Source organism: Numida meleagris, chromosome Z, assembly GCF_002078875.1.
Source record: "Numida meleagris isolate 19003 breed g44 Domestic line chromosome Z, NumMel1.0, whole genome shotgun sequence".
In the NCBI taxonomy this organism is placed as follows: Eukaryota; Metazoa; Chordata; class Aves; order Galliformes; family Numididae; genus Numida; species Numida meleagris.
Window position 1 is genome coordinate 17277282 of NC_034438.1, and position 144179 is coordinate 17421460.

The 144179-nt window shown below is 40.9% G+C and overlaps 2 protein-coding genes and 2 long non-coding RNA genes across 7 annotated transcripts; 1 reads left to right on the forward strand and 3 right to left on the reverse strand.

Moving 5' to 3' along the window:
• Window positions 3334-37845, reverse strand: IL6ST (interleukin 6 signal transducer). Of its 4 annotated transcripts, XM_021380320.1 has the most exons (17): window positions 36886-37117; window positions 35945-36085; window positions 30180-30260; window positions 29376-29687; window positions 27495-27627; window positions 26631-26791; window positions 26139-26290; window positions 25279-25438; window positions 20487-20569; window positions 19166-19385; window positions 14863-15036; window positions 14080-14181; window positions 13368-13514; window positions 12103-12243; window positions 10816-10912; window positions 9887-9968; window positions 3334-9085 (listed from the first exon to the last, which is right to left on the reverse strand). In XM_021380320.1, the coding sequence occupies exons 3-17, from the start codon at window positions 30244-30246 to the stop codon at window positions 8363-8365; spliced, it is 2754 nt and encodes a 917-aa protein (XP_021235995.1). In that variant the 5' UTR covers window positions 30247-30260; window positions 35945-36085; window positions 36886-37117; the 3' UTR covers window positions 3334-8362. The 4 variants fall into 4 exon arrangements, with proteins under 4 accessions (XP_021235995.1, XP_021235997.1, XP_021235993.1 ...); XM_021380322.1 differs by lacking the exons at window positions 35945-36085; window positions 36886-37117 and adding an exon at window positions 37824-37845; XM_021380318.1 differs by lacking the exons at window positions 35945-36085; window positions 36886-37117 and adding an exon at window positions 37466-37619.
• Window positions 38985-52479, forward strand: LOC110389607. Its single transcript, XR_002433316.1, has 3 exons — window positions 38985-42893; window positions 48771-48975; window positions 49917-52479. It is a non-coding gene; the product is annotated as an uncharacterized LOC110389607 (long non-coding RNA).
• ANKRD55 (ankyrin repeat domain 55) lies at window positions 65245-112484 on the reverse strand. The gene is made up of 11 exons (XM_021381572.1): window positions 110842-112484; window positions 106915-107037; window positions 105084-105214; window positions 102910-103019; window positions 99290-99350; window positions 95291-95419; window positions 82791-82975; window positions 80928-81095; window positions 78789-79453; window positions 73119-73220; window positions 65245-65915 (listed from the first exon to the last, which is right to left on the reverse strand). The coding sequence occupies exons 1-11, from the start codon at window positions 110876-110878 to the stop codon at window positions 65653-65655; spliced, it is 1974 nt and encodes a 657-aa protein (XP_021237247.1). The 5' UTR covers window positions 110879-112484; the 3' UTR covers window positions 65245-65652.
• LOC110389987 lies at window positions 118392-120783 on the reverse strand. The gene is made up of 2 exons (XR_002433487.1): window positions 120373-120783; window positions 118392-119430 (listed from the first exon to the last, which is right to left on the reverse strand). It is a non-coding gene; the product is annotated as an uncharacterized LOC110389987 (long non-coding RNA).

Sequence of the window (144179 nt, forward strand, 5' to 3'; positions counted from 1 at the left end):
CGGACATCTCCCAGCATGATCCCTGCATTTGCTTCTGCCTGCGGTGCCTTCTTCAGTGTTACACAGCTGGCTTTGCTCATCTTTGAGGACCACCTCTTCCCTTCTTTTGCTTTTCTTCTTGGAAGGGTTTAATTGCTTTTGCACTCCTGATGAAGCTCTCCATAGCGCCATCCTAATGTGATTTCATACTGCGCAGGCAGTGTAAGGCAGGAAGCTGTGAATCACATCTGGTGCCAGTTGCCTCGTACTGCTTCAGTTTGTGCTCATTTTCACCTCTCCTCCTGCATTTGGGGCCTCCTCTGTCCTTTCTGAAGGGAAAGGGAGAGGGGCAGCACCCACGGCCACTGCACCACCATTGTGCTTCCCTGCATGCTGCAGCCCCCAGACCAGCTGTCTGCTCCCTCTGGCACCGCCTGCCAGCAGGGGCTGTACGGCGCCTAGGTCTCAGGCTTGCTGCCCACGTGCACCCCAGGCCCCTGCCCTAAGCTGAAGTCTCTGTTCTCTGTGCCCATGTGCTGCCAGGGCCGCCTGAAGCAGGGGATGGTGCTGCTTGTGCCTCATGTGCCTGGAAGCTGCTCTGTGCTGCTGCGTGCCAGCACGTGCCACTGCAGTCCCAGGGCTGCTGCTGTGTGTCCCGCTCACGGTGCTGCGGTTCCCTCCTGCAGTGCCCAGTTCTTCCCGCACCCACGGGAGCAGCCTCAGCTCTGGGCAGAGGCTCCCACCGCTGCAGCCCCTGGGGATGCATCTCTGCGTCATTACCTTTAAAGGAGTTGTACTGTGGTGGTTTTTGTTTACTTTGGGCGTTACTATGTTGATATTTGTATTTAAATGACTCCACATGTTTTGCTGTGACAGAGCCTGACCCTGCATTGCCTTCAGGCTGATTTCGAAGAGAGGAGTTAGTCAGAAATTTTCCCACTTGTGTAATCATAGAATCACTTGAGTTGGAAAGGGCCTTTAAAGATAATCTCATCCAACTCCCCTATAACGAACAGGGACACCTACAGCAACATCAGGTTGCTCAGAGCCCCATTCCGCCTGGCCTCGAATGTCCCCAGGGACTGTGTATCCACCTCTTCTCTGGGCAACCTGTTCCAGTGCCTCCCCACACTTACTATAAAAAAACTTCTTTCTCATATCCAGACTAAACCTCCCCTCTTTTAGTTTGAAAGCATTTCCCCTTGCCCTATCACAAAAGAGCCTGCTGAAGAGTCTGTCCCCTTCTTTCTTACAGCCCCTTTTAGATATGGAAAGGCCACTCTCAGGTCACCCTGGAGCCTTCTCTTCTCCAGGCTGAACAGCCCCAGCTCTCTCAGCCTGTCCTCGAAGGAGAGGTGTTCCATGGCTTGGATCATTTTTGTGGGCCTCCTCTGGACACGCTCCAACAGCTCTATGTCTCTCCTGCACTGAGGACTCCACATCTGGACGCAGTACTCCAGGTGAGGACTCACCAGCACAGAGCAGAGGGCAGGATCACCTCCCACACCCTGCTGGCCACGCTTCTTTTGATGCAGCCCAGGATACAGTTGGCTTTCTGAGATGGGAGGGCACATTGCTGGCTCATGGCCATCTTCCCATCCACCAGTGCCCCCAGGGCATTTTTGGGAGGACTGTGCTCAATCCTTGCCTCCCCCAGCTTGCACTGGTAGTGAGGGTTGCCTTGACCCAGGTGCAAGGTCTTGTATTTGGATTGGTTAAACCTCATGAGGTTCACCTGGTCTCACTGCTCAAGCCTGTCTAGGTCCCTCTGGATGGCATCCTGTTCCTTGGGTGTGTTGACTGCACCCCACAGCTTGATGTCATCACCGAACTTGCTGATTGTGCACTCAACCCCACTGTCAATGTCACTGACGAAGAACTGGCCCCAGCACTGACCCCTGGGGGACACCACTCATCACCAATCTCCATCCAGACACTGAGCCATTGACCACCACTCTCTGGACTCGATCCTGCAGCCAATTCTCTGTCCATCGAACAGTCCACCCATCAAAGTCATCTCTCTCCAATTTGGAGAGAAGGATGTTGTGGGGGACTGTGTCAAAGGCCTTACTGAAGTCCAGATAGCTGACATCCATGGCTCTTCTCTTGTCTACTGATGCAGTGGCACCATCATAGAAAGTCATTAGGTTGGTCAAGCAGGATTTACTTTTTGTGAATCCATGCTGGTTCTCTCGCATCACCTCCCTACCTCCCGTGTGCCTTAGCACAGCTTCCAGGAGGACCTGCTGCATGATCTTCCCCAACACAGAACTGGGGCTGACAGGTCGATAGTTCTTTGTGTCATCCTTTCTTCTCTCCTTAAAAATGGGTGTGACATTGCCATGTTTGCAGTCACCAGGGACCTCACCTGGCTGCCGTGACTTCTCAGACACCAGTGAGAGTGGCGTGGCGACTATGGCAGCCAGTTCCTTCAGGACTCAGCACGTTTCCACCCGCAGATGTCCATCTCCTGAGGCCCGAGGGGCGCTGCGTTTCTCCAGAGAGTGGCGGCCTTCTTCCAGACCCGCGTACCGACATGAAACCCTGCGTAAGGGTCCGTGCCTGTCGCAGCGGCACGGGAACGTATCGCGGCGTCCCCGCAGCGCCCATCCCCCCACCCGCGGAGCCCAGGGGTTTTCCGGGGAAGGGAGCGCGCCGCGGGGGCGGGCGCTGCCGGATGACACTGCCGCCCGGCGCCGGGCCCTGGGGGCTGGGACGGGGTGAGCAGGGCGGCCCCGGGGTTTTCGGGGCAGGGGTGTGCGCCGCGGCGGGGCCGGAGCCTTTCGTGGCGGGACTGCGCGGAGACGGTGCGTGCGCGGCTCTCGGGCAGCGCCTTCCTGCTGCGCTCGGTGTCAGCGCAGGGGAAAAAGCTGCATCCGGTCCGCAGGAGCGCGTTTGTTCCCGGAGCGCACGGAATGCGGGCAGGTCGCGCTGGGGCCCGGCAAAGCCCCGTCCCCGTGACTCAGCGGCGCTTTACCGTCGGCGCGGACACGCGGCCGGGAAGGGGAGGCGGAGGCGGGGCAGCTGCGAGCGGGGGTCGGGCGCCCGAACCCTCCGAAAACGAACGCGCGTCCCTAAGAAACCGACACACGGGGAGCGGGGCGGCCGAGGGCCGGGCCGGCTCGCGGCACGTCGCGCTGCTGCCCCCGGCCGGCGGCGCTGCCCCGGGACGTGCACGCGGCGGAGCGGCGGCCCTGGCATCGACGCGGTACGAAGGGACGGGACCGCCCGCGGCGGCCGACGCCACGCGCAGCCCCTGAATCCCGTGGCGGGCGGAGCCGCCGTCCGCACCGCGCCCGGAGCGAGCGGAAAGGGGAGGGAAGGCCTCGTTACACCCACAGCGACTCCGACAGACACAGTTCGGAATTTTCTTTAATATTATGTAGTAGACAAATGCAACGTTCAGGCTCAGCTGGGTAACAAAAACATTCAGACGTTACAGTAAAATTACAGTAAATTGTAGAAAGCAGAGTCTCTATGACAATAAACATGCAGCTTGCAAATGAAGGTCGTGTAGTGCTGTGGAAACACTTCTGTATGGAGACAGTGTACGCAGCACCCACAGCTCACCCGGCTGCCACAGCACACGCTTAAAGCTGGCAGAGGTTACACATCAGCAGTAGCTCAGGCAGCCATAACCCCATATGGTACATAATAAATTCTATTTAACATTACATTCACTAAGTGTTCAGTTCAGCATCAAGGCACTTTCCTTGTTAAATATCCCCATGTCTTACGACTACGCTTACCGAGATGTCCGTGGTGACATAGCCTCAAGTACACCCTTATCCCTCCTGTCCCACAAGCACGTGGGGAGCAGACCGCCCACTACTGCGTGACACCGAACAACTCCACTCCGTTAAACAGGCCACAGCGAGCCACGCGGATCCAAGAACAAATGTGCTTTGCTGTGAAGGGCGGCTGTGTGAGCGGTTCCAGAGGCGCAGGGTCAGGCAGGAGAAAGCTGCATGGCGGCCGGCCACTGACAGCAGCACCGTGCACTCGTTCCTCAGCTATCACCGAAGCGTGCTCCTGCAGCGCATCCACGACGTCACTGCCCGTGTCCAGCAGCAAGGCTGTCCTTGCACGCACACAGCCCTGCCTCGAGCTGCGTGCTGTGAGGTACTCGTTGCCTGCCCCGCCGTGCTCTGGCTGTAGTCATTAGAGTAGTCTGCAACAAGTCTGTGGCCTTGATGTGCATCCTTGCGCATAGAGTCAACACTGCTCTGTCTTATGAATGGCTCAGATTGCACAAGTGCTACAAAGGGAACAACAGAGAAAGCAGACGCGTTCTAGCTTCATCTTAACTAATCCTTTTGCTTTTAGGGAAGAGAAACAGGAGTCCACGAACCAGCTACGGAGTATGTGATTCTGCCCTTCTCCAGATTCCTGCAGCAGGCTCCCTGCCTTACTGAGCGCTGTGGTCACCAGCGGGCTGCTCCATGACAGATGACACGATACTTCTGCTATTATAAACTGCTTCCAAATAACATCAAAAGCAACTACAGGAATATAAAATGCCTGTAAGTATCCATCCTAGCCAAGAGATCAGCATTTACAAGGAAGCAGGGAAGTTTCAGGATCCATCCATCGGTGGAACTCTTCAATGCACTTCAAGGAATGTACCTAAGTAGCTCTTAGTCTCAATCACAGAAGACAGACTGGTCTATTTAGTCCCTTTTAATGCGTATAAACCACAATTTAATGCATACACGTCCTGGAGGGGCTGACTACACCAGTTCTGAGTTGCTCTGGAGTTCCAGATCCTACTGTGAAGTCAATAGGATAGCAGCATATATTGACATGGGTCTTAGGTATTCAAGACCTGGCATTAATTAGGTATGTTACCTAAGTTAAAGCAGTACGACTCCCACACTCCCTCAGTGTGCTCATGTAGGTTTTAGCCATCTGGTGGTGCTCACAATTTACAGTCAAAGCTGAAGCTGCCAAACCCAGGGCAGGAAGGAGCTCTCTCAGTGCTGAGAACCAGAACAGCCCTTGTGAGCAGGGGGGCAGCCAAGGGGACACCCGGCTCTGTGCCACAGCGATGTGGCCAAAGTTTTTTGCAAATCTGGATAAATTAGCACTTTGCTGGGTTGCTGTCACACTGATCAGCGCAGCCTATCACAGGCAATCCTAAACTAACGTAAGAACATTTCTGCTCTGCTGTCCGTTGCCTTGTTAGCTTAAGGCTTAGTAGGTAGCTTAGCTTAAAACAGTAAGCAGAAACATTACCACAAGACTTTTTCACTGCAGCACAAGATATTCCCATGCTAAGTGCCATGGAAACAAGCCACAGCATCAACCCCACCAACCTCCTGTTCTAACAGAGCACACCGAATACCACTACAGAAATAACATAAGCACTTTTCTTGCAAACAGAGGAGGGGTTAGTCTGTGCCTGAAAGCAGCTCCAAGTGTGATAATACAGGAAAAACAGTTCCTCCTTATTCATCATCCCTACCCTCTGCAGAAGAGATGCAGAATGCTTTTCTCACCCGTTCTCCCACCCCTACTTGAAAAATTCCAGTCTGGGTAATCAAGATGGGCACTAAAGTGTCAGTAGAAAAGTATGATTTTATTTTAATAATGCCTTTATTTTGTAAAGTGCGCCATAGTTATTGAAAAAAAAAGCTTTTCCTTTAATTATCATGTTCAGGCCAAATTCAGAGAATTTCAGCAGCTTGCTAAAATGCATTACGTACACTCTGAAACCTGTGTGCAACTCTTATACAACTCTGCTGCTGTAATGCATACTAACTATAAAACCAGTTAAACCCGAACACTGTACAACACAGCATTTGGCAGAGGTTTATGAAGTTGTAAGCAAACCTGTTACTCGGACTGTTTGTGGCTTCTGTAGGCTATTCACCCAGAAGCATCTCCTGTTTCGTCTTCACTGTTTTATCCCTAGATACATGCACAAGATAGAAAGACAGAACGTAAATCTGCCACACAGAACCCACGGCAGGATATTCTGTTGTACAGCTATGTGAGTTCGTTACCACAGGCTCATAAACTACAAAGAAATAAGAGTCCAGAAGTGACAGACCAGAACCCTCGTTAGCAATGACCACCCTAAAAGGGGGAATCACTTCAAAGTTTAACTTGCTTCAGAAACGGTTCATGGTTAACAGCAACTGAGAAGAAAATGCTTTCCCTCTACATGACAGAAAGAGTATAGTAACTTTAGGAATAGCTGAAGCGGTCTCTCAGATACGACATATGTTACCGAAAGTTAGTATCGCTGAATCACAGATGAAAGATAGCATGTTTAAAGCAACATTTTTTAAAGCAACATTCAAGCTAAGCGGCCAGACTGCAGCCATAAAAATCGCAGCCCAAAACATTTCAGAGATCAGCAGAGGGTGAATTAGGCAGCACGTGGCTGCAGGGGCAGTTCGAGTAAGCACACACACTGTGAAGAGAGCTTCCCTTTTACTCGTGGCTTCCATGGTCACTATGAAGTTTGATTAAAGAAGACATACCTATCCCTCCACAAACTCACTGCTGTCATTTGCCAAGAGGAATGTGTTCTGGCAACAGAATGCTCCTTCAGCCTTTGGAAAACCAGACACACCTCCTCTGTCTCGTGACAGTATAGCTTTCATTATGCCTTGTTCTCTGCAGGAAGAGGCTGAACGTGCTGAGGTGGCATAGGGAGGAAGGAAGGTGGTCTGTTCTGAAGAAAAGTACAGTTACAGTAACCTGCAACATCACATTTTAGTTAAAAAAAAGTGCCCAGACATGACAAATACTGTAAGCAGAAAGGAACTGCAGAGTATTGAATAAAATGTTATTGAAGTTTAAGAACTCTTTATCTGTTTTGAGTAGTCCAGAGTTCAAATAATATTATTTTGAATTTACTCTAGCACTGAGTTCCTTTGTAACAAAAGCATAAGAGGTGAACATCATACTTCCATCTGTTCTTCAAAGGCCTTTAGCAAGTGCTCTGCAGGACAGCAGCACTAGGAATCACAGCACTGAAAGTTTCTGGAGGTCTCCCTTCTTTTGCTGAAGGAGAATTAAAACTCTTGTTTTATTCTCACAGAACAGCATGTAGTGTTTTGAATGAAGGTTATTAGTGTCAAGTTAGAAAAGCTGACTAGACTAAGAAAAACATCTACAAGAGTGTTGTAAAATTGCATCATTAGGGAATAGGGTTATATGAATGCAATTGTATGTACCTTCTTTAGTAAAACTCCGAACATCTGAACAGGGCTGAAGTGAGACATAAGGAATTTCAGCAGCCACAAATGTTATCTGTGGCTTATGCTGGATAAGAGATTCATGTTGTCAGTAACTCTCAAGTTCAGGGTAGGTTTTTTTTTCCTAAGCACTTCAATGACTTGAGTGCTTTGGTTTTTTGCTATGTTCTGTTTCAAGGAAGTCCTGTGGTATTAATCTTTGTAGTCAATCAGGAAGAAGATCTTATTCCCCTTCTCCTGGGCACTTATAAGAACCGTGAAATGCTTCAGCCCATTATTTACCTCTCAAGCAGTATACTGCCAAAGGGGCACTTACTATACAAAGGCAATTAATATGTCCAGAGAGATGTAGTATAATCAGGAAGTGACTCAGGTTCAAAAATCTTTAACTAATTCTTTATCTGTGTTTTCATCTGGATTTAACGTTTAGCCATGAAGACTGCACTGCTGTGCATCCAGTAGCGAGGCACACTTTTAGGCCAAATTATTATATACTTCATGTGCAAGCATATCTAAATATAGACAGAGTATCAGTGACTATAGTAGCACTCAGAGTCAAGCAATCGTAGCATTTTACCTGCACACCATCACAACTTCTATGTAGTTTTTAAACGGGGATGCACGATTTGCATACTGAGTCCGATAAGTCTGAAACTGTGACACTGGGCCAAGTCAAAATCCAGAAAGTTAATCAAGCTATCGAAAAGTGTATGATGCAGTATTTTTAAACTTTAGAATGCTGAACTTCAGTCACATTTTTGCACAAAGATGCTCCAAGCAACCAAAGCTGGCTTTTTAGGTGTGTACACTGCCACAAATCAAAGTATTTCTTCTAGGAGGTCTGTTGGCCAATGTGATTAACTGAAACTTGCTATTTTCAATCATGTGTAAATCTGATATGACAAGACAAAAAGTAAGGTAGCACATAGGCTTGTTCAGCTTTTCAGACAAACATCATTTCATGTAGTGCATAAAAGTAAGTCTCCAGTAAGTCTGGACTGCAGATCATCCACGGAAACATAGTCCTTATTGTACTCTTGTCAAATTATTTTTCACCTAATTTTAATATTTCTATCTGCATTCAGATAAAAATACCTAGCTTAATTTATCAGAAACACAGGAAAAAAAAATGTGAACAGGCACTAACAAAGGCCTAATACAGCCAGTCTCTTCTCTCACTGAGGCATATAACCCCCTTGTCTCACAGTCTGCGGGAGGTAACTTTTTGGCATTTCGTCAACTGAGGGTAGGTTTTCCTCCACTGTTTCAGGTCTCACAGTCTGTCCTTCAGTACTTGTCTGTAAAACATCTGGTACAGTAGCTTCCTGGGTATTTTCTTCTAGCTCAAAACCTAGAGACTGTGAACTCTGACCTGAGACCTGCAGTTGTGCAAACCCAGCGAGATCCTCCTCATTAGCTGGAATAATCTGCTTTGCTCTTTCAAAGAATGGCCTGTCTGTCTTGATTTCATCCTGACCACAATTTTGTTTGAAATAATGCTGCCTTTGTGTACTGTCACTCCCTCCAGCATGATCCTCTAATCTCTCTTCTGAATCTAGCAGAGGCTGAGTAGATTCAGACCTTGAAAAGACTTGTACGGGTGTTTGATCTCTGTAGCCATTAAGTACTACAGTTGAATACTGCACAGTGCTTGAAGTGTTTTGAGTAGTTTCACCTTCATCGCTATCAGAGACGCTTTGCCTAGGAGAAGACATGCACGAGGATCCTCCAATACCACTGCTGTGCCCTTCTGATGTACTTTTTTCCTTTTTGAGCAAATCAAAAGGTTTTAGATCTTGTTCTGAAAAAGACTTCTTGTCATCAGCTTCTATTTCTACGACGCTCACATCTGTAAAACTGCCTTCTGGGTACATCTGATCTTTAGAACTAAAGGCGTGCTGAAAGAAAGAGAGGGATGTTGCCTAAGAGGAAGGTTATTTAAGTTGAAAACAAACAAAACATCAAATAACTTATTTCTTTTGCTGTAGTAATTTCAATATTCTTCAGTCAGGTTACCTCCTTACTGAGTGTGGCAATACCCTCCAAGTATCTGTTACAAAATGAAAGATGTAGCTTTATATCCATAATTCCATAAATGCTCTAAGAAATGCAACTGGATGTGCAAGCTTTGCTCTAATTTTAAATTGTTCTGAAGAACAGTAAACAGAAAACCACTCACTATGCAGTATAGAACGTACGGAATACAGAGGCCATATACACGTACTCTCAGTCATAAATGTTCAACATCAGAACTTAAGAAGATGTTAGCCACAGTTCATTGAACAGAATTTTTTGTCATCCTCCCCCCACATAGGGCATAGATTTTTCTGCCACACTTCCCATCCATATTTTAGATCTCCCTCCCTCTCACACTTAACTGTACAAAGTTTTAAGAATCATGAACTGCTTGCTTAGTACTGTTCTCCCATTAATGCGTATAATAATCAGGGCTTGACCCTTCAAACTAGTAAACTCAAGCTCTGTGCTGTGAACTTATGCTAAAGATCACGTATTTCTAACACTGAATCTACTTGACAATTAAGTCTTCTAGCCATATCATATAATAATGTTGTGAAACTTATATCCAGTCTTATTTTAATCCCTGAACTCTGTGTGTTTTATAAGGGAGAAGACTCCCTCCGGTTAGTTTGAGACCTTATGGATTAGGAAAACTAGGGATACAGACAGATGAGTATTACCTTAGCTGGAACTTGAGGGGACCACTGAGCAATGTTACTCTTGGATGGATCAGGAACGTTAGGCCAGATATGCTTTTTAATTCTGCAGAAGATTAGAAACAAGATTACAAGATGCACTTCCAAATTCCTATGTTGATACTACAGAGCAAATATTCAGGTAGAAACTATTACCTATGTCAGTATAAAAACACACGTTCGTTACTCTGAGTAACTGAGTATCAAAGCAAACTTCACAACTAAAAATAAAGTCTGAACATGTTCCAAGATGGGCTTTTCAACTACATTCAGTTAAGAACTGATTTTAGGAGCAGCAGGGACGTTAGAATGAGAAGGGCAAAAGTCTTCTTTTTAAACGAGAAAGAAAAGTTAAGTTGACTGGGGACATATAAGAGATGCTCTTTGCCAGGGAAAACACTTCAGCTCTCAGATGAAGTCACAGAGAAGAACTCTTGAGGTAAAAGGACCTGGAAGAGGACATGATGCATCCCACTAAGTACTAAATAAGAACTGAGTAAACTTAAAGTTTGCTAACACTAAATAGCTTGAATATAGTTAAACAGAATATTCTGTGCTTAACGAAATGAAAGCCATCATTCTAGTCTCATCTGATGACTTACAAAACAACACATGCAGTATATCCTGATAAAGTCCTAACAAACTTAACCCTAACCAAGACTAGCAAGAAATTACTTTTGAAGATTGATCTATGGGACATTTCGTTTAGTGATAATGACTCACAACAATAAATAAAATCAGCATCAGAAAAGCCCCTGATTTCTCAAGAAAAATACAAAGATGTATATTATTAATGTGGTCTACCTTTTTTTCCAAACTAGCTGTAGAACGCTTACATGTTCGTAATGAATTATTATGTCATCTTACACCAAGACATACCAGGAAAAGGAGAGAAAGTCTTCATTTACACTTACAAGTCACGTTTGTTGAAGCAAAACAAAACTCCAAGGAGTACAGTCAACAGGAATGCTAGACACACAGGTACAACTATGGCTTCAATTTCTCCTCTCCCTGAAAAATAACGAAGAAATGCATTTACAGCCCTTTTTGGTATTAAAGGAACTCAGCAGCAGCACACAGTTCCTCACAGACAGGGACAATCTGAAACCAAACACATAGCATAGCCTTAAGTTTCAGCTTCAGAAGAACCTTCTCTCTTGATGAAAAAAGCCTGTTGGCAAACTTATGAAAAGCTCAGTTCAAACAATCTAATGCCTTGCATCAGCAAAAACCACAGATTGCTCTAGAAGCTGGAATGTTACAAATAATTTTTATAATTTAGGCAGATAAAATTCCTAAGTGAATGCATCTGTGTCCAGTTTCAGTGATCCACCATTTGCCGTATCAATATCATGAGCAAATGACCAATGTAAACCATCTAACAGTTTATTCTGTACATGAAAATACCCTTTGCCTACAGACACTTAAAGCTGCATTGTTGGTATGCATCCTTTCCCAAATTATGTATACATTTTATAAGTAAACCTTAGAGAATGTAACACTATATTGAAAAAACACCTAATGTTGCTGCTCTTACCATTATAAACAGGAAGCTCTGCATAGCCGCACATAAAAATTTAACTCTTCACAACGAATTTCTGTAGAGAACCGTAACAAACTAATAGCCATTAAAATAGGAACGTGGAAGCTGAATAAGAGTTGTAAAGAATGGCATGTACTGACAGGCATCTACATTAGCGGGTCAAGATCACAGCCCAACCCTGCAGCTTTGCAGAACACCCAAATCAGGAAAATGAAGGCAATCTACATTCAGATTAAAATCAAGACTCTAGCACTGTCTTTAAGACAAGAATAGGAGCCATCACATATCAGATACGGATACAAGGACATTGAGAAAATCCTAATTACTCACACAAAGTGGGCCATTCACTGTATTCTAAGCGATACACAAGAAGCACATCTCAAACCAGCATGTTTGCCACATAAGAAAAATTCAGAAAACATGCAGAAGACACAGCCCGAAGGAATCGTAACTGAACTCAAATATTAAAAAAAGGTCAAATACCCTTTGGTGCTTGAATGCTAGACAGTTTCTTGCACCTTGTGAGCATGAACAACTGAAATGCTTTTTTTTTTTTTTTGAAATCATCTTCCTCTCCTATCTGATCAGAAATTGAGCCCTGCTATACTGTTGCAACATCAATGCCTACTTCTGTTATTTTTTTGCCCTTTTTGCTTACCAAATTTCTGTGTAGTAAAAGTAAAATCAGGACCACTCCTGCCTCCTTCGTCTGTGTATGCCATCATCCGCACAGTATACAACGTGTCACTGGTTAGAGAAGAGAGGGTATACTCTGTCTTGGATGGATCCACTGACACAGCTGAAGAGAAGAAAAATGTACTAGTTTTCAGTATGGTTTATTAGATCTCCATAAACACAAAAACATTAAGACATTACATCTTAATAAACAGACAACAGTTTCTGTAGAATGCATGGCTGCATGGAAAACACAATGTCACAGAAAGATTAAAAACTTGTACAAGAAATGCTGAGGTTAATTTGTTTCTTTTCGCGCATTTGAATTTATTCTTTCTTTGTGATAATTCATTTGTCAATTTCTTGTTTTTTCAGAAAGCAAACTCAAAGTCAAACTGAAGCTTAAAGGCCTTTAATATGCAGAAAACATAGCTAGCTAGAAAAAAATCTAGTTAACTCAAAGTTATATGGTTAACTAGAAGTGTAAGTAAATTGCCCTTCCAACTTACGTAGGTCTCAAAAAAACTTTTTGTAATTTCATCTCCCTGTCTTTGTCTGGAGCTGACAGAGACTACCAAGAATTAAAACGAACTTCAAACAAAAATACAGTTTTTTTATATCTACCTATACCTATACCTATATCTATATATCTATATCTATATCTATATAATCCTTCACAGATTGAATGGTCTAGCTTCATCTTCACAGAATCTCACACTGGCTGAGGCTGGCAGGGTCTTCTGTAAGTCATCTGGTCTCATCCCCAGCTCAAAGAGGGACAACCAGAACTTGGTGCCCAGGACCGTGTCCAGGGAGGTGGGTTCTGAAGATATCCGAAGAGGAAACTGCACAACCTCCGGGCAACCTGTGTCAGTGCTCCATCACCTGCGCAGCTCAGAAGTGTTTCCTGATGGTTAGAAAGAACCTTCTGTGTTCTAGTTTGTGCCCATCTCGTTACACAACTTCCCTGATCTGTATTTAGACAGACAGATGGGAGTACAACAACTGCCAATCAGCTTTCAGAAACCAAACTCAGTACCCTGTAATACACAGACCGCATGTGCTTAATTCTTTATTGGTAACTTTTCTCTGTTCACTACATGGGAGAGCTATACATCTAACATCAGCTTTATATCATCAGAATAAGACTGTCAAACACACTTGAGTCTGTTTCTTGTTGTATATGTATTAGGAAAGGAAGAGATTGAGTATTTCAACACCACAAAGCATGTCTCTGCTTTCTGTTACCTGTTTCATTTCCATCGACAGTTTTGTACAATATTGTGTAACTTCTGATGAATCCATTTTGCTCATCGACTGTGAGACGGTTCCATGTCAAAACAGCTTCAGCTTTTCCTACTTTTTTTGTCTGAACAGTTGGTCCTTTTGAAGGACCTGTAACGGTAGATGAACATTAGTTTCTATTGCAGATCCTCCCATCCACAAAAGCACTGTATTAATGAGAACTGGACTGCTATTTCATAAAAGCTTCAGTAGAATAGCTGGACTAACTTATCTATAAAGCATTATTTTCAGATAACACATCGTTTTCAGACAATACAGCAATTTCAAAGAAGCTTTAAAAGAAATATCTAGAAAACTGTATGAAATAGTAATCAGATCAGATCACATGAAGTCTTCCACTGAAGTTGATTAGTCTTGACTTCATACTTGGTATCTAAAATAAATCAAAGAACTAATACTATGGTGATAAAGTAACAAAATCCTGTGCCAAATTCTCTGATAAAAGCTGGAAAAAGGAAAGTCAGATAGAGACAGCTGTTTAATTAAATACTGTATACTAGCAGAATGGATGTTAAAGGAGAGGACAGAAACAATTATGTCAGATGGCCCTTATGTGTAGGGTCACTTTCCATTATGCAGTTCACATAAAAGCAAAGGTTGTACTATTTTAGCCAAGATGTCAGTGAATGTGCTCCAAGGTGACTTTTGTACTTACGATCCTGCTGCAGGTAAGCCTTCACAGACTGTCCACTTCCCTGGCCATCAGCATACAGAGGGTACACAGTTATCAAGTAACACTTGAATGGTTTAATGTCACCTAATAAAAGGAATTTTAAAATCTGTTGTTTCTGAGAGTCAAATTTCTCACTATCTACCTCATTTCCTTCAGATGGAGGGTCCCAGCCTTTGCCTTTTTTGTTAAATGCCCTTATAACTAATGCAGTTGACTGTTATTCTAGAGCTCATTTACATATTGCTCTGAAGAAATAACTAAGAGAAAAATAAAGTGGTTCAATAAAGTATAAGCAAACTTCATAGAATTTTGGCTTTTTTCCTAGTTTATTCTAAGTAAGTCTTTAAGTGTCTTCAACACTGAACCACAGAATTATAGATTTGAGCTACTGATTACGATCTTAACGGAATTGTAAAGTTGACTAAGTTTCATTGTTTGAAGTGAAAGATGCATGACAATTCAATTTGGAAGGAACTCAGCCTTTTCACTATTTCAGCTGTTCCCAAGAATGAAGAGATTAAAAGCAAAATGCAGATAAGACTTTTTTTAATATAACATGAATTTCAAAATGAAAAAACTAGTTAATTTGGCAAAAATACAGATATTCCCACATACTCATGATAAACTAAGAATAGCCCTCGCATTATCTCAGATTCCCACCCTACAAAGAGAAATGTAGTTACCATAAATATATTCTTCCCTTTGAGAATATTCACTAGGTTCTTAGTGTTCTACAAGACATTTGCAAACTTTTAAGTTAAGTACCTTTTAAGTATGTTCCTTGAATGTTTCCTGGTTCAATCTGCCACTCTGTGATGCAGTCTGAGCTGCTGGACATCAGACACCATTCGATGACGTATTTAAGAACATTATTAGGAGCAATCCACCCTACCCACAATTTGCCATCTTTAGGTAGTGTTCTAATATTCTTCACAGGAGCTGGAATGAAAGAAAATGGAAAAGTGCTAAATACTGACATTCCTTCCACTAGACAGTCATAACAGCAGCTGACTTGTCAAATGTGGCTACTTTTGATTATTGTAATGGTGACAACTTGACAGAATGTAAGAAAATGTTAAAGTCATTTTCTGAAATTTAGAAGCTTACATCTGAATTTGTATCAGAGAGACAAACAATACTATTAAGAAACTGTAAATTAGACACACTTTCTCTTCTTTTATATAGTAAGTTGTCTAACTGTACAGTAAAGATTTACTATATTTCTTCCAAAATAAAGGGTCTATTTCACAGTAAAATCAAACCTTCGGACCTTCTAAATTCCCATTCCAATCCTGAATATACTCATATACCTTACCAAGTCCTTCTAGCTACAGTGCTATTCTGTTGAAGCATATCTTTAGTTGGGTCATTTAGCAGTTTTAGAATCTGTGGCTCACCCCTAGTGTTTATGCACCAAGAATCAGCCCCACTGATGTATTAATTTTTGATACCTGTGCTCCTCTTTCTTGGACTGTGTAAGAGCCTAGATTCAACAGATGAGCGCAATAAGGAGAAACCAGCCTATATTTACTACTAGCAGTACACAATAAAAGGAACATGATAAAAAGGAAAACCAACAGAGTAGTCTGTTTCCACCATTTCACAAGATACAGGAAACACTGGAGGGTAAGACAAGGACAAGAACAGAAAGGGGAGGTGGGTGGGAGGGAATACCACAAAGCAGAAGGAAGAAGAACAACGGCTAGATTGGATATACATGAAGTAGATGATACTTGCTTCCCAAAATAGTTTATTTTTAGAAAACAGAAATGCCTGCTATGCTAGAAAAAATAGAATAGAAAATAGAGTGCACTACGGATCAAAAAGTTCTATGGATCGAAAAGAACTGTGAAATAACACACAAAGCTTGCAATGAATCCATCAGTACATAAATTGCTGTGAAACCCAGTATACATAGGTTGCTCCAAAAGTAATGCCTCCTATTTTTGGCAAGGTACTCGGCTCCGGAATGGATGCATTCCATGCTGAAGCAGGAAACTGCCTTGGCTGGTTGACAGGCAGCCCTCCCAGGGAGCATCTGCTGTCCTCCGTGTATGACCAGCGCTCTGATGTTGGGGGGATGAAGCCAGGAGCAGCACTGAGGTTACCCCCTGTGAGTGTAAAACCTGCCAGACAGCAAATCTAGCCATGGTCTCCACTAGGCAGAAAGCTCTGACAAGAAAGAATGTGGTGACTCAGATGAAGTGCCCGCCTAAAAATGTGGCGGTTCAAGTCCATAGCTGCAGCAGGTGCCTGAGCCTGTTGCTGACAGTGAAGGCTGGCAGGGATTCCACCTGCTCACAGCTCATGTATGATCAGCTCAGTATGGTGGCGGAGCTCCAGGAGGAGGTGGACAGATTAAGGAACATTAAAGAGTGTGAGCAGAAGATAGATTGGTGGAGTAATTCTCTGCTGAACATGTGAGAAAGACACTGGGGTGACACCCCCCAAACGGTGGTGGACCTCTTCCCCTGCCATCGTCAAGCAGAGGGAGATAATTCAAGGGACGAGGAGTGGAAACAGGCCCCAGCTTGGTGTCACGGGCATCCCCCCATACTGAGCTACCTCATTTCCCCAGGAGCCCGTCTATAATAGGTTTGCCACTCTGGAACTTGAGGGAGAAATGAGTGACAATGCAGTGGGAGGTCCACCTATGAGGTAGTCTAGGGCGAGGTGGTTGACTCTGCTCCTCAAACCTGCCTCCGCCAAGGACAGAAGGGTGATTGCCAGGGGCAACTGACAGCTGAGAGGAATGGAGGGCCCTGTATGTAAGCCCCACCCTGCCCACAGGGAAGTGTGCTGCCTCCCTGGGGCCCAGGTCAGGGATATTTCCTGGAAACTTCCTAGTCTGATTTGCCCCTCTATTATCCCTTATTGATAGTTCAGACCAGCAATGATGAAGTCTCTGAGAGAAGCCTGAGGATTATCAAAAGGGACTTATCTAAAAGGGGACTGGGGTGGCTAGTGGATGCAGAGGTCATACAGGTCGTATTTCCCTCTATCCCTTCCGTGGCAGGGAAAGATATTTAAAGGAACAGGAAAACCCATCTCATAAATACATGACTGAGAGCCTGGTGCAAAAACAAGAATTTTGTCTTTTTCCGAACAAGGGGCAGTTTACTGAGCACCTGGCCTGATGGCTGATCGGTCTCACCTGTCTCAAAGGGTGAAACAGATCCTAGCCCAGGAGCTGGCAGGGCTCATTGGGAGGGCATTAAACTAGGTATGAAGGGAGAAGGGGATAAAACCAGGGTGGCTAGAGCTGATCCTTGGAGAACGATGATGGGATTGGAGGTGAGGTAGGGGACTCACCTGAAATGCATCTACACCAGTGCACTCAGCATGGGCAACAAACAGGAGGAGCTGGAAGCCATTGTGCAGCAGGCGAACTATGCCTTGGTTGCCGTTACAGAAACATGGCAGGATCACTCCCATGACTACACTGCTGCAATGCATGGCTACAAGCTCTTCAGAAAGGACAGGCAAAAAAGGAGGGGTGGTGGTGTGGCTCTTTACAGAGTGTTTTGAGCTTGTAGCTGGAAACGATAAGGTTGAATATCTATGGGTAAGGATCGGGGGAGGTCCAACAAGGTAGACATGCTGGTGGGAATCTGGGAAACAGATGAGGAGTTCTAGGAACAGCTGGCAGAAGTTGCACCATCAACAGCCACTGTTCTCATGGGGGACTTCCAACTTCCCTGATACATGCTGGAAATACAACACATTCCAGTCTATGAGGTTTCTAGTGTGTACAGAAGATAACTTCATGACGCAGCTGGTAAGAGGGCCTACCAGGGCAAGTGCCCTGGCAGACTCCCATCTACATGAAGGGTCATAACGAGGATTGGGGAACTACAGGCCAGTCAGCCTGACCTCAGTGCTAAGAAAGGTAAGGGGGCAGACAATCTTGAGGGAGATCACATGGCATGCGTGAGACAGCCAGGGAATAAGATCTAGCCAGAATGGGTTCATGAAATGCAGATCCTACTTGACCAACCTGATCTCCTTTTATGCTTAAGTGACTCACCTGGAAGATGAGGGAAAGGCTGTTGCTCAAGTCTGCTTAGACTAACTAGCAATTGGATTGGAGGGAATGGCCTCAAGTTGTGCCAGGGGAGATTCAGGTTGGATGTTAAGAAATACTACTTCTCTTAGAGAGTGGTCAGAGGCTGGAACAGGCTGCCCAGGTAAGAGGTGGAGTCACTGTCCTTGGAGGTGTTCAAGAAACATTTAGATGCTGTACTGAGGGATGTGGTTTATTGGGAAATATTGATGGTAGGTGGATCGCTGGATTGGATGAACTTAGAGGTCTTCTCCAACCTTGGTAATATATCATAGAACCATAAAATCACCATGGAAACTGCAACAGTTCCAAAGAGGACAATAACATTATTTAATAGAGCAAATAGCTACAAAACACTGTTTTTCAACATAGTCACCACCATTATCTGTGCCTCTTCACCAGTGATGAAGAAGAGCCTGCATGCAGTGCAGGTAAAAAAATATATATATATATGCATAGCTGTCTGGAACATGGCTTGCCTGGAACAATGCCGTTGCCATAGCTGAAAATGCACCACCCACCACCTCACTGTGCTCACATACACTGTTTGGTCTCCATAAACGTTTGGCAAGTGTTGACAAATGTCAATGAGGGCAATACATCCTGCGTGGAGGAATTCAGTGACACATCCTTGCTTCATACACACTTCCATGTCAGACACCGTTTTATCATACTGCCCCTCTGCTGCCATCTGTCGCACAGCAACAAAATACAATGGGACATTGGTGGGAAGGTTCAACCTTTACTACCATATCACCAACATGCATCTCTGATGTAGTGGGCCAACATAATAAAGTAGGAGGCATTACTTTCAGAGCAGCCCTTGTTCAAACTGCAGCATAATTAGAAGGCATTAAGAGCAGATATCCATTTAACAGTAATAGAATTGTAAGTTAAAGTAAAAGGTGTAATTTTACAACACTGAACTTTTTTTTAATGAGAGAAGTCACAGAGATTCTATTATTCTATGCATTTGAATGTTAGAGACATTATTACAACACTAACCTTTTGAATTACTTGCTGGGATAAGTAAAACTGATGGAGGGGATGCCCCTACTCTGTTATGAGCAATCAAAGTCACCTCATAAGTTCCATTTGGCAACTTTAATGTCAGGCTGGTGGTAGTAACGTTGTACTTCTGTGGTGGATGGGAGAGGGGTGGTTTAGCTCTGACAGTCACTTCATACTGCGAGATTACTCCATTGGCTTCAAACGGCTCTAGTGCCTGTCAGAAATACATTTTTTATTATATCAATACAGCACAAATGTGACAACCTTTATTAGCTTTGAAGCATAGTTTAGTAGCTTAAAACTCTGAGAGAAAGATGAGTTACGTATATAAATTAGTTACATAATTAAGAGAACTGCAAATGGCTTTAGAGTTCATTTCTGTAAAACAGTACTCTCTAGGACTATTTCTTGTTTAAATCTTCTTGCTTGTCTCATATTCCTATACAGTAGTCTAACAAAAGCTCTTCTGTCAAGATTTCAGACTATATGTGGAAGAAACCTACATTTTGTCTAACTCTACAACACAATGACATCAAAAGAATCTTCATGTCATGGGTTGGGTTGACCTTAAATGCAGAACAGTATGAACAATTTTATTATAAATGGAAAAGTATTTGTATCTGTATTATCTGCAACAATATTAGCTTTCAGGGAACTTAGAGAAAATTGTTAAAGAGGGTGAACTTAACCAGTTTTCCAGTTCTAAGCTAATTAATAATGTCAGAGTGGCATGTGACATACAAGTTAAATCAGAAAAGGATCCACATACAGGGAAGTTCACCTAAGGCACGTACTAACAGGAAAATACTAATGAAAGAAAGCTAGATCAAATATAACAAGGTTCACAAACCAGAAGAAAGCAGGAGATGGGGACTGATCATTGCATTCACTTTCACAGTTTGGACTAATCAGAAGCCTACTCCATACAAACACACAGAGCTGTATTTAGAAAGTCTGGTCTCTGGAATATCTCTAGGCTTAATGGATTTTGCAACTGAAGGATTCCTGTATGATACATCAGAAGGTGTAATATCAAACTTTACTACGTGCAAGGGAGTTTCCAATTCCACAGACTGCCTAAGAATACAGCAAATGGGGAATCTTAAAGTGGATTCTGTATATTCTGGATTACTCACAGCCTTAACATCCTACTTTTAGTATACTTACTAGATTATGTAGTTATGAAAAATGGAAGTTACTTCTTGTATCAATAACTGTTCTATCCCAGATACCTACTAAGTCTGTTGAGGTAAATTTCCACATAAATTCATTTTTAAAGAATGTTCAATTTCTGCAGTTTAGCACACCGTTTTACCTTCCACATCAGTCGTACAGTCCAGAAAGCTGGTGAGGGAGATGCATCAATGGTCCTCCATATGGTCGGCCCTTTAGATGGTTCTAAAAGAAAGAAAGAAAAAAATTGTTTTCTTTTTTCCCTGAGAAGGCTTAGGTAAATTAAATGAAGCAATTTCATGGAAAGGTTTCTTGAAGGGATGAATGAAGTACCAGTTCTGCTCTAAACTCACAGTACCAAAGAAAGTGAGCACCACCATACCAAGGATTAGTGACAATGGCCCGAACTTGCCAGGGCTGAGGCACAGCCAAATCTACATTGTGCAGCTTGTGTTCAGAAGCATAATACCGCCCTTCTGCATACTGACAACCTTGCTGGGCTTAGTAACCACAACACCTTCCCTTCCACTCAACATCAAGCCACCTCAAAATGAAACTGCAGAATAATTAACAAGGAAACTGGTTTCTCCCACAAAAAAAAGCCCTTTTTAGAATAAAAGGTAGGAGGAATTTGCATAACAGAACTGCAGTATTTTTGTACAATGCTACAATACTTTTTGGTGTCAGTACCGTTAAAAATTAAAGTAGTACTTCCATTGTAAATTTTATCTCAATGCAGAATGAATCTATTACAGTGCATAAAGCAAGAAAACGTGGCCAATTCTTGGCAAGGACTTTAACTGTAAGGGAAAAAAAAAGTCTTGAAATCCATTTACATTTATAATCTTTCTAGACTGTATTTGTGTAGGAGTCCTTTTATGGCCTTTTTAGCATTAATTATTAAAAGGCTTGGCAGTTTCATGTCTAAATAGCAATGTCAAGTCTAGAGGGTGCATCCTGACTCTTACAGTCTACATTGGGAGGAAAGAACAGGGAACTGAAGCCAAGTAAGCTCTTAATCTCATTTCAGTACACAGCTTTGATTCACACAAAATGGAAGCAGTTTATACATATATATCACTTAATGCAGATCATGACTGCAACACGACCTGCCTCATGTTCTTCTCCTACTTTAACACCTTGGCTCTCAGGCCAAAATAAAACATGGATGCCTGATCACCAGTAGCAGTTTATTTTTTTCCCCCACAGGAATGCAGTCTAGTAAGCAGGAAATCTGAAATTCCCATTGCTCAGTTTGAGACAGTAACCACAGAACACATATCTCTTCATTCCACAGAAAGGAGAAAAACACTGTCATTGAAGTTGAAATGAAATGGCTAGAATATTGAAGGAGTATTTTGATAATACCTCCCCAGAAAAAAATATTTTTTGACTAGAGCTGAAGATGTCATTTCATACATACCTATTCCACTCTGCTTAGTGGCAGGTAAATGTAAACTCAACCTAAAACTTCATTTCCTGAGATCTCAGTTAGGAGAAAGGATAAGGACTTCTGACCTAGGCAGTTGAGCAATAAGCATGGAGTGGTGTTTTGACAACGAAATCCTTTATTGTTTTAACTCTGTTTAGAGACAGATGTACTGAAGTGCTTGGAAAGCACTCAAGCACTGATTAGAAACTGAAGAAAGACCAAGAGCACAAGCAAAAAAGGCTAGAAGTACATTAGAGGCCAGAGATGGGGGGAAAAAAAAAGAAAAAGGATTAACTTAGAAACTAAACAAATACCACAAAGTGCTTACAGTGATCAGAGGGGAAAAAAAAAAAAAAAAGAGGTTCCCTGTCAAGTATCAAGTATGTAAGTAGAAGTCAATGCACTGTCTTCATACTGAGTAGCTTCGTTATGGAACAGACAGAATGCCAATGCTGCAAAGTAGCAATTAAATGGAACCAAACCGAACTAAAATGGTTTCACAGCTCAAAATGCAAGAATTGGAAAGGAAAAGTTTCTAACTAATAATAACCAAGTTTCTTGAGAAATACGGCTTAAAATCCCAACAGTGCTTCTTTCTCCTTAAATCCAGAAATCAGCAAGTGATTCCTAATTCTGCTGCTGCTGATTTATGAGAAAATCAAAGAAGCTTTTAAAATCAAATCGCTTTGAAGGTAACTTATTCTTGCAATCCCCAGAAATCACTGTTTATATCATTGTAATACACACAATTACACAGCAAACCTCTTCTGCTGGACATAAATACCTTTGGCTATAGTCGCTATTTGTGGGTACAAAGCAGATGCTTTCTGATAAGGATTATGTAGTAAAACTGCTAAATCATTTCAAAATTGTCAGAATTCTCAGATTACTGTTCAATACCATACATTTGTGTCTTTGCAACTAATGTAGCATGTCACCAGGAGATTCTGAACAAAGAATGCAAGCAACTGTGCAATCTTCTAGAATATTGGTCTAACAGTCTTAGACAAAACATACTGTTCAAAATTCAGTCTTCTAATTTGATTACACAGAAAAAATAATGGTATAAGTAACTTAAATGTCCAGCCGTTTCATTTAACCTTTGCAGGAGGCAACTGTGGTAGTAAAGTTTTTGCCCAGGTTTTGCCAATACTGTGAATTGGATTTCCTTGTCAGGGCCCTGCACTTAGTAGAAAAAAGATAAGAGAGAACCAGAGACTTCCTGAAGTCCTCTTCCACTCAAATTATCCTTTTATCCTATACATTTGCAAACTTATCTAGTTATTTGCAGGAGGTGAGACCACCACTGAAGCTGTAAGCACACTCAGAGGAGAAAATTTCACTCTCAAATTACTGAAAAAATAACAAAAATACTGACTAATAGCAAGTAATGCAGAGAAAGAATGAGTATTCTGTTTTCATTAGGAAGTACAGCTACAGCAATTTGTTCAACTGGCAGAAGACAGACCGTATTAACACTTAAAAAAAGCACAGCAGACCCTAACAACAGATTAGTTCACTTTAGCTATAGCAAGAAACATACTAAAACACCTTGCACTGACACCCACAGAGGTTCAGATTCAAGAAGATAGCATTTTGCATCTCTTAAAAAAAAAAATCTATTTAACATTCTTAAGTTCCAGTTCAGTCTAACAAATGGGCCATTCAAACAAATGACGAATGTTAAATGGATCACAGAACACTGATGAACACCAGTAACGTCTGGGCTTGTATTTGGAGATGATGGTTTGAATCCTATGGATGAACACAGTGCAGCAGACCTGTTAAAAAGTTTGTCCAATTAAACAGCAGTATGCATAGACTTAGACTGTTTGTATACACATTTCACAACTTGCTTTCTGTTAATGGAAAAATGTAAGAATCCAGTCTTTTATAGTAGAAGGCTTTGCAGTAACAAAAACATGGATGTGATTTTAAAGTCAGTGTTCCAATAATTATTGCTCAATTACTGCTTTGCAACTTCAGTTTACAGCTGCTGCAGGAATTGCTAAGGCATAAAATGCTACAAAACAATAAAAATACGTAACAGAAAAATGCTAAATACATGCAGTTGCCAGAATTATTAGTTGAGCATACAACTCAGTGGCAAAAGGCACCGCTGGTGTACTTCAATACAAATTTGCAGCAGAGCCTTGTTAGCAGGACATACTGGAATGACTCCCATTAGCGGTAAAGGGTAATATATACAATAGCATAGTGAAGAGTAGCTACTTTTCAGGCAAGGTATGTGTTCATGAGCAACTGGAAGCAACCAATGCTGCTACAAATACAGAATGCACTGAATACATGTTTTAGTGGAAGACACCCAGTGCAGTAATAGTCTCAATACCATTGCCCTGAAGGAGTATGAATGAGTCTAGGATTAAATGGCAGAAATACAGAATACAGTTTATTGGAAAAAGACAAACAGCTGACTGCATCACCACAAGGAGCTGAATGGCCACGGCCTGTCAAGCTCATCAGCTGGATGTAGCATGGTTGGATCTTGCACATGACAGCAACTTCATATGCTGAGGATTTATTCTGCAAAGCTGTGAAGGCTGACCCTTGACTCCTCAGCAGCCTTCTTTTCCCACTAGGGCTGTGAAATTAAAACTCGGCCTACTGGTTAATTATGTTCTACCTTCTGTGTTTGTTAATTGTGAAATAATTGGTGTACGCTTAGAGGCTATGCATGTCCTGCTTCCAAGTCCTTTACTGCTAAACTAAATACGATATAAACACTGCCCTCTAAGAGCTGCTACAGATAAAAAGTCTTCCTCACTAAGGCACAATAGCAGCAAACCACTGTTCAGCCATATTGCAAAGGGAAAGGATACCTTAAATCTCGATCTACAGGATTTCAACAAAACCATTAACTGTCATGAGAAATGGAAATTGTAACAAAGCAATCATTTCTTGACTAAGTACTGCTGAAGTAAAACCATTATTCACATAGGCTCAATCTTGCTTAAAGTCAGTGATTTATACATGGTGTTCTCTTTTTTTTAAGATCGCTCACATCAGTGTCTACCCTACTGAAGATGAGCAGCAAGATTTAACAACTGTGGGCAGAGTACCATAAATTAGTGGGTGTGAGACACTGCAAAACCAGGCTGTGATACTGTGACAACCAAGAAAGCATAGCAGATGAAGGAAATGTTAAAGAGTAAACCAGTGCTGTATTTACATGCTTCGGTGAAAAAGAGGCCACACTTCTATCTGCATATTTTTTCTTATCAGTGCTTCAGTTTGAAAATCTTCTCATTCATAATTAGTGATGCTGGTTCACTTACTACTTTGCTTGGTGGCCTCCTTAGCTCTGGATTGTTCGTCAGCTAAGGCACTCTGTCTACTGACAGAAAGCTTTCACAAAAAGAATAGATTCTGTTGCAGAACCAAGCAGCTCAAATGGGGATGCAGAATTTCACTTGGCTATTGCCCAACTCCTGAGCACTCAGATATTTTGAAAGCTGATGATCAGTTTTCATACATTACTTACTATCTTCAGTGGTGACCCCAACCTTTTCTTCACTCCAGTCACTCCAAAAGCCCACTCCATCTTCCTTCATGCATCGAATTGAAAAGACATACTCTGTGTATGGTCTGAGGCCTTGAACGCTGAATGAAGTTCTTGGTGAAGCTGTATCTTCAGGAGGAACCTATAAGGGAAGGAAGATTGTACAGGCTGATCAAAAAACTTACATTTGAGTTCTGTGCTACTACAGCATCACATTCAAGAGTATCCACTTCAATCAGCTTAAACTCTGCATTACAGGATCAATACAACATTGTTCTTGTCCTTTCTATTTCCAAAAGCTTGAATAGTCAACCACTGATGTGGTAGGAGTTCAGTCACAGCTTTATATATTTATCAGGTGTATTATGGAGCATATATGCAACAATAGATAGGCAGCTCTTATTGATCTGTAATGCCTAGCAAAGCTCTGAAACACAAGGATTGCTATCTGCTGGATTAACCACTGCAGAATACCAGTGCAAGAAGGCTTCTATCAAGCTAGAGAACTCATGATCATTACTTCCAGTGACACTAAACAGTATTTTGCAATTGACATGGAAATACTGGTCTTTCCATACACCAGCGCTCTAGACGTTGTATGTACAGAACAAAAAAAGCAAATTACGTGACAAAATTGACAGAATAGTAGAGAAGTCCACAAAGAAGAGACAAGAGGGGCACTGCATTCTGGATTGCCGAAGAACTTAAGATTATAGCAATAGGTCAAATGAACTGCTGGGAGACCACAAAAATTCTAAGATGAGATGAAACACTAAACTTCAGCAGCAGTTTGGCAAATGGCCAGATTACAGCAGAATAGTCACAAGAGACATTTTTGTTACCTGCATCCAGTTTGTATCACTACTGATCCTGTAGCGAATATTGAATTTCAGTTTCATCACAGCTGCTGAAATCCGGTTCTCCCAGGAAAGCTTCAGAACAGTAGGGAGTATTCCTGAGTTGACTGATAGGTTGTGTGGAGGCAGTGGTTTGACTGGAAGAGAAGAAGTCAGTCATCCCTGCAGCTGCATTATTTTTCCATGCCTGTAGCAACTGGTACACTGTGCTGCAACACTGTCATTAAGGCATTCCACAAGCCCAAATGGCCGCTATTTCACAAAAATTTCTAAAGCAGGCTTTTAGGGCTATCTGGCCCTAAAAGCAATCAATCTCCCAAATTCCAATTTTTGTTCAGCACAGTTCAAGTACTATCCAATAATACTTGGGAAGTGTTATATTTATTGTGAAGAAATATTAATGTAGCTATTCAGTAATATGTACAGGAACAGTAGTCATGCATACTACTAAAACTTTATTAATAGCAATATAATTACCAATCTCAATGGGATCAAAAACAAGACGATCAGATTCAGCCTTTCCAAGAGCATTTGCCGCTTCTACCCAGACCTCCAGGTTAACAAAGAACTGAACATCAGAAATGGTACAAGAATTATTAACATATTTTGGTATGCAGTCAGGAAAGCTTTCTCGTGACCTAAATAAAAGAAAAGCATATAAAGTTTTATTTCCTTTAGAGATTTTTTTTCTTTTTTTAATTTAAGGTTTTCTAGCTATCCATACTTTCTACCACACTCATTACCAAAACACTTTAGAAGGATTAGGGGAAATGGGAAGCTGCAGGCGGTTATTCCCAGAGAGGGACTGCACTTCTGTCTGTTCTGCTTTACATGAGAAGAGACCATTTGAATGAGTTTGAAAAACATTTTAATTTGACTTCAAAGGAAGAAAAAAATTTTGCTGAAGATTAAGATTAAATTGTGGACCAACAACACTGAGTTCTTAAGGAATACACAAGACAACTACAAAGTCCAGCCATTATATGCTGTTTTCTTTGATTACTTAGAATGGATAGAACCATCAAAGATAAACTGTGTATTTTGGGTCCAGACACATCACAATTAGGTGTACTGTACTCAAACCATGCTAGTTATATATCTGAAGAATGGAAAAATTGAGATGCTGTTGCTGTAAAATGAGCGTAGTAAGAAAATTTCAAGTTGGAGTTCTAAATTACTGTGAGCTGCTGTAACTCTGCCCTCCCCTGAAAAATGGGCAGCAATGTTTCAGAACACTGAATTTAAAAATTATTTCAAAGCATCAAATAACTTCAAGGGAGTTTGGTTTAGCTTACAAAAATTGCTTAAAATTGTTCTGATATTATATGAAGAGCTACTTACCACCTGTATTTCAACCTAAAATTAGTGTCCAGAAATGTATGTCTTCCAGGGTCCCAGGTACATTCCATAGGATATGTGAGTTTTGACACCTGATACACAATACAACTTAAGTTTTCAGGCTTCTCTGGGGGCACTGTACAGAAAAAGTTACCAATCATTAATCTATATATACAGTTCACCATATACACAATTCAGTAAGAATCATGCTACATGTCCTGTTACAGCAACTTGAGAAAGCGTAAGTATTTTTAGTCACATGTATTTTTAAAGGAGGGAGAAAACCAAAGTCATTAAGTTTAAGCAGCTACTCTGAGAAACCATAAGCAATATAAAGAGCAAATGCCTGACAAAGTAATAAACAACACAGATTTCTGATTCTTTAAGGCAGATAAAATTATCAGCCATCTCATCTACCATGCTAAAACTATTTTAAATCACATGGAACAAAAACAATGATGAGTGGTAGAGCTGCAATGGCATATGCTGACTTTGCCAATAACTTCAGATAAAAGGCAATTGTGACAGGTCTACTCACTCAACCCATATTTGGGAGAGGGAAAGTTTAGTCCCAGACACCTACAAGAAAGATACACAATCTTCACCAGCATAGTTTAACAGTGCATAATAAATTTTCAAAGAGTAGCTGAATTTTTTTTTTTTTTGCTTCTTGAATTCAAATAATGGCATACAGAGATAACACTGAGTTTGTTTGTAGTTTTCAGGATATCACCATTTACAACAGTGTAATATACTTAATCTATATTTTTTCTTTTCAAGCAGAAGATGCTATTTTAAACACCAAGTTATAAACACTAAATTTCGTTCTTCAGTATCTGTACTACTCTGAAATATAATGTTTCTCTCACTGTTTATAGGACTTAGAATGAAAACAACTATGTACCTCAAGATTCACATGTGAATTACAACTCTAAGTTATCTGCAATGTAATTTAATTTATCACAGGATATTCTAGATGTCCTCTACTTTTCATCTACTCCATCTTCCTTTGGAAGAAATATACTCATCTGAAGTTGAAATGAAAAACTGCTTTTCTGCAAAATCTTTTCAATTCATAATAAAATCATATTAGCTTAAATAGCAAAGCCAAAGCAGCCTTTTGTATACAAGCCACACAGTAGCTCCAGTACCTTCTGCCAACATTAGGAGGCAATGTAATTCACCAGCTATACCCAGGAATTCAGGACATAGAAACACTTATCCATCATTCTGTGACCTGTCTACCAATTAATGAAGTCATCCGTATTACATCTCAGTCTTGCCTCAAAGAATGCTTGCTCAGAACTACGTAAGCACAATCCAGATTGAACAAGGAAAGTTTACAATTAGTTAGGAGTGTTTTCTTATATCTAAGAGTAGCGTAATTCAAATAGGATCATTCCTTCTAAAGGTAGCTCAGGTGTAATTTAGTGGTACAGATGGACTAGATATTTCTCAGTTCACTAATGAAGGAAACAGTAAGCTTATTATGCTGTTATGAAAGTAGGATTTATACATTATTGTGTTTCCTTGCATACATAAAAAAAAGGAAAATTCAATTTCTCTCCAGGATCTTTTTCAGTTAAATTCCTATCTTCTTTCTGAAATTCAAGGCTTCCTGCTTAAACATTTTTATCTATGTGAAATACTCCAGAATATTTTCAATTTTTATGAAAACTATTTTCTGCATATTTGCCAGCTTTGATGACATGAGATCTTATATCCAGGGATAATTATATAAAAATAATAAAATATCCAGGGACTGGAAATAAACAAAGATGAATACATTTTTCATTTTTCATTCTCTTCCCTGTTTCTCAGAAGCAACTTTCTTAGGAGATATTTAAACAGTAAGAATATAGCTCAAGAAAAAACAGTACTTACAGCCTACTGTAACTGAAATTCCATAAATATTCTGCTCAATCTGTCCATCTGCTAAAACGTTGCATGTCAGAGGAGTAGCTAGTGAAGAAGTGTCATTAAATGTGACACTAGAAACAGTTCTGTTTATTTCACGATATTGTTCTTTAGGTACCACTTTATTTTTAATTTTCCATATAATTTGACTAGCATATATATTGCCAAAGTCAAGGCAACTCTCGTTCAAAATGCACAATGCTGTGAAATTGGAACCTAGGGCCAACACTGGAGACTCTGGAATGATGTGACCACATGATTGTACAAGTCCACCTGAAACTAGAATAAAAATGGTAAGAAAAAAACATGTAAAACACAACAGTGCACTCTACAGTAACAGCGACTACAACATCATTATAACATTGAAAGTATTACTACATATGCCTAAGCAGGAAACTAGTTACCTGACAGTTATGAAATGGGCTTGAGGGGCAAAACCAGTCTACTTTTAGACTTCAAAAAAAAAAGTTCTGCCAAGCAAGAAAATCTGCAGTCTGCTACAGTGACCCCGCAGAGGAATCAAAGCAAGCTGTTACTGATGTAACTCAGCTTCTCTGTCTCTTTACATTAACCAGTTATGAGCAGAAGCAGAGGTATTAGTTAAGCACTGCATTACCTTACTGTAAGATCAAGAACATAGCCTAGATCTTAATATATCTTGTTTTCTGCCCCAAACCTGCAACAGGTACCTAAACAAAAAGCAGGTATGTGCTTCAGCCATCCAATTAAAGAATTTCTGTAAGTCTCCTATGCTTAAGATGGATGACTTACCTTCAAAGGAACAAATATTCAAAAACAGGTACAAGCAATGGACCGCCCAGTTCCACCCAGAAAACATGTTGGACAGAATTCCTGTTAAGAGATAATGAAAAAAAAAACTTCTTTAAGCTATTACTCTTTGCTTTAGATCATAGTCAGATTCAAATTTCTATGACAATTTCTCAGGTATACCCTTCTTCCTCTCCAACCCTCCAGAATTAGTACCTTCTCTCTTCCTAAGAAAAGAATGGACATTTTTTTTTCCATTCTACTCACTGCTAAAACAAACTCAATGTCTATTTAAGGCAACTGAAGTAGTTCAAAGTCTCTCAACTTACAAACGAAAAGCTATCATATATGAAAAACTTCACTGATAGTTCTGCAGGAGCCCAGCAGTTCTAACAACATAACATGATGACTCAGGTTTTAAAACAAGATCTGTGAATTTGATTATGATAACCATCCTTACCTAGCTTTCAAAGATGCTGATACAAGCATCTTATATTAACATTCAGAATAATAGACCACAAAACCAAGCATCTCACTCACACTTAAATTACTTAAGAATTATGAAGCACAACTTGCTCATTGAGAACTTTTGACTTCCACAAAAAAGCATTACCTAGCACTTTAAAAACTTACAAGAGCTTGTAATTTCTCAGAAGCTGTTTAAGTTTTTATGTTAGCTATTTCTATACTACAGCAGAGTTCTCTTGCTCTCAGTCTTGACAAGTCCACAGAACATTTTAAAGAAAGTGAAGCTGGGCAGCTTTCACCTCAGTTCTTTTAAGGCCACAAAGTCTCTTCTGGTTTTCTTAACTCACAGTTAGAAAGCAGTCCAAACTACTGAAAGCAAACCATATTATGTTTAATCACCTTTACGTGATATGCCTACTTAAGTGTAGCATCCAGTCCACAAGACTACTTCTAAAAACACTGTACTCATAACTAGAAACTAAACCTAGATTCTCTAGTTATGAGAACAATTCTAGAAATTCTAGGTTTAGTTTGGCCTCTGAAGTTTTCACCAATCTGACAAACCTTATTTGAAAACTATTCTGAGCTTAATCTCAATAAAAGGTAACTAAGAAATTTAAAATAATTCCACAGTATCCTCTAGAAAAGAATACCGAAAAGCAGAAATTACCAGAGGGAAAGGAAACTGCAGCATGTAACAGAAAATACTCCTGTTTTTTGACTGCATGCAATTCTACACTTCCAAAAAGATGCAAGGCATGCTTTATGTATGTCATGCTTGAACTAGACTGTGTAAGGCATTATGTGCCAGTGTATCAATATCAACCTAGAATCACATTCCTTACACATCAGCACACATAAAGATTCATTTTTAAATCTGAATGCAAGTAGTATAATGTAGAGAAAATTTATTTTCATGGGAATTAGAAGCCAACAACTAAACAAAAGCTAAACTCAAACCTCTAAAGCAGTGCCTTACCAACACAGACACATTACAGTTTGGACTAAAACAACAGCTATTCAGCAGAGTATTTGCATCCACGCTTCAGAGCTCATTACTCAAAGCTCAACAAAGTTTAATAAATAAAATGTTATGCTAGAAATACAGCTGATTAGAAGATTTAGTAATTTGGCATTTACAACTGTCACTAGATATTCATTTATAAATAACATTACTGTTCTGCAGTAATCAGGCTCTGCATGGAGTTCAAAATCAAAAAGCTTTTCTTTACAAATAATATATTCTAGCTGGGTATGAAAACCATTACACGATTTCTAGTGCAACAAATCTTTAGATGAACTAAATGCAAGCATACGGTGAGAATAAAGCAATTGACTTCTGTTCACTACAGGTATGTCTTCTGTTATGTGAAAAATTATTTTTTACCCATCCATTTCTCTCTGCATTTTAAAATCCCAACTGGTTTCATAAATTTAAGTAGATCCAGGATGTGTGCAAGACCAATGGTATTCTGTTGGTTTTGGTCTTAAGTCTGTGAGAGAATACTTGCACTTAGTGATCTCTTTCAGTGTCTTAACTTACTCTAATGTTTATCAGAAGTGCCACTTGCTACCTGAAGCTTGTTGTACTTTAAGTACAAACCTTAAGATTTGTTATTTTAATCAAGATCGTTCAAATCAGATAGCTTTAAAACAACATGATGAAGAAGGATTTGAAGCTCCCGAAAATCCCAAGGCAAGATATGAGATAGAAAGAAGGAAGACGCACCACTTTCCTGCTAGTTGCCAAAAACTGCTAACAATAGCAGATGTAACTTCTATGTTGGAAAAAAGGTAAAGCGTGAAGCAAATGAAAAAAGGCAGAAAAAATTTAAGAATGCTCAATATAACATTTCTCTGACAGAAAAAAAAAATTGTTATCATTATTGTTGATATATTAAAAAGAGCTGTAATGTCAGCTAAGTATTGCATCATTGCAAAGTTGTTAGTTTTCCTTTTGGTAAAAATTTGTTTCAGGTAAGACAAAAAATCCACGAGGCTGTCAAAAACTGTTGATGCTAAAATCATTAACATAAATACGGCCCAAGCTAATCAGAAAAAAGATCTGAGTCACCTGAAAGAACACAAAGCCAACATAAAAAACAAAAACCAAATCAGAAATTAACAGTAATATAGAATTATAACATCTCTTCTGAGGTGTAATTTTTTGGTATGAAAACAAAATAAGACAAAGCCATCATTTTAAATAAATACCATTACTAAGCTTCAACTCTTTTTCTTTCTTAGTTGTCCTGTGCATAATCTGATTTACAGATGAGAAACCTGAGGTCCAATTCCCTACTACTTTGCAGTTCGGAGAGCTCAGTATCCATTTTAAGGGACGGAAAAACAAACAAGTCTCCTGAAAGGCAAGAGAACTCAGACTCATGCAGCATCATCTGAAAAGAAACATTTAATTGAAAATCCCACTTGCCTACGCTACAAGGAAGGAAGCAGATGTAGACTGTATCTTCAAAAATGACACAGAGCTCAGCATACATCAGAACAGTCTAAAACCACCTGCCATTTTTTCTTGGGTAATCAATCTGGTTACAAGACTTAAGCTTCAGACACCTGAATCCACAAATAGGCTACTGTAATGCCCTCTAACGCATGCTATTTTTAAAACAAAACATAATTTCTCTTTTATAAGATTGATTCTTAAGGGAAATTTAATTACAGAGGAAAGAATCCAAGTTATACTAAACACTTCCATCCATCTTGCCTATAAGAAAGTTGGAGAAAAAAATTAACTGCGGGGCTAATACCTTGTAAAACAAACAGCCACACTTTGCAGTACACAAGTGATTTCTAAGGAAACATTTGTTTTCTAATCCAAGCATATGAAGGTTTGCTGGTACAGAAAACTTGCATATAAGCTGTGACAAAACTTGGCAAGATGGTGTCATTTTATGAGAAATACTACTAAATAACTATCATTCCCTGCTAACAGCTTGTTATGTCAGACTAAGTAGCATGTCAGTATGAACGAAATCTCAGACTCAGCAATTAGCACAGCCAAAAATGTTGTTTCACAAACTGGTTCTTTTTGTTCGGAATCGAATGTGAAAGTTCAATCTGACGCTGAACTAACACTGGCAAAGACAGACAGCTCAGAAGCTTCTTCTTTAGAAGAAAAAAAAAAAGCTAGGTCAGCAATTTATCTAGACTACGTACTGGTTCCAGACCACTAAAACAGTTTTTCCTAGCCAAGCTTAGATAGGTGCAAAGCTAAGTAAAGAAGAAAGGGAAGCAGAGAAAGAAATGGATATTGGAAAATACTACATAGCAAAAACAAAAAAACAATACGATCAGTTTAAAACCACTAGTGGTGATGGTCCCTAACTCACATAGCTATTTTTAAGAGGGAAAAAACCTTTTAAAATGTGCAGATTGCTTCAGTAAATAAAGATATGTGAAATGAATATGCCATGAAATCACTGAATTTAATTTCCAAATAATACAGGACCTCTATTATTTTTCACATTCTGCTACCATTTTGATACAAAAATACTAAGCAGCACTGGCACCTGAGTCTTTAAACCAACAGCTCAAGTATTGCTCTACAGAAACCTAGGAACTCGCCTCGACAAGCACGACATGCATGGAGTAGCAACAGCACTCAGTTATCACAGTTTTAAAATACTTTTTGAAGAAACATCAGGCATTCATGCAAAAGGGATGGCTCTACTTATTCTAAGCAAGATGGAAAAACTTGTTATTTTAATCTTATTTCATAAGTCAGGGAAAAATCCTTAAATGAATAACATGACAACTACCATTCAAGTGACATACAAATGACAATTTTGGTTTAAGAAACTACAGCAAAGTGACATCATCTTCCCAGAGAAGTCCACTTGCGAATCAGGCAGCACAGGTAACACCAGGACACCACAGGAAGGTGAAAAGTCCAGCAGGGCTACACACCAGGTCAATCACTGAAGCTCAAAGGCTGCTGGCAAACAGATTTTTGTTTCTGAGGAACTTCCAGAAATAAGAGCCAAGCTTACACTTTTAAGCAGAAACTTGTCACCCAGAATCCACGTGTCTCTGGTAAACAGAGCAAGGAAGCTGTATACAGAAGTTATACTGCAAATCAGAGCTACTGCTTGAGGTTTCATAACAAGCTAAGGAGTACTTAAAACCAATCCAAAAGCTGCACCTATCCTTAAGTACTTTTGATTACTCAAGCTGTAACTGCTTTCTAATTAACAGTATTTCATCTGCAAGCTTCCTTCCTTCCTCCAACCTTACATCCTTCTTGGCTACACTTATGAGACTCAAACACATTTTCAAAGAGAATAACTTGAAAATCTTAAACAATTAAAATGGGAAATTTAGATTAAATATTAGGAGGAAATTCTTTACTCAGAGGGTGGTGAGGTGCTAGAGCAGGTTGCCTGAAGAAGCTATGGATGACCCATCCCTAGAGGCATTGAAGGCCAGGTCTAGTGGGTGGCAACCCTGCCCATAGGAGGAGGCTGGAACAGAGTGAGCATTAAGGTCCCTTCCAACTGAAGCCATTCCGTGATTCTATAATCTTATACACATATACACTGAAAGTTCATACTGAAGGTATCTATAACTCCATAGTAGAGTAACCTCTATTGGAATTGCTTCGTTTTGAAGGGATCTCCAAGTGCATCTGGTCCAACCCCCTCTGCTCAAGCTGGACCACCCAGAGCAGTGTGCCCAGGCTCAAGTGCATAGAGCTTTTGGAGATCCCTGAAGAGAAGACTCCACAACCTCCCCAAACAACCTATGCCAGCGCACCAACAGCTCCACCATAGCACAGAAGAGGTGCCTGGTGCTCCAGTTAATGCCCACTGCCTCTTGTCTTGCACTGGGCACCTCTGAAAAGAGCCTGGCTCCATCCATGTAGATACTATGTAAAAATTCATGAAGGGAGGATACACTGATAAGATCCCTCAACCCCATTCTTCTCCAGGCAGAACAATCCCAGCTCTCTCTCAGACTAATCTCATGTGATGCTCTAGGCCCTTCATCACCTTTACTGCCCTCCACGCAAGCCTCCCAGCGCTTTCACTTGACTTCCTCTTTATTGGAATATACTGCTCTTGAGGTTAGAGAAGATGATCCTTAAGTATTACCTAGCTCTCTCGGGTTCTTCTTTCCCCCAGGACCTTACCCAAGGGAATTCTTATTCTTCCAAGCAGATCTTTGAAGAGGCTGAAGTCTACTCTCTTACAGGTTGGGAGATTACTTTTCACACTGCGCCCTGACCCAAGGATCCTGAACACTACTGTCTTGTGGTCTCTACAGCCAAGGCAGCCTCTGACCTTTGCATTTCCATGAAGCTTCTAATTGCTGGTGAGTACGAGGTCCACAAGAGCTCTTCTTGTAGAGAAGAAAGTTATCGGCATACTCTAGGAACCTCCTGGATTGCTTATGCCCTGTTGTGTTGCCTCCTCCTCACTTTCCTATTGCAATACACCAACAAATAAAATTTTTTAAATTCAGAAATTACTTGATTTCAGCAGACAATACCTTTTATGAATCATTATTCCTCTGAAATTAACAACATTTAGGAAGAGAAGTACAATTAAATTTATGTTGTATGAAGGAAGACAATAAACATTCTTAATTCAAAGTATCTGAGCTCCTCAGTTTGTAGGCCTCTATTTTTTTCCCCCTTCTGAGTGACAGCACAGAACACCAGTGACAAAACTGTAACTCTACAGGATTCCATCAAGTTTCTCTCTCAAAGACACCTAACAAGGAACAAACAGCAACCAGCTGGCAGCCACCTAGTCAGCCTGAAACAAGGGTGAAAACTATGAGACTGGAATTTATTTTGCTCTCCCCTGCCAGTCTGTTTGGCAAACTGTTCTCCTTTGTGCCTGAATTTCATCATCTGTAAGATGGAAATACTGACAACAGTTTTTTGAGGAGTGTCAGAGACCCACTGCAGGGACAAGTGGAGTTCAGGAGCACGCTGAATGTGCACAAAAGACCCAGGCTGCACACTGCACTCACGTGTCCTTAACTCCCTATTCTCTCATCGTTGGACCCAGTGTAAAACAAAACATGTTTCTTTTTCAAGATCACGAATTTTCTACATCCTGGTCTACAAGATACATGACAGACCAGTACGTGCAACAATGCAAAGCACTCTTCAGTAAGCAAGAAGATACATGTTCATGATACGTTCAATCTCATCAGACTTAAAGACGCCTGAAAAACATAGGTAAGAAAGACACAACCATGAGGGGTACAACACCTCCAACAGGACCGCCAACACACACCACCACTGGAGAAAAACACAGATAACCCTCTCGCCACGCCAACAGCTCGGTCAAACGGCACCGACCCAGGACGGAGGGGTACGGACGAGGCACCCCGAGCACACTGGGACCCGTAGCCAGCCCCCGGCCCCACAGCGGGCGAGGCCACGTCGCGCCTCTGCGCTACAGCCCACAGCGACGAGAAGCGGCCTCCCCCTCACTCAGGGCCAGCACCGCCGGCTCCGGCCGGGGGCCCGGGAAAGCTGAAGTCAGGCGGCTGCGCCGCGGGGAGAAAACGATCGGCGCGGGGCGGCGTTCGCTCCCGCCCTCGCAGCCAGCCTTGGCCGCACGCCCACCCGCCCGCCAGGCCTGCCCGCGGCGCACGGCCCGGCCCGCGGAGCTCAGCCCCGACGCGGCGCGAACCGCCACAGGGCCCGGGGCAGAGCGGCCCGCCGACTGCCGCCTCGCCGGGAGGGGCGCGCCGAGCCCCTCAGGAATCTCAGGCACAGGGCAGTGGGGTGAGGGACGAAAAAATGAAAGGGAACCGCCCGAAGCCACGAGCCCGCCGCGCCTCACCTGCCATGCGGCACCGCCTCCCGGCACCCCGCGGCGAGCCCTAAATAACGGCACGGCCACGGCACGGCCGCGCCCCGCCGCCGCCCCGCCGTCCCGCACGCGAGGCCCTACGCCCGACTACGTCCTCCCCCACCCCCACCGCCCGTCCCTCCCCGCGGCTGCCGCCATTGGCTCGCGCGGCGCTGACGCGGCCGGTAGGGGTGGGGACGGAGCTTCCCGTAAGGCGGAGGCCCGTGCCAGGATCTGGGTGCGAGGCGCGGCGAAGTCGGCTCGTGAGGGGAGGCGGGCGGCGGCAGCAGCTGTGCCCCCGCTTCCCCCGCCCGCTGCTTGGCGCCTCGGCGGGTCTCCCGGCTCCCACCTAGGCGGGCGCTGCTGTCTGAGGCGCGCCGATCGCGCCGCTCCGTCCGGAAGCTTTTCCCGGCCGCGCCGCCGCGGGGCTGTGTCCTCTCGGCCGCCTGGGCAGCGAGCCGTCCTTTCCGGCGTTTCGCAAGCTGCTCTGGGAGCGCGGGAGGCCGGAGCGGGGGCTTATCGGCGGCAGCGATGTTAGCCACGCGCTGTTATCAGGAGCAGCCCCCTAGAAGAGGTGTTTGTGGAATGCTGGACTGCTAGGAAATACGGATGGTTTGCGTGCTTACTTTTGTGTGCCATGATTCAGTAAGCCCCCCAAAATGACTTCCGTGCGTGGGACGCAGGTGCTATCAGATGTCCTCTTGATTTCAGATTAAATTTTCTAGTTCAGAAGTAAGAAGAAACAGATGTAAGTGCCACACCCACAAGCTTGCACCTTGCTAAGTGTCTCAAGCTGTTTTTATTAGGGAATGTATTGGATGTCCGTGATGTATGCCAGAGCTGCTTCCTGACACTTGTGTTACGCCTTTACCTGTGTACTTCTGATGCAACCTTTGGCCTTGAGTGGAACATGAGTATATTTTCGTGCTAGTTACCTCATGAGAGCAGTAGACAGATTGGCCAGGCGAGCAGAGCGTCTAGACTAATATCCTGCTTCAGTCACTGGCTTGCATGATCTGTGAATGGGAAAGATAAAGGAACTTTGCCAACCGTAGTGGGAGATAACCTCTTATCTCATACATTTAATTCCAGTCTCTGTGTTTAATTTACACTCTGAAATTGTTTAATAACCTCAGCTGTTGCTCTGTTGCCAACTGAGGATATGTACAAAGGTGGCTTTGAAAGTAATGCCTCCTATTTTATTACATTGGCCAACGGCATCAGAGGTGGATGTTGGTAAGACGGCGGTAGAGGTTGAACTTTCCCACCAATATCCCGTTACATTTTTTTTTGCCATATGACAGATGGCAGCAGAGAGAGGCAGTCTTGACAAAATAGTAGCTGACATGAAATGCATGTGAAGTAAAGGCATGTCATTGAAATCTGCCATGTGGAAAAAAATGGCACCCACTGACATTCATCGATGCTTGCTGAACATTGATGGAGACCAACCAGTGGATGTGAGCACGCTGAGGCAGTGGGTGGTGCATTTCAGTGGCAGTGGGTTGCATTTACTGGTGCAGATTGTTACAAGTGCAGCATGTGGGCTCTTGTTCATCACTGGAAAAAACGCATAGCTAAGGGTGGTGACTATGTTGAAAAACTGTGCTTTGTAGCTGAGAATGTGTGCTATTAAATAGCATTATTATGTTCTTTGTATCTGTTCCCATGGAAATAAATAGGAGGCATTACTTTCAGAGCGGCCTATGCATTTTATACATAGCAGAAAGTGAAGCTGGAAGAATGTTTTAGAGGTCATTTAGTTTTTCCACTGTCCTCAAGACAAAATCAACTATCATCGAATGATTCTGATAGGTATTTGTCTTACCTGCAGTTTAAACTCATTAGTCATGCTCCTGTAGTCAGCTGGCACGCTTTCCAGCAACCTTAAATACTTGTGGTGTTGCTGTTTCTCCCATTGGTAGTCTCTGTACTTAAGAGGCTTTCCTAGCAGGCTTTTGGATGTTCAAACTATTCTTAAAGTATGAGGACAAGTGGCAGTTGGGCGATGTTTCACAGTTTTTCACTAAGAAGAAAAGTAGCAACATTAAAATTTGTCACTTTCTGTTTTCAGATTATGGTTCCAGGTGTATTTATGCATGTGTTGTTGTGAGAATGATGCATAATTAGATTTTCTGTATTACTATTTTTATGGATATTGAAATGAGTATCTTTATGGATATCTCTGCTTCAGTATCTTTAAAAGAAGTCTGTGTTTGGCAACAAAAGTTTAAAACTAGACTCCAGTGAGAGGAACAGCAAAATTTTTTTTTTCTTTCTTGTTTTGGTGTCCTGTCAGATCGTTAGAGTTCTGCTGGTAAACAGATCTTTCCAGGAGTGAACTATCAAGTCTCCCCCGTTCCCTCGGCCAACAGAAAGCCTCTTGTGACATTCTCATCCCGAAATCTGATAGCTTGAAGCAATTCTTGATTTATTTCCAGAACTCCTAGAACAACACACTCCCACACTTCAAATCCATTCCTGTATCAGGCACATAAACATATGTTGTGATTGTTGATGTTGATGAGCAAGAATTTTTGTGTTTCACAGGCTATTTATGGGCTCAGTGTAAAATGATTTTCATACAGCTGAAGTTGTGTGCAAGAATAAAACAATTTGTTTGCAATTGTACTTTCTGTATTGGCACAAATTATGATTAACACAGTAACAATTGTGTTATTCAGTATTGTGTGAGCTCTTTTAAGATTTCCCAAAAATTTCCTACAGATTTGGAAAGCAGTGATAGCATCCTTGCCAATATATATCTTATCTCCTCTTCAGAACCTTCTCCAGTCTCTCAGTGTACTGGAAGACACCTGAAAAACAGAAGGAAATAGTTTTGTGGATGGACTAAGTGCCGTTCCTTTACAGTCTCAGACAGTGGGCACAAGTCAGTCCTCTCTTTTCCATCAGCCCGAGCAGCAGCTGTGTCATGCCTGGTAGTGCAGCTGCTGTCCTCAAGGATGACCTGAAGACAGTCTTAATGGCCTCTGTTGATCAGTTTTTGTCTTGCCAGTCCAATGATTTTTGGTCAGGACTGCTGTTTGTCTTGCCTTATGCTACTCAGAATAACTGATTTGACATCTGTGCTGCAAGTGTGTCGGGTTTTAACCCAAGAGCAGCTCAGCGCCACACAACCGTTTGCTTACCCCCCACCCACTCCACCTCCCAAGGGGACAGGAGAGAGAACTGGGAAAAAAAGTAAGAATTGGGAAAAAAAGTAGAACTTGTACATTGAGATAAAAAATACTAATACCAAAAAGGAAGAGAGAAATAACAGAAATGATAAAAAGATATATACATATATGTCTCTCTACAAAACAAGTGATGCACAATGTAATTCCTCACCACCCGTCAACCAAAGCCCAACCTGTCCTTGAGCAGCAGCAGCTCCCCCCTGGCCAGCTCCCCGCAGTTTTATGGTTTTTGCACGATGCCACATAGTATGGAATATGTCTTTGTCCAGTTTGAGTCAATTGTCTTGGTTCAGTCCAGCTCCCTGTGCCCCCCCAGCTACTCACTGGCCAGGCAGTGTAAGAAGCTGAAATGTCCTCAGCTCTGTGCAGCACTGCTTAGCAACAACTAAAACATTGATCTGTTATCAACATTGTTTTTCTCCTAAAGCCAAAGTAGCAGACATTATGAAGAAAATCAACTTTGTCCCAGCTGGAACCAGGGCAATGTGGAAGTAAATGGAGTTAAAGGTTGTAACGTATATTTTCCTTAAATGTTTACCATCTCTCCCAAATGTGATTTCTAGTGATCTTTTCCTTCTTTCACAAGCAGGACTGAATGTTGTGGGCAATTATGTTACATCACCCAGGGAGTGAAGTTTTGTTATTATTCTTACGAAACTTAGGTTTTTAATCTAACAGGCAGTTTGTTCATGTTGCAGTGATTTCTAGTTTTGTGTCGGCATCTTCTGTAGTAATAAATGCTTCATGTTGTATCTTGTTGGCGAAGATGAAACTTAGTACTGTGATCTTACACACTGGGCCCAAACCATGTAAACAACATGGTACATAGGAACAGTAATTCTTGCAAGAAATCCTCTAGCCTAGAATACGGAGAAAACTGTCTGGACTATGTCCTTTTAAAATATATAGACTGTACTTTCTGAGACACACAAATCATTGGACTGTTTTTAGAACATCATTAGACACATGTGCCAGTGCAAACACCTCTCTGGTTTAGAGATAAGGATATGGTCTCGGACCATGTCAAAAGCCTTGCACAAGTCCAGGTAGATGACATCAGCTGTCCTTCCTTTGTTCATTGATGTCATCAGTCTATAATAGAAGGCTACCAGATTGATCAGGCACGATCTGCCCTTGGTGAAGCCATACTGGCTGTCTTGGATTACCTCCTCATCTCACATATGCCTTAACGTCTCTTTGAGGAGGATCTATTCCATGGAGATGGGCAATACCACATGAAGAACATTCAGGAACTGGCAAAAATTTCTAGGTGCTGCTTGATCATGAGAATAGAGACATTTTTAGAGATGCTGTAGAGACTGCCTAGTAACAAACTTGTACCTTTTATAATGGATCATTTCAGCCATTTTGTGGCAGGTTGTGACAAGGTCTGCAGTCACTGCAAAATCCACTGAATCCCACAGCAGATGTGTTACAAACAGGAAAAGATCTTTCTGAAATCTACAGTTACCTTGATATAAGGACATCAAGCATCCCATCAGGGGTGTGAAAAGACTCCTCAGTCCAGGTTACCTGTGGTTTTGTTGGAGATGTGCCACTGCCAGAACTGGGATTTTGGGAAAGATTTCCAGTCATGGAGACATTGAACAATGAGACAATGGTGATGTTCCGACCCATGACAAGTCAGAGACATTTTCTGTGAGATAGTTGAATCACTATGGAACTACTCATCTGGGGGGTTCAGTGACACATCCAAACCTCTTACTGAAGTGATGTTGTTATTTCAGCTTCTGTCACTGTCCTGAACTTGAACTTGCAAATACGTGGTGTTATTTCAGCTTCTGTCACTGTCCTGAACTTGAACTTGCAAATACGTGGTGTTATTTCAGCTTCTGTCACTGTCCTGAACTTGAACTTGCAAGTACAGGGTTGTCAGGGTCCTTATGCTTAAGATGTGTCTCTGCATTCTGACATTATTTGGCAGTAAGTAATGTCTCTTTTTTTCCTCCAAGAGTGAAGAGGACCAGTTGTTTGGCCTAGGTGGCCAGTAAAGTAGCACTCTTGTGCTGAAGGCATTGTTTTTTTGGTCATGAAGTCATGGTAAAGTCCCCTGAAGAAGAAAGGAAGAGCCAAGCTGGGAGGAAGCAGCAAGGCAAAGTGGGTGATGTAACTACTAGAAATGATTTAGTGAGGATCACAGCGTTTCCCAGCTTCATAACTTACATACTTGAGCTACTGAGTGGCAGCGAAAAACAGACTTGGTAATTCATTACTTGCTTTTAAGAGAGATTAGAGGATGCTGTTTGCTCCGTAGAATAATTAGATGTTTGTAGTCCTTATGATGACGGGGTAAAATTTCACTGAGCCAAGCAGCCACAGTTGAAACCAATGAAATACAAACAACCTAGGCAAAAGCAAGTCCCCATGATACTTGGTGACACTTGTTGCACCAAGCACCAGATATTGTGTGTGGCAACTGGGTTTGCCAGGATGAATGAGCTGGTCCCATTCTTTAACATCCTTATAGCTAGTAGGTTTCTAAAAATGAGTCTCAGGACAAGGTCTTACAAAATTTAATTAGGATGTGTAGATCTGTAAACAGGCCCCAGCAGTTCAGGAAAAGTCTTGTGATCACTGGAAGAAGTTGGAAATGATAGTAGCTGATATCTATACATGTGATAAACTTGTCAAGGGAGCTTGGGGCTGTTGAAGTGAACTTGATGCAATATTTTTGTTGTGATTAATCCTTGATTCTTGAGAATAGGAATAGGAATGGCAACATCATGACCTTTTCCATCATTTCCAATGAGCAAGGAAACAGTTCTAGTCAGACTAATAGTGCCTGGTAATGGTTATTCACACCTTCCTTGTGTTTTATTCCTATAACAGTTTTCCAGTTAGTGCAGAACAAAATCACATGAAGTGCCTATTCAGATTTTATGGCAATTGGATTGCAAGGCACAGAATTTCAAATGGAGCTCTTGCTCATGGCCCTCCACAGTGGAGCAGGGACAGCTGCTAACTAACTGAGCTCTGGATTTTGGTTTCTCTATTGCACAGTGGAGCTTGCCATGCTGAGACTAAAACTAGTCTGTGTGAGGGCTGGTCCTAGGTAGTGGAATGACAAAGAATAAAGAGATAGCACTGACCTCTTCATCCTTTTTCCAAATGCAAGACATACTTCTTAATTTGTATAGGGAAAGCAGGATCATAAAACAACACAACATTAAAAAAAAAACTACCACATTTAAAACAGAACAAGGTACCAGATAGTGCTAGATTCCTACCAGATATGTTCACATGCACACAGAAGATGTTATAACAGTTTTGTGCTTCAAGCTGCTCTGTTTCATAACTGTTAGTCATGCTGTTTAACATTCTGTCCTGCTGGAAAGTGCTTAGCAAGACGATTGAGCTTTAAGAACCTGAATGCAGTAGAAAATAGTTCAACTAGACTTTGACAACCATAAATCTGCTTCCTGTGAATTTACACATCAGGGTAACACCCAGCTTCTGAAGACCTATTCTTTTGTGGCATGCTGGGCATGTATTAAGCTATTGTTATGGTTGAAAAGTTGGCTTTCTGATATTACAGGGTATATGGAGATTACAGAGTGAAATCTGCCATGTGCAAACTACGGACAAATTCTATTTTTCTTTGCTATACATACTGTAGACAGAAATTGATATAGTGAGATAACACTTGATTTCCAGGAAAACAGCTATCTGCAATGATACACAGTTAATTGCTTTAAAGTGAAACATATTTAAAAAGGGATCTTGACAGCTTTGTGCTTGAAGTTTTCTACTTGAGCTATTTTAAAACACAAAGGGCTAGAACCTGTCACTACAAGAAAATGATGTAGGTGCCATGGGGAAATACAGTCTCATCCATAAACCAAAGCTAAGTTCTGTATAAGAGAACCCCTCATTCATTGATTGATTTTATTCAGAGCAGATAAGTCTGTGTGTAGAAAAATATATTCAGCTGCGAGCATTTTACAGAGAGAAATGTCACCACAAAAAAAGTGCATCCTCACTAGGAATCTGGTATGATTAATAAATGGAGAGAATAGAGACTAGGAACAACTGAGGAAATTGTAACAAAATTTAGCACACTAGGTGCATGTGAATGTATAAATAAAAAATACAAGAAGGAGTACAGAAATTTGTACATGAAATTGCAGTGCAGAAAGATTGTGTAAGATGAAATAAACAACAGAATGATGTATAGAATGAGTATAAAGGAGAATAAGCTTTCAGTAATGATTTCCCATTGTTAAGACATACTAGACTGTGGTATAGCTTGCATCAGCTTTGGTCTTAAATAATTTATTATCTAGAGTGAATTATATATTTAGATACCTAGGAAACTTATGCATTCTCTGGAAAACAGGAGAAACACTGATGATTTCTATTAACCAATTCATGCCACAACTGTATATCTGGTACAAAGTCAAGCGGTAAACGTTTTTGCCCCACATGATTCACTGCCTTTGAGGATCTACTTTGCATTTCACATTTCCAGTCTCCCTGATCTATGCTCTCCTTCCTCTACTGTACCATTATTGCTTAGCATTTATTAAGTTTTTTTTTTCTTTTCAGTTATCCTCTGGTGCTTACTTTTTCTCTTTCTCCATTGCCAATCTTACTTTCATATTTTCTTTGCTCTCGTTAGTTTAAATACAGCTATTACAATCACAACTTGTGCAGAATCAGTCCTTCAGAATAACTCCTTTTAAAGCGTCATTATAGCAAGAAAGTTAATATTTGTATATCATATTTATACTATCACTCAGATATACAGTGAAGCATGATTTTTCCCTTAATTCTGATGAAAATCTAAAGTTGCAGAGAATTCCTTTAGGTCTCATCTCATCACCTGCAGCATCAAACGCTTTGCAGTCAGAACTTAGCAATTAAAAATTGTGGTGATTATGAATAAGGCACAAGAAAGCTGATATCCCGGTCTGGACAAGGAGTTCATTGTCTTGCTGCTGTATAAACATGTGGCAAGATACAGACTTTCTAGCAGAATCAAGGGTACTAAAAGATTAAAGAAAATGACAGACAAATGTTCATAGTTAGAAATGTAACATGCAAACCAAATTGTCATGCTAATAGTAGACTAACATTCCTTTACAGTAAAGATGGTAAAGACAATATAACTGTCTACTCCTTTCTTTCTCACTCTTCTGTCATTTCTGACGTTTCTGTCATTTCTGTCTTTTTTTTTTTTTTGCCTTTCCTTTCTTCTCATTCTGCATATAAATGCTGGCTGAAATTTGCTTTGTGTAAGTTGTAGGAGACTGTGTGAATCTTCTTGAAGATAAGTACCTATTCTAGATTAGGTTCAGTATCAATATGTCTTTGAGACACATAGGCTGCTCCTGTTCATCTTCAAGTGCCTATTCTGAAAAGATCTTACCCTCTAGACTCTTCACCATCTTTGTAGCCCTCATTTGCTGCTTTCTAATAGTTTTAATGCCGGTTCTGAACAGATCCTGTATGAGACAGTGTGATAGTATTTGCTCCAAAGTTATACATCATGACAAACATCAGGAAGAACTTCTTAACTGTGAGGGTGACAGAGCACCGGAACAGGCTGCCCAGAGAAGTTGTGAAGTCTCCTTCTCTGGAGATATTCAAGACCCACCTGCATGCTTTCCTGTGCAACCTACTGAAGAAACCTGCTTTAGCAGGGGGGTTGGACTAGATGATGCCCAGAGGTTCCTTCCAACCCCTGCAACTCTGTGACTCTGTAATATTACTTGAATTTTATTATATGATTCATAATCAATATGAATAAGAGTAATTAATCCACCAATTATAGTTTATCCAACAGGTGTTAATGTTTTCACAATCACAGTATTTACATATGCAGTCCTTAGCAGTTTGAATAAATGTATTTTAGAAATGCTTATAAATACTTATGTCTTGTGAACACCTCCTAGGCCTTTGAAAGGCCCATAAATATGTAAATTATGGTGTAAATTTGCTTTAATTTGCTTTGCAGTTTATTTGTAGCTTTAAGTTTCTTAGAACCTTCAGTGTTCTTGGGAATAACCTCAGGTTGCTATTTCTGCTCTTCTGTAGTATACTGCAGCGTATTAGGTATCAGGCTCTCCTTTTACTGCCTTGTCTTCCTTTTTTTTTTTTTTTTTTCCTTTTATTGCTTGCTCCACTACATTTTCTCCTTCCCTTGACTTTTCTTTCTGGTTTTACCTGGTTCATGTCTTGGTGTCAGGAGGAAAATTTGGTAAAGTGGACTGACATCACAGCATGTGGTCTAGAGCAGGAAAGTGGAGGCACATGTGTTTGCAAGCTGCTGTCTTTGCATTACTCTCAGGGTGCAAATCTGACAACTGTAGCACTTAAAACAAGGTATGTGTGGCAAAGAGGGGAGCTCAGCCCCTACTACCTCCACTGGTAGGACTTGGAGGCAGCCAGAAACAAGTACCTCACGTACAGACAAGCCATTGATGATATAGTGATGGGATCTTATAGCTTGCAAGGCTGCAATTCCTGGCAACAGCTGAGTTCTTTCAAGCAAGTTCAGCCACTGATGTAGAAAAGAAAAATGCATACAATCTGACATATAATCCTTGTCAAGTTGCTGACCCTTGTATCTAGGGGATGAGGGGAAACTATTCTCAATGTTAACACAGTTCTCTTTCCTGTAAGCAGTAATTCTTTGTTCACAGCCTCAAAAAAAAAAAAAAAAAAAAAAAAAAAAAGGAATGAAGACAGGAGGGGTTTAGTTGTTTAGTTTCATTTCTCTGCATTAGAAGTCCCTTTTACAGATGATTGAATTCAGCAATGCCTGGGATAAATGTAACAATTGTTTAATAATGTAAGCCTTAAATTATATTCAGCTGATTATGTAGGGGGATTTTGCAGGCAGGAAGAAGTTAATTATCCAAAGCTGGATCCACATCAAAATTAGGCTGATTAACTCATACATTGTAAGCTTGATAGCACTAAAGTGGTAATGGCCATACTTTTTAAATATCATTTGTGAGTATGTGCTGTGCTCTAAGAAGGTACTTTTCCAGTCTGCTCTGGAAGCAAACTTTTTGCCTGCTCATTAATCAGTTATGCTTTTCTTGAGAAAAGGAATGTAACTTGACATATTTAGTAGCCTCAGCATTTTCTCTGAAGAAAAAATGAGTCCTATTGGTAATAATCTTATAACTGTTTTTTTTCCTCAAAACTAGTCGGAGTCAATATGACCACTACATTGTCAGCGTTCTTATTGGTAATAGCATAAAGTCATCTTGACAATATTTTGACGAAACATAGAAATTTTTTTATCATTCTAAAGACTAGCTGATTTGGTTCCTGAACTGCAAAATGGAACTTACAGATAAAATTATAGACCAGGGAAGCTAATAAGCATTTCCTATTGAACCCTGTACAGTGAAGATGTCTGAAGAATTAAATTTTCACCCACTGTTAGAAAAGTAAACATTACATGTATATTAATTCTAATTGCAATTTAAGTTAAATTAATACAAATTTGATGTTGAGTTCTTTAACAATTGGATTAAGCTCTTCAGAATTCTGTTGACCTCTACTAACCCGTCTTGTTCTTAGTGGAAACTAAGTCATCAGTACCATGAGTTTGAAACAATTTACGGGAAAACAAATTGTCAGAATTGTCTTAGAATCATAGAATCACAGAATATCCCAAGTTGGAAAGTACCCACAAAGATCATTGATCCAACTCCTGGCTCTACACAGCACCACCCTAAATACAGACCCCATGTCTGAGGGCATTGCCCAAAATGCTCCTTGAACTCTGGTAGCTCTGGGCCGTGACCACTGCCCTGGGCAGCCTGTTCCAAGGCCTGGCCACCCTCTGGTGAAGAACCTTTTCGTAACACCCAACCTGACTCTCTCCTGAAGGAAATTCTGATTTCACTGAAGTATTTTCCATTGTCTTTTGAAAGTTTTCGTCTTCAGTTTTACAAAAATAGGCTACCCAGCTGAGTGAGATCTAACCAAAATTTTTAAAAATTGTCACAGTAACAGAGACCTTCTACATTTTCAGCCTTTAAGACCTGTTCCTTTTTTACAGTCAGTGTTTTTACAGTTACCATTGATTTTTGAAATATATCTGTGTTTTTGAAATGTAGGCGACACCACTGTTGTCAATTTCTTTAAGACATGAAGCTCCAATATGTCTGTGAAGTGAAATACGAAAAGAAGAAAACAAGGACAGGATGCTTTCTGCTTGATTGACCGACATCCACACAGCTTGAAAATAAAGGAAACTCAGCAAATCCACTTCCTATTTGAGTCAAACCATCGTGCTAAAAATAAAACCAGAGATAACAGCAAGTAAGTTTTCTAAAAAGAGCTAAACAAGAGGGTATTGACAAGTCACTGAGAACACTGTGGCTCTGTCACATCTCTAATTATTAATAATGTGTTATTTTTCCTGGTTAATTTATTTGAATTTTCTTGCCAATGATAATATTTACCTACTCTCGTAAAGTATGTAAAGATCTGAGAGGACAACAGTAGGTACATCTAACATGTTGCCCAACACTGTTATGGGAAGTGCTTCCTAGCTCAGCAACTAACAACACAAGAACGACAATTGATAGTTTTGTCATCTTACTATAATACTGCCCATGGTACACTGGTAGCAGAGGTAAATCCTGTTCTAGTGTCTTCAGGTACAAGTCTTTTCCTGCAAATAGACAATAGTCAATATTTAAGTGGGGTTTGACATGCATTTAAAAGAAGGATTTGACTTTGTGAGTGAGATTGTACAAAATTACTGGCCCCAGAACTTTAAAAATTTGTAAAATTTTCTTTCTTTTTCTGGAGACAACTGTTATTTCACTAAGACTGATGATCAAGCAAAGCCCTTTGTGTTCTCCACTAACCGTGATTAACCATCTGGCAGCTGTCTGTAGATCTAGTTTCCCAAACTATAATTTCCTTCCAGGGCTAAACCTAGCAGGATGACTAGAGGCCTCCATTGGCGTCTGATTTTTTGTTATTTTAAAAAATTACTTCCAGTATTTCTGCCCAGTACTTAGCATCCTTATTTACTTTAGAGTATTTCCAGCAGATGAGGAGGAATGTTCCATTTTCCTCATATTCAGCACATTTCCAAAGAATGTTGATTTCTTTTTTGGGGGGTTATAATGGAACAAGATACCACTGGAATAGTATATTTCATAATCGGTTTCTTTGGTGGTTGGGCTTCTTGATGATCCTAGAGATCTCCTAGATACTATTATTTATCATCTTATCCTGTTTTGTTTCAGCTATGCTGTAAAAGCAGAAGTATAGTCTGGAGTGCTATTTTCTGCTGAAGTACACCAAGTCTTCTCCACTACCTCTTATAGCTCTGCATTCATGAAAACCATGTTAACCATGTCTGACAATTTAGAAAACAAACAACTGTCCCAGCTCATAGGAAGAAGAAAATAGTGCTTAACTTTGGGATAGTAAGAATTGTTGAAAAAAGAAAGCAAAACAGTGTTATCCCTACTTTTCCTCCTGGTTTGGAAGAATGCCAAATTTGTGTGCTATGGGAACTTATAGAAGCTTTAAATTATGAAGACTAACGATATGTTTTAGCTATATACGTGATTGGGATTCCACACACTGATATAATGCATAAGATTTATATTCTAAGTATATTTAATCATTATATCTGGAAGTCTGGGGGGCACTGTTATGAAATGAGTAAAGACAAGATTTTTAAGAGCGTACTATCTTACTGAAGCTACGCTGTGTGGGGCAGTAGGCACTTTGTTTTTAGTTGTGTTAAATATTTGACACTGAAGTGGCTTGCTGTTAAGGGGGCTGGCTGAGAATAGTGTTGTACTTCGCTATTGTCATATAAGATCAAGAAAAAGAAAAACTGCTCCTGTATTTTCTGTGGCTCATTCTCAAGTACTATCTAGGTGACATTATTTTAAGGAATGTTCTCAGCAGCCAAATTACTACATTTCAGAAGCAAATCTGACCTCCCAGTTTTATTTTCTTTTAAATATTTTTTTTTAAAATATTATTTTTTCTTAAAATATTATTTTATTCAACTAATTTATCCAGATCATATATGATATCAGTTCTGAATAGACTGAAGTCACTGTTGTTTAGAAATCCCTCACATGGGTTTCTGAGCCTTTTAATTCTGTGGTAAGAGAGGCAATGGGTAGTGAAGCTATGTGGTAGCTGTATGGATAGAGAACTGTTATGCAGGTATACAGTATAAGCTCAAACAACATTAGTGGAGAAAGTCCAAGGAAGGACCCTGGAAATAAGTCGTGGTTTCAGATCTTTCTGGGTTGCAACACAGGCTGAAGCTGCTTCAAGATTGTGTGCTGGAGGAGAGGGTGTGGAAAGTTGTGCAGTCCTCAGGGAGCTCATGATTTGGCAGGTGAATTCCCCCTTTACAGACATGCTCATAGCCTGTAGCTCCTGGCATCTTGCCTGTTTTTCTGGTTACAAAAAGGAGGGGTGAATTTTTAAGTATAAAAGTACCTCTGTCTAAGCTCACTTTAGATAGTTATTAAGCAGCTGCCACACTTTTTAGCTGGCCTTAAGCCTCAAACCATGTGACAGACAAACCTTTTTTTCTTCTGAAAACAACCAGTATATATATTTTTGTTTTTGCGTTTTTAAAGTTTATTTATTTAATATAAACACTTGCACTACATAGGAGATATTGTTCAGATACAAGTTAGAGTTTCTTAAAGAGGAGGAGAAATATTTAGTGAAAAATCTATTTGCCTTTCTCTTTTCATTTTCTACATTACATCTTTCTAAGCTTGTCCATGCTGATTATAGTATTTCCTCTTTACTTCTTGTAATGCTTTTATCTAATACACACACTCACGTAAACCTTGCTGCAAATATATCTGTCATGTAGAATTAAGGAGTTTCCTCTGTCTCTGACAGCTGCTGGAAAACAGTGTTCCTCAAGAGAGGAATGAAAAAAGGGTAAAGAAAAGGGATTGTGACCTGACCACATATTAATAAAGAATCACAGACTAGCTATAACAATACAAAAACTCCAGCAGTTACTCCACATCCACCTCTTTGGGTACTCTTACATTCATCCTTCAATTCAGTTCATGGAGGCAAATGTTTCAGGTCAGCTGCTGGAGATATACAGACAGAGAAACCTCTCTCTATAGACTACTGCATCTAGTAATTAGAAGAGCAAAGTTCCTTAGGTCTGCATGAAGCTTAAAAGACTGCAGGCATCATCTCATAGATGCCTCAAAGCATCTGAACATTTGCTTAAAGCGTGATGTAAAATATTCAGTCAGTCGTTTGGAAACATTAAATACTTACTAACTGAATCGTAGGCTATAAAAGTTGCAACTTAAATGAGTAGTAATATAAATGAGTTCTGAACATGGAAGATAAGTGGTGCAACTTTGAGGGAAATGACAGTGAAACGACTATAATTGTATCTCATCTTCCTAGTAACACAGAGAAATACTGTATTTTTGTAGACCTGTAGAGATTAGAGAGAAATCCAAGGTCTGACTGATTTAGTGTCGCATCTGGAAATAAACTGAAAAGAGTATAACTATTGTTAGGACAGTTCAGTGGGAAAAAAATAAAAGGATATAGATGATATATAGACATGTTTCAGACTCTCCTTATGCCATTGGAAGAAGTCTTTTGGACTCAGTTGGGAACACAGAAACACCAAGTGAAGAAGAATAGAAGGATCCTTGTGGTTATTACAGCCTAACCCAATGATCTGATAATGAGATCTCTTCTACGAACAACTGACTCTGGTTTGTTTTGCTTTGTTTCTGCAGTAGACATATCTCCTGCAGAAAAAAAACAAAATCAAATCTATTGTATTTCTTTTTACCTCAGGAGGATAGGAAATGTTTTAAAGAAAGGTGTTTTAGAATTCTAAAGTTCTAAGGTAAATATTTAGAAAAATGTCTAAAATGTTTTTTAATACTAAAAAAACATATATATATATATATATCTAATATATCTGGAAGCTCTTGTGACATGAGAAAAGATGGGCTCTGAAAACCTTGGTCCCTTATCTGTGGTATGGTTTTCTGTTGAAACACAGCATCCCAGGATCTCTTCAAATGTTCTTTTAAAATTGACTGAAACCTCTGAAAGTCACTTACTCAGTTTTGACTGGCCCAATGTGCGCCTGCAATGACTTCACAGGAGCAAGATTACAAACAACAGTAGTTTTCAACTGGCCTTACTATGTCTGTGGTACACCAAATGCAATCTTTTGTTTTAGTGATTATGTTTAAACTTCTGGCTTCTAGAGTGATGGGAATTTGATAAGGGGTAAGAGATCTTCTGCAGCAGGATTAAAGAGCGCTCTGCAAAAAATCTGTTGAAAGACTGAATCTGTGTAACTGTGAAGGTGGCTGGTTTGAAGCTATGTTTTATGAGGAAGGTCACTGGTTTCTTAGTTTATGTACATTGCTGTGGTGGAATACAGGCTGTAACCAGAAATTTAAAAATAGCAAATACTTAGGGAAAGCCTAAGAAATTATGCTTCTATGATGGTTACATTTTATCCACTGCTAAAATGTAGTCCCTTTTACAGTGACTGTTAACGAGCTGATCAGCATGACAAGAGTTATATGGATCCATGGTAATAGAGATGGCATGCATAGTACTTAAGTTGAAAATATATGTGATGTATGCAAAACACTGGTAAAGTCCTACATTCAGAATAAAATGAGAATATGACAATACAAACTCACAAAAATAAAGTAGAAAGGACTTTAGTCTTATTTGGAAGACCTTGTTAAATCGCCAAGATGATACAAAGGGTTTCACTCTACATAAGAAGTAAAAGACCCTGAGAGAGTTACAACCAGAGGTAAAAGAAAGAGAATGCAGATCTTTCCCTTGAATGGTTTCATCACAATGTCATTTAAAGCACCATTTATTTCATTTCTGAATGTTGTCTCTGAGATATCACATCAAGAAAATGCAGTGGGAAATAAAGTTAATGATCTTTGTTATTTTGATACCATAGTTTTATGGAGAAATGAGTGATTTTTATAGTATGCTATGATCAAATGTTCCTTCTAATTCATGGATACCAGAAATAGGTGGCTTGGCCTTCTTTTCTCCTTCTCCAGTGTAATAAAGTGCATACTAGACCATCAGGCCCAAATATAATATCTTTTTTTTTTTTATAGCTATGGACCTGAAACAAGGAGGTAAAAGGGAAAAACACTCTCCACTAGTCTGTAATCTTCATTTCCTCCTGAGCCATTTTGATTACCATAATGACCAATACTAAAGGATGTTGGCAAGGGAATAACACAATTTTCAATTACAAATTGCAAATAGGCATTATATTTTAAGTTTCAGAAAGATACCAACAAAATGTATGGCTAAGTCAAGAAACCAAACCAGATACCTTTGATGTGTGATTTTAACTAAATTGTTTCAGTTCAATACTGCTGTTACGTTTTTTACTCTGTGTGTAATCTGCTTATTTCAATTCTAAATTTGGAGTTCGCAGGATCTATTTCTTGTAATGTATTATCACAGCAGGAAGCATGAGATTTAAATCTTCATTGGAATTCCAGGTGCTACTTTGGTATAAGTAAATGAATTACACACAGTTTAAGAAGTAGTCATATCTCACATACAACAGATGGGCTTTAGTTCAATTAGAGTCTAATAGAACATGAATGAATATCAAAAGAGTTCCCTGCAGCATGGGAGAGGATGGATGCAGTCTGATGCAAATGACTTCTGCCACTAACTGTATTTCCAGTTTTGCTGGCGGCAGAGTGAAAGAATATTTTGCATAATGGAATTCAGTTTTGTTTGTTTGTATGTTTTTTGTTTTGTTTTGTTTTGCTGTTTAAGCTAGTAGCACAACCCTAAAGAATTTCTTTTTTTTATGAATCCCAGCAGAATTTAGTGTCATCTGCCCTGCTGCTCTGTGACATTCCACTCTCTCAGAAACTTATTTATAGGCAACTGTCTTAAAATCTTGCTAGAGACCATTAAGATCTTAATTTAAATTGGATAAGTATTTCCAGAAAGTCAAAACTGTTAACACAGTCTGGCACTGTATGACACAGCTGTATGAGTCTTAACTGTTCACATATATATAGACCACATTCCTGAGGTGGTAACTCAGCCAGCTTTGCTGTGCTGACCAGTGTGAACAGTTGTAAACAGGGACTTTAACTTTCATTTGTAGAAAATACAAAAGCAAGAGAGATCTTTATGGAGGAAAGAGCTGAAACAATGGAGAACATGTCCCAGAATGCTTAACCTCAAGCACTAAGCAGTAAGGCTAAGAAGAGTTTCCCTATAGAGTTACTAAAAAACAAGAGCAAGGGAACTAGAGGAATTGGTGATGTGAAGAAAGCGGCCTGAAACTCACAAGAAAATGAAGAGTCACTGTTATCGTGACTCTGGGAAGGAGAAGGAATAAAATTCTCTGGCTCTGCTTGGTAAGCTGGTTCCAATTTTTGAATGCTGAAGCTGGAATGTTATGTTGGTTGTTTCTTTGCATGCAGAACCACAACCTCCTGTATATTCTTGGAAAATAATTAGATAAAATCAGAGACCGTGCTACTTCCTCTCATGAATATAATAATTTAATTTATTTGCTAGTTACTTAGGTTTCAGTGACAATAGTTACTTACACAACTACTGTGAAAATCTCCTTGAATCTCTTGGTTTAGTTGAAAACACACAGTGAGCCTCACCTTGGGAATATGTTACCTTGCAGTTGTTCCTTAGTTTCTCCACTTCCCCTTGGTGACATCTTGCCTCTATCTATCTATCATGGATACTCAGAACTCAACATATCACCATCTTTCTTTCCATTTTATTGCTATACTGTTCTGTTGTGCTGAACTAGGCACGACTATTTCCTCTTTGAAAAGGGTGGGGGTGGTAAGTGTAAGCCTCAGGAAGAAAGTTCAAGAAAGCAAGGTTTAAAAAGCATTTATTTTGCAAATGCACTGAAAGATATACTGAAATAAGTGTAAGCAAAATACTATCTTCATAGAGAAAACAACATTTTCATACTACACAAGAGGACTGAACCGATACATTCTTTATCAGCAGTCCTGGTCAACTGGGGAGGTCCCAGAAAACTAGAGGCTTGCCAGTGTTGTGCCCTTGATGGGAATGGTCAGAAAGAGAATCCAGTGAACTGCAGGTCTGTCAGCCTGACCACAGTTTCAGGGAAGGTCGTGGAGCAGATCATCTTGAGTGTGATCACACAGCATATGCAGGACAACCAGGAGATCAGACCTAGCAAGCATGGGTTCATGAAAGGCAGGTTCTGCTTGACCAGTATTCTATGAGCAGGTGACCCGCCTGGTGGATGAGGGAAAGGCTGTAGATGTAATCTACTCAGACTTTAGCAAAGCCTTTGACACTGTCTCCAATAATATTCTCCTGGGGAAGCTGGCAGTCTATGGCTTGGACAGGTACACTCTTTGCTGGGTAAAAAACTGTCTGGATTGCCAGGCCCAGAGAGTGATGGTGAATAGTTAGATCCAGCTGGTGACCGGTCATGAGTGGTGTTCTCCAGGGTTCAGTAATGGGACCTGTCCTGTTTAATGTTTTTATTGATGATCTGAATGAGGGGATTGAGTGCACCCTCAGTAAGTTTGCAGATAACATGAAGTTGGGAAGATGTGTTGATCTGCCAAAGGGTAGGAAGGCCCTTCAGAGGGACTTGGACAGACTGGATGGATGGGTTGAGGCCAGCTGTATGGGGTTCAGCATCACCAAATACTATGACCCTGCACTTCTGTCATAACAACCCCGTGCATCACTATACTCATGAGGCGGAGAGCCTGGAAAGCTGAGGAGTAAATGGATCTGCAGGGTGTTAGTCAACAGCTGTCTGCACATGAGCCAGCAGTGTACTCAGGTGGTCAAGAAGGCCAATGGCATTCTGACTTGTATCCTTACTTCAGAAATAGTGTAGCCAGCAGGACCAGGAAAGTGTCCACCTGCACTCAGCACTGATGAGGCTGCACCTCAAGTACTGTGTTCAGTTTGGGGCTCCTCACTTCGAGGAAAACATTGAGGCCCTGGAGGGTGTCCAGGAAAGGGTAACAAAGCTGGTGGAGGGACTAGAACAATGAGGAGTATCTGAGGGAACGGGGATTGTTTAGTCTGGAGACGAGGAGGCTCAGGGGATACCTTATCACTCTCTACAACTACCTGAAAAGGGGTTGTAGAGAGGTGGAGGTCGGCCTCTTCTTCCAGGTAACGGTGATATGATGAGAGGTAATGGCCTTGAGTCAGGGCAGGTTCAGGTTGGATATTAGGAAAAACTTCTCAGAAAGAGTGGTGAGGTATTGGAACAGGCTGTCCAGAGTGGTGGTGGAGTCACCATCCCTCAGGATGTTCAAGAAATGTGTAAATGTGGCTCTGAGGGACATAGTTTAGTGGCCATGGTGGTGATAGATCAACGGTTGGACTGGATGATCTTAGAGTTCTTTTTCAACCTTAATGATTCTACGATTCTATGACCTGAAGTAGCTGGTTTTGTTTTCCTAGGATTTTAACATACAACTCACACTTCTTTACGAGAAACTACCCCAAACCAAACCAATCAAACCAAAAACCAACAAAACAACAACAACAACACAACCAAAAAAATACCCAAACCCAACAAATAAACCCACAATCAATCAAATAACAACAACAAAAAGCAATAAAAACATCAAGTATTCTTATTCAGTGTTTTCTTACTCACTATATAGACAGTACTACACAGACTGGAGTGCTTCCCCAGTAAGATTGGGTAATCAGTTTGAAAATGAGCAACAGTTTTAAAAACAATGCCTGGACAAATATATGCCATTACTTTGAGATGGTACCCCATACCAGGATGTACTGGAAATACTTACACCCAATTGATGATATCAATTGATTAATATAACATTTGATCCTGTTTTGAGAGTCTGAACAGTATAATTTATTTTCAATAATGCTTCTCATTACCGTGTGTTGATGGCAGTGAAGAGTTAATACTGATCATCTGACCATGTGCATAAGTCTTGAACAGCTGGAGGATCAGTGCTGACTACTGTCAAGGACTTCCCATAAATACAACAAAAAAAGGAGTTATCTTGAGGAGAAGTCAGGCTCTTGAAGAAGTCCAGATGACTGCCAAATCAAAAAGGTCACTGGGGTGTTTTCCTCTCTGAAAAGTCTTTCTTGAGCTAAGCTATGATTTCTGTTATGAAAATATATTTAAAAATAGCTTCAGAGTTGGTTTCTCAGACTAGCTGTTGGGTTGAGATTGTTGGTAGATGTGCTTGAAAGGAAGTAGTTCACACCTGTGGCAGCATTTATTTGAAGGTCCTAAATAAAGAGAACATTTTGACACAGATTTCTGACATCTCTCAGCTGCAGACAGCTGAGGGATTTTTTTTTTGTCTCGAAGAATATTTGAAGTAGAAAACTCTACTTGAGTGCTATGTTTAGGCATAGCAACCAGTAGAAAAAGAAAACAACAACAACATTCTCTTGTGTGGAATGCAAAATCTGTCATGCTTTTGCAGACTGTAAACTTGGAGAAAACACATGAATGTGAGAATTCACTTGATGATCTTGCAGAGTTGGGAAAGATGGATATCCAGTGCAGCTCTAGGCCTCTCCTAGGCCAGACCGTAATCTCAAAAAGTAACTCCGTGAAGAAGATTTTCATCTTATTTTTCCTGAAAATTAAGGCTCTTTCTCAATCCTGTTCTACTGCTCTGGGGCTGTGGTTTCTGGCTAGGATCCCCAGTCCTGCACAAACAGTCCGTAGCCATGGGTAATGATGCATTTCAAACTGTCAGTGACAGCACTGTGACTACTGCACGTTTCCCAGCAGGAGCTTTGCAGCTGAGCTACCTTGGCTGACTAGTCAAGGTGGCTTTTGGCCAAGAACAGGCATAGGCCAGTGGCCAGGATCTAGTTTCAGACTCTGATTCTGTGCACTGTGCACTGAGAGGAGCCGTATATCATCTTTATTTTTCAGACCTTAGTTTGCCTCCTGCACTTCTCCACCTAGATTGTTGTAAATACTGAACATTCATAAGGAGGTTCCCATAAGCAGAGATAAAAGAGGCTATGTTTCAGATGGTTAACACATGGGCACTGAAGACGGCTCTCCTACCCAAGTTCTCAGAAGCCACTATTGCATGCTTAGTGTCTAATCTTCCTGTTTTAGTTTCCTAATATGTAACATTAGGATGTTATTATTTACTAGCTTACTGGGAAAGTTGCAGCAGTGGAGTGGCTACTAATTGCCAAATGCTAAATTTCACTAGACCATATAACAAGCCCTCCAGCTTGCTCCAAGATCTCTGTGAATTTTGGAAAGCAGGTGCTATCCTCATATAAAAGCTCAGAGGAAAATAAAGCCTTCATGAGAGCAGACTGTCTTCCTACTTATCACCTTACCAGTGAGCACCAGAAGAATGCAAAGATGGTGAGTGCTTTCCATTTAGATAAGTGAGCGTTTTCCATTTAGATAAGAGCTTACACCAGTTTCTGCAGCAACTTTAGAGTCTGTTTTCGACGCTTGTCAGTCATGTGCTGATCTGGAATTTACAACAGTGATGTTGAAAACTGATGGCAATAGATCTGACAAGATTGGTGGATAAAATTTTTATTATGAAAAAGAATTTAGGAAAGTATTTCTTGCTGCTGTGAACCAGGAGACCAAGGACCTTACAGTTACCACAGTTAGGAACTTGCTATTTGAATTCTTAATGACTGTTCTTGAGGAAAGTAGCAATGTCGCTGTAAGTCCTGACATGCTGATTTTTTTAAATTTCTGAAACTGTTTTGAGGTTTGCGTCAGGAGCAGTAGAGTAGAGGCTTCAGCTGTGCTTTCACAATGCTCATAACTGCAGCATTTGGCAAAGTGTACAGTAGGCATGTATGTAAGAGTAAAAACAATAAAACCCTAGTGTAAATTACTTGGGCATAAAAACAACAAACTGTATAGAAGGAATTAGATGAACACAACAACACTCATCACTCCTTACAGCCTGCGCCACTGACAATCTCTACATTTCTGAGTGGAAATTTTCATGCATACTAATTATCATGAATTCACGAATGTGTGTCTCCTGAAGAAACCTAAGCAATGGCAAATCAGAAACTTTAATAAGATATGCCTTGGAACCTGCAGTGCAAATAAGATTTAATGTTATTTACAAGGAAATCAATCTTTTAAAAATGTCTAGCAGAGAGAAAAAGACCGCAGGGACAATGACATCTCCAAGTGGCTTTAGCCTGTAGTTTCTAGGACATAATGAAAAGACACCCATATCAACAGTGGAAAGAAAATCTTTGTGAGTGAGATTGCAACCTAGTGAACTGTGGAAAAAACAGACACTTTAACAGGAAAGGCCAAAGCACAAAAATATTTTTAGAGTTTCAAGTATTAAAATTCTCAAAATCATCCAACCCCTTTCTGATAAATACCCTACACAGGATGTCTTGGATACACAGCAGGAGGGTGAATGAACCTTTAAGAAGCTCCAGACTCCCAGATCAGAACAAAATACAACTGTCTGGTGTTAGGAGCGAGACAGAATGGGAGACAGAATCTCCCTACGGGTTAATTCATCATTTTAAGAATTTAGTGTAGTTCTCAGTAATAAATCTCTGCCTTATTTCCCAGAGCCTACTACTAATAGTCACATAAATAGATCATGACTGGCAAATTTTACAAATAGAAAATGTTACCTGTATACCACTGTATACTTAGTATGTATAGGTTTAGCATTTCTCATTACAATTTATATTTCTTATATTTGGCGTTTATGGTGCAACGGAAGGTCACCGTGATCCAAGTATCTTTAGAGAACCCGTAACAGTGACACGTGGAATTGGAAAGTTAGCAGGAGGCTTTACCAGGTAGGTATCTGCAGAGACTAGTCTCAGTAATAGCTGCAGAAGACAGGCCTTGACAGTGTTGGCTAGAAGGCAGGGAACACTTGTTGGATGGACCTGGACTTTACTTCTTGGCTACATGTCTGCTGCTTCACATCAGGTACTGCCCAGTGCTTTTGGTTAGAATTAGCTTTGATGTTGGATACCTGACAATCTTAACTGCCTCACTGCTAATCTTGAACTTCTCTACCAACAGAAATAACACAAGAAAATCTTTACTTTCTCTGAAACCAAGGAATGTAGGAAAATCCTATGGATGTTGTGAGAGAAAAAAATCCTTTCAAAATACAAAGTCACAACAATGCACTATTGCAATACTTTTGTCTTCTTCAAAATCGTTATTATAGTGCAGATGCAGTGTAATAGGTTTAATGACTGATGGTGAGAGTATGATCAAATTATGGAGATTATTATAGGAGTTATCAAAAATCATTTGAAAGACTGCACAGTCTCTGGTCACAGCCAGCACACGTTCATGAGGGAGAAGTCTTGTTTAACTAATTTGATTTCCTTTTATGACAGTGTTACGCCCGTAGTTGACCAAGAGAAGTCAGTTGATGTAATGTTTTCAGATTTCAGGAAAGCTTTCAATACTGTTCCTCACAGTATCCTTCTGGAGAAAATGTCCAGTGTACAGCTCGACAAGTACATATTGTGATGGGTGAGCAATTGGCTGATGAGGTTATATAAGCAGTCAGTCATTAGTGGGGTTCTGCATTTTACGGCCAGTTTTCTTTAACATTTTCATAAATGACTTGGATACAAGACTAGAAGATATGCTAAATAATGATGATGCTAAATTGGGATGAGCTGTTGATTCCCTCAAGAGCAGCCTTGCAGAGATCTTGAAGAATTAGAGGGCTAGGAAATAACCAACCACATGAATCTCAACAGAAGCAAGCGTCAGATTCTGTACCTGGGACAGGACAATCCGGTTATGTATACAGACTGGAGGATGAGAGGCTGGAGAGCAGCCTGGCAGAAAGGGATCTGGGGATGCTGGTTGACAGCACATTGAACATGAGCCAGCAGTGTGCCCTGGCAGCCCAAAGGTCCAACCATACTCTGGGGTGCGCCAGGCCCAGCACTGCCAGTGGGAGAGAGGAGGGGCTGTCCCCTCTGCTCTGTGCTGTGAAGCCTCACCTCCAGCACTAGGTGCAGGTTTGGGTGTCAAAATATGGAGGACATAAAGCTACTAAAGAGTGTACAGAGGAGGGCTACAACGCTGGTGAAGGGTCTCGAGGGCAAGGTGTGTGAGGAGTGACTAAGGCCCCTGTGTTTGTTCAGCCCAGAGCAGAGGAGCTGAGGGGAGGCCTCATGTCGGCTGCAGCTCCTCACAGGGAGCGGAGGGGCAGAGGGCGTCAGGGCCTGAAGGAAAGGCATGGAGCTGTGCCAGGGGAGCATCAGGTGGGGGGTTAGGGACAGAGTCTGCACCAGAGAGTGGTTGGGCACTGGGACAGGCTGCCCAGGGCAGTGGGCACGGCCCCAAGCTGCCAGAGTTCAAAAAGCATTTGGACAGTGCTCTCAGACACGAGGCTTGAATTTTGGGTGGTGCTGTGTGGAGCCTGAAATTGGACTCAGTGGTACTTGTGGGTGCCTTCCAACTGGGGATATTCTGTGATTCTATGATTCCATGATTAGATGAGCTCTTACAGCCCTTTTAGATTTGTTTGAAAAGTTGCTATTAAAAAAGTTGCTCTAAAGTGGTAATGATGCTTTTGATGCTTTGCAGTAAAAAAAATACATAGATTGTGCAGATTTACCTTTGGTGGTGATAGATGAGTACAGTATTTGATGTGAAGAGGCTGAGATCTCCAGTTTTGGCAGAAGTAGCGGTTTTTAAAATGCCTTATTAGAACTGAGTTTTAGATATAGGTTACTCTTTAGGTACTTAAACTGGAAGATTGGCCTTTTTATCACATAATCTGCTCATTGGTAGAGTAGATTTGAAAGATCCCCATAATACTGCACATCTCTTTGTTTTACCTTTATGAACATTTCTCTCTGAAAGAATGGAACAATGTAAACCTCCTTCACAGTTTGCTGGAAGGGTGCAACACTGCATTCAGTATCAATCCATACATAAATTGTCCACTGGAATAATGTCTGTGCTGTTTTCAAAAGCATTTTCAAATTCTACTCATATTAATGATATATGGTAAGTACAATGTGTTCCAGTAAGAAAGTGTATTATGTTTTGTTCAGAAAATGTATCCTGTATGTATATTTATTTTCATAACTCTCTGTGCCAAGCCAAACTCCACAGACAACTGAGTACTGCAACACTATTGAGTTAACATTCAACTAGTGCCACCAGAGATGTGTTAGAGATGTTTAATCCCCAGGCAGAAGGAAAACGTCTCTGTTATGACCTACTGACCAGACATTTCTTGGTAATTGCTAATCAGCTGTCTTTGCCTTTTGGCTATCCTGCCATTATTGTTCAGGAAAGGAGCAAGAGGTCAATATAGCTTAAGTTGGTATTGGTTCATTTGTTCTCTTCTTTGCAGTGTGCTGCAGTGAACACTTCACATTCCTCTGAAGGTGAAAGACTTAACATTGTTTGACAAGTTTGTTTACTAAGGAACTTGGCTACCCAAGCACAAAGACAAAAATAGTTTATGGTGAGAACATTTTGGAGAATAATTTTCAGTGCTTTCTTTAAGCACTATTTTTTAAAAAAAGATCTATATTTGGTAAACTGTGAACTACCTCTTTACTAATGCTTTAGAGAAGAACAGCGTTAGAAAAGTGACATGGATTTTGGTTCTGATTACTATATACTTAAGAATGTTCAGGGAAATACTGCAGTCTACAGGCAATTAGTTTTTCGTTCCTTTCCTGACAAAAAAAAAAAGTCTATTTTCTGTGTTAATGACCCAGGGGAAAACATCACTTCTTCCCAGAAAAAAAGTGGGTTATGACAGAAAAAAAAAACAGCTAGCAGATGTCTCCTACTAGCTATTTCACACAAGTTGATTGTGTAGACAGAAGGCAGTGCTAATGTGTTTCTTGCTTCAAGTGATTGCACGTGAAGTTCTCCATTTTTTTAAGGAATTTCATTTGGAAGACAGTGTTAACCTTGATCAAAAATAGTTCATTATTCAGGTTTGTCCCGACATACTGCATTAAAAATAGTAATGCCTATACTGACATTTAGGGTTAACATAGAGGTTACTTGCTGTCAGTCAGTGCTGCATGAACTACCTTTTCCTTCTTATCATTGCAGTCTGCACCAAAACCATCTGATTTTTCAGCTTTGATAGTGCCTTAAGACCTACACTGAAATTTGAGTGTTCTACAGTGTTTTAATGTGACTTATAAATGACTTGCTTCTTGTGTGAGGCGGCAGAGGGTTGTACAAGAAAGCTAGAGTCAGAATGGGGAGTTTAGGGGTTGCAGCTGGTGGACTTCCCAGGCAGAGAAATTTAGGGGCACTGGAGAGGAGTGCAGCTCAGGTAGGGGCCCTGCGGAACGGGCACCAGTCTGCATGAGTGACTCTGGACTTTCCAGTGAGACTGGTCTGAGGCTGGTCATGTGCAAACACAGAGCATGCCAGATTTTTCCTTTGACAGAGCATGCTTTTGTCATGCAGTATTTTTTCCATCTGGCCTCAGGGACTAGGTTGCCTGTCAGGCACAAACACACAAGGTCTTTACTCCCATGGATTGCAGCAAGAAGCTAGAAGTACACATCACCTTGCTACTTTAATTTGATGTTTAGAAATAAATAAAATATCCTATTATTTGTGTCTAAAAGTTCCCTTTTTTCTTTGTTGCTTCAGAGCAGCTGTTGTGCTTTTTGCTTTCTGGGACTGCCCGTGACAACCACCGGCCATTCTACTTATTACCTCAAGGCATTTGGAAACTGCAGCTTACAGAGACATAATTATCTTTCATGCTAGGCTTGTCTTTTACTGTGACACAGCAAAAGAAACATTTGCACAGATAATAAAATGTTTATCTAGAGACAGACAGAAATACCACATTCTGGTTGGAGCTGTTGATACAGGACAGATTTACTAGCAACAGTGATACAGAATGGGTGATAAAAGGCAACTGCCCTTCCCCTCATGCTGCCCACAGTATTCATTCCCCAGTGGACTTTGGTTGGTCCTAACAACCTCCTCTGTAATCGGAAGTGGAGAAACCTCCTGGGTAATAGCAGCAATATTTAGATAAGAATTCTGAGGCAAGAGAAGGATGGTGTCTTTGTTGCCTTCTAGGAGAAGACAGCCTTGTGAAATGTTTAGTCAAAGGCTTTAGCACTTGCCAAGGCTTTTGAACTAAACAGCAGTCTAGTTAGACCTCCTTCAATATGGGGGATCAAAGCACTAAAATGATGCTTAATAACTCAGTACCATGTGATCTTTGTTTCAAGAAAACAACAGTGAACAACTGCATTTTTGTAACAGAGGTACATTATATATTAAAGATGTGTCAATCTGTCAGTGCAAAGTACAGTTTTGAGCAGCATGTGCTATAGCCTATATACTGAACAAGGATTTGTGTTTCATTGTACTTTGTCTGGCTTGTAGAAGTCACAAAACTCACAAACTTGAAATGCAGAAAATATGTGAAAAATAAAGAGCCAAAAAAAGTTTGCTAAAACTTTTTTTTTAATTTTGAGATTATTATTTTAATCTTAAAAAGATAATTTTGATAGCACACAGCTTCAGAATCAGCACCTTTACAAAGTATAGAGAATCCCCATCAATTTGTGTTTCTTTAATTCTGAAATGTAAATTACACAGAAAATCTTACTCTTTCTTCCTGTTTTTGATGGAGGGCTTAACAGTGCAATGCTGCAACAACATTTCATGTTATGAAGATCTCATTCACAAAATAGATTTACAGCACATTAAATACTTAGTATTTCCATCAGAAATGAAAACTATAATGAAAATGCCTATCCAAATACACTGTGCAGCTTTTATTATGTTCCATCCTTTCTTTTCTTTGTTTCTGTTCACTTACACTCCAGCTTACAAGAGCATCATTAGAGCAAATTAATGAGTTTTTACTGTATACTTATCTTGTAACAAGCTCTGGGATATATTTCAGCCGATGTGCTTGAGGCCAGTGCAATGAGTTAATTTTCAGTTTGGTGAGGGATTTTCTCAAGCTGTTCTGCAGGACTGGATTTCTTTTGGCTTGGGATAGCAGGGAGGACACGGCTTGGTTTCAGAGGCTCTCCTGATAGATCAGGCAAGAAAGAATATAGCAAGTGATTGTGAGAATGTCCCCTTTTCTGAGATCTGGATGATGGTGCTGGTGGGAGAATAACTGCTCCAGTCCGTAGGGAATTTAAAGGCAGGGATTTAAACTTCTTAGCACCCTGAGATGGTAGTTGAACTATAGGAAAAAAAAAAGAAAAAGACAGAAAGAGTGCACAGAAAGTAAGAAGTGTGACATTTTTACAAATGCTAGGTTTGCTTTTGCTTTGTTTTGTCTTGTGTTGTGTATACTCAGAGCTGCTTTTGAAAGAAGTGATCAAAATGCGAGTAAAAAATTCCTAAGGCCTTTCAGGTCTAATCTTCAGCTGAAGAAAAGAATTCTAGTATCAGGAGATTTACTTATCAGTAAGACCCCAAAAGTTCAAATGTTTACTTTTGATAAACATGGAATCCACAGTTTGAAAGAGATTTGTTGTGTTCAGAGAGACAAGATATCTTCAGAAAACAGGCTGCCTGAAACAGAACTGTTCCATGGTAATGTATTAGTTTTAACAAAACTTTTGTGGGTAGATGCTTTATTTTTTCAAGGGAAATTGCAGAAAAAAATTGTTGGGGGATGAAATGGACACTTGGGACACTGTGTGGGTTTTCTAGGCACACTCAATCATGAATGTAAGTCCAAATAAATACATGCTCTGCCTGTCACAGGCCTAATACAGCAGCCTAATACCCTCAGCACGCTTAAGACTCGAACTGAAACACAAGAGCCACGGCTGTTGTGTGTTTTGTGTATTTCAGCAGTCCTGGAAGAAGATGAGGATTTAGAGCATGTGTAACTTCCACCTCACAAAGAGCACTGTAACAATGCTGTGTTTTAGAGTTAATACAGTTTTATGCCTTCTCTAAATTCAAGTCCTCAAGCTCCTTCAGTCAGGCAACTTGTTAACTTATTTCACAAATTATTTAAAAGGAGAATTCAAGACCTTAATAATAGACCTATTTTTTCTCTGCCTTTGACCATATTTTATTCACAAGCTCTTTAATTTAAACACTTCTTGTTTCTTTCCTTGTTTGTTTTTCATTCTGACCATATAAGGAGTTTCCAACAGGAGCTAACGCCATCCCTATTTTTGCTACAGATTCTTCCTCGATATTCTTCACATTAATATTTCCCTGATTGCTGTTTCAATCCATCAGCAATTTCCTTCCATCTTCATCTGTCATACAGGAGGCTATTAATGTTTACATCTGAGATGTTCTATTTTTCATTTCATCCTAATAGTCAAAACAGCTTCCAGAAAGTTATTTGGTTTCTCTGTCTTTTTTGGTGACTTCGTCCTTTGAGATAAGCCAAAAGTGTTTCCTAGTGGTCAGGTATTTAAAGCCATTCTGTGACTGGTATCACGCTTGTGTCCTGATTCTTAACATGTGGAAAGAATCTTGCTGTTAAGCAAAAAATGACTTTCAGCCTTCTTCATAAAGATAATTTTCCTGATGCAAGTTGAAGGAGATTCTACAGAAGTTTCATTGGAATCTTGCGTAATTCCAGAGAAATATCTGAAGTTAATCTTGATTTAAAATGTTTTAATAGAGGTTTAAATGAACTAATTTGTATTAGAAATAACAGGCCACATCATCAGCTGGTGTGAACTGGATAACTACTGTAGTCAATGTACCTATGGTAAAATGGACCTTAAAAGTTAATTTTAATCTTAAAATTCCCCCCAAACAAATTAAACCTTTAAGACACTTGAGGAACTTAGAGACAGAATAATGGATGGAGTGTCTTGTGTGCTGTAGATTAAAAAGACAAGAAAACAGGACATAAGAGATTTCAGATAAGTCAACCTAACTTTTATACCTACTTTTATACCTTAACTTCACATTGTTTATCAAGAAATATCATAAAGAGTCACTGGGCCAGTGGCACAGTGGATGCAAGAGAAGTGAGAAATTATGTAATTTTAACAAGGAAGGAATATTAACTTTGTCACAAGTTTTCATATTAAGAAAAAGATGCATCCATTAGACCTGAAAAAAAAAGGCTCTGAGGTATATTTTCTGGAGAACAGGTTTATGATGCAAAATTACCTGGATAAATTGGAGAAATACAAGAAATTCAGATAACGAAATTCAGCAAAGGAATATGCAAAATACTGTAGATAGGAGATTTAAGACAAAGAAATGAAAAAAAAAAAAAGCCCTAAACCACCAAAGTCAACAGAAAAAATGGAAATAATTGGCTAGGTCAGCAGCAGTAGCACAGCTAACAGGATGCAGTCTGTCCTCAAGTCAAAAAATACCCTGCAAAATTTTAAACAGAAACTCTGAACCTTCCATGTCTCAGTAAAGAGGGAGGAAGCACAAAAGTCTTGTCATTGATGATTTTGAAATAATACATATAATGACAACTATTATTATTTGTATTGAAACACAGGGTACTGAACCCAGCAGTGGAGTCTCTGAGATACAGAACCATTTAGTTGAGTCACCACACTTTCTGAAGCTATACAGAGCAAAAGCACTGGTAATTATTTGTGTTCAGAAGGCAGAGTCAGTTACCCAGGAAAGAGCAATGCTAAAAGAGCTACTAAATCAGGAAACCTTTTTCACTCAGAAGAGACTCTGAAGCAGTTGTTATTATAAACTGCAGAGACCAGAATAGCACTGTCAGGAAGGCATTGCTGAAGGATTATGTGCTATCCTGGAGAAGGGATGCTCTTTGACTCCTTCCCTTTACAAACAGTGAATCATGGTAGCCCTCAGCAGAGAGAAAGATGCTTCACGGAATGCTTTGCTGTTATCTTGGGAAAGAAGAAATTTCAAATCATGATAAATAAAAGCAAAAGCAGCTACAAAGCCCTAGATAATACTGTTAAATGACCTGCAGAAATACATCTTCCTTTTTTTGCTCAACAAGTAATAACCTCACAATGGTTTCAGACATTCCTTGCCACATGAAGAAGTGAGAGCAAAAGACAGTTCTCTTGAAGGTTCCATATTTGCTTGGAAAATGCTTTTGGCATGGTGTGAGCAGTGTATAACTGCTGTTAAGTGTGTTGTCCAGGGGTCCTTGGGAGAGCTGTGTGATGAGGTAGGAAGGGTGTTTGGATATAATGTAAGAGAGATGTCAGTTCATGCCAAGGCTACTCCATTTGAAGTACCTCTTCGACCCTGGGAACGTCTGCAGTATGGGAGCTTATGGCTTAAAGTCACTGAAATCCATTGCTAATATCTTCCTCCTAACTTGAATTTTAAGATATATTTGCTTGGACATTAAAACATCTCTCTTTTTTTCATTGTCCTTCCTTTTGTTTATTTCTGACAAGTTTCAGTTCTCTTTCTAATTTTTGCTTATTTTATCTTTCCAGCTCCCTACTTTCTTTTTTTTTTTTTTTCCCCACTGGTTTAGTTGCATGCTTTTAGCACACATCTACTGTAATGAAACTAGTAGAAAAACACAAATGTTTATACTCAAACTTCATTGCTGGAGCCATTTGCCTGTATAATGGCTGTGTCTGGAACAGTAATATTTTTAGGGCTGGATGGACGGTGACTGAAATTTTGGCTCTGAAATAGATATTTGGAAAGCTCCAGCATCAAATGTGTCATTTATGTTAACAAAGAAGAAACTTAATCTATTTTGAAAACAGAATAATAGAATAATAGAATCGTAGAATCATAGAATCACAGAATGGTTTGGGTTGGAAGGGACCTTTAAGATCATCTAGTTCCAGCCCCCCTGCTATAGGCAGGGACACCTCCCACTAGACCAGGTTGCTCAAAGCCCCATCCAGCCTGGCCTTGAATGCTTCCAGGGAGGGAGCATTCACAACCTCGCTGGGCAACTTGTTCCAGTGCCTCACCACCCTCACAGTAAAGAATTTCTTCCTAATATCTAGTCTAAATCTACCCTCTTCCAGTTTAAATTTCCCCTTGTCCTGTTGCTACATGCCCTTTTAAAAAGTCTCTCTCCTGCTTTCCTGTAGGCCCTGTTCAGGTACTGGAAGGCCACTGTAAGGTCTCCTCGAAGCCTTCTCTTTTCCAGGTTGAAGAGCTCTAGCTCCCTCAGCCTGTCCTCATAGGTGAGGTGCTCTTGTTGTCTGATCATCTTTGTGGCCCTCTTCTGGACCTGCTCCAACAGCTCCATGTCATTCCTGACTGGGGGCCCCAGAACTGGATGCAATACTCCAGGCGGGGTCTCATGAGAGCAGAGCAGAGGGGAAGGATCACCTCCCTCGACCTGCTGGTCACACTTCTCTTGATGCAACCCAGGCTATGGTTGGCCTTCTGGGCTGCAAGTGCACATTGCCAGCTCATGTTGAATCTTTCATCCATTGACACTCCCAAATCCTTCTCCTCAGGGCTGCTCTCAAACCGTTCTCTGCCCAACCTGTACCTGTGCTTCAGATTACCTGACCCAGATGCAGGACCTTGCACTTGGCCTTATTGAACTTCATGAGGTTGGCATGGGCCCACCTCTCAGGCCTGTCCAGGTCCCTCTGGATGGCATCCCTTCCCTCTAGCATGTCAACTGCATCACTCAGCTTGATATCATCTGCAAACTCACTGAGAGTGCACTCAATCCCACTGCCCAAACTGCCTGCAAAGATGTTAAATAACACTGGTCCTAGTAGCAATTCCTGAGGATCTCCACTCATCACCAGTCTCCACTTGGACTTTGAGCTGATGACCACAACTCTCTGAGTGTAACCATCCAGTCAATTCCTTATCTAGTGATTGGTCCATCCATCAAATCCATTTTTCTCCAGTTTGGCAGCCAGGATGTCATGTGGAACAATGTCAAATGCTTTGTACTAATCCAGGTGTAACTTAAATAACTTTCCTTTTATTATCTTGAACCACTGTTTGGGCAATAATGCCACTTGTATAAATGTACTTTGTTAGTTCACTACATGATGATTACTAACTCTGATAATTATATCTTATTTGCAGAGCATGTTTTCTGGCACAAGACTATAACTAAAATCCAGGTTGTTTGTGTGAATTTCTGCAAAAATACCAGTGATTCCAAAACCTTTTTGTTTTTCAGAATTTTGTTTACAACAATATTTTGAGTAGAAGACAGAGAATGTCAGTAGAAAGCTTGAAAACAGGAAGAAAACTTGGAGCTGAGGTTTCCAAAGCAGTTGGAAGATTTTCTTTCTCCCAAGGAGGCAGAGAATAGCACCTCAGAATTGCACAGCCTTTTTCATTTACTGTGCAGCAGCATGGGAGAATTCTGCATTTCCCGTACCCAATCTGATGTTCTCTATAAAGCTACCTCTGCTCTTTCATTTTCAGTAATGTTGTCATAGTGCAGTATTGTCTAACAAGCTCAGATCATGAGAGGGAAAGGATTTTATATTTAGACCTGAAAGCTCAATGCTTTAGGATCTGGCTAATCTGCAAGGTGGCAAATAGTAAACTACAAATCCTGATTCAAAATACACTGGGGGATTTGGATAGTTGAACACAAGAAAATGAGGATTAGAATTCGCATGCGAAGGACATCCCAGCCCTGGCTGGATCCAGACTGAGACACTGACTGAGTCTTGACACCCTGCCTGAGCTGTGGGCGCAGGGTGAGGCTTTCCTTGGCCTTCGGGTGGGACCTGGTTTCTTATTGTGTTAGGAATGGGGAGCTGGCTGACACTGCAGAGGAAAAAAGGCTGCTGCTCTCTCTACTCCTTTTTTTTTTTTTTTTTTTTTTCTCCAGTGTTACAGAAACTTCCCTGAAGCTGTTGTTGTTAGAATGAGAGAACTGAATGATTCCTACCTTCAAGTAAGAACTAGTCTAGTGCTTAAGACAGAGTGACAAGGGATCTGCCTTGGAAATTAAGAGGGAACTTCTATTTTGGAAACTTGGAGGTCTTGATGTAATCCTCTTCCCTCAAATTTTCACTAGCAAAAGGACACAAGGATCGGTGCCCATTATGATATTTTTTCATGCTGTCCGTAGAAGAGTCATTCCTTACTTTGGCTTCCATCTCACGTGTCTAACCCTCCTATGGTGTAGACACCTAGGTGGACACCTGACACCTCCTATTTATTAGGGTGTTGTCATCCATCTCTAGTGACTCCTTACATATTGCAAGTCACCTTTTTACATCATGTCCTGCCCCTGTTACCATAGACAGACAGCAAAAGCAATAGTTTCTGATAGTGAAAAATCCCATGTCTGTAAGAATTCCAGTATCCTCTGCTCTGGAAAGCAAATGTAGCACCAAACTCTCCTCTTTGTTGATGCAGATCACTTCTGTTAGATGATCTCTATGAAATGAAAAGGAGAAAAGGGCTGTGATCAGCAGCACAAAGTCCAGCTGGAAGTGGGCCAGCCAATAGTGAAATAGCCCTGGAGCTGATACCGGGGCCAATACTGCTTAACATCTTCATTAATGACTTGGACGATGATGAGAGTGCATCCTCACCATGTTTGCAAGCAATAAAAAACCCTGAGGAGTGGCTGATACAGCAGGTGGAAGTGCTGCCATTCAGAGGGCCTAGACAGGCTGGAGATACGGACTGAGAAGGGTCTTGTGATGTTCAGCAAAGTGAAATGCAAAATCCTGCCCCTGGGGAGGAATGGCATCCTGCATGCAATACATGCTCGGTGGGGATCAGCTGCCTGGAAAGCAGCTTGTCAGAAAGGAACATGGTGTCCTGATAGACAACAAGCTGAACAAGAGCCAGCAATGTGCCATTCTGGCAAAGACAGACAACATCATCTCGGGCTGTGTTAGGAAGTGTAGCCTGTGGGTTGAGGGAGGTGGGGCAACCACAGCTGGAGTACAGAGTTCAGTGCTGTGGCCCTTGCCACTGCAGAGACATGGACAAACTAGATCAAGTCCAGTGAAGGGTCACAGGATGATTAAGGGACTGAAGCATCTGATATCAGAGGACAATCTGAAAGAATGACTTTTTAGCTCTGAGAAGAGAAGGTGGCTCAGAGGAATCTTATCAATATATGTCAATGCCTGGTGGGAGGAGGTAAGGAAGAGGGAGCCAGACTCTTCTCAGTGATATCCTATGACAGGAAAAGGCTCGGGGAGCACAAATTTAAATACAGGAAATTCTATTTAAACAGAAGAAGAAACTTCTTCTCTGAGGGTGGTGAAACACGTGAAAAGGTTGCCCAGAGAGACTGTGCAGTCCCATCTTTGGAGATAGCCAAAACCTAACTCTGCGGTACAGAGCAGTTTACTGTAGGTAATACTGCTGTGAGCAGGGGGGTTGGAGCAGGCAGTATCCAGTAGTGCCTTTGAGACAACACATTCTGTGTTGCTGTGAAGAAGGGGAACACTGAGCTCTCTCAAACCTTCAGGTGCCAGTTATGAAGGCACACAGCATGATACTGTTGCTAAGGTTTGCCTGTACTTACATCTGTGAGCGCAGTGGTTGGGTAGAGGAGCCAGGCTGTTCCGCACAGGAGTAAGTTCTTTTATTTTGGGTTGGTCTGTGGATATCTTCTGAAAATTTTTACCTATGAAAGAAAAAGATAATCTATTATTATGTGAAAATAATTGTAAGCAATAAGATACACAGCAGATCTCTGGTTTCTGGGGAAAAAAAAAGAAATTTGGTAATTCTCAAAAAAATGTAATAATAAGAAATCACCAATTGAAAATAGCTCTTCACACATTTAAATAAAGACTGATTTAGTATAACCTTTTATAGCCTTTGTGTGTATGCTTTTCCCTTGCTCTTGTATAATACATTAATTGGTGCGCAAACAGCCACATTCCAGTAGCCAAATCTACATGATAATATTTGGAAAATAGATTTTAAGAAATGCTCATTTATACAGATCTGATTTCAGAATTAAAGATTTTGTTTTAAAACTTTTCTAGTAGGGTCTCTGCCTTTCTAAAGCACTAGAGCACTACAGGGCTGGAGCACCTCTCCTATGAAAAAAGGCTGGGGGAGTCTTGTTCAGCCTGGAAAGAAGAAGGCAGCAGGGTGACCTCATAGCAGCCTTCCAGTACTTAAAGAGAACTTATAAATAGGAGGGAGAGTGGTTTTTTACATGGCCAGACAGAGATTGAATAAGGGGAATGTTTTTAAACTAAAGGAGAGGAGATTTAGATTAGGTGTTAGGAGGAATTATTTTACTCATACTGTGATGAGGCACTGACACAGGCTGCCCAGAGAAGCTGTGGGTGCCCCATCCCTGGAGGTATCAAGGCCAGCCTAGATGGGGCCCTGGGCAGCCTGAGTTGGTGGAGGGCAGCCCTGCCTGCAGCAGTGGCTGGAACTAGACTGTTATTAAGTCACTTTCAACCCAACCAATTCTAAAATGCAAATGGAGTTGGAAAGTCAGGCTAGTGGTAGACTATCAGCAGTAAATATGAGAGGGTTTTGCTGCAGGTGAAATATAGCTGAACTGATATAAATGGATACAGATTCTTACTGAACTATGCTTTATGGCAATTTGTTTTTATCAAGACGAATAGATGCTGGAAAATGAAAATGTCTAATTGTGCTTTTTTACTGGCTATGATTAAAACTAACTTTGGTGTAGTACTAAAAGAAAATACAATATATTGAGTGACATAGTGCATTTCACTTTGTAAATGCCACATCAAATATTATTTTAAAAAAAAAAGTAGAACATAAAGCTCCAAAACAACATTTTTCCCACACCATTTCCCTGACTTGATCGTATCCTGTGACATCTGAGTCCCTCAAAATTTTGTTTTTTGTTATTCCTAAATCTGAGGTGAGTCTTGTAAGGAGTCTTATGCTGTCTTGGCAAATCACTGCTTGCCCAGCATGGCATTGCAACATAGCTCACTGTAGAACAAACATGCGCTCTTTTGGCATGCAGAGATGAGGGAAGACAGAGAGCAGATCTAGTAAAACATCTTAAGAAACAGCAAAGATGAAACGATGTAAATTGCCCTGATGACTTTGTAGCTGGCACTTGAATATATGTATGCACTACTGGGTTATGCAAGATAAATCTACAGAAAAACAGTTACAGAACAGTTTCCTAGAGGTGCACTGAAGTAATTGTGAAGACCACTATGTTACTAGCTAAAAGGTTTCTGTGTGAAAAGAGCTAAAGTAGTGTTTACCAGTCAAAACTGCCATATAGTAGTGCAGTCTTCAGCTTGGAATGGGACAAGGTTCTGGTCCAAAGATCATGGCAGCTGATTGATAGACACTGGATAACTGCATTCGCTCCTATGTATAAAGATAATGTATGTTGGGCTAATGCATGAAGAAAGTGTTACAGATGATCTGTGTCTAACACACACAGTCTTTGTTCTCCTTTTCCCATGTTTTATTTTTTATTTAGTCTTTAATACCTCTCCAAGATAATCACCGTGTGTAAAAGTTAGTAAATGTCTTTTATACACATTCCATCCTCTGTGCACAAAGAAATAACTATATAGGCAGCAGAAAATAAAGTCAGCTGCTCCCATAAGCAACTCAAGTTATATTGTTTTATTGTGATGTTTATGCTGAGAACGAACGGCTTTTTATATATGTACCATGACGGCCTTGATAAGGGGGAAGTTGTTTTTTTTCTGTAAATGCTGTAAATGTTTATTTCATAAATAGGGATATCTGGCAGCAAAACAAAAGTACAAAGCATAGCTATGTTTGCAAGACTGGTACGAACATTTGGAAAAGAAACCCTGTCTACAAGTTCTGGCATCAAGAGGAACTATTCTTTTCCTCTTCCTTCCTATATGCTCTACAAAATATCGGAGAACAAAAGCTTTTCTTTCTTTTAGACATTGTCTTTCTCACCGTAAGTGAATATTTATGATGGCATTTGAAATGGAAAAGAGGTTATTTCTTGATTATAAAACACAACATTCTTCACATGTTGTTCTTTAATTTTTCATTTGGATAAGTGAACCACATTGTCCTGTGTTTCTTTTTTAGATGCCTCCTTTTGCCCCTGTCACTTGGAATGTCTCCATTTATACAGTTTTTCCAATGAAATGTAGGTGGTAGTACATTTTGCAAAACGAGACAATTGCAATACTCATAAGTACAAAATGCTTCAGATAGTGGATGCCAGCTCAGCCACGTGGCTTACAAGGACTCCTCTTGCAATATTGGCAGTAGTTTTTGGTACAGTTCATCTTTGTTCCCCTCAGCAGATAGTAAGACAAACCATGATAGGTAAGTCTTACTCCTACCCCCAGCAACCTCTTTCCTTTGAATAAGTGTTAGGGCTCAGCTAGTAAATTGACTCATCTTTCCTTTCCAATAATACAGAAAACAGAACAAAAAGCCTCCAGAAATCCCCATCTATGTGTCAAGTGCCATAGTAGCAATATGCACAAAAAAAAGCTCTGACTTTACGGCATGGTCATGCAAGACAATTTACACTGTGTGTCAGCTGAAAAAATAGTTTTTAAATTGAGTTCCCTTAGATTATTGATGCCCATGATCCTGTTCTGGATATTCCATGATTAGAAGACTACGTAGAGCCATCACTGTCTTGAGAAACAGAGTATTAAGACTTCAGTGTCCATCAAAGAACAGATGTTTTTCCCCTCAGTTAGGCCTCCTGCATTAAAAAAGCAATGAGGAAGTGTCTTTCTGGGAGAGCTGCCTGCGCAGTGCTGCAGGCTGGGTGGGAGCCAGGCTTACTCTACTCCTGATCTCTGCAATCCATGCAGGCACAACACTTATACGTGTGCTGGAGACCTGGAAGCCCTGAAGCTCATAAAGGCCCTTGTAGCACTAATTCACAGCAAGGGAGGTGGCTTTAATTACAAGGCCAGACAGATTTAAACCACACATGAGCATGAAAAGGGGTAACCTGTTCTTTGTATTATGAAAAAAAATTAGCCACTATCTGGGTTGTGCAATGTACACCTGCCAGATGCTCTCTGCCTCCTTACATGCTTTTGCTGCACTTGCTTCAATGGAAGTCCTTCATGCCGCCTAGGGGAATCTTTCCATTGTTGGAAAGTTTTGTTAAAGGGAGCAGGTACACAGATAACTGAGGTTGCAGCAGTCTCAGGCTTTTTTTCTTCAGAGGCAGATAATAAGCTGTCAGAGTTTTGTTCTTCCTTTGGACATAGAAAAACAACTCCCACTGTAATAATTAGAAAGTAATTGATAGGATTTTGCTCTCATTCATGCATACAGACTGCTCCTCCTCTGCTGAATTCTAGTGCAAAGCATAAGGCCCTGAGTGTCTTTTCTCAGTCATTTGCCTGGCTGTGTTTTTTTTTTTTTTTTGTCATAGGTTGTTCATAGAAAACTGCCTGTCCTTCTGTCCACAACAAGCAAGGATTTAATCACACGGTTTTCTACAGTCATAAGAAAAATCTATAATTGTGTTTTAAATACCATGGTAGTGTTTCTCCATCAAATGTATTCATAGTCTAACTGATTTCATCAAGAATGTTCCCCATAATCATCCTCAGGTTTGGTTTATCCAGTTTTAGCTCATTCCTCCTCCTGCTGAACACACAAATGTCTCATTATATTTAGGTTGTAAGGAAGCCCTGCAGGTTTTCTTGTCTTCTACATGTGAAATGAACCTTGTGGACCTCAGTGTAGGAAGAATTATGCTGAAGCATTCCTTGACAGCCATGTGAAGTTTGGGGTTTGCATGGCTGAGTGAACAACTGAAGAATGCACAGTGAAAAAATATTTATGCCCATAAACCTGGTCTGTTTAGTTTTCAGGAACTTGGCCTGATGTTCAGTAAGTGGAACTTAAAAAAATTCAAATAGTTCCTTTTTATGCTGGAAAACTATTTCCAGCCTCAATTTGCACAATGTAAAATCACCCGATGTTCTGAAATTGCCTTCTCTTACTATTAGAGAATGGAATCAATATTTGTTATTCTACAGATCTCTTCATTTACAAGTTAGCACAGATTGCCATGCCATGCAGAGCTCGATGGTGACCTGACTCAACTGTGGGCTCCTCTCAGAATGGATTTCTGTTCACTGCTCCGGAGGATAACGGCTCATGTTTGCTGAGGGGAGGTTAGATTAATTTGTTGTGTAATGTTTACTCCTTGTTATGATGTACTGGTAAGTTTGGCAACTGCTCTTACTTGCTTCATTTTCAGCTGGATATTACAGTGGTTGGAAGGCATGCTAGATGTGTTTAGTTTTGGCATGTGACTAATCCCAAAGGAAATGAAGTTCAAGAAACTGTTAGGCTGAAGTGAACTCCAGCACATATAGGCCATACAGCAAGTTTCATTCAAACATGGATATGAGTCAAAGTACTAAATCCCTAACCCTGGTTTTGAGCTTACTTCTGAATTCTGACACCCTGCTTCAATATTGCTACATTATCTTTTCCAAACCACAGTACAAAAAGCATTTACTCTCTGTAAATTTTGCAACCTGAATTCAGCCATGGAGGAAACCTAAGCACACCACATTAAACCAAAGATCTGGCTGTCAGGACTGGTAGAGTGGGAAGAGGTGACACTATGCCCTGGAGTTAGTGCATGCCTGCAGGAGGAAATGGGCACACTGCAAAGCTGCCCAGCGTGGCACACACGGGCTTACCTGTTTGGACTGAGAAGCAGCTCTTGGCACAGTTAGAGATTTGAATACAGCACTGTTCCCTTGCATATCTAGTTCCATGGTTAAATGTGGACACAAAGCAACGTGCGCGACAGCAAGTCTAAACTTGCAATTCACAAAACCTGTATGTGATCTGCAGGCACTTGCTTTGCTCAGGTACCCCATATGTTTCCTAACTACCTGTATTTTTGCTGCTAGGCATAATCAGATCTCTGATTCTCATAATTAGAACTCGGATGTCTATTCAGATCTCTGATTTTCCGCACCTAATCTTCTTGCTTTTAGCTGTCAGCTGATATCCTGTACATACATTGTCTGTAGTTGTGACTGCTTAAAATCATGGAGTTGGAATGGACCCACAAGGACCACTGTGTTAAATTTCTTTCTCCTTTTCCAAGGAGAAGAAACTCAAAAAGATATTAAAGAAGTAGAATTGTCACAGGGCTGACTTACCTATTGTTTTCTTTTTCAGCTTGCCACATCAGTAGGGATTATACGATATGAGAGAGATAGAAGAAGGAAATTACCTGATGGAGAACTAGGAAGTGAGGGAAGGTGGGGAGGGCACAAAAGCACATGGTGAGATCTATCAGAGTTTAAGCCATTTATCGCTTTGTCTGAAGGAGTTCTAGTACAGGCTTTGTAGGAGAGTATTTGGTTAGGTTTTGTATTCCAAGGGTTATCCACCAAAGCCTGGCAGCTGCTTCTGTGATCCAGCAAGTCATGTTCGCTCCTACTCTTTTGAGACTTGTGTGCAAAATAGTGGGTGCTGGTGCTGGAGGACATGCTTGATGTTGTGCTCTGGGAAGCAGTTAGGAAGGAACTGCCTGCAGTGATTGGGGGGAGGCTCTGGGTTCTGATGGGCAGAAGTCCATGATATTCTGCTGGCTTCTTTTCTGGCATGAGGTACTTTGTGTCTGTGGTCGTTCTTTTAAAGTCAGTAGTGGTCACACGCTCATCTGGAATGTCTTTGCAGCTTGTGTCCATAATGCAATCAAAAGTGGTGATGATGTCATCTACTTCTGAGGTCTCCTCTGTAGTATATTGGTCTCTGCTTTTGTCTTTCTGAATGGTTTTCTGGTTCTCTTTCTTCTTTTTGCAGGAGAAGATGTGGTTCAGCATACTGAATCTTCCTTCTTTCTTAAGGAGTTTGTTGTTCTGAGAGGGAAACTGATGAACTAACTCAGATCTACTGAAAGTACAAATCAAAATGTGACGCCATTATTTACCAAATAATAAATAAAATGCTGCCTTTGCTAGCCCATGAGACGGGGTACATACTATTCAGATACATTTCTAGGGGTGGTTCAAGGAGGCAGAAAATGAGGACTCCAAATTTACAGTTAACAAAGACTGAAAATGATAGTACATTACTTCACTCTTTCTGATGGGGTTTGTTGCCTTACACTTATCTTAAAGCAGGCTCAGCATAGCTGTCAGGGAAAAAAACACAACAAACTTTTCTGGCTTCAGCATCTACCAGCTGCAAAATCATTATTCTTAATAGTGAAGCAAGATCCAATAATAACAAGAAGAACACCCTGGGATTTTTAAAACCAAGTGGTCAATGTATTATGTCACATTCAGAAAATATTATTTCCAACAGCACAGTCATTGCTAACACTGAAAAAGACACTACTTCATGTTCTTTTCCTTTCTTTTCCTTGCCTTGCCTTGCTTTTTTTAGTATTATTACCTTTTGAAGTCACTAACCCATGTACTGAACAGGCCTGGCAAAATTCTAGAAGACCTATCAAGATAATTACCTACAGTGGGCGTTGCTGTAGTGATTTTTAGATGAGATTTTGACTAATAAACTTTGCAGGCCTACTCAGACAAGCAGAGAGCAGCACAGCAGGAGGAGAAGGAGGAGGAGATGTTACATTACCCATGTCTCACCATTCCGTAACACAGGAAATAATACTGACTACTGACTGGAAAGGAGGGGCAAGCACAAAGAAATGTGATAATAAATGTCTTTGTAAGTGTGTGCTCATTTGCCAACACTGAAGAAATGAAATAAATTAAATGACAGCAGTTGAAACCTGAGAAATATGGAGAGGAAAATCATAAGCAATGGTAGAAGAATTATACTTTTTAATTAAAAAAAAAAAGGAAACTGGTTAAGAAGAGATAATTGAAGTAGACAACTAAGGAAGGCTAGGAAATTGTTTGGAAGCCCTTATTCTGAGGATGAAAACATGAAATTTATTTTACTGTCTGTCTGGCAAAGCTGCTTTTTTGTTCAATCTCTCTGTCTGGTTATATGAATAGACAGCTAATGTATATAGATTTCAAAAATGTGGAGAGTGTGTGTCTAAACTTTGCAACTATACAGATTTCATGCACAAAGGTGCATGAAATGCATGACTGAGCAACATCTATGCCCACATTTTCTTGGTTCAGAACCCTCTGCTGATGGGCAGACTAGCACTGTAACCACAGAGATGAGTCTTCAGAAGATGACTAATTTTAGTGTTGCTATTTTGGTGGAAAATTTGGGTTGTGTATTGCATGTGAATTGAACCACCACACAGGGCTCAAACCCTTCAGCAGCACACAGAAATAATACTTATAATTTCTAATACTAATAATACCAATAAACACTATTAATTTCTTTTCTAGTCGGTAATAGCACATAAGCAAGATGTGAGCTTCTGCTTTACCTGTTCTCCTGAGACAGCAGCTTAATGCACGCAGTGTGACCACAGTACATTGCATATGTCAGAGGAGTGTTTTCATTGATGTCTCGAGGGCTGCTGTCTATCCCCAGCTCTAGAAGTGTCTGCACACAGTCAGCTTTCCCTGCAGCTGCAGCCCAGTGTAAAGGTGTCCTAAGGAAAAGAGGAGAATATCATTAAAACAGATTAATAAAAACACTATTGAAACTATTAATGACACAGTGAGGTGTGTTTCTATACTACTCATCCAGATGCATAACAACCATTTTAAGAAGTTCACACTAATTTATCCCCCACTGATGTAGCTCCCAATAACAGGAATAAAACCATAGACCAGCGTCTGTCTACATGCATTTATTTAGCTGTAGTAAAGGTACATACAAGGCTGGAGGATGCCTATATGTGGTGTATAGTAGCATCAGTTTCAATTCTGGGGTTGTAGAGTAGAAGGAGCACCTGAAGTTTTCAGAGCAGAATTTGAAAGAACTCTTTGTACTGTGCACCGCATAGGGACAAGCCCTTCTCACTTGTACACCGAACACAATTAGCCGTGGCTGGCTTATGACTCTCCAGGAAAGCAATAGCAGAAGAAGCCTCCCTAGAACAATGAGTAGAACTGGACACATCTGCCAGGCTGTAATTGCCCCTTTGCCAATTTCTGTGCTCTTTGTTGGGCACAGACTGGACCAGATATAATTGTCCTGAATTTGGTGGGAGAATCAAGCTGATTTTCTTGTTGGCAGAGGATGCTCACCTTTGGAAACTTCTGTCCAGTTTCAGAATCGCAGTATTACACACTTGCAAAATTTCTAAAAGCACAGAAAGCACGGCAAGGAAACTACAGGAAGAAAGGTGACTTTTCTATGCCTGTTGTAGTCCCAGTGATTTCAGCTGAATGTAGCAGGAAACATAATAGAATGGAAATGTACTATGTATTTGTAGTTAACAGCTTATCTTTTCCTCTCTCCAAGTGTGATACCTTCTATGGAAATAGCTAAGAATACATAACAGGAGGTACTTTTTTTACTAAAACTCTTAGGTGTAGATAAACTCCTCCATTCCTCTTTTTTTTTTTTTTTTTTTTTGTCATAGAAACAGAACCTTCTCTCTTACGTTTTTCTGATGTTTAGAAATGTCTCCAGAACTCCGTTGATTTTATTTCTGTTCCATTTCATTGGACTTTTCCATGAAGAATGCTATTATTTTAAGTACCTGAAGACCCAAGCCAAGAAAACTTTGGCTTTTGCTCCACAGAGCTGGATAGTCAACTCAGAGCAGTCAGTTGAGTCTTTTTGCATTAACGAAATTAGGAGCAAAATTCTGAGGGAGGCTAGTGTGGTTTGATACAAGGGCTTTATGATACAAGGGCTTAATCATGGTAAGGATTGAGTGAGAATGGAAGGGGAAGAATTCCTGATGGTATCCTTTTAAAATTACTGTGTTACCATTTGAACTGTAACAAGGAAATACTGACATTTCTTGAATACAAATGGCAGTAGATCACAGCTCCAAGCAGCAGGATCCTGTTCCATTGTTTTGAGAAGAATGTCCATTTTGATTGAAAGAAGTTAAGTCAAGTGGTGACAAAGTCCTTTCATATATAATCTTATCATTTCCTACCAGAAACACAAAGTTAAAAAACATTCCTACTACCCAGTTGTTATACTCAACGTGATAGATGTGAGTTGGACTGCTTTGCAGGGTTTCTGAGCAAACACAGTGCTCTGTGAGGTTCATTAACTAGGCCATGGCCTGTGAAACAGGAAACATGATTATAGAATAAACAGACCTAGTCTCAGGTTAATAGAAAGGAAGCAGCAATTTCAGTTTCAGGGTTTCCATGGTTACCTGTCATCTACATCAAGGGCCTGCAGGTTGCACTCTGGGACTTTAGCCAGCTCGCTGATAATATCACTGTAGCCTGCAGCAGCAGCAATGTGCATACAAGTTTTGCCATTCTCGTCATCATAGTTTATTATTGATGGTCCCTGGTAGTGGTCCAGGATGATAGAACACAGAATCCTATTGCCACTCTGGGAGGAAATACAGAGAAGAAAAGCATTTTACACTGGAGCTCACATCAAACTGCATTTTCTTTGCTAGAGAAGACTAAATAATAGTATTTTGTTCTACATATACCAGCCTACTCGAATATGAAAACCAAAAGCTTCCAATCTCCTGCTGAGAACAAGATTTGCTTTATGAATTTCCTAGTTGCAAAAATAATAAATAATGTATCACTGAAAATATATCCAAGTTACAGAGTGTTAATTACTCAATGGCTTTCTTTGAAATAGCTTGGGGTTTTAGCTGTTTTGCTAAGGCAAAGTCTGGAACAATATGAGCTGATATATTTCATAGAAATTCAGGATTGGAAGGGGCCTCAAAAGACTCACTCCTGTAAGCCTGTCCAAGTATACCTAGACAAGCCATACCAAATATTTTCTCAAGTGGTCCTTGAAAACTTTCTTAGCAAGTTTGCTCCAGTGCTTTAGTATTGTAATAGAAAGTTTACATTGTTCTCTAATGCCCAAATGAAACGGAATGTTTCACGTCCTATCTTGGTGGAAATAGATTAAAAATTCATAATTTAAAAAAATAATAATACAGAAACGCTATGCTGGAAAATTCTTCTTAGACCATGAAATTGTTACAACACCCTTTCCCTGAGCATATTGTGAACATTAAAAGCAATTAGACTTTTTGTCCCCATCCTTCTCAATGGAAGGCAGTTCAAATACTTCTTTACTTTATGATTAGTATCTCTGATTTCTATTCATGACCCTGGTTGATTTATGTCTCTTTTTTTTCTGTGCCAGTATTATTATTTAGATTAAATACATTTTTCCTCTAATTATTATTTATTCCTCAGATGTATTTACAATCAACCATTATATCCTTTCTCAGCTATTCTCTTGCTACTCTAATAAACCAAAATTTTTCTAATTTTGCTTGCAAAATATTCTTTCTATTTCTCTCATCAACCTACTAACCTCTGTCCTTTTATGTTCTAATTGTGTATCCTTGGGGAGTGGTAACGAAAATTGTACCTAGTCATACACATTGTTCTCATGTCTTTGTACTAGCTCTAGCTCTTCCCTGTATCTGTTAGAAGTATCTCTTTTGATATGACACAGAACAACATTTGCCTTATTCACAGCTGTGCCACATTAGAAGCTCCTAACTGTTTTGGAGTAACTGCTTGTGTCTATGCTCTTCTTTTCCACAGACAATTCCAAATGTAGATTTTCTTGTTTCTAGTAGGAAGTTTTGTTATTATTACCAAAGTACAAGACTTAAACGGTCTATATGCTCAATTTTATCCTATGTGTATTATTTAAGATTTCAGTGTGGCTTTCCTTGTATAATACCTCCATTCTCTTCTGTAAACATCTTCCAGTTTTTTCTTATTGTCAGATTTCACTAGAAAGGCTGTGTATTTTGTGCCAAGTTGTCAAAACAGTATTAAGCAAGACAAATTTCAGAGCTTATCCCTACAGATAATTTTTTCCAGCCTCTCTTCAATATTAATTATTAATTACTCTTTACTTCTTGATCTTGGAGATACATCTTTGCTTCTCAGTACTTTTTCTAAAATGTCTGCTTGCTCCAAATATATCTTTGAAGTACAGTTAGTCATCCAGTTATATCTGAAGCCTCTTCTGCACATTTTTTCTCCTCTTTTATGATGCAGATTCCTGATAAATTTCTCAGCATTTATAGAAGAAATTTCAGGGTCTCGGAATCTGTAAGCCCCAGAGCTTCCCTGTCCAGCTAAGAATTTCCTTAGTTTACCAGAATGTGTCCCTTTGAAATCAGGAGTTTTGTTTTGTATAAACTTTGCTTACCTACCTATTCACTGTAGAGCCTACTTACGGTCATGCCATCCAAGTTTATTTTCTGTGATCAGGCACTTTATAACATCATTAACCATCTTAAAATTTGTATTAATTCTTAGTTGTTTGAATATTTGATGAAAAAGGAGTATTGGTCTTGATGTTCAGTAACACCTGGATCTCATTAATAATAACTGTTCCTATGCAAACTATCAATGTTTTCCATACTAAAATAATTCTTGGATACATTCATTTGACACTTGCATCAGAGAAATCTCTAGTTATGTTCAAGGCTAGCTGAATTTAGAAGTCTACTGTACACTTATAAAAATTCAAACTTTACATTCTGCACCTAAGGTTCAGTATCTTCATATTCTTGTACAACTCAGCATTTGAACAAGAAATTTTCCACCCTTTTAACCGGCATTTTATCTATTCACAGACTATTTTTTTCCAACCAATCTTCCATTTTCTAGACTAAACAAACCATTTCAACCTCTCTCTATGGGTCATGTTTTTCAAACCACTTACATACTTGGTGTTTGCTTTTGGCCTCTTTCCAATATATCTACAGCCTTCTTCAACCATGGCACTCCAAATTACATAATTATCCCACTGTGGCTTTCATTCTGCCATTAAAAAGGAAATGCCTACTTCCTACACCCCACGTGTATAATGCTTTCGTTAGTATGTCCCAGAATTGTGATTCTTTGTTTTGTGTCAATACTATAATTTAAACCTTACTCAACTGCTAATCCACTAGTTGATTACTTTTCATTTTTTGCATCTGCTGCTTTTCACAAGTCTCTGTGTTATTTTATTAATTTCTGTTCATTCTTAAAATTTATCAAAACCATTTTGAATTTCATGTTCTACCAAGCAAGTCCCATTGTGCTTGGTGCCTATTTGTTTTTACCTTTGGGTTATATAGAGGTTTTATATTTCATTACCTTACTAAATAAAAACATTCTCATGAGAAGTTGTTGCGGAAAAGGACCCAGGAGTACTGTGGACACCAAGCTGAATATGAGCTAACAATGCACTATTCCTACTAAGAAGGCTAATGGTGTACTTGGCTGCACTTGGCACGATATTGCCAGCATGACAAGAGAGATGATCCTCTCTACTCAGCATTGGTGAGGCCATTTGTGGAGTACTGTGTCCAGATCTGGGCCCCCAAGTACAAGAGAGAAAAGGACATGCTGGAAAGAATCCAGAAGAGGACCGCCAGGGTGCTGAAGATCGTGGAGTACCACTCCTGTGAGGAGAGACTGTTCAGCCTGGACAATAGGAGGATCAGGGGGGAATCTCACCAATGTTTATAAATACCTGAAGGAAGGGTGCCAAGAGGATGAAGCCAGGCTCTTTTCGGTGATGCTCAGTGCCAGGACAAGAGGCAATGACCACAAAATGGAACACAAGGAATTCTGTTTGAACATCAGGAAGAACATCTGTACTGTGTGGGCAACTGAACACTGGCACAGGTTTCCCAGAGAAGTTGTGAAGATCTTCAAAAGCCACTTGTACATGATCCTGGGAAACCTGCTCTGGGTGGCCCTGCTTACGCAGGTGTTGGACCAGATGACCTCCATGAGTCCTTCCAACAGTAACCATTCTGGGATTCTGTGAAGACCTTTGCTGGATTATCAATGAGCTGCCCCCCACAAATAGTATTTGATCTGTCCTGAATGAGGCTGATATAGACCATATAACGTGTAAGATAAGTTTCCAGGATGAGTTTGATTATGCTATCCCTTCATGTTTTCTCAGCTGGGATACCCTATCAAGGTGTTACATTGATTCACTGGCATTCTCTGTCTAACAGCTTTTTAACCGAGAAAAACAATAATTGCTTTGAAGATGGATATTAGCCTTCTGTACTGTTTTATGTTGGTAGCTCTAGAAGTAATGACTATTTATTTCCATAGAAACTACAACAGATACAAAGTGCACAATCACACTATTTGATAGAGCAAATTCTTAGCTTCAGAACACTCAATTTCAGCATAGTCACCACCATTAGCTATGCATTTATGCCAGTGATGAACAAGAGCCTGCATGCCACAATTGTAAAGATCTGCACCAGGAGAGGTGACCCCCTGTTTCACAGGTGCTATGGTGGCATCATTGCTAGGACAATGCTGCACACACAGTCCATCTTTCATCAGCTGAACAGATGAAGGTCAGAAGGCAACAAATATAGACTATATGTGTGTGTAGCACAGTCCAGCCAAGACTGGAAATGTGATCCACAGTCTTCACACTGGTATGGTGCCTGGCATTATTATCTTGCAAGGGAAAGGTCTTCTCTGGCCTGACTCTGGAAGTTCAAGCTTTCAGCTTAGTCAGCATCATGATGTAGCAGTCAAAGTTGATGGACTGTCCAGGTTCTAGGAAATCCAAAAGGATCAGCCCTTTCCTATCCCAAAAGACAGTGCTCATTAATTTACCCTCTGCAGGTTGCATCTTGTCAACATGGAATTCACATGTTGCCATTCCTTGGATTGCTGTTTTGACTCTGGCTCCTAGTGGTAACTCCATATCTCATCACCAGTAGTGATGTGATCTAGAAAATAGTCACTTTGAGCCTTGTATTTGTTCAACAGGTCCTGATGAACTTGCATAAGGTGTTCTTTCTGTTTCTGTGTGAGCATTCATGGTCCCCACCTAGCTCAAACTTTGTGGTATTCCAGCATTGTCACCATCATTTCCAATGCATTGAAGCTGATATTCAGCTCTGTACACAGTTCCAAGGTCACAATCCACTGATTCACATGGATGCTCTAAATTTTGTAGTGTGACATTTGTGCATGGCCATCCAGAATGTGGATTGTCTTTCATGATTTTCTTTCTACTGCTGGCTGCTGCCATTTTTTCCACATGGGGGAATTAAATGACACACCTTTGCTTCATATGCACTTCCATGTCAGATGCCATTCTGTCAGATCGCCCCTTTGCTTCTGTCTGTCACACAGAAACAAAATGTAACAGAATACTGATGGGAAGGTTCAGCCTGCACTGCCATACTACCAACATTCATCTCTGATGTTGTGGACCACCATAATAAAATAGGAGGCACTACTTTCAGAACAGACATCATAAAATTCTTTTTTTTTTCCTTTTTAAATCATCCAAGGGTGCTTTCTAGTATTGTGAATCTTCTGAAAAATATCTGGCCAACTTATCTGTGGCTTTTCAGCTCTTTCTTTTTAGGAATGCCTTCTTACTATTACATTTATCTTGGCTTTTTAAAGCTGCACACAAAATTCTCTTGAAGTGCTTACACTGCCCTTATACTTAGATTGATAGCTTCAAGCTGAGGTCACAAAAAATGTAGTCTTCCTGTTTAAATTTAGAATGAACCCTATTGTTAGACTAGGGTGTTCAGTAATTTACCAGAGGAAAATTATATGGTTTTGCAACCTTTCCGCGTATCCCTACATTTCATTCTCCTCTTTTTGTATTCAAATTCTTTTCAGCAGTGTTTTCTGACATTATTAATTATTTTTGGTTTTATTTTTTATGTCATTCCGCAGGACTCCCCCCCAGTTTTGTCCTTACTCACATCTTTAACAGTTTCCAGCCATTATTCATTCCCCTGAGCAAACTTTCTGAGGTCATTCATCTTGATAAACTTAATTTGCAAAGGAGAAATGTACTAAAGCTTTTCTTTGCAAGGCAAATTCTCATTGTACTTTATACAAGCTTTTATCTGAGACAGTGGCTAACAAAAATTTACTAACATAAGGTTCACTAGCTATCACTTTCACTTGATTGCAATTGCTTTCCCTTTAGGTTGGATAATATAAAGTCCAGCTTCTGATAGTGCTTTCAAAATAAGAAAATAATTCTTCAAGAAGTATCCACTGTATGAAATACCATGAGGAGAATCTTGAATATTCAGGATGCCTTTCTTGCACTGACATTTTTTTCCACCTGTGTTGACTCATTTATCATCAGTGTTGCTACAGCCTTTCTTCTTATAACTCAGTGCTTGGGTATGTCCAGCTGGTACATAAAGCTAAAATTTTAGTTGGGTATTTTATTGTCACTTACCTAGTATCCTGTCAAAACTTTGCATTTTCTTCTCCAGATCTTCAGTTGTACATAGTACAATGTTTTTTCATGTTCATTGCACTGTATAGATGGTTATTTTTTCTCTTTGTCAGAACACTGGTGAAGTAGATGTTACAGTGTCTGAGAGAACTGTAACGGGAGGGAGACTGCTAAACTGGCTTGTGTCTACTGGTAACGTACAGATGGGAGGGAGAGAGAAACAAGTTATGGGCTGCTTAATTGTTTTCAGGAAGTCCTCACAAAGTCTTTTTCTTCCAAGTGAATGTCTCTGGAGATTATGTGATTTATGTTGTATTAGCTTGCCTGTATTTTCTGTCTCTTTGCATTTAGTGTGCATTTTAAAATCTTCCTATATCTGTAGCCATTTTTACTGGATAGAAATTCCCCACCAGCAGCCCTTGATCTGATTCCTTAACATTAGCATTTCACTTTAGGGCTGTGTTTCCCCTTCTTCCACCTTCCCTCTGCATGTGTAAATCCAAAGCTTTGACTTTCTGTTTGATGTCCTTCTCCTCTGACCTTGAACAACTTGCCATTTTAACTATCATTTCACCCCTGTCTGTAGCAGCAAGCAAATACTATTTCCATTGCTACTCTGAGAGGTAACTTGTTTTCATAAAGAAACACTATACATGACTGTAGATTAAATAAAATCAGTATTTCCAGCTTCCTCCTGGAAAACATCCTTATGCATCATTGGTGCTAAGTTGTGTGTTGTAGAATACTGGCTGGTCTCCCTGTGCTTTCATCTTTCCTTTTATCCCTCACAGACACACATAGCGTATTTTAATATGAAGTTGACAGTAGCATGAAGAGGGCCCTTGAAGAAAAGAGCAAATAACGTTTTCTCCTTCACTGAAATACAGACATGTGAGCCATACAAGGATTTGTTGAGCAGCCCATAGCGAAATATGAACAGGTAGTTTGCCTGTGGATAGTTTTCAACTCCAGTTGAGATGATTGCATTGGTAAAAACACCTTCTCTTTCAAAGGCACATTTTTTGATTTTGAAATTCCGTGTTTACTGAAAGCAAAAACCACTCCATAGACTTTTCCCACATCACTCTGTTAGTTGAGGCTTGAAAAGTCTTGATTTTTTACTCAAGGCTTTGCTGTCACAACTTGTTTGTTCAGTTACAGCTATACAAGTAAAATAAAACTGTTCCTCCAGTATAATCTTTTCCCTTATAGGGCTGATGTCGCTGACATGCAGTTTTTCTGGTGTTTACGTTGAGAGTACTACGGTTGTGTACTATATCATTACCTCTACTGTAACACAAGTTTAGAATTTCAACTTGAATAAGCGCAAGACAAACTCAATGTTGCTTTAACAGCGAGGAAAAGTCTGGGTGGAATCAGATATTAAGGCTATGTCAGAGCTACACATCCATATTTCATTGCAGAGAGCCATGTCACGATGAAGGAATTTTACATTTCAGCTGAATAGATGCAATGTCTGCAATGGCAGCAGAGAACGAGTGCAGAGTTCAGGGCACCCTGTGCTTTCTCTGCTCTCAGGGGACAGAGTCAACCAGGCCTCGTTCTGAGGAAAGGAACAACCCATAACACCATCTTCGGCTTTCCTCCTGCCAGTGATACTTTGCCAGGAGTTGCCTGGAAGCAGCCCAGGCACTTCACAGGGTGTGTTTCTGATGGCAAACCAACATAAATTAACAACAACTCTACTGACGCCGCCGTAGTTACGCTGGGGAGACGCAGCCAGCTAACAGAGCAGCTTGTTTGTCTACTCCTAACACTAGTACTTCGTACTCAGACACCCACTGAGACAATGTTGCTTCCCGACACAGAGCAACCCAACTTGGCTTGACTTTGTGGTACTTTTGGGAAGAAGTGCTGTTGTACAGAATACTTTGTCCTGTGGTCCTTAGAGCACTGCTTGCCTCTGGTACCAGAAGGGTACACATTGTTTCTAACATATTTATGCTCTTAGCACTCTTGCCGGGTGTTAGAAAAAGTTACCAGGTGACAGTCACAGAGGCATACCTGCACGTGGCTACCATATGTTGCTGCCCCTCGCGCCCTCTCTTTGCTCTAACAAAAACCTGCATGACATACTGGCCAAGTCTCTCTGAGAATTTATTTTCACTTGGATTCTTCTATAATAAGTGCGTATGATTTATTGTGTTCCATGCCTATGACTAAAGTTACTTGGCAGCTTTCCTCTGCTAGTGCGTTGTTGTGAGGACTGATTTCTCTGGATGAGCTATTTGTTCACGTGCTTTGAAAAATAGGTCATCTTTTTTTTCTGTGGTAGCAGAAGGATTTATCCCATGCTACTGTCAGAGAAATGGAAACCTTTGCCTTCCAGTGCCTTTTTGTAAGCATAGGAAATTAAGACATTTACAGATAAATAAAAGGTGTGGTGCACTCACATTACTCATGTTCTGGCATCCACTTACAAAGTTAAACATACACTGTGTACTAAGAAGACATCTGGGAATTACTCTGTGCTTCCCTGTGGCTTTTGTTCCCAACCCCCAAATTCCTGCAAAGCTAAGTGGGAGTTCTGCAATTGATTTCCTTAGAAATTTGATTGGCATGAATAATTACCTTGTCAACAGCATGTTCATGCTTGAAGAATCTACAGCTTAACAGTCAATTATTTCAGGCAAGAGCAGTTCTTCTGACAGTCTGGCTGTGCAGGCAAGTTTGTATGTTTGTATTGTGCATTTCTGTACCACATACAAGTCACAAAGGGTGCTTCAGCTTACAAACTGGCACAAATAGAAGTGGAGAAGCACGTGATAGCTAAGTAGGTGAAATGTAGTAGTGCTGGGGAATGATCCCGGGCATCAGAAGTCAGTTGACCATACTGTAAAATTATTATAATCCTCTAAATTAAAAGCTTCTGATAGTATTGGAGTGTGTTTGATTCTTACTCAAAAGCATCCTTTTTGCAGTTCCTTTTTCTCCTAATTTTGCAGCTTGACAGCTCACTCTACAGAGTCTTGCTGCCATGCATGAGCAACAGCTTTACCTTTGCTGGAATGACAATATTTACCCAAGAAAGGGATTTTTAAGGAAAATGACTAAACAAAAAATATAAAATGAATCTGTTTTTCATTTGTTTCTTTACATTAAAAACTGTTTTCTAATGTCAGTGACATAAAAAAAGAAATTGCTACTGTTCCTTATTAGCTATCTCCAGAAAACTGCATGTAACAAGGAGGATGTACACCCATTTTTGCACAGACTGTGAAACGAGCCCAGTTCACACATTTTTAATGGACTTTTGAAATGCCCTGAAGCAATGTAGGTTAGTTCCTAGACATCCTGAAATACCCCTGAGCTCCCACCTTCCAAGTGATACAAAGATGTTGCTGTGCCTTCCCAGCTGAAGGCAAATGAGTAACTGTGTTTTTTTTATAGTACACCTAAGATATTCTGATAGTTCTTTCTGCTCTCAAGAAAGTGGGGAATTAAATAGTTGCATTTTTTCTATGGAGCAAATATTCCAAGTTTGTAATTTTTAAAATGTTAAATACTAAAAAATATCAGCAGTGCAGCTCCACATGACAGAACATTATATTTGATGTTTTCTTTTAGTCGACACTTTCTTTTTATCCTAGAGTTTCACATTTCTTAGCTTTACAAGAAATGATTGCTAGAAATCTTGGTTTCATTGTTTGTTTTTAAAATGAAAGCTGATATTTTTACATAATCATATGATTTTGGGAGTCAGAGTTTTAAGAAAGAAACAAACTTCTGGTAAAATTCATGCCAACTGGCAACACAATGTAGGAAGCCTCCAAATCTGCCCATACTGTTTCTGAGGTACTGATAATACTATTATGATATAGTGGCGTGTAGTATGCTACTATACAATAATATAGTATTTATTATATTTTACTAGGATTTCAATGGCATCATTATTTAGGACTTAAATAGACTTTACATTTCATTTCAATACCACTTAACAGGTTCTGGTTATAAATATGATTACAGGATCCCATCATTTGCTGACTGGAATGAAAGAAGAGGAACACCTGAGACACTCCTACTATAGCCCTATCCATACCAATTCATATTTTATGCATGAAAAATTTGACACAGGACATTCTCACTTCAGATCAAAATGATGTGTGTTTCCAGTAGTGATGTAACACATTTGCATTGAAGGCATGAACTCGGGCAGCAGGAAGTCTGAGCTGCTTGGTAGAGCAGACCTCGGGTGGGCAAAGTCTTTGCATGGCTGAGGCTCTGCAGCCCCCATCTGCGTGGTGGGACACCAAGCACAAACATGCGTTCTTGGAAACAGAGCATGGAGCAATTGTTCTGTGTGAAACACTCAGGAGAATTGGGCTTCCAGCAGTAAGTGATGGTTTTTATGTGGTTCTGCTCTGCGTTTCAGCCCAGTGTGCACTAACTGCCTTTGCCCTGCAGCTTCTGAAACAAGTTTCTGTGCTGTGCCTGGTCTTCCCCTTACTGCATTTTTAAAAAATGAAATTAAACACAAGGTCCCTTTCAGCTGAAAACAGGCCCTGCAGCTGTTACTGCCTGAGCTCTGTGAGGCTCTTGTGCTCTGGAGATACAAATGCAATTCTTAAAGGAAAAGTATCGTCTTTTCGGTGGCTATGGGAGAAGTTATTAAACATTTTCTGACACAGTCCCTTCAAAGAGCATATTATAATGGATATGTGAGAATGATGATGATCCCATGCAGCAGAGACGTAATAGCAGAGAAAGCCATGGCTGTCCAGGGTACCTCTTTCCCCTGGGCCTAATAAGGCAACAGAGAGCACTGTTTGAAAGTGTTTCCTCTTGGAAAAGCCTGTGTAAGAGAAATGCTCACAGACCTATTCCATGCTCTGGTATTTGAACTAGCCCTTCTTGACCTGTTGTATGGAGAAAAATGTGGATAGAGTAAGTCATTTATAAGGCTTCATAACAGGCATCTCTCAAGAAGACAAGAATTGGGAGTCCTCCTGCTCATATTTCCTCTGACTTCTGAGAGCAGCTTAAAGAGAAAAAGAAGAGGGATTTGTAATTTGCCTCCAACTGAACCAAGACAGATTTTGTGCATTTGCAATTTTGCCCCTTTTTAAGAGCTTTTTTTGCCAATCTGTGGGACATAGTTGGAGGTGGGAGTTAATGGTGGAGTTAAATCATAACATACACAAAGCAGAATCAGCAAGATGAGTGGCACTCAGAGGGTCCTGAAGTGAAGGGGATTTGCCTTTGTCTTTCTATTTGGTAGGCAGCTCAGTCCCAGAGCTATGATACAGATCACTGCCCCTCCTGCGGGTGCCCGCTGTAGGTTTCAGAAGGCTCCCACTTGAAGCAGCCTGCACAATAGCAAGCCTAGACAAAATGCATGATGAGTTTTAGAGTAGATACCCTTAGCACCCAAAGGCAAAGAAGCAAAGGAAGTAACACAAGTTCAAACTGTTCAGGAATAAAGAATTAAACTTTTGTTGAAATAACATCAGTTACAAAGATTAAAGCATAACTGTACGAGAACCATCAGTGTGAGTCAGCGGTTGAAGCAAATAGATTATTTGTTCTAGATGTCCTTACTCATTTATAGTGTATGACAGCTTGGAGCTTTTCAATTTCTTTGGTAACACATATTTTAAGATGAGTGGACTTGGATCAGGTGAGGATGCAAATATTTAGTCACTGTAGGAAAATGTTACTGAATTTTTGTGCAAGTTCTGTTTTTGCTTATTTGTTGTGCAGGTGTTTTGAACATCGATACCGGAACTTGCTATGGCAAATGAGCAAGTAAAAATACATTTGTGTGATTGCTCTCTCCTTTTCATCCAGGATGTTTTTTGCTGTAAAGTTTATGCATAGTTTCTTAAAATGACGTATTTTGTGTCACTTACTAAGACGCATATTACCAATTGCATAATAGTGTTTAATCTCATATGCATTTATTTACCTGTTTTTTTTCTCTAACGACCTCCCAAGCAATTTTTAGCAATTTGACTTTTTTTGTTTTGCATTGGAAATAGGGACACATAGGTCAGTGGGAATTATGTTTGGCTCCTTTACTTCTTTAATCTCCACAAAACAGGGGCCCAAACATTCAGCCAATTATTCCGCAACTATAGCTGTTTAAGTATGTTTTAATTTGCATTTACTCTGCTTTCTTCTCACATGATGTTTGTGAGACTTCAAGCTGCTGATTTCTGCAACCTTGATTCAGTGAAAAATGTCAGCATGAGTTCAGCATGAAGCATATGGGTAGTCTCAGTGGGATAGACAGTAATTCCAGGGCAAGAGTGCAGAGCCTACATGAAGCATGCCTTGCTCTCCAGAGCAGGCATTAGGTCCTTGTCCTATGCTCACCAGCAAAATGCTGAGGGTGTTCATGAGTGCTCTTAGCATCCATTTCTCTCTGTTCAGTTCAACACGGTAACCAATTCAGTTCAAGCAACAGTCCAGTGAAATATTGTGGTTGTAGCTCACCTGTACAGCCCAGTGCAGAGCGGTTTTGAAGTCTTTGTCCACCAGAGTCAGGTCTGCTCCCTTGTGCAGCAGGGTCTGTGCATGCTGAGGCCTGTTGTGGAAAGCAGCCCAGTGGAGTGAAGTCATTCCCTGAAAGCCACAAAACCAGAGAGCAAATAAAGGTTATGCAGAGTAATGCCCTTTGCATCTCCTGTAGCTGTAGAAAAGCTAGACTGTTCTGAAACCATTTGAGACGGACTGACTCTTCCCTCTCTGCCTTGATTTGAAATAATTAGTTACAACTTCCTAACTAGTCATAAGAGCAAACCTAGCAGTCATCTTTTTAGAGTCATTGCAGACAATACAAATATGAAGGCTTCTTTCATACGTGACGGTAACCATCTTAAATTATGTGTGGTCAGGACCGTGGTGGCTGGGGAGGTGGTTGCTCACTGCTAAGCTTGGGTCCTGTGAGAAAGGCCTGTTTCAGGGGTGTGCTTTGTCATAACACAGTGTGGTTATGACAAAGCACAGACCTTATATTTAATTCAAAATAAATATTATAAGCTGACTCTAATCAGCAAGCTAAAGAACAGCTCCAGTGAGGTCAACAAAAAGACTCACAATATAAACATCTAATATTTACAGTTTAGATTCATAGAACCATAGAATCACAGAATCATTAAGGCTGGAAAGACCTCTAATATCATTCCAACCATCAACCCACCACCACCATGTGCACTAATCATGTCCCTTGGTGCCACGTCTACATGTTTCTTGAACACCCCCGGGGATGATTATTCCACCTCTTCCCCAGGCAGACTGCTTCAATAGATTACCACTCTATCAGAGAATAAATTTTTCTTAGTATCCAACCTGATCCTCCCCTGGTGCAACTTGAGGCCATTACCTCTCATTTAGGGAGAAAACAGTGATTGACATGCATTTTCATTCCATCTTAGCAGTTTTCAGTCAGAGAATTCATGATAATTTCACCTTCATCAACATTGTTGTATACACCTGTAGTTTACTCTTAGTCCATAATACTAAAGATGTCCTGCACAAAATTAATAATTCAACATGTTTCTTAAAAATGTCTAGTATTCAGATGTGGTAACATTTTGCTTTGAGCAGATGTGTCTACTGTCTTTTACTATTGTCTTTAACTTATACACTATGTATCTCAAGGGTCTTGCTTGGGATCCAAAATGGTAAAAAAAAAACAGAATTGTGAAGTGGAAAAGAAATTGAAGCTTCAATGGAACCTCATAAAGCTAGTTAACAACAATTTGTATTAAACACGAGTAATGAAACATTCATGCAGACAGCTTATCAGTGCATTAATACTAGAAGTTGTTAGCAGTGATTTTCTAAGTGAAAGCTTGAAACCCTTAACTTTAATTTCTCTAAACTATCAGATATAGGATAATGCTTTTCAAGTCCCCAAGTGGCTTAAATATGGATGCTGACAAAATAAAACAATTGAACAAGAGCGGTTTCGTTTTTAGTTAGGTTTTGCAAATCTTAATCATGGGGGTTTTGATTTCGTAAAACCAGAAATGAGGATTTAATCCTGTCTCACTTAGATTAGTGAGAGTTCTACCATTGACGTCAGTGGACACCACTTTTGGTACTGGGGACCTATTATCATTGTAAGGCTCCCAAACCCTGTGGGTGCTGTTAAGTGGGAATTCAGCAAAGTAATCTCCATCTGGGACATGGAGCCTCGCACCTAGCTCTGGTTGTCTGGATCAATCACTGAAAGAGGTAAAGCTGCAGCGTACCAGGCCAGATTTTTGTCTTCCACTCTCAGTAAGTCGATATGCATAAAAGGCAAAATTCTTGAAAAATCAAATTTCTGTTCCTGCCACTGCTATTAGCTGAACTAGATGTAACATGAGAGCGTAAGAACTGTGGGTAAAGATCAAAGTTTTCCCTAGTCCAGGGTCAGTAGAAAATACTAAGAGATGCATTAAGAAAAAAGGCTTAGTGATACACAATAATGTTACATTTGGTAATTGCATTAAAGACTTCCTACGCCATCCAGACCTCCACAGGATAACCGTGCGTTTTGTGAAAAAGCATTTTCTTTCATTTCCTGTAAAACTGCTGTCAGATTATTTCTTTGGGTGTCCCCATCATTTTAGATGTAAAAAACAGTGAATAATCATGCTCTTTGCATCTTCTCCATGGCATTTATGATGCTGTGGACTTATATTGTATCGTCCTCTGACATAGCTCGATGTCCTTTCATAGTTAGTTTGTTCCAGTTATTGACCTGCCTGTGAAAGGAAGCAATTCTATAATAATCTTTGCAGTCCTTTTCTGTTCCTTTTGTTGTACATCCTTTTTCAGATGACACTTGTAGCGAGCATGAAAGGTGTGAGCATACCTAGGATTGAGACAGAGCACAATGCTGCTTCCTGTTTTGTTCTCTTTTTCTTTTCTAATAATCTGTATGTTCCACGTGTCCTTTCAGAGTGCCCACAAAAACACAGAGGACTGAGCTGGTGATAGCGGCACACCCATGTGGGGGCCTGCTGCAGCGGGCGAGGGCCATTCAGCCCATCTGATTTGTGCACCCCTGAGTGCCATCTGTGTTTTTGAGAGGGAGCATGGGAGTGATAACAGAAATGCCAAAGCCGCAGGGCTGTGAAGATCTAGAAATAAGTAATATTAAAATAATGAAGTTCCCAAATTGTGCTTTTATAAAAAATGTAGAGCAGTAAGGGACATTAAAGGAGAAAAAAATAAAAATAAAAATAAAAATAAATGGATGTGGATGACTGATCAACAGTTTTACAACCATAGACAGATGGAATCCAGCAAATGGGGACCTGAAGAAGTCAGCAGCTCCGTTTGCCTCTGGGAATTACAGTGTGATACCAGTTTTGCTCAGATTCTAGGCTTTTTCAGGGAACATTTCTTCTCATCGTTGTCTTTGAAGGTTTCATAAGTAAATCCTCAGAAAGCTATGGTTGTGGAAACCATATGAAACTTCCAGATGTATTTTTTACTGATACATGTTCATACATCGATCAGTGTGTTTTTCTAAAGTAGAGGATGGGAAATCTGAAGTGCTTTACTTGTGCCAATAGAACAGCTCTATTAGCTGAAATCATTTGTGAGGATCCACACTTTTCAGAAAACATGAATATTCAGGGCTTACTACTGACAGTTGAACAAACGTCTTCCCTATGCCAAGTGACTGCGAGTTGGACTAAAAGTTCCAAATTGCATTCAGTGGTGCACTGCAGCAATCACTGTGGATTGAAATTGTCATCCATGATTCCATGCAATTCATTAGCAATGTAACTCTATGCCAAGACAAAACAGATGTCTGGTTTAGGCTGCTGTAAGCAGGGTCTGCAAACCATCCTGTGGACATGGAAGGCTTGTGTGAAGAGGAGAAATGAGCAGCCCAGTTGTGGTTCTGGCACCATGAAGATGAGAAGCATCCTTGTGTGTTTGCTAGTGTGAAGAGAAACATACGAAAAGACATACAGAGTCCCTCTTGTGCCTTGGCTTCTTAATCTGGAGAATACATCAGGGGAGTTGACACTCTCCTATGTGTACTGTGTGTACACACGTAGGGTGCGGTTATTTGAGGATCAGATAATTTTTTGTTGTTCCGTAATTGTCCTGTGCTATGCCAGATTTCTGATATTTTTCTTGAGAACGATTAGTTCTTTAATGATGGGATGTTGGGAAAAGATGAAGATTAAGCCCATCTTCTAACTTAAGAAGAATCAGAAGCAATTTATGCCTTAGCAAGTGAGATAAGAGACTGGTTAAAAGTACCTCTGAATTGACAGTACATGGAGAAATTTTATTAGTCTAAGGAAGCATCATGCATTGTGGGAAAAATGAGATAAGGCTCTGCAGAGGTCAGCAAATGCATTATAGAAATATTTAGCTTATGCATACTCTCATCATAAAGTTCAGTGAACTCTTTCTGAACAGCATGAACTGTATGATCCCAAGGCCTGGGACAGTGATTTATGGCACAAGCTCACTCACCTCATTATCCTGATGATTAATTTCACTAAGATTTGACTGCTGCAGAAGCACATTCAGAAGCCTGTGGAAGCAATGACATAATCACTGTACAGTGCTACTGACTAAACCTGAAATTTTGGCATCTTTTGAGAAAGAAAATGTGCAATTTCAACACAAAACAGTCTTAGTGATGGGCACAGATCAGAGTCTTAGTTCCAGGCTAGAAAAGCGATTAAGACTTTATAGTTTATTGCAACAATAGAAGTTCTGTGTTGGGAATCAAAAGCAGATCCACTAGGAAGTATTCTTATGTTGATTGTCAGGGTGAATCAGAGTATGTAATGCTAAATGTGTCCAATTTTTGGTAGAAATTCATCCTCGTTCTATTTTATAAAGTTTTAAACAAACAGAAATACTAATGTTTACAGAAGTGATTTTTAGTGCTCCTTAACTGTCAGAGTAATGTGATATTTTGTATACGCTTGCGTGTGTGTTTATATACATGCATACATACAGTTACGTTTACACATGCACAAGCCACTTGCATTTGCCAAGGCTTTACAGTGTTTCTGCTGGGATAGGTAAAGCCATTGCCATGGTATAAAATACAGCAGTGCACTGGTTCACTTTTGTGTGGAATATCAGACTACAAACACTCCCCTCTGGTGGAGAGAACAGCTACAATAAAATACTCACATGAAATATTACTCAAGTGCAATGATATTTTTAATGCTGCAAAGGCTTGCTTTTCCTTCCCTTATGGCCTCCTATGAAGATGTTCTGAAATCACCATAGCTTTAGAGAAGATGGTTACATTTCATAGTAGAATGAAAATTGCTTAGGTTGAGTAGATGAGTGGAAATACATGGAAACAGCCTGTAACAAAGCCAAATCAAGTAGGTGCTGTGGTAGATGCACTGTTCTTCTGATTCTAGCAAAAGGGAAGATGCATATACAGTGAATCCCTAAATAAGATCACAATGCAAAACTGTGGCTCATCTGAAGGTGCAAAATTGTAATAAACTTTCAAAACAGACTTTAAAATACTTTTTTTTTTTTTTGCAAGGAGGTTAGAAGAAAATTAAGTACTGCCTTGAGGTGGAAACTCTAATAAATGAACAGATAATGCACAGATGAATGTATGCAATCATACATTGATTCTCAGACCCAGGATACTAAATGAAAATCTTTTGTTAATTTCATCAGGCAAACTTCTAGTCTTCTAGTACATTTTTCAGATTGAACTGTGTTCATCAGACTAAATTGAGAGTGTTGCATGAGAAATTCTTTTTTCTTTTCTCAGAAATAGACAACTAGACATTATTCAAAAGAATTTACAGTTGCTTAGGGATGATTTGTCTGTTCTTCTGGGGAAAATCTTAGCTGTCAATGATGTCTTCAGCGGCAGGAAGTCCAAATTTATTTTTTTTCTAACTAGCATATCCTGAAATGGTGAAAACTGCATCTCAGCAGTTTATCAGGACATCAAGTCCATTTATATATGAATACATTCACTTGTAGTAAATGGGTGTTACACCTCCTTTTCTGAATCACACAATGAATGAATGGTTTCATGGAGTCAAAGTACAGAAACTGAAGAGGATGAATTTTTATAATTGTTGTGATTAATTTGAAAAAAGAAAAGTGGTAAAACAGAGACCTTTTATGGTCAATTGGCTCAATAACTCCAACTAGAATCTAAGAAATTCAATATCTGAAAACTAGTCAAAGTAAATAAGGGCTGCTGAGTAGTAATAACATGAGATAACCTTAATATGCTTGTAAAACCCCTTTATCACAGTTTTATGATCTATTACATGGTTCTGTAGCTTAACCCCAGATATCTTCAGGGAAACTAGTTTAGAGAAGGACATGTCATTCTTTGAGTGTAAAGCATCTATCAACAAATCCTGGCTCCCTTATATTCTTTATAGCAACAGCAATGCTAGCAGTCAGCATGTAGATATTCAGCCATCTGAACTGAGATTTCTCTGTTACCTGTTCTTAAAGCTAGAGATCATTAAGTCCATGGATTCCCTTTCCACCTTTTCTCTTAGGCCGTGTGGAACATGCATCGATGCAAGTGAATCAGTTATCAGATTAAGATGTGAACTAGCTGATCACAGTGTTTGGCTTTCTGTGTGATTCATGCACTGGAAACACATGGTTTTAGCAGAGCATTGCCAGATTTTAAAACTTAGCTGAAAAAGCTTTTGCTAACTCACCACTACACATGCTCTTTTGGTAATGACACAGCATTCAGGAGAATGGCAATGGGCACAATGGAAAAGCCTCTCCCCTAGTCCTCCAGGACTACCTGCTGGTCATGGGGCAACCCCAGATGGTAGATGGAGGAGCAGAATTGAGCAGATGACAAATTCCTGTCTAGAGCAAAGGTCTGCTCACGTGCATGAAGAGTATGAAAAATGTTCTGGGAGTCCTGTGTGCTGCTCTTAAACTATATTTGCACCCTTTCAAGTAGCAACATGGCAGAGTTGTACAAATACTGTTTTCTTTCAGTGGAAATATGATAATGCACTTATACTATTGCAGAAGCTTCAAACTGTTCCCTCAAAGTAATGCACAAAAAGCAATGATGAATGTGGAAAGTGAATAAAGCTGTCAAAAGGACTGTGAAGCAGGATCAGCAGAAGTGCAGAGAGCTCTGGTCCAATATGGTTACAACAATAAAACCATAGCTTCAGTGATTAAATTACATGAATATTTCACAGTTTTACCTGTCTCCAATGTCTCCAGACATGATTTACTTAGGAAAGTTTTTTGAATGAATTTATTCAAATGTACAAATCAAGACTCAAAAACCACTTCCCATCATCACAGATAAGAACGAGACGAAGAGAATCTTTCTTATGACTTCTGATCTGTGCATGCTTTATTTATTACACCACCATCAGTAAGAGTACTTAAAAGTTATAGAATCATAGAATCATAGAATGGTTTGATTTGGAAGGGACTTTAAGATCATCTAGTTCCAACCCCCCTGCTGTAGGCAGGGACACCTCCCTCTAGACCAGGTTGCTCAAAGCCCCATCCAGCCTGGACTTGAAAGCTTCCAGGGAGGGGGCATCCACAACCTCACTGGGCAACTTGTTCCACTGTGTCACCACCCTCACAGTAAAGAATTTCTTCCTAATATCTAGTCTAAATCTTCCTCCTTCCAGTTTAAAATTGAGACAGTCCACCAAACCTCAGCTTCCCCTTTATAGTAGGGGCTCTCAGATGAACTGTCATGTGGAAAACTTTTCGCACATATGCTATACTGCTTGGAGGAGACATCCAGAAATGAAGTTTCTTGTAACATTTCTCATGGAAGGTGGCAGAAGGGTTGAGGGAAACCTAGAGTTTCTACATCTATTATACATATATCTTTTTCTTGCTTTTATGAGTTTGTATTGGTCTTCTCAACTTGCTTGGCCATATCTGTTACAGAAGTTTTGTGCAACACTTCTCCTTCTTTCTACCCTCTCCTCTTTATGATATCCATTAAACAAAAGAGCAAGTCACAAGTGTAACAGTCAAGGCTAACATTGTGACTTGTTCTCTCCTTTGGGCCTTGTAGCTGATTTGAGGACAACCTGCTGAGATTCAATCAACAAAAGCTGTGGGATCCTCAGACATACCTCACATCGGGCTCTGCAGTAGCAGCGTGTAGTGGCAGCCTCCCGTTTTTATCAGGTATGTTTTGCTTAGCCCCGTTTCTGAGCAGGCTGATGCAGCCTTCCAACCAGCCCTAAAAAAGAAGTTATAGTATGTCAAAGAGGAAAGTAAAATACATCAGGCCAGATCTTTGCTCAGTGGTTCTGGCGTTGGCATGTCACTAGTCGTTTCAGCCAGCTGAGGGAATGGTCTTTGGTTTCTTCAGTATGGGTCTCAGCACTGAGAATGGTTTCCCTTTGGAGTCTGTCTCAGGCTAATTCATCCATTAAAACAAAGTCTTATTTACACCACATTCTTATTTTTTCTGCAGTTGTGGCAAGTACTGAATGTGTAAACAGTCATTAAAAACCTGCTAATTCCTGTAACACTTACAAATGCTACACATATTCCTGCATGTGAATTTAATTGCACTGGGTTAAACCAAGAACATGAGCACTTAATCTAATTTCCTTTATGAGATTTTAGCAGGGATGTCAAATCAATACTAAAAAGCCTTAGAGTGTAGTCTTATAAGCATTGCTGCAGAAGTTTGAATTAGTGGCAATGTTAGACTGAAAACAGCACCAAAGCAGATGGGATGAATCAGTTCTTGGACTAAAACCTTTTATTGATCACCTCAACAAAACAACAAGTAAACAACCTGGTTGCGATTGCATAAATCTCTCAGTGTATGTTCAGTCCCAGGAAATTGAGTGTGTTTAAGTATTTCTTCAAACCTCTGCAAGCAATCAATAAAGACCATTCCCTCCTGTATGATCTATGTTGGATCAGCATTACCAGCATTTATGGAGTAAAAGAATGATGGAATCAGAACATCTCTGTTGTGGTTCCTGGTGGAAGTATGACACTATCAAATTCTGCATGGGACTGTGAACACAGAGCTTTGCTGAATTCAGTTCTCTGGACAGACATCACAGCCAAATACTCTCAAGACCTCTGATTACATCCATCACAGAAACAGAAATGGAAACTTTGAAGCCTGGGTGGCTTAAATCCTTTCCAGTCATTTCTTTTTCTTCCCAAAGAATATTTTTCCCCTGTGGGAAAAGAGGGAGGAAAAAAAGAGCATGATACTAATTACGGGATTTTTTTTAAGTATTTGGCAGAAGAAATGTTTGCTCTGAAGTAAGTGGGACATGCTCCTTGCACCGAATGAGACGGTCTGTTTTGCTACTTTCTACACATATTTTCTGGCTGAACATCTAATAGCTGAGGACAAGCATTGTTTTCGTACTGAATTTGCAGGAAGAAACTAGATGCAAGGAAGGTGATTTAATTAAGCTGCCACTTTATCTGTTCAAAAGTACTGGCATTTATCCAGCCTGTGGTCAGCCTCTCTGACCAACAAACCTGGTCCCTACCCTCTCCTTGCATCCTGAATTCCTTCCAGTGTGGAGCAGAAGACCAAGGAGAAGAGGACAATAATTGTGTGCTTCAGATGGAGAGCACCACATCTCCCTTCCCTGACTTCTTCATGGGATGTCTTCCTATACTGTCACTTGCATGTGGGTTAACTGGGGGACTGGATCACTTAAGATTTGCACTGACACCTGTAGCACCTTGCATCTGGCCACCCCAGGTCCAGCTCTATAGTGAAGGGAAAAGCAATGCATAGGCTCACGTAGTGTGCAGGTAATTGTGCCTGCTGGCCGCCCAGAGTTGTGAAAGAAACGTGCTCCCTGCAGAACAGTAAAAATCTGATACTGAGAGGGAGAGGAGAGAAGTTAATCTGCCTATTAAAAACAGGAGTGAACTCGAAGCTCTTTTTCAGTGCACAGGAAACCACTGGCTTTTCTGAAACCATGCAGAGGACCCTGGATATAGTGAACCACACAATGATTTTGCAACCCAAAAGATGAAGGACACTCTGAAAGGAGTTCACATCCCTTTCTGAGAATCTGAAGCTCCCAGCTTTGCATTATAGTAAATTTTACATTTTCACTGCTAAATCATGGAATCATAGAATCATAGAATCACCGAGGTTGGAAAAGACCTCTAAGATCATCCAGTCCAACCATCCACATATCACCAATATTTCCCACTAAAATGTTCTGTCCTTTTTTTTTTTCTTTCTGTAGTACAAACAGAAATCTTATTTGCTCTACCCATTTCCTCCTCCACCCCCAAGTCCTGATACCAGATAAGTTGCCAGAGATAAACTGGTACGTCCACATGCATCTTGTGTGTTAATATTGGCTCCCATCTTCAGTAAAAGCTTCACTGTATCGACCTGGCGCCCTGACACAGCATGCATCAGAGGTGTGCAACCTGGGGAAGAAAGTCAAATCACAGAACCACAGAATTGCAGGGCTTGTACATTCTTTTACAATTTTTATTTAGTCAAAGCTGTAAGATAGAGACATTTTCTCATTTGCTGAGGTTATCACTGGCAAACTAATAAGCCCTTTATCTCACAACTGTCCAACAGCTGTGCTCAGCTTTTTGCAGGCAGGCAGTCACTCAGCAGATTACCACTGATTACAAAAAAGAGCATAGCAAAAACGTTGCCTCATTAATTCTGCATCTGGAGAGAATATTCATTTTCTATTGTCAGGATTCCTGTATGAACTATTTGCTTTGGACACTGAAAGCTGATATTCTTCAAAGTGAATAGTCACGGGTCATGCTTGTCTAATTTTTTCAAACCCAGCTTCATTCTGTGTCCCTGTGTTCAAAAAATGTATGAAATTAAACCCTGTCTCATACAAAGTTGTGTGTGTTTGTGATGATTTTTTTAACAACTTATTTTAATGACTGGATTTGCCCTAGGATAGTTTCTTTTCAGCCTTGATGAGAACTTATTTTATATTCAGCAAACCTCTTCTCTGCTGGAAAAAGACTGAAATCCACCTTCAGACTTAATATGCAGATTTTCTTAATGCTCAGTATTATGATATCACTTAATTGCTTTCCCTTCCTTCCATTCTGTTAACTGCTGAATAACAGCAAAGACTTTCCTGCAGAATCCAGCAGAGCAATTTAAAATTACTAAGCTGGGAATAAACCTGAACGTTAGAAGCCATAATATGCAACCAGGCGCAAGTGAAGAATAATTATCCTTTCTAAATTCAATGAGACTGCTGAGCAAATGTACACTACTCAAGACAAGGTTATGCAGACTCAGCCATATCTGCAGGATACAGACATATGTTTTGCCTTGCAAGACTGATCTTAGTTACATTTGTATGTACAAACTAGAAAACAGGATCATTCTGGAGCTAAAATGCTCTGCTTTGCTGATCAGTCTACCTCCACTCATTGTCCTTCATATTGGTAAGGATTAGAATATGCAGGGTTCATCTCAACCGTTTAAAAGAAATTGCAATAAATTTTTTTTGAATAAAGAAAGACTTCCTTGAAAGAAGCTTCCACAGATCTGTAGCTTTAATTCACATGGGAAATAGATGCTCATAAAACTCAGCCACAGAAGAGTGTTTTGTAAGAGCATTACATAGTAAACCAAACTCAAAGGAAAAGGAGTGTAGTTTCAGATAAAATGTGTTATTCAGATCATCACACATTGTATGGTTTGCCCACTGGCAAACAATTACAAGACAAATACTTACAATTTTTTGTGTGTCTGTGCGCATACTATTAAAGTGCAATTTACTGGAACCCTCTACTCTAGAGATGTGTGGAATGTATAGCATTTGGCTTTGATAAAAAGTATACTTCCTGCTCTGTAATGACAGAAATATCTCAGCGTCTTCTAAAAGGAGGTAAAAAAAAGCTTCTTGTTAATGTTCTGATTATATCGAAACAGCTTATTTCTGTCCAATCTTGCAATCACAGGATAAAAGAGTATCTGGAGTATACATTTCTAGAGGATGTTCCAAAGAATAACATGAGTTTCTCATATCCTCCTACTAAATATAATTTTCTGAGCACAAAAATCAGGACTTAAAATGGAAAATTTATTGGCAATCCAAAGCAGGGATTCCCCTGAGAAAAAGCTCAGCCTCATTTACCCTCACTGTCGCAGCACTCCAGGATGGAGGGATCTTCTCGAATGACTGCAGTCAGTGTGTTCACATCACCATTAGCTGCTGCCTGGTAAACCACAGTCAAATCAGTCTCTTCTGCTGCATCACCTACAGGGAGGAGTGTGCCCATGAGTAAGCTGAGAGCAAGTACAAATGATTAACAGTGAAAACAATAAAACATTTCACTGAAATGGTATGACTGTATAACTTGAGATGGAACAAAGTGTATCCAAAGAGCATTGTGGCTTTTATTAGTCATTTGAAAGTTTTTTCATCGTTTACTTCTTCCAAAAACTGTTGGATGTAAATGTCGAAATGGTGTACTAAAACTTCTTTAAAGTTTCCACTTCTCATAAGAAATCAAGAGAACATAAGCGTAACATGACTGGAGGAACAATGAAGTAAGAACTGAACTGGCTCATCGTGTGCTTGATTACACTTTCATGAGGGAGTTTGGTATTGGGACACAGGTGTTTTCAGTTCCAGTGCTGGCCTTGCACTGCTCAGAAGTCATAGGTTTTCTTCCTCTCCCTGAGTTGTTCGGGGAATTCTGTCTGCATGGGAGTGCACCTCCAGCAGCTCTGGTTTGTGTTAACAATGCCTGTGAAAAGGAAAGTTAACTGTCCTTGGAACCCAGGACTAAGATGTATTTCTCGTACAAGAAAGAGTACATTTCTGTTTGCTCTGAAACTAGAGATAGAGGGAAACTAAATAATAGAAAACTCTGTTAGAATTCATCCCTGTTAACTTTGTATTAATTATTTTACACTAACCTGTGCACTTATTCTGGCTGTTATAATAACTGGCAATGAACTTCAAACACAAAAATTTTCCATTTCAGTTTTGGTTTGAAATGTTTTCCTTTTGTTTCTAAATACTGATGTTGGATTCTGATTTCACAGGCTGGCACTGTCAGGCTGGGAGGCATTTCTCAGCCTGTCCCTGGTCCTCAGTCAGCCCTGAGCTCATCCCTCTGAGTGCTGTGCCCCACAAGGAGAGCCATGGTCCTGCCACAGAGCCAGTCAAGGGCTGGCTAAAGAAGGGGTGCACAGCCTTCAAATGCATTTTTTCATAGAAAGTATTGATAATCATTGATGAGACTGTCATCAGTGGGTTGGAAGGGCACAGTTCTGCACATTTTCTACTAGTGATGACAGAGCAAAACTGATGGACAGCTATGGCTAATAAAAAAAGCCCCAAACCCCATATTCTGAATGATATCTCTTAGATGCCAAAGTGCTATAAAACTGTCTTACTCCTCAGCTTCTGAGATGTCAGGGCAAACAAAAAGCAGAGCTGTCTGAAATTACAAAGGCTGTGCCAAAAGGAGACACATCCTGCTTAAAGCGAGGAGGGATGCAAAGCCACATGCAGTCCCCCAGTGCTCTCAGTGAATCTGTACCTATGTGGCATTTTGTCAGTCCCTGACACTTACATAAAAGTACAGCTACCTGCACGAGGGAAGAATGAAACTGCAGAAAGGCACAGTTCCATGAAGGAAAGTATATATATATGTGCATGGAAATGTCATTGGTATTTCATGAGATTGTGAACTGATATTAAAAAAAAGGGATTCTATTTTCAGAAATAGGTATTGGCCATGTGTTAATACGCATTTAAACGTATATCCAAATATAACATTCACAAACACAAAGATAGCTGTTGTGAGGCAGATTTTCAGAGAAGGTGGGGAAATTCCTAAGCTGGCTGTGAGGCAGACCATGGGAGATGTCTGGGGAAAGCCCAGCAGATTGATCTAAGCAAAATCAGTTTCAGAGGCACAGATAACTAAGCACATCCTTCATTTATATGGTTAATTTATGGAGAACTAATGTTTCTGCCTATTGTATAGTCTTTCCTTGGCACTCAGCAATCAATGACACAATGACAATCAATGACACAAGTCCTAATTTTTCTTATTAGAGTAGGCTAGTAACTTATGTTTTTATGTCTATTTCTTGCTTTTATTTGGCATTCTATGACTTAGAAACATTTATTGGAAGTCAAAATGATTAGCTGCCAACTTTTGGTAATACTGTCTTCTTTGGGATTGGGATTCTGTACGTGCTTTTCAGCTCTGTGAGTCACGTGAGTATGACCACTGTGGAGCAGGATGCTTCCTTTGTTATCTTGTAGAGATCTCTGAGTTTGAAAGTGCACTATTTTTATGACCTTCCATCTAGTGAATTTTAACATGACTAATTATTTTGTATGGCATTTTCAATGGAGGGGAAAAATTTGCAAGCCTACTGTATAGGTCTATAAAATCACATAAGAAAAATGCCTTAGTCCTGGATTCCAAGCAACCTTTCCTCTTTACAGGTAATGTTAACACAACAGATTTTTGTTTCCAGAGGAGTGAATGAGATGATTTCTTGTGATGGCAGGCTCTTTTGTTCGTAACTTCCTTCCGGGCTGCACATCCCATGTTCCACATGCCTGCATTTCTTTTGGCTTCAGGTGGGCTATCAGCCTCTTAAATCCAGCAGTCAAATGAGTTAATTTTTTTTTGTTCAAATCTGATGCTATGATAAAATGCTCTAGTGTGTATTGTTGTTCAGCTACTGTCTCATCTTTAACTTTGAAAAGAGGAGTTTCTGATCTCTGTGGACTCAATGAGAAGTGCATCTGCAGTGAGCTGTACCATTCACCATGGCCATGGGCCAGAGCTACAGAATAGAACTATTGCCCTGCCGCTGCACTGCTGTGTTAGCAGGAGAAGTAAAGCTTGTTCCTAAATAACACAACAGAGTCAATCAAAGGAAGACAGGTTAAGGTGACTTTTCCTTATGCTTGTGTTTTCTGGAAATACGAATTTGTGAGCTGTTCAGGAAGAAAAGTAGGTGTTTTAAAGAGAGTTTAAAAAGAATCAGCAAAAAGTCTCTTTGATAATCAGTGTTAAAATTAGCACATTGATATAAATTATATTAAGTTTTTTATATATCTTTTTGAGTGGTAAAAGATCCTTAAAGTTAATTTAAAAATATTTGCCATACTATTCATACGTGGCAAGGGAACTTGCATTAACTCCACTCTGGGCTTTGTGTAGTCACCCACAGGTGACCTTCTCTCCCTGGGACACAGTCCTCATCCCCCACTATAAAACTTGGCTGCCATGGAAATGCAATCAGTTTTTACCCTGGGAAAAGTTGGTTGGTCGAATCCGGAGCCCTGGCTGTGGGCTTGGGAAAACTGGAGAGCTGATAATAAATCTGTCTTCAGCAGTGCTCAGGTTACTATTTCCTCAGTACTCCACTAATGCAAATTTCCTTTTCCCTCTTCTAACTGGTCTTTCAACTTACACACTTGATACCGTTTGTAAATTAAAAATGCTAACGTAATTTCTGCTCTGCTGGGGAGTCTTCCATTCATAGAACTAGACATTTCTCCCAGAAACTTTGACCTGTGTGCTGCTGAGACTGCTCTAGAACTTAAAGTGGGCTGCACACTGGGCTGGGTGGAAAGCAAGGGACAAGGCAGAGGTTTGCCGCATGGAGTTGCTCCTTTTGGCCATCCTCCAGAGCTACCCAGGAGGTGCCACAAGCACAGTGCCTCTCACAGCTGCATCTGGTGGCTGACCTATGGGAGTGGTATAGAGAAGCTGGCATGGGGGAAGAAATCAGGTACAGACAGTGTAACAAAGGGGCCGTCACCTCCATTATGCATGTAAATTTTACACTTTTTGCTGTTTAAAAACATAGAATCATTAAGGCTGGAAAAGATCTCTAGGATTATCAAGTCCCACCATCAATCCATCCCCACCATGCCCACTAACCATGTCCCTCAATGCCACATCTACACGTTTCTTGAACACCTTGTAAGTAGTGTTACATTTTCCTCCTGTGAGTCAGGAGCAGAGCAATCCAGTCAGAAGAGGAAATTCTTCATCTCCTGAGCAGAACAGCTGCTTACCTGGAGGGCAAGGTGACAGGTGTGGTGCATCTGCCATAATAATGGGCAGACACTAATTCCAGTTCTGGAGCACGACCCGGTTTCAAGGGACGGGGTCTCTGTAACATGACCTGTGTGGCTCTGGTAGGGGGATAAGAGGAAGATGGTTGTGTGGTCTTCTGATGCTTCTTACAGCAGGGACTAGGGAATGCCAAGAGGTCCTGAGTGTCATTCCCACCAGCTGCACCTGGCTGCAAGCGATGCAGTCTCCTGTTGCATCATCTTTCAGCTCAACCCTCCCAGGAGTGAGGGGGCCTGGCCTCCATCTGAAAACATGTTAGCTAGACTTCTTTTGTTGTTTTGCTGCCCTGTAAATGGCCAGGAGCACTTCTGCTGTTTTATATACGCGATATTTTGGAAAATGTTGTGCCACTGGTGAAAACAATCTTCAGGAAGGCAGAAAGTCCAGCTCACAGCCTGTGTGTGGAGCAAGAGTAGGGAAAAACTGCTGTGAAGCTTTCTTTCATAGCTAAAATTCTCAGAAAGAATCACAGCTGAAAGCCAACCTACTTGAAATAAGCTGCAGTATTTTAAAAGCGTATCATTTGTTCCAAATACAATAAAACTCCTTTGGTCTGAAAGGAGGTACATAGAGAAATATACAGAAAGACCACAGGATGCACAGCAATGAAATTTTACTCATTATGATATTAACACTCCTCTGACTTTCATGTGAAGAGATTATGCTTTACACAATTTGTGATGCTGGCCAAACTGTTATTTTACAAAGTGACTATTAGGTGTACGTAAGCGCCTGCTTTCTACTGCATTGGATTTGTAAGACCCAAATAATTTCACTGCAGGTTAGCTGACTGTACACAGTCTTGACAATGATGGATTTAGACCCTGATAAAATTCACGAGCTTTTAGAGCTGAAAGCTGAATGACAGAATAATTTATGTTCAGCAGGAAGAAGGAATATTTATACGTAAAATTTTCTGCCCTCTTTCAAATAAACAAATGTACCATTTTCCCGCCCTGCACCCAGTAGCCAAGTGCTGTATATGATTCCCCACTGCTTATCGGCAGATGCAGACGACTGTGTGATTTCACCAAGAAGATGCTGCTTGCTTTCACCAAAACACAATGAATCCCTGACAGCGACTGAAGTGTGACACTGCAATCTCACTTTGCTGCAATTTACCATTACAAACAAAGGTCTGTCTCCACTGAGCACAGTGAGCATCCTCTTATCCCCATTCTCTGATGTCTGAAATAATACAGACACTCTGGCTGTACTGGGGTAACCAGTGTCAGCAATGGTGGGCACCTCCTGGGCTTGGCACATGGGCAGATGAGAGCAGATGCTGGAAACCATGACTCACTCTCTAATATTAAAGATTTACTGATTGCTTAAAAAAGTAATAAACCCTGTGTGTACCTGGCTATGAATGTGGCCATCCAGACATTTTTCTGCTTCCTTTGATTAATTGTTGAACATCTGAAGCCAGGGTACAGCATGCAACTGGCAGCGAACAGTATTGAGAGGAGTGGGGAGGCTTGGCTTCTGGAAGTCTCGCTCTGCTGCCGCTATTACTGTTCATAAATAATACAAGCTAGAAATGAGTGATATCAGAGGAACTATCGCAGAGATGGTGTGATTTTCTTTCTTCACCTATTGCTGGAGGAATTTTCTGATGACTGGGATTGAGATGGGATTGTAGGGGAAGATTTGCCAGACTGACAGATGTCGATCGCATGTTTAATACATAGTCTGCATTCTGTCATTCCTAGAAATTGCGCCTTCTTCTCGCTAAAAAAACTCTCCCTTAAATTAAATCGGTAATATGTCAAGGCACTAAATGCTATCTGGCTAAAATCCACCATGCCCTGTACACTTTGAACAGAGCTTTATTTGCGGGTGGATTCAGCGTCCCTTACTGCGCGCCGCTCCTGCTCGCCCCGCGTCCCACGCAGCAGGCAGGAGGACAGGCGGCGAGGCAGGAGTTGGTGAGCCTGCACTTCCGTGGCCGCGGGGGAGAGGGGCAGCGCGTTCGCCCGGAGGGCGCTGTTTGCTGGGAAGATGGTGCGCGCGGAGTGGGACGTGGGGCTGGGAGATGATGCTGTATGAGCATAGTGGTGGGATCAGCGTGGGAAATGTCCCAGAAGCAGGACAGCAGCAGAGCAGGAGCCAGGAAGGTACTGGCAGGTATTGCCTCCCAGCTCTCTCAATTGTATCTGGATAAGGTGGTTTGGATTAGTGGTCTCCTGCACTGCTGTCTGCTTCTCAGACTTGCCTGCTCCTTCCCCAGCCCTGTTTATACTCCATCCTCCTTGCTGTCACCACGTCCCCCAGCTCCCCGTCCTCCAGCCAGCCCCGCAGCGCCACGCGCGCAGGGTGTCCCCGCGCCCTTCGTGTGCTCCAAGCAGCGCACAGCGCGCTGCAGCGCCTGCGGGAGAGCTCCAGAATGACTGTTGGAGCTGCTGAAACTCGGTCAGCCCCACACCTCGGTACTTTTGGAGGAAACGTTCCGTATTTCATTTGCACATGACCCAGGAGGACCCGTCCCTGTTTCTGTGGCACACAGCCCCTCAGCACCTTCGGTGTGGGGCCAGCATGGCCACATCAGCTGGGGCACTTTGCGAGCGTGTGCTGCAAACAGCAGCCACTGCAAACAAATAATTTTGAGAGCTGACTTCAAGAGAAATTTATTGCAACACAGATAACCAAACAGTGACTGCTTCCTGCTTTGAGAACGTAAGAGGAATACTACTGTATTCTTGACAGTGGATTAAACAACAAGAAAGAAAAGCTTGTACAGGCAAATAAATACATGACATTCATTCATCTAACTTAAAAACAGACAGCAGAGAGGCATTAGTATTTCCACAGCAATCTTATCATGTAGAAAATCTTCACTTTGTGGCTTTTAAGGATATCTTAAATTAATAGTTATGGCAATACTTACCTATATGGTTAACATTTACTGAAGCAAAATCACTCATCACCATCTAGTCCTCTCAGCGCATACAAACCAGTAGATGTTAGAAAATGAGCTTTTCTTATTTTTTTCTCCATTTCTAATTACTTTGTTTACTAATGTTTCAATTGTTTTATACATATGCGTATACATAAAAGCACAAATATACAATATAAGCAATAAATATATATATTCATTTATTGATGTTGAGTGTAAGAGCATCCAAATACTGTAGCTTATCTGCTAAAATATTTTATTTTTAAAGATAACCATAGCAATAGGCTGAAATGTCTGTCTCTGAGATTGACAGAACTAACTGCCTCCTATGTAAGCAAAATCAATCTCCATGAGACCCGATCTTTTCAAAAAAATCTTACCATTCATTCTGTCAAGGAACCTTAGTACATCTGAATGGGAGGCATGGGAGCACCAGAGGTTTTGAAATCAGGAGCAGTGACTTACCTTTGTGCTGGTCAAATACGGATGAGGAACTGAAATCCATTGTGGTCTATCTCAATATCTACAACCAGACCAGGTAAACACCATCTCCAGGGTTTTCAAGGAGGAATCCCATATATTACAGTAAAAAAGAATAGCTGTTACCAACCTTCTTGTCAGAGAATTAAACTTGCTTTATGGCTGCAGGTTGTTGTCAAGGCAAGGACATTATCATCAGCCTGACAGAAACAGTATATTCTGTTTGCTATGGACCCTCTTAAAATGACATCCTTGGAAGCTTAGCTTTTACAGAACACCCTCAGTGAGTGAATTTGCCTGCAGTCATCTCTGAGAGATGCTGCTGCTCACCCAGCCTCAGCAGCAGAGTGCTGCCTGTAGACAAACAAGCCTCGGAGCGTGAATGGGATTGTGCTGGCACACGGAGCATGTGCAGAGCTGTGGTGCCGTGCGGGTGCAGCTGTCATTGCTGTGCTGGCATGTGCTGTGCCCACCTGGCCCTGCTAGTGTGGTGCTGTGGTCACCGTGCCTGGGGGGCTTATCTGCATCATCTTTCTCTGATTTAACTGTGGTATGGAGAACGTAAATAAGAAAGCCATTGCTATACCTAATTAATATGTAAGGTGTAATGAAAGAATGGTTCTCAAAACTGTGAGCATGTTACTGTGGCTGAAGGAGGTAGTGATGCTCCAACAGAGTAGTGCAACAAATGCAGTAGTTCACAGAGGTTGTTCCAAACCCTCTGCATCCACCAAACTGACAGCAGTCCCATGTCTAAAAGCCACCTTTTTGTCTGGGCCTGTTCCTCCCTCGTTTGGAAACTCAGACTGTGTACTACATAGAGGAGGTTCCCCTGGTGAACTTCGTTCTAGGTTGCTGCCACGGCAGAAATAGTAGCAAGTAGCAATAAATGGGCTGATGTAGTGTTTATCTGAAGCAGATGTTTGCCTGGAGCAGTGAGTGAGGCTGGCAGCTTGGGGGCATATAGATAACATTGCTCTTGTGCAGTGGAATAGACACATTGCTGATGCTGAGTAAAGCAGGGCAATGTGAGAAAATTAAGGGAGCCAAGGCACTTTTGGCCTCGGAGCGCAAAGAAGATATACAGTAAAATGATGTCCATATTTGGTCAGCCCAAGAACCCCCTAGATGTTACATGTTCATTGTATTCTGCTGTATTGACCAACTCTATTGTCTACAGCAGATACCAGAGACATAATTTACATCTAGTAGTGTAGGAGTTACATTTGCAGCTGATTCACATCCCAGGCATGTGGGTCTGAAACAAAAACCAAACTAAGTTTTCCAAACTTTTTGTTTCGAAAAAGATTTTATGCTCCAGGTAGCAATACAGCCTCGACAGCTTGAACCAAGCTGAAATTCTCCAAAATGTGACAGTGAGACAGGCTCTGCCTCTTCTTCTCTGCTGCTGTCTTTGTACCTTGGCTTTGCCTTTTTTGTATTGAGGAGGGATCCACCATGTGGCAAACACCAGCCGTGCACAGATCTGGGAAGAGGGCACGATGCAGACGGCTGGCAGCTAGCACAGCTTCACCAGGAGGGTGGCCCAGCAAGTAGCCCTGCTGCCCTCTGGCTCATGGGCAGCCCCTGCGGGCCAGTGCCTTGGGCTGCTCACACAGGCGAAGGGCCTGCAGCAGGAAACATGGAGCAGTCTGTAGGTGGGCACCTCCAGCTGCAGGCTATCATTGTGCCCAATGCTCTTCAGAAGGCGCCACAAGTGGCCCCTGCCATTCATGTGTCGCAGAGGCCCTCTGTCATCATAGAATCATAGAATGGCTTTGGTTGGATGGGACCTCAAAGATCATCAAGTTCCAACCCCTCTGCCACAGCAGAGTTGCCAGCCGCTAGATCAAGTACTAGATCAGATTGCCCAGGGCCCCATCCAACCTGGCCTTAAACACTTCCAGGGATGGGGCATCCACAACCTCTCTGGGCAGCCTGTTCCAGCACCTCACTGCTCTCTCAGTAAAAAAACTTCCCCCAACATCTAATGTAAATCTCCCCTCATTTAGTTTGAAAGCATTCCCCCTTGTTCTATCACTATCTACACATGTAAAAAGTTGATTTCTCTCATGTTTATAAACTCCCTTTAAATACTCATCAGTGGTTTACGGGCGGGTTCGGCCCAGTTCCGTGACTAATGGGGTGGGGGAACCCAGGGACCCACGCCCTGGGAAAACAGAAAGGGGAAAGAAAGGGTAGGGAGGTGGGCCTAGAAACAAAACTGTGGCAACGATCTAAGGAGAAACAAACTAAGTTACTAAATAAGATATCGAAATGCAAGATAACACAATGTAATGCAATATATTACAATATAATGCAATTGGAACTGAAGCTAATAAATAAACTGAGAGAGAGTCCAAAAACCAAAATGCCTTACTCTAATGCTGGCAGCAAGACAGCCAGGGAGAGAGATGCTGCTGGGACGAGCAGAAGGAGAAGAGAGAGAGAACACATGTCTTGTGATATGTGAACAGTTTTATCTTTCCACTGGAACCGGATCTTTTGCACTGGAACAGGTTGCCCAGGGAGGTTGTGGATGCCCCGTCCCTGGAGGCATTCAAGGCCAGACTGGACGTGGCTCTGGGCAGCCTGGTCTAGTGGTTGGCGACCCTGCACTTGGCAGGGGGGTTGAGACTCGATGATCTTTGAGGTCCTTTTCAGCCCAAGCCGTTCTATGATTCTATGATTCTATGATTTCCCTCTGAACAGAAAAGGGTAACAGAACAGCAAGCAGCCCTCTGGGAAATGTGGTTCTTCTCTTCTGAGTACCAGGTACCCGGAACTATCCATGATCCATGGAACTGGAGCATTAACTCTTTAACTCCCAGTGCACTACATGATGTTAAGATGTGGAATACTGATAACTAAAAATCATAAAACCATGTCAATACTGGAAGGCACAATGAAGTCTCCCCGCAGCTTTCTCTTTTTCAAGCTGAACAAGCCCGGTTCCTTCAGCTTATCTTCATAGGAGAGGTGCTCCAACCCTTGGATCATCCTCATGGCCCTCCTCTGGACCCTCTCCAACAGCTCCACATCTTTCCTGTACTGGGGGCCACAGTACTCCAGCTGGGGCCTCACGGGGGCAGAATAGAGTAGAGGGGGACAGTCACCTCCCTCTCCCTGCTGGCCACCTCTCTTCTGGTGGAACCCAGGATACCATTGGCCTTCTGGGCTGCAAGCGCACACTGCTGTCCATCAAGTGCAAGGCTTTCCTGACTTTGGGCAGAAATATGCTGTACCTACACTGACTCTTGGTTCTGTTTTGGAGCTGCATCCTCAGTGTTAGGTAGTGCAACAGCAGCGAGCTCAGATGTGTCTGGAGAAGACAGCATCCCACCCAGCGAAAAGGACTGGTTTGTGCCCTCTGCAGGGACTGACCCAGGGCTCAAGCAAACAGTGACGATCTCTCCTAATGTGTCATTAGATAAACACTGACTAGAGAATGGAGAATGAAACCACGGCTATATCCAAGAGCTTCCCACTTGGAATGCAAGACAGAGTGAGTGTCTGTCCTACTCTGCTTCCTGCTTCATAACAACAAATAACATCCTCTGCTAAGTCAATGGGAATATTTGACTTTGACTTCAATGGGATCAGAGTGTCTTCCATGGCACAACTGTTTGAGATATCACTAGCATCCCATGAGGGAAATTTAGCAACAAGCCAATCACACCTGAGAGTCTATTCTGCAATTATAGAAGAGCTGCAAATCAGTAAATGCTTCAGTATGTATTGATTTCTCAAATGATAATGCGTGTATTCAACTAAGCCAGTTTTTAAATTTTGCTCACACTGGTTGTAGTGCATGCTTTAGAAGGAGTGGGAAGTCTCCCTGTGAGTTCATCACCCTTACCGTGCTGTAGCTATCACTCTTTACGTTCCAGAGTCTTTCTCATGATACTTCCAGGTTTAAAACTGCATTGAATGCCTCTGGCACATTGTAAGGACCATGGTATCTGTGGCTAAGAGGTGTAGGGGTGTCGTGTTTGTGGTCTCATATGGACAGAGGGAAATTTATGTTCAAACGTTTGCACTACAACTACTAGTATTTGGTATTCCACTATTGCTTGCTGTGCAAGATAACACAAAGGAAAATAAACGTGTGTGTTCCAGGTCAGATCAAAACTTTACTAGTCCAATAACTGCAGTGTCTAAATAGCACTTGGCAGTAGCTGTCTGGTGAGCTGCAGAGCAAGTGGGGCATCCAGCATTCTTCAGAGCACGCTCTAAAGCAGCGCTGTAGTTCCGCGGAGTCCCAGTAGATGGTGGGATTTGATCAACACTCGGCCCTTCGAACCAGAGAAACAGCTCTAAATTGAGATACTCACAATGTTTTTCTATTAAACGCTTTTAAACAGAGAGAGAAAAATTCATTTGCAGGAAACCAGTAATCTCTGACATTATGCAGCACGTTAAGAATGTTTGCAAATGAACCAAGTCTCATTCCAAATATCGAATAACAGTACGAAGCATGACTAACCATCAGTGAATAGTAAGCTCTGACAGCCTCTTTACAAACCTTTGTGATTATACTTTTTCACTGGTGAAAGACACAGAAGGCTTACCATGTATTTAACATCTTCTGCTCCATAAAGCTCTATTTTAAACTGGGAAATTAGTCATTTAGAGGTAAATAGCAAATTATAAATGGTCTGAAAGCAGTGTCGAGAAGAATGCATCAAATGAACAAATCTGACAGGTGTAACTGCATCTGTAGGGTTGAAGTGCAAAGGGAGGAAACCACGCCTTGCAGTGCTGTCCCAGCAGAAGCTGGTGGGGATGCCCCTTCCCCAGCAGATGGGGATGTGCTCCCTGAGAATACCACTCTGACTGCACCACAGGACAGTGAGGTCAGCTCATCTTTCTGATTGTGTTTGGAGCAGCAATACCCCACAGATGCTTGATCCTCTTTTCAAGGCTGTTCACACCATTCTGCCGTTGCATATGTTCTTTAAGAGTTTCACTGTCAGTTGCAGAAAGCAGGGATTTCATGCAGGTTGTCAGCTGCTCTGTGAGCACTGCAAGTCGTAGCAGCGGCTGTGTTTGCTCCATGCTATGGGGCTTCAGGGATCGCTCCATGGCAGTGCAACAGATGCAAGCAGGCCCGTCCATACAGAAAACAGGAAAATGCAGTGAGCACTTGGTTCTGAGGGGAATGAGTTAGTAAGGAAATCAGTTCACTTTCTGCTTCTAGGCACTTTAATATTATGTGAAAGGCAAATATAGAATACCGAGTCCAATTAGCTTTTCTTGTAGAAACAACAGGAATCTGATTTCTTTTTTCTTTTCTCTTTTTCATAAGATTATTGTTTCATGTGAATCCCCCGTTCCTCATTAATATTTACAATATGCCAATACCAGACAGCTACACTTCCTCTCCCTTATGTAGTTAGCCATGGAAGTATGCACCTTCTTTCTAATCATGTTTATTTGAATATTTTCCTTTGCCTTTTAGTGCAGAAATCAAAGGACAATAACAAGTTTATATTCCACACCCTTATCTTTACATAGTGCTCTTTCTGGTGATTTCAATTTCTCGTAACTGCATGCACTTAGGATGGTGAGTCCTGTGGTGACTCAGCTTTCAGCCCTCACCCACACATCCCACTGCCTGGTCGCTGTGTCATGCTTCAGGAAAGCTGTAGGGGAGTAGTCAAGGCATGGCAACAGTCAGTGGCAAATCAGATTTATGCACAGAAGGAGTATGGAGACTGCTGGAAGAAACGGTAGCAAGACCAATAAAATTTGCATTTTAAATGGGCCACGTTTCAATGACATTTACCATGAGAAAGCTGAGCATCGCACTGTAAGCAGTGCCAGAAGAAAAATAATTCCTTCCTTCATTTATATCTTGTTACTGATCCCATGCATTTTTTTTTTCTATTTCTGACTACAACTCGGATCCAGTTCATCTTCTCTGTTGCTGGTCATTTTCCTACTGTGCATAAATTCCAGCATATGCCAGCAAAAGTAAGTATGATGCAAAGAGACATGTCAGATCATTACTTGTGCAACTTTAGCAATGTCCAGGGTAGCTCAGACATAAACAGGTAAATAACAGGTAAATAACACAGCTGCCTAAACTTACATCAAAACTTGCCCCGGTGGCTCTCCTCAGTGTGACTGCGGTGAGGTACATGACACGGAGTGAATGAGCTGATGGTCTCCATCTGTTTGTGGTTGGGGTAATCAGAAATAGACGCTCACTGAAGTCTTTGATCAGCCATCTTTTACATGATGTTGCCAGGGTATGTTGAAGCCCGGATGAGAGGAAAAAAAACAGCGTCTGTGGCTTACAAACTGCAAATTGTGTCCATCTTGCATTCTTTGCCTACCTGGGACTCCTGTTGATACCTAGTCCCAGATTACAGTCTTCACTCAGACTTGCAGGCTGGTAAGTGCAATAGTAGTGACAAAGCACACAGGCCTGTGGTTTGCTGCGAGTACACTTACGTGGAAGAGGCAATTTAATCCTGTGCCAGTGAAACTCAGACAGGAATGCAATTCAATACCCATGGTGCACACACTGTCAGAATGCAAAGGGAAGTAACTGAGTAGGCCACAGCACCAGAAGGAAGCTCAGAAGAAAACCAAGCATATTTGACAGAAGATTATCCTTTCGAAGACTCTCACTAATGCCAGTGCTGGAGGAACATCAAATCTGCAGGGCTGCAGGTTGCAGTAGCATTTGTTATTGCTTTGATGGATCCAGTATAAAACCCAGACCTACAAAATTTGCACATGGAACCCCGAACCCCACAAACTGTACAGTAGATGCTGTATTTATTGTGAAATTATGGTGTTACTGGAGGGCCAAGCAAGTGTGGGAATCACATTGTGTCCTGCAGGGCTGAGAAGCATCCTGAGACCTGCTGAGACCCCCAGACTTGCCAGTGTCCTGGGCTCTGCTGTGCCAATGCTCTCACAACATGTAAGTGGAACAAGTAATGGTAGTAATATTCAACAGTTATTTGTAGAAAGAATTTATACACAGAAATTCTGTGGTTTTAAGTGCTTGAATGGAGATATAAGAGAGCTGCTGTAAAATTTGCTCATTTCTTACCGTGATCTCTGTAGTTTCTGTGCAACAGAAGTGTAGAACATTATTTTGCTGCTGACAAGTGGCTTTTATGTGGGGTGGTTTTTGAAACTCAGACTTTTCCTGAGAACACAAAAGCCATTCCAAATGGATAAAAGTGTAGCTTTGAACTATGTGAGTACTTTAACTGGCAAGAGCGGAAGCTCACCGGGACTGCTTGGTAACCGTGTATTTATTTGGCATGTGATGGACAGGCAGGCACTTGCTCGATTCGTGCTCTGACAGAAGGACAAACCTGGTATGTCAGCTCAGGCTCAGCACTGTGATAACACACTCACACATCTTTCAGCTTTGATGTCTGTCCAGTATATCCCTCACAGAGACATACTTTGCTCTGAAAGTAATGCCACCCTATTTATTTCCATGGGAAAAACAACAGATATGAAGAGTTCAAAACATTATTTGATAGAGCAAATTCTCAGCTACATAACACTATTCTTCAGCATAGTCATCAACATTAGCTATGCATTTTTGCCTGCATGCCATGCTTGCAAAAATCTTCATGGCCATCTGGAATATGGCTTGTCTTTCATGTCACTATCACTGCTGCTGAAATGCACCATCCACCACCTCACTGTGCTCACATACACTGTTTGGGCTCTGTCATCACTCAGCAAGTGTCAATGAATTTCAATGGGTGCCATTTTTTCCAAGTGGAGGAATTCAGTGACAAACCTTTCCTTCATACACACTTCCATGTCAGACACCGTTTTATCATACTGCCCCTCTGCTGCTGTCTGTCACACAGAAACAAAATACAATGGGACATTGGTGGGAAGGTTCAACCTCTACTACCATATCACCAACATCTGCCTCTGATGTTGTGGGCCAACATCATAATATAGGAGGCATTACTTCCAGAGCTCCATCATAGATACATACATATATAGAATCATAGAATTGCTTGGGTTGGAAAGGACCTCCAAGATCACCAAGTCCAACCACAACCCAACCACACTACTCTAACAACCCACTGCTAGATCATGTCCCTGAGCACCACATCCAAATGGTTTTTAAACACATTCAGGGATGGTGACTCACAACCTCCCTGGGGAGCCTGTTCCAGTGCTTAACAACCCTTTCTGTAAAGAAGTTTTTCCTGATATCCAACCTAAACCTCCCCTGGTACAACTTGAGGCCTTTTCCCCTTGTCCTGTCACCTGTCACCACTGAGAAGAGACCAACCTCGCTCTCACTGCAATCACCTTTCAGGTATTTGAAGAGAGCAATGAGGTCTCCCCTCAGCTTCCTCTTCCCCAGACTAAACAGCCCCAGTTCCTTCAGTCTCTCCTTGTAGGGCATATTCTCCAAGCCCTTCACAAGCCTTGTTGCCCTTCTTTGGACCTGCTCCAGCTCCTCAATGTCCTTTCTGTACTGAGGTGCCCAAAACTGAACACAGTACTCAAGGTGGGGCCTCACCAGTGACAAGTACAGGGGCAGGATGGCTTCCCTAGCGCTACTCACCACACCATTCCTGATCCAACCCAGGATGCCATTGGCCTTCTTGGCCACCTGGGCACACTGCTGGCTCATATTCAGCCGACTGTCCATCAGCACACCAAGGTCCCTTTCTGTCAGGCAGCTTTCCAGCCACTCCTCCCCAAGCCTGTAGGGTTGCCTGGGGTTGTTGTGACCAAAGTGCAGGACCCGACACTTGGCCCTATTGAAACTCATATGGTTTACCTTGGCCCATCGATGCAGTCTATCCAGGTTCCTCTGTAGTGCCCTTCTACCCTCTGGCAGAACAACACACTTCCCTAACTTGGTGTCGTCTGCAAACTTACTGAAGATGCACTCAATCCCCTCATCAAGATTATTAACAAAGATGTTGAATAGAAGAGGCCCCAGCACTGAGCTCTGGGGGACACCCTTCGTGACTGGCCACCAACTGGATTTAACTCCACTGACCACAACTCTCTGGGCCCGGCCATCCAGCCAGTGTTTCACCCAGCAGAGCATATGCCCATACAAACCATGGGCAGCCAGCTTCTCCACAAAGATGCTGTGGGAGATAGTGTCAAAGGCTTTACTGAAGTCCAGGTAGACCACATCAACAGCCTTATCTTCATCCACTAAGCAGGTCACCTTGTCATAGAACGAAATCAGGTTTGTCAAACAGGATCTACCATTCATAAACCCATGCTGACTGGGCCTGATCCCCTGGTTGACCTTTAACTGATCCATGATGTATCTTTAGATTATCCATTCCATTACCTTCCTTGGCACCAAGGTGAGACTGATAGGTCTATAGCTACCATATGCACAGGTTCTGATGCATATAAACATTTAGCACCTAGGATAGAAAAAATACTGATAAGAATATCATATTATTTACAATACTACTACTTCTTGTGCAAGCAAAAATGTAATGGAATATTGATGGGAAGGTTCAGCCTTTGCTGCTATTCCACACATGTCCGCCTCTGACACTGTGGGTCAACATAATAAAATAGGAGGCATTACTTTCAGAGCAATTTCATACATGGAGAAAATCAGTACCAAGGGAAATGTCTCCTCTACAAAATGTAATTACCGGATATGCTGGTACTGCACAGATTAAGCACTTTTTCTAAACAGCCCAATGCAGAGGTCTGAGTTCAGCACGGTGTGAACAGAAATGCCTTATGACCTCTGTGTACAGCACTGACACTTTCAGCCACTTCTGGAAAAGGCCAGTTTCTCCTTGACTCCACATGTGCGCATGGGAATGGGAACAGGAGAGCAGAAGAGAGGAGATCTCAGAGGTACATCCTTCAGGTGCAACTTCAGCTGCAGATGGGAGCACTGTTGCTCTAAAACTGTCTGGGGCTGCTCCTCTGTGGCTTGCTCAGGGATGCACAGCCCCACCGACATGAGGCCAGATGCAGGTTGTGGCTTTTCCCCTTTATCTCTGGTGTGTGACAGCAAAATATCCCAGCGGAAAGCCACTACTGCATACTCAGTTTTGCACTTCTCCAGCCACGGGAGTGTGCCCACCACCATGGCATGATGTGGGTCTTGGCAGGGTGGTGCTGAGCTGGCTGAGGGGTGGGGAACACCAGGGAGTGCAGCATGGGGTGATACCTTTGGCTTCCCGTGGTGCAGTGGGTGACACCCACCAGCATGCTGAGATGCACTGGGTGCACACACCTTCCTGCCATAGCCATGGCTCTGCAGGTTATTTTCAGTGAGAGGGAAGCATTTCTCAGTCTGGCGCGACAGTCTTAAATTAAAAAAGATAAAAATCCCGGATAAGGATGAAAGCGTAGTTCCTTTGGCCACAGACTAACAGGCATCACAGCTTCTTTGGAGATGTAGCTGGTAGGAACACGTCTTTGATGCAGGTATCTGGCTGAGAAGACCTGCTTTTGCGGCAGGCACCGCTGGTGGCAGCGATGCCAACCTGGCCTGAGCGAGCCGGCAACTGCAACAGCTGCCAGCTAGGGTCAGGGCTGGGCCGCGCTGAGAGCAGCAGCCGGGCACTGGCTCCTTGCGGCTTCACTGCTCCCAGAAGGCTCCAGCAGGCTCACTGCACCCTCCCATCGAGGTCCCTGCGGGCTCCCTGCAGGCTTCCAGCAGGCTCCCTGCAGGATCTCATGCCTCGGGGCTCTCCCCATCCTGGGTGCCTGCCTGGGAGTTATTGAATAGTATGTGTTGTTTTGTCTGCACAAATCCTTTTCCTAGCTGAGATTTGTTCTGGACAGTAGGGAATTATGCATAGGAAGGCAAATGCTCTCTGTGCCCCAGTAACTCAATGTTTCCTAACAGAATCTGTGCTTCTAGTTTTGGATGCTCACTTACTCTGCACTCGCTGATGGGCAGTGGGTGGGATGTGGGGAAGCCCTCACTTCCTAGAAGCACCCTCTGGGTGCAGTGGGTACCATGTCCCACACAGAGCAAACCAGCAGGATCAGATAACCCCACTGTTTAATGCACAAAGTACCTAAGCGCAGAGGGCAGCCTCTGTGGAGGCACCACAGCTTCCTGCAGCTGGTAGGATGTGGGTTTTATTACCGGGGTGACGCATGTAATTCAGTCTTAGGTTTTGTTTCCCTCAAGCAATGCAGAGATACCCCTGGGCTGTGCCAGACCATTCCACCCCCCTCTCACATGGTCAGTTTTGGGGCAGCATTGTGGCATCCAACAGCAGGAGGGCAATAGCTATAGGGAAGTGCACAAAGGCAGCAATAGTTGCCTTCTCATTAAAGCAGCTACTAAAATTAATGTTGTTGTCATTTTGAAATGGTGTAGTTTCTCTCCCAGCTGGAGTCAATTTGGCAGTCTACAGACTGCCTAAGTCCTAAGCTATAAGTTATAATATCAGGAATGGACAGGGCTGTGCTTTGAAGTAAGTGTAACCTGTCTCTTTATTATTAGAAATAGAGGATCTTATGGGATAGGCTTATATATTTTTAAGTAGATGAAGTGGCATGCTCAGTTTGTATTTGTTAATGTTTCAGTTTGCTAAAGAGTAAAGAAAGAACTTTTCAATTTTGTATCTGTTTTGGTGGTTGTTGGCTTTGACTTGTAAGGTTGGTTGCAATCCACAACTGGCTTGGCAGCTGCACGAATATGAAATTGCCACATCTGCAAAACATGAAGATGTCATGAGTCTCAGTATGGAGACATGAGAAATTTCAGTTTGTCTTTACTGTTGTACTCTTCTAAAGCATCAGTTATTTTCTACTTTTCTGACTTCTTCTGATGGAAGAAGAAAGTTTATGGAATGTAGGAAAAGGGTGTGGCCATTTAGGAAGAATACAGGAATGTTGCCAGGGATGTGATGTGTAAGGCTAAAGCCCACTCGGAATTAAATCTGGCAAGGGAGGTCAAGGACAACAAGAAGAGCTTATTTTTAAGTGTATCAATAGCAAAAAAAGAGACAAAAGAATGAAGTGGACACCCTGGTAATGGAGGACACTGAGAAGGTGGAGACACTGAACACCACCTTTGCTTCAGTCTTTACTTCTAGGACAGACCCTTGGGAATGCCAGACCCTGGGGGTAAGAGAGAATCTGGAGAATGGAAAAATACCTCTTGGTCGAGGAGGATCTGGTCAGAGATCACCTAGGCAAAATCAATGCGTACTAATCCATGGGCCCCAATGGGATGTGGCCACAAGTGCTGAGGGAGCTGGCAGAAGTGACTGCCAAACCGCTCTCTATCATCTTTGAAAGGTACTGGAGAACAGAGAGGTGCCTGAAGACTGGAGGAAAGACAATGTCACTCCAGTCTTCAAAAAGGGCGAGAAGGATGAGCAGGGAACTACAGGCCAGTCAGCCTCACTTCTGCCTCTGGGAAGTTGAGGTAAAAACTTATTCTCAATGTCATCTCCAAGCAAGTGGAAGAAGAGAAGGTTATCAGGAGTAGCCAGTACGGACTCACCAAAGGGAAATCATGTTTGACTAATCTGGTAGCCATGCATGATGTAATGACTGGCTGGTAGATGAGGGGAGGGCAGTGGATGTTGCCTACCTTGACTTCAGCAAGGCTTTTGACACTGTCTCCCACTTGTAGATAAGCTTAGGAATTGTGGGATAGATGAGTGGACAGTGAGGTCCACAAGTTCGAGTATTGGCTGACTAACAGGACTCAGAGGGTTGTGATCAGCAGTGCAATCTGGTTGGGGGCCTGTATTTAGCAGTGTTCCCCCAGGATTAGTGCTGGGTCCTGTCTTGTTTAACAATATGCTAAATCAATGACCTAGATGAATGGATAGAGTGCACTCTCACCAAGTTTGCTGGTGATACAAAGCTTGGAGGAGTGGGTGACACACCATTCCATGGGACCTGAATAGGCTGGAGAGACGGGCAGAGAAGAACCTGATAAGATTCAACAAGGGCAGAGAAGAACCTGATAAGATCCAACAAGAGTAAGCATAAAGTCTTTCACTGGGAGAGGAATAGCTACGGGTATCAGTACAGGTTAGGGGCTGACCTGCTGGAAAGGAGTTCTGCAGAGGATGACCTGGGCATCCTGGTGGGCAACTCGTTGGCCATGAACCAGCAGTGTGCCCTTGTGGCCAAGAAAGCCAGTGTTATCCTGGCGTACTTTAAAAAGAGTGTGGCCAGCAGGTCAAGGGAGGTGATTCTTCCCCTCTACTCTGCCCTGGTGAGGCCACATCTGGAGTTCTGTGTCCTGTTCTGGGCTCATTGGTTCAAGAAAGACAGGGAATTTCTAGAAAGAGTCCAGTGGGAGGCCACAAAGCGATGAGGGGCCTGGAGCATCTCCTTGATGAGGAAAGGCTGAGAGGCTTGGGACTGTTCAGCCTGGAGAAGACTGAGAGGGGATCTTATCAATGCTTATAAATATTCAAAGGATGAGTGTCAAGTGGGTGGGGTCAGGTTCTTTTTGGTGGTGCCCATCGACAGGACAAGGGACAATGGACACAAACTGAAATACAGGAAGTTCCATCTGAACATGAGGAAAAACTTTACTTTGAGAGTGACAGAGCACTGCAACAGACTGCCCAGAGTGACTGTGGAATCTACTTCTCTGGGGATATTCAAAACCTGCCTGGATGCTTTCCTGTGCAACCTACTGTGGTGAGCCTGCTTTAGCAGGGTGGTTGGACTCAGTGATCTTCAGAGGTTCCTTCCAACCCCTACAATTCAGTGATTCTGTGATTCTGTGATTCTAGGATATCTCTCACCCTGCAGGAATTAATGCAAGGAAGTTGAGCCTTTACAATTCCAAACAAGCATTTTAGCAAGTAAATTTTGTTATACACCAGGCCCTTAGATTATCACTCAAACAAGGTGAACAACAAATAGTCAATAGACATTTGCCTATTTAAGATTTGGAAAATTACACATAAACACACACATTATATATCTGTACAAACAGACAGTAGGATCATTACCAGTGTCTAACTGGAATCTAAAACAGCTTACAGTTCACAAAAAAAGATACTGCAGTGGACTCAGATGTAGGAAAAAATCTGTATGAAATAAAGCCAGACAGCAGGGAACCTTATGCTGGACTTGCATAATCCAGGAGGGGATTTGCTGGCGGATGGTTGGGAGGTAACAGGGAACTGTCTTTGCTCCTCGTACATGGCACACATGCATGCAGAGCAGCTGTGCAGCCTCCAATCCACCCCATGGCTCCAGTGAGCTCTGCTTAACACATGGCAGATTTATAGCTCAGCCAGGAGGATCCATGTAAAATCACTTCATCAGAACTCCATCCATCCAGAAGTATCTGAAAGTAAGACCACAAATATAGACACAACATCCCAGTTAATGAAGCTGTTAAAAGACTGTGTACCTGACTGGAAGGATGGCTTATCTGAGCAGGGACTTCATGAGTTATCATGCATCCATACTGCATGATGATAAAAGAAACAGTGGCCTTAACTTCAGAGATATTGAGACTACAGAAACTATGGTTTCTTTGAGACTAGTAGGCCATCTCCAGCAACTGTGAGCAGCAGCTGCTTATAAATGTAGGAACTGAATTAATACAGATTTTTTTTCTGTGAAATGTACCTAGTTACAAGCTACCTATCTATACTTTGAGAGCTTGCTGTTCTGGATATCATCCCCAGATGACAATGATATGCGTAATCAGTGGAGCAATTCCTCGTGTTTTTGGGTTATTGGACTAGCATATGCTTCTAGATTCTATGCCATCTTGAAGCACTTGTTTAAATTTGTTGTGCCCGGTAATCTTGTACTTTCAGAAACAGTGATTTCTACTCACTGCAGTATTCCTCACTTTATAGATCTCCATCACTGCTGCTCCTTCTATGTAGATGTTGCTTAAGCCAACAGCCAGTGCAGATATTTTGAGTCTGCAATACTGAGGAACAGCAAAACTGTGATTTCTTGCAGTAGAAACAAACAAACCTTCTCTGCTCAAAGTTTTACAGTTGAGAACCGTGAAATAAGATAAACTGAAAGAACTTATGAAAATGTCTTCCTGAAACAATTTCTCTTTTTAAAGAGGAAAGGGATGCAGAAATTTCCGTGAGTGTTTTCTCAGGTGACCACAGGGTCAATGTAGAGCTGAGCCAAAGCAGATATGGCAGCTGCTTAAACGTGGGGATAGATCTTTCTAGTGGGGTTTGCTGCTGAATCAATCAAGTTCTGGCAGTGATTAATTTATGTCAGTAAGTAATAAAGCAGAAGAAAAAACAGCAGCCATAGGTGTAGTACAAAATACCCACCATTAGTATCTGTCATCATGTCAGAAAGTATCTTGGAGCAGGTTTACTTTCCTCTAGAAGGAGAATACTCAAGAGAGAAGAGGAGATAAACTTCTTTCTTAGACTGTAAAGAGGCTAGAAAGCTTAGCGTGCTTAAAATTGCTTAGCAAACACCAGCAACTTTAGCTTATGGTAAGGCCACTTCTTGTGCAATCTGCTGCCACATTTTGCTTTGGCTGGGGATGGCAGTGTTTCACAATGTTTTCATCAGAAGCAGAGTAGATATACTCCTAGATGTCACTGTATGGTAGAAACTGTATGTTCGCAATGACAAAACAAGTAGAGCCAAAGCTGCAAGAGATGAAGGGCAGGATATATCAGTTGTTTTATGAGTTAGAGCGCTCCTCAGCTTTACTTCTTGTGCTGCCACAAAAGATGATAGCATTGCAAATAATATGATATTCTAATCAATTTTTTTTCTATCCTAGGTGCTAAACATCTCATAACCTGTGTCATAACATCTCAGAACCTGTGTATGTATGTATGTGTCTACGAGGGAGCTCTGAAAGTAATGCCTCCTATTTTGTGATGTTGGCCCACGATGTCAGAGGCAGATGTTGGTGGTATGGCAGGAGAGGTTGAACCTTCCCACCAGTATTATGTTACACATTGTTGCTGTGTGACAGATGGCAGTAGAGGGGCAGTCTGACAGAATGGTGTCTGGTATGGAAATGCATATGAAGAGAAGATGTGTCATTGAATTACTCCTTGCAGAAAAAAATGGCACTCACTGACATTCACTGATGCTTGCTGAATGTTGATGGAGCCCAGGCAGTGGATGTGAGCACAGTGAGATGGTGGGTGGTGCATTTCAGCAGTGGTGACAGCCACAGTGGGTCACCTCTGCTGGTGCAGATTTTCATGAGCACAGCATGCAGGCTCTTGCTCATCACTGGCAAAAGTGCATAGCCAGTGGTGATCGCTATGTTGAAAAATAGTGTTTTGTTGCTGAGAATGTGCTCTATCAAATAGTGTTACCGTGCTCTTTGTATCTGTTGTAGTTTCAATGGACATAAATAAGAGGCATTACTTTCAGAGTGACCTACGTCAGTATATGTGTATGTATGTCTGTATCTATCTGTACCTGTCTATTCCCACCTTTTCATAGATGTTTACACACACATGTAGTGGCTAGCCTAGTATGTATCTGCAGTTGATGTATGTCTAATACATAATGCAACTATTTGAGGCCCTATGATGCTGCAGTTACCTAAAAAAAAACATTGCAAAGTCTCCTACTTCTTTTTACATATTATTTCTGAAGATCCTTCAAATGCGAAAAAAAACCCACAAGAAGATATAATTATTTGAGAACAATTATAAATCCAGATTTTCTTTGGATCCATGTATTTACTCATCCCATTAAATGCTGGCTGCCTGGACATTTTAATCAGGATTATGGTGTCTAATGAGATTAGTTAGATAACACTTCTTGTTAATTAGGGTGGTGTGTCCACTAGACTTTTTCTGAGGTTATGTTGGTGCATGAAGCAGAACGCTTTGGAGGACAAGTGACTGTGTGAGACCAAGGTCAGAAGTAAGATGCTGCAGGGTATACGAGAGTGAAAACATTAGTGTTACATGGAAGTATTTTTTAAACCAATCAATTTAAAAGGCACTAGTAGGAAAAAAACCCAACAGAATGAACAGACATACTTTTATAGGAATCATTGTATCTACTCAGTTGATATTCAAATGATAATCAATTGTACCCACTAAATCTGAAGAAATTAAGTGCACAGAATGCAGTTAGGAAGAAACCAAAACAATGATGGGAAACGTTTTATAGAAAGTGATAGAAAATGACGAACTAATTTATTGTTCAGAATAGGTTTAAGTTAGAGGTTTTCGTACTCTGCTGAACAATATAATTGTTTGAAAAAGTTTAAATTTGGTACATTTGAGACCACTCACATTTCCTATCTCCACATGTTTTTTTCAGCACCTGAAGTCAAGCCTTTTTGCATTTTCCTGGAATACAGAACACAAAGAGATCCCAATTTTTTTGCCTACTTGATTATTCACTTAGGAGGAAGGATAACAATTCAAAATATATGTACTAAAACGTAGGCTGAATATCTGTATAGACATCATGTTAGTAAGATATGTTAAGCTGTAAAAGTCTGATGAAAGCCTGAGACTCATTTAACTAGCAAGAACACAGCTGCCTGATATATGCTGAAAAAACCACCCTACATTCATGGGGAGAGACACAGATGATACCATTGTTTTCTAATGTCTATATTCTGTGATAAAACATACTTTTATGGAGAGGTTCCAGTATTTTTTAGCCTAGGCACTGATATTTGGATCTAGTTTAAAGAAGTACATATCAGTCACAGGGAACGTTTCCAAAATTCTAAGACATGATGCAAGAGGAGCTGAGAGGTCATTGTGTTAAACAGCTTAAAAAGCAGGGGCTGCTCAGGAGTCCGTGTCTGTATAGGAGCTGGCCTTATAGTTCTCTGTTTGCAGTTGGTTCTTATGTATCACTGAAACAAAAATGCCATTATTAGAAATATCAGGGTATTGTTTTTGTGATAGTGGTAACTGAATCCAAAGCCTCCAACCAAACCTACCTGTGGATCTTGCAAAGCATGCTATGGTTTCAGACTATATGAAGGAAAATATTTTCTTGCACTGGAGTTTTATTCTTTGCATAGTTACAAGACAGCACAGCCATCTTTTTCTAGTGTCAAATGAATTAATAAAAACTGCCAAGAAAATAATGGCCTCTGGCTACCACTTGACCTGTGCAATTGTGCTGTTTGCTGCTGGTCTGCACACATGAGAATCAGAATGAACAACAGCCTTTTTTTTTTTTTTCCTTTTTTTTTCCTTGTAAAACTATAGCTGTATTTCCCTATTGGTATTACAGACATAGGAATAACAAAAATCAAAAGTAATATGTGTTGCGGGACATTATACACAAAATTTCCTGATATGCTTTTCATTGATTTTTTTATTTTATTAAACAAAATCTAGCATGAATGAGGATATAACTGAAGAAAACTGCATTCATCTTGCTGTAAACCAATTGGTCCTGTAAAATATGCTAGATGACAAAGAAGAACTGGTGATTTAACTTAACTTCAGCTGGTTTAAAAAATAAATATTTGCAGTCAATATCTTTACAGGGGAAGGTGGTGATATCCTGTCAGGATGGGATTCTCCAAAGCATTCGCACAGGTTCAGCCAGACAAGTAAGCCAAAGTCATTGCCTGCTGTCTCCTCTTTATTGGCTTCGGGTCTTCAGATATCATCAAAGAGAAAGCTCATTGTCAAAAAGGGCCGAGGTCTTGTGATCTGCAAGTTTTTATACTGCGAGCTTTTATCTTTTCCCTCCGGCTGGAAATGGTAACAAAGGAGCAAAGTACCGTGGGGACTGTAGTAGTCCTTCTCTTCTGAGAACCAGGTATATCCACTACATGATGTTATGATGTGGGATACCAATAACCGAAAATCACAAAACCATGACATCAACTTTGTGAGCTACAGTTCGAAGTGGTTGGTTAGCATTTCACTATCTGCACAGATCTGTTTGCCTAATAAAAATGACTCAACATTTCTAAAAATAACTCATAAAAGAGTGAGTCTCATCATTTCACGTACATCTAGTCTGATTTTACCTCTTCACTATATTTTTGTTTGAACATGTCAGATACCTTTAAAAGCGTTTGTTGATTTCCCCTATTTTTCCAGTAAAAGCATAGCTCCAGAATAAAGTGCTTTCACATATTAATGAGATTTACAGGGGTTTACCCTAAAAATACTATCAGAGTATAACCAGTCATAAAATGTGTTTCAGTTGATCATTGCTTGAGAAACATTTAGCAATTGCTGTATTTCAGAGTGAAGAATTCCTACATTCCCTTCAAAGTTGCAGCTTATACAGAGTAGGGAAAAATTCATAATGTCAGGCTCAGTAGATGCTTGGCAAACAAGTGTCAAACAAAAGTGGCAAACAAAATTGTAGGTGGGAAGCATGGACTGACTTCCAGGTGTTTCTTGGAAGCCTTTCGATGTTGAATAGAACCTGTGCTACGGGCTTTGAGGGATGTCTGAGTTTCAGCACATGTTGGTAGCCTCAGTTTTTCCAGCTTTTGTCTGAGGAAGGTGTGGAATCTTTTAGCTTAATCTAACCTCAAACAGGGAGGAGCAGTACACTTCCTGCATTTACTGATGAGGTTTGCAGCATGTTTCTGGAATCTCACTAACACCATCAGAGTCAAGGGGAATTTCAAAATGTCACGATACATCAGAAAAAAAGTTATCAGACAAGGAATGTGAGCTGGCACTTGTGTTAATGCTTCCCTGTAATTAATAGCACTGCTACAGTCTCTCAGGCTTTTGTAACAATCTCCAGGCTTGATCCAGAGCTTCTGCTTTGCTTTCTGTCCACATGGCATTGAGTAAATGTCCTATCCCACCCTTCTGAGCAGTTGCGGAGGAGACTGTCTTGGCTGGAATTAGACAGCCCCAGATGGTACCCTAATGTTCAACACCTGCTACAGCTCCTTCGGTTCTGTTATCTCTGCCTCAGCTTTCATACATGCCTTTTATAATTTAGCTAGTGGGAGGAGGGAGAAGGAAGAAGGCTCACTGTCTGGCTCCAAGTAGATGTAGGGCTGCAGTATTTGCTTTGTACTTCACCCACACAAGACGCAGTACAGGGAGTGAGCACCCTGGGTTAGTAGTGACTCTAGAGACCGAGTTACTCTTTCTGTATGTTGAACTAAGAGAGACTGAAAACCCACATCTCAGGAGAAGTACATGGTCTGGCTTGTCCAAAACTAAAAGGATTTTCACAGTTATTTTCCTCTCATCCCTTTATACTGCAGCTACTGAAGATGTTGTGGATCACCATTCCTGAAGGACTGCCAAAATGTATTATGAAACAAAGCCATGCTTACACTAATTTTAGTAAAGAGACCTCACCTATGTAGCTCTCTTTTAAATGTCTTTCAGTATCTATCTGAGAGTTCTCCTTCATCCAGGTATACCTTTTCCTACAGTTGCTGGGGTTGTGACTGACATTTCTGCAGCTCACAGAAAGGAGATTGAAGTAAAAGCCCGGCTGCCTTTTGAGGTAGTCACAAAAAGAAAGATCAATGTAGTGGAGTGGACTTGTGTTGTAATTAAAATTTTCTATTAAATCGGGATCTCCCATGGCTAGTTCCTGTAGGGCAAATATAGACTTGTGGTTGGGATTGATAAGATGTTGATACGTTCCTCCTAATAGACCTAGTTTATTGACTTGCAAAGGTTGCCAGGTTGATTTTACTTCAAGGGTATAATGTTCATCATTCCTCCTAACCAAACAGTGTCTCCAGAGAAGGGCAGATCCTCGGCTGCTGCAAATCAGCACAGCTGGAATTATTTTACTCCCAAAGTTTACTTGGGATAACCCTAAACACCCCCACTTTTACACACAGCAGTTTGTGGGTGAAATGTGTCTGTCACCTCTGAACCACATAGCAGTCAGCGGTCACTGCATCTTGTGCACATCCATGAAAGGACAGTGATAGTGCAAAACAAATGCACAGTGGCAAAGAGGAATAAAGAAAAGGGGCCATGAGGTCACGAGAGTGCGACATGCATGCAGGGCATCTATTATGTTTTCAGTACAAGTTGTTCTGTCCCTTGCTATCTGATCCAAGTAATCTGGTTGCTGGACACAGCTCAAACAAATTTTAATTGAGAAATTAAAAAATGTGTTCAGAAGAAATTTGGCATGAGAACTTTAGTTCTGTCAGAAAGCAGTTATAGCTTGTTTTTAGGATTCCCGGTACATGACATGGTGTGTGAAATGGTAGATTACATGACATGGCCAGGGTGATACTTCGACATCAAGAAATATTAAAATAACAGCTTTCAGGATTTGCTCGGAGTATGTCTCTTTGTACCAGGCGGTTTGTTATTTTTGATCGTTTTACAAATCTTTCATGAGAAAAAAATATTATCTCCCTCTACATTATAGCTCCAAATAAAATATTCTGCACAGACTAGTCCATTAAATATTATCTAATGTATGCATATGTAATACAGCAGAGTTACAAATGCTTGTGAGGTGGTATTCTTCCAACGTCTCCTTTTATTTATCTCAGAAATAAGCATAGCATGCCATTTTAAGATAAACACATTGGATTTAACTTACTTGTGAGTACTATTACTGCATGTCACTATGCAGACATAAAAAGGTACAGCTCAGATAATTTATTTTCTCTCAGATTCTTTCTGGGGCAAGTTAATGACTCCTGTAACTAACTAGAGTGCAAGACAGCATCCAAACACTGCTGCAGTAGAAGACATTTTACTTTCCTGTAGAAGGAAATGTTTGGTAGCAGAACAAGCTGCTTTTTATTATCTTTTCTGACCAGGGGAAATTTCTGAGGTGGGCTTTCTCTCCTGGAACAGGGTATTGGTGTTGGGCTGAGATCCTGGAAGGAAGAGATTACTCCGCATGACTTGTAATCCTCTTTATGTCAGGATAAGAATGCACTTGTGAATAAAGAATATTATACTTAGAACTCCACAGATGGAATCCATCTGACTAAACTATGCTGTAGATATTTATTTGTGCTGTAGATATCAGTTTCTGAGCTGTCTCTAGAATCAAGAGAGAAATAAATGCTATTAGCACACAACCAATTTCATCCCAAGGCAACTGTCAAAATCATGTCAGATGAATGCTGCCCTTAAAATTTTGTGTGTGTAAGAAATACATTACATAGAATTACTGCTGGAGTAACAGGAAAGAATTAATGTACTTCTTTTACATTACTTCAAAGTGAAATGAAATCAGGTTCTTCTGAACTGTCAGCACTAAAGCATTCATGATTCTCTAGGTCCTCTGGTCTCCAGATGTAGTTTCGGTGTCTCTACACACTCTTGTGCTAAGATGTGGACTCTATGAAACTCTATGGGAACCTCTGTGTTGTGGTAACATTAATAAAAAGACTGTGAAATTATAACTTCATTGTTCAGGTCTCCTGAACTCAAAGAGGACATTTCGTTTAGTTCAATGCATTGTGGGTGGTAAAATATAAAATACAAAATATACAGCTTCAGAGTGAGCTTTAACTCTCATCAGCAAAAATGATATCTTTTCTGCATTATTTTGTGTTGTTTTCCTTTTTTGTACCCTATTGCCATTTATATGTGCTTTTGTAAATGTATTTCAAACATGTTTCTGTGAAAAAAATCCTTGATGACATGTGAGAGAGGTTTCTATTTCAACAGGTTAAGTCAGTTGAGCAAGGTTAAGATTACTGGAAAGATGAATACACTTGGAGGCATATTATATGTTATCACTGAAGTAACATGTGAAATATAAGCAGTTCTGAAAACTTTTTGTGAATTTCCAGAATAGGTTATAAAAATTGCCTTGCATTTCCTGGAATCATAGAATCCTCATAGTTGGAAGGGACCTCTGAAGGCCATCTAGTCCAACTCCCCTGCAATTAACAGGGACACCACAGCTAGATCATGTTGCCCAGGGCCTGATCCAACCTCGCCTTGAAAGTCTCCAGGGGTGGGGCATCAACCACATCCCTGGGCAACCTGTTCAGCTAATCACATCAGCTAATTCCCTCAGGACTCCAGGATGGACCCATAGACTTGTGGATGCTCAGGTTCCTCGGGTGGTCATGAACCTGATCTTCACTTGCAGTGGGAGGGATGTTGCTTCCCTGATCCCCTCCTACCAAACCAAATGTTTGAGGGCTGAGTGGCGAGCAGTTATCAGGGAACACCAAAGCACAAATGTTGTTAAGTACCTCAGCCCTCTCCTTGTCTGTTGTTACCAGCTTGCCTGTGTCTCTCACCAGGGGGGTATGCCCTCCTGGACTTTCCTTTTCCGGTTGAGGAACCTGTAGAAGCCTTTCTTGTTCTTTTTGGCATCCCTAGCCAAGTTCTTGTCAAGCTGGGCCTTCAGTTTCCTGATCCCAACACCACACAGCCTAGCAGCTTCTTTATACTTTTCCCACAGTACCTGTCCTTGTTTCCACTGCCTGTGCATTTTCTTCTTGCTCTTCAGTTCCGCATGTAGTTTATAGTTCAAGCCACAATAACCTTATTTCTCTGGAAGTATATCTTTCACTCATCATTATGCACTTCACCTTTTTACTTTCTCATGTGTTAACGGATTAAGTTTGAAGATTTCAATATTTGAAGACAAATTCCACAAGGTCAATAAGATATCTGTTGTCATGTGAACATCACCTTCTCAAGGTACACTTCGGCATATGCCAGTAGATATCTGGAAGCTTCTTATACTTGCTGTGTTCTATGCTCTTATCACATATTTGGTGTATGATTTTAGTATTTATAATAAATAATGTGATTCTAGGTGCATTATAGGCAGGATTGATGGGCTGATTCCAATTGTATGAGGTTCAATAAGACCAAATGCTGGGTCCTGCATTTTGGTCACAACAACCTGATGCATTGCTATGGCTTGGAGCGGAGCGACTGCAAAGTTGTGTGGAGGAAAAAGATCTGGGAGTGCTAGTTGATAACTGAACACGAGCCAGCAGCGTGCCTAGGTGGCCAAGGAGGCCAATTGCATCCTGTTTGGTATCAAAAATTGTGCAGCCCGAAGGACCAGTGAGGTGACTGTCCTTTTGTACTTGGTGTTGGTGCGGTCACACCTCGAGTACTGTGTTCAGTGTTCAGTCCCTCACTGCAAGAAAGACACTGAGGCCTGGAGTGTGTCCAAAGGAGGTCAGTAGAGCTGGTGAAGGGTCTGAAGCACAAGTCTTACGAGGAGTGGCTGAGGGAACTGGGATTGTTTAGTCTGCAGAAGAGGATGCTCAGGGGAGTCTTTATTCCTCTCTATAACTACCTGAAAGGAGGCTGTGGCAAGGCAGGGGTTGGCCTCTTCTCCCACGTAACTAGCAATAGGGCTAGGGGGAATGGCCTCAAGTTGTGCCAGGGGAGATTCAGGTTGGATGTTAAGAAATAATACTTCACTTAGAGAGTGGTCATGTGCCAGAATGGGCTGCCCAGGGTGATGATGGAGTGAGTCACCATCCCTGGCGGTGTTTGAGAAATGCGTAGGTGTGGCATTGAGGGACATGCTTTAGTGGACATGGTAGCAGTGGGTTGACAGCTGATGACCTTTTCCAACCTTAGTGATTCTACAGTTCTATGATTATTATATTTTTCTCCCAGCAATGATTTCTTATTTCTGAATTTGTTCAATATCAGCATGAGAGCGTGCTACAAACAGATAACTTCTTTCTGGATTACTCTTGGTCTGTTAGCAAGTTTGTTGTGATAGACTATATTTACACTAGCATGCAGAAATATTTCTTAATGATTCTGTGCTTTGTTAGCAATTTACTTTATCCAAACATTTGTTAAACCAGATTTGCTAAGATACTGCTGAGAGCTTCAGTGTCAATTTAACTTGGTTGTGTTGCTGTTTTCCATCCAAGTTTTTTACATCTTGATCTGCTCTTTCTGTCCTTCTTTGATTTGGGAGGTGATTAAATTTGCCATATTTTTATGTTTACTGCATAAATAGTTTACTTCAGTGCTCTTGGCTTGACAAGTTAATTAGTTTTCAATATGCTTGGAGCAGTGACAAAGCAAACATGCCAGCTATATCTAAACCAATTTCATCCATGGCTTGGCTTTTGAAAACGTGAAGACACAGAAACTTACTAAGATGAAGATGAAGCTAACTCTGAAGAGCACTGAGGCTGATTTGCAGGCATGAATTTTGTTCATTACATGACCTAGATCTGAAGGTGATTTTATTTTTCTGAGTGTGTTTTCTCCCAGGATTTGTACAAAGAGGATGACCTGCTTGTTATAACCCTTTAATTGTGCTTCTACTTGGTTTTAGATTGAAGATACAACTGAAATATTGTTCTATGTGCAGAATGTCAAAAAGATCATTGATCTGGATGTTATACTTCATTTCATCATGGATCTTGGTGGTTGATGCAAATAACTTCTGTACTGACCAAGTTAGTACAAGAATACATCATCACATTCCAGACATCTTTCTCCTTTTATTTTTCCTACTTTATTTAATGAGTTGTCTTACTGTAATGTTTTCAGCATCAAAGTATTGGAATTGTACATATGTAGTTCTGCAACATTTAACGGAGTATTTATTGTGTTTTGCTGGCGTGTCTTTCTGTAAGTATCTTCTTTTCGTTATCATGAAAAGCTACTCATTTACTGTCTTGAAAGAATTGCATGAAAGTCATAATGAAAGAGAATATTTACTTGACTTATAAATCTTTTTTTATTGGGACCTACTTAATAATGGTTAGACAGATCTTGATATGACTTACCAAGTCCAAAACCAGACTATTTTTAATCTTTGGCTCAAAATATCCCTCTCAATCACAATAACTACTGGATTTGCCCAGGCATTACCAATTTACATATATGTATTCATAAGTACAGTCTAGTAGTATGCACACTCTAATGTGTGTTCTAAAATACTATGGTTCTTAAAGATATCCTATCTACTTTTAATTAATAGGCTAAGGTCCTGAAAGGACAGTAGAATAATGGAGTACATGAAAGTTCAAAAGAAAAAAAAGTTAGTCTATCAAAAGAGAAGAAAATACAGCAAATGTACCTCTTGATCACAAATTGCTGTTTCTCTCAAGTACTTCCAACACTATAAATGTCTTCTTGCGATTCACAAAGTAGCAATGCTACTATAAAGTATGATATACACACTCCTCACTCTTCACTGAACTTGGCTGGCACTTGAGTGCTTTATTCCAGTCCAGAACGTGTCCTCTTCAGATTAAAGATCTACTATAACTCACTGTGGTTGAGAAACAGATTAACAATGTCCCTCCTGTTTTCCCAGAGAGACGCTTCACTCTGTCCAGTACGAGTTATTAAAAATCCTGGTCTCGTTGCCCTAGCTGAAAGATCAAAGCTATAATATCAGCCAGCTTTGACATAAAACAGATACCATATTTTAGATAAAGTTTCACTTGATATAGATTCTTTATCTACATAGTTCTACTGATAAAGATACAGCATGTTAAAGGGAGGAAAACTCAAATGGCTATGATGTTTGCACAGACTGTACTGTTTATGATAGAAGCATTGTATACAGAGAAATCCAAAACATGTTTTGGTTCCCAATCAGCCACTTATCCCATCATAAATAACAACAGATTAAGCTTAAAGAGATTATTTGAACTAATAGGATATTATGTCTTTTTCTTTCCTCACCCCACTTCATCATCATTGTCACTATCATCACCATCATCCTAAAGTTCGTGCCCAATATCCTTCTTCACTCATGAATACTATCATTTAACATTTTCCCCACTCTTGCGTGTAATTACTGACTCAGTAGATCTACTTTGTCTTATTCTTCTGTTAGGCTACATCTACACAGCAAAGACAGCAGAGCTAGAGGATGGTCTAAACCAAGTCCTTGTCCAGTCACACTCACACTACAATGCACTTGGCCCTCGTGTCCACTAGGTCCCATACGGTCCTCCTGGTCCTCAGGACTGTTTGTGTGTTTTTTTGTTTTCAGTTCGAGGTATCTGAAATTATACAGCCACGGTTTCAGAAAGTGATTTTGTCAGTTTTTTCAATGAGTTGAAGATACGAAGGGCCACTGGGATAGTGCTGGGCGTGAGAGCAGGGTAGAGAAAGCCAAAACTTATACAGTAGTAATCTAGTGGATTCTTAGTGCAGCATTATAGACTTTGCCTTCATCTGCCTTCTTCTATGCTACTCTTTTTTTTTTTTTTTTTTTTTCTTTTTCCTGGAGGCTATGTGTGTACAGGCACTGTGCTGGCACTAAAAATAATAGTTTAGCTCTTTTCTTCCATGTAAATATTGATTTAATTCAGAAAATGAACCTCTATTAATAACTTTTCCTTCTGTTCTGGCAGGTTTATCCCCTCAAATAAAGCTTTAAGCTGAAAGGAATTAACTGCTATTAGTAATTTCTGGTTGCCAAACAAGAAAGCATTATTATTACTCTTTCATCTAAGTTTGCCCATGCTGCTCCAAAACAGCGTATTTCTGGCTGTGCCGTGTGAGAAAGCTTTCGTTTTGACTTTTGAACTTTCTGAAGAACTCCACAGCCATTCGCAGCCTCAGCCAGTGCCACCAGTGCTGCCCTCTAGCTGGGGTCTCTCCTGAATTCACAAGCAGTTGAGACCATGCCTGCCTCTCTACAAGAAGCTTTTCTAAACCACATGGATATATCTGTCAAAAACTGCCTTCAAAAGGTTTTTTCCTTCATCTTTCTTCCTATTATGTTCATTGTTCCATAAAATCAAAATTTTCCTAGGTACATTTTTTTGTGTGTACATCGCTCTTTTTTGGCACTCCATCTTCTATGTTTCTCAAGTACTTTCTGCACTTTCCTTTGCATTTCCATGCATGCGCACATTTTTAAAGTGTTGCATTGCAGTTACTCTCCAGCATACATACGGATGTGGGAACCTTTGCAGCCACCTGAAGTCTCTTAGAGATGGAAGGTTACCAGAACAGGAGGGCTGAGGGGGCTGCAGCCTTTCCTCCACCTCAAACAGTGGAGGTTCAGCGCTGTCTCCAGCTTGCCCTTTTAGTTCACAGCAGCATCTGCCAGAGGGAGTATGCTTTTTAAGTGGGCTGGGATAAGAGCACCTGTTATGGATGGCATCTTTATTTTTATGTTCCCATGAAGGAGGCTTAAGGGTAAAGAAGAATGGGTGTAGCCTGCAAAGTATGCCTCTTCCCCTGGAAGTAGAAACTGCTCCTATAATGGAGCCATTACTAAAACTCAATGGGATTCAGTTAAGTGGAAAAAATTGCATGTCTCTGTATTAACAGTATACTCAGAAAGATAGAAAAATGTCTCTCAGAGAGAAAATAAGTGCTTTGGTGCCTGCAGCAAAGATGCTAAAACCAACAAAACCCTTCCTGTGAGTTTAAAAGTGCAGCTCTCTCTGCTCTTCTCTGTCAAGCTGTGATAACCCACACTGCATAGGTCTTACCTTCTGACAGAAATGATGTTTTGGCCTGAGCAGTCAGTGGTGAGAACTGCAAATTCTACCTCCCAAGAGGCAGCTCCATCTGTCTGGGACCTTCTCTTCATCCGGACATGGAGCTTCTATGAGATTTGGGATAGATCACCCAATGGCTGCCTCTCTGACCTGGTAGAATGTGTCAACAAATATATGTTAAAGAAAACTATGAGCAATGCATTATCTAATCTACTGGAGAACTGGCATCAGTACCAGTAAATTACAAGCATACGTAGTGAAGTCAGACAGTCTTTAAGGATCACATCCTCAAGACACTTTCTACTGGCCACTAAATTCAAGTACTTATTTGGTGACAGTACTTTTATGATTGCTTTCTTACTCACTGAACTATTTGTGCTTACAAGGCAGGATATCATCACTATCACATTTCCTCAAAAATTACATGTATTTATAAAATTCTTAAAGATCAATGTATGTAGACTGGCCAAAGCAATGCCTCTTACTTATTTCCATTGAAGCTACAATGGATACAAGGAGCACAATAACATTGTTTGATGGACTAAGTTATCAGCTACAAAATGCTATTTTTCAGCGTAGTCTCCAACATAGCTGATTCACGTATGTGAGCTGATTGAGACACTCTTCATTTTGCGGTGACAGCTGTGCATGGCCATCTGGAATATGTGTTGTCTTTTACATTGCCGTTGCCACTACCGAAACGCACCATCACTGCCTCACTGTTCTCACATCCACAGGATGGGCTCCATAAACATTCTGCATGTGTTGATGAATGTCAGTGGGTACCATTTTTTCCACATGGAGGAATTCAGTTTCACACCTTTGCTTCATACACAACACTACATCAGGCACCATTCTGTCAGGGTGCTGCTCTGCTGCCATCTCTCCCATGGCAATGACATGTAACAGAGTATTGGTGGGAAGGTTCAGTCTCTGTTGCCATAACACTAACACCCACCTCTGACATCTTGGGCCAAAATAACAAAATAGGAGGCATTACTTTTGAAGCAGCCCTTTTGTTTCCTCATGTGATTTTAGAGCGGCATTTTACACACTGGGTCAGTCCTATGTGTGTGCAGCTAACAACCTGAAGTGTAAACACATTGACTTCAGTCACTAATCGGAAGAGATTTTTTTATAACGGACACCAGAATAAGAGCAGAATTTGAAACTTCTATTTTAAATTATTTTAGTGTCAGTTCTGGACTAAGTTTATGCATGTCAAGAAAAATATCTTGACACCATGCAGAGGAAATGTGCATACTTTCAAAGTACTTTTCACTGTACCAGGGCTGGTATGTTGTTAGTTCATTGAACTGTTCACAGGGTCAACTTTCAAAAAAATAAAATCTTTTCTGAGACACAAAAAATGTAAAGCATGTCTTATGTTTTCCATGCAGGATTATTGTAGAAAGTATATGTGAGAAATACCGAAATCTGAAATAAGCCTGTGTCCAAACTGAAGCAGAAGTGATGAGATTTGGCTGAAAATTTGAGATGGCAAGCAGAGAGAGAGCAAGAGAAAAGGAGCTGATCAGTTGTAAGTGAAATGGAGCTGGTAAGCATCCGTGAGATCTCTGTTGAATAGCTTTCAGCTGCTCTTTTCCTACTCA

What these genes read in the sequence shown, in the direction of transcription:
- IL6ST (XM_021380318.1), bottom strand. An exon ending in CTGTACGACTGATGTGGAAG is followed by an intron (nt 19,386 to 20,486) that starts GTAAAACGGTGT and finishes TATTTCTGACAG; the next exon opens with GCACTAGAGCCGTTTGAAGC. An exon ending in CCCCTCAAGTTCCAGCTAAG is followed by an intron (nt 9,086 to 9,886) that starts GTAATACTCATC and finishes TCTTTCTTTCAG; the next exon opens with CACGCCTTTAGTTCTAAAGA.
- ANKRD55 (XM_021381572.1), bottom strand. Translation starts at nt 110,878, where the DNA reads ATGGCAGATGCACCACACCTGTCACCTTGCCCTCCAG. An exon ending in CTCTGCACTGGGCTGTACAG is followed by an intron (nt 82,976 to 95,290) that starts GTGAGCTACAAC and finishes ATTTCCTCCCAG; the next exon opens with AGTGGCAATAGGATTCTGTG. An exon ending in CAACCACTGCGCTCACAGAT is followed by an intron (nt 65,916 to 73,118) that starts GTAAGTACAGGC and finishes TTTTTCCTATAG; the next exon opens with TTCAACTACCATCTCAGGGT.